This window comes from Vanellus vanellus (assembly GCF_965231255.1).
Source record: "Vanellus vanellus genome assembly, chromosome: 29".
NCBI classification, from domain to species: domain Eukaryota; kingdom Metazoa; phylum Chordata; class Aves; order Charadriiformes; family Charadriidae; genus Vanellus; species Vanellus vanellus.
Window position 1 is genome coordinate 1,859,552 of NC_138934.1, and position 140,053 is coordinate 1,999,604.

General features: G+C 58.7%; 4 protein-coding genes across 4 annotated transcripts in view; 2 read left to right on the forward strand and 2 right to left on the reverse strand.

The window, feature by feature from the left end:
- Positions 1-2,418: 2,418 nt before the first annotated feature.
- Positions 2,419-22,950, reverse strand: LOC309682472 (hydroperoxide isomerase ALOXE3-like; the record flags this gene model as incomplete). The annotated part of the gene is made up of 13 exons (XM_082496562.1): positions 2,419-2,598; positions 2,870-3,040; positions 5,811-5,911; positions 6,013-6,134; positions 8,664-8,833; positions 12,967-13,053; positions 13,202-13,405; positions 15,183-15,505; positions 15,652-15,755; positions 15,918-16,040; positions 16,153-16,234; positions 18,122-18,320; positions 22,813-22,950. 13 exons carry the CDS (start codon positions 22,948-22,950, stop codon positions 2,419-2,421), a joined length of 2,004 nt encoding a protein of 667 aa, XP_082352688.1.
- Positions 22,951-24,558: 1,608 nt separating this feature from the next.
- On the reverse strand, positions 24,559-88,968 carry LOC309682473 (E3 ubiquitin-protein ligase rnf213-alpha-like; the record flags this gene model as incomplete). Its single annotated transcript, XM_082496563.1, has 67 exons — positions 24,559-25,291; positions 25,762-25,922; positions 26,181-26,270; positions 26,723-26,923; positions 27,172-27,249; positions 28,084-28,279; positions 28,483-28,651; positions 28,957-29,040; positions 29,486-29,621; positions 29,831-30,088; positions 30,525-30,616; positions 30,961-31,129; positions 31,239-31,389; positions 31,573-31,667; positions 33,976-34,010; positions 34,322-34,403; positions 36,502-36,717; positions 38,759-38,860; positions 39,037-39,239; positions 39,655-39,838; positions 40,027-40,141; positions 40,236-40,332; positions 40,428-40,600; positions 41,211-41,384; positions 41,815-41,915; positions 42,019-42,139; positions 42,665-42,858; positions 43,863-44,066; positions 44,339-44,496; positions 44,758-44,891; positions 45,252-45,425; positions 45,884-46,025; positions 46,550-46,694; positions 47,146-47,210; positions 47,691-47,819; positions 48,041-48,156; positions 50,660-50,755; positions 50,884-51,017; positions 51,414-54,986; positions 55,735-55,890; positions 56,090-56,283; positions 56,443-57,913; positions 60,498-60,677; positions 60,979-61,116; positions 61,820-62,037; positions 62,223-62,388; positions 63,438-64,012; positions 64,233-64,364; positions 67,135-67,314; positions 72,333-72,534; positions 73,672-73,800; positions 73,944-74,042; positions 74,140-74,262; positions 74,371-74,557; positions 74,854-74,918; positions 75,207-75,405; positions 76,472-76,645; positions 79,483-79,688; positions 81,134-81,417; positions 81,557-81,777; positions 82,882-83,058; positions 83,133-83,201; positions 83,462-83,501; positions 83,948-84,011; positions 84,249-84,398; positions 88,601-88,659; positions 88,776-88,968. The coding sequence occupies 67 exons, from the start codon at positions 88,966-88,968 to the stop codon at positions 25,099-25,101; spliced, it is 14,991 nt and encodes a 4,996-aa protein (XP_082352689.1). The 3' UTR covers positions 24,559-25,098.
- Positions 88,969-107,172: 18,204 nt separating this feature from the next.
- Positions 107,173-122,268, forward strand: PSMC4 (proteasome 26S subunit, ATPase 4; the record flags this gene model as incomplete). Its single annotated transcript, XM_082496564.1, has 9 exons — positions 107,173-107,371; positions 109,579-109,725; positions 111,437-111,546; positions 111,641-111,734; positions 114,533-114,700; positions 115,460-115,536; positions 116,683-116,851; positions 118,699-118,754; positions 122,073-122,268. The coding sequence occupies 9 exons, from the start codon at positions 107,173-107,175 to the stop codon at positions 122,184-122,186; spliced, it is 1,134 nt and encodes a 377-aa protein (XP_082352690.1). The 3' UTR covers positions 122,187-122,268.
- A 5,890-nt stretch (positions 122,269-128,158) lies between these two features.
- The window catches only part of SCN1B (sodium voltage-gated channel beta subunit 1), a 22,389-nt gene continuing 10,494 nt past the window's right edge, over positions 128,159-140,053 (forward strand). The window contains exons 1-3 of the mRNA XM_082496572.1: positions 128,159-128,373; positions 128,447-128,558; positions 133,414-133,580. Of these exons, the coding sequence (XP_082352698.1) occupies positions 128,516-128,558; positions 133,414-133,580 (210 nt within the window). The 5' untranslated portion in view covers positions 128,159-128,373; positions 128,447-128,515. The remainder of the gene's footprint in view (positions 128,374-128,446; positions 128,559-133,413; positions 133,581-140,053) is intronic.

The following is a 140,053-nucleotide window of genomic DNA, read 5'->3' on the forward strand; positions in this document are numbered from 1 at the left end:
AGTGCAGGACAGGGGGACACTGGGGAGACTGGGGAGCAGGACAGGGTATGGGGACCACTGGAGGGGGACACTGGGGATACTGGGGAGCACTGGGGTGGAACACTGGGGAGACTGTGGATCGGTGCAGGACCAGGTGGCACTGGGGAGACTGGGGAGACTGGGGAGCGGGACAGCACATGGGGGACACTGGGGAGCACTGGAGGGGGACACTGGGGAGCACTGGGGGAGACACTGGGGACGCTGGGGATCAGGGCAGGACACGGGGGCACTGGGAGCACTGGGCAGACTGGGAAGCACTGAGGGGTGCTGGGAGCACTGCAGGGGCAGCTGGGAGCACTGGGATTACTGGGGGGAGTGGGGGGTGGGGCTGGAGAGCACTGGGGGGTGCTGGGAGCACTGCGAGGACACTGGGGAGCACTGGGATTACTGGGGGGTGCTGGGGGGTGCTTAGAGCACTGGGAAGTACTGGGACGCACTGAGGCAGAGCTGGGGAACACTGGGAGGGGGTGCTGGGAGCACTGGGGAGCACTGGGAGGGAGCAGTGGGAATGACTGGGAGCACTGTGGGGAGCCAGGGAACTGCCCTAGGAGCACTGGGGCCAAACTGGGAGCACTGGGGAGGGCACTGGGAGCACTGGTAAGCCCTGGGGAGCGCCTTTGGAGTAGTGGGAGGGAGCACTGGGAGGGAGCAGTGAGGGGGCTTTGGGAGTGCTGTGGAGTGCACTGGGAGCACTGGGCACCCCATTATATCTCCCAGTTGCCCCCCAGTTGCCGCTCCGGGGGTGTGTTGGTGGTCCCCAGTTCCATCCGTCCGTCCGTCCGTCCCCCAGCAGGGCGGGTTTGATTGACAGCTGCTTTTATTGGGGGGGCGGGGGGGGGGAGGGGGAGGGATGGGGGCTGAGCGTCTCCGGGTGCTGGGTACTGGGAGCACTGGGGACACTGGTTGCGGGTGGTGCTGGGTGTCTCCAGGTGCTGCGTACTGGCTGCACTGGGGACACTGGGTGCACTGGGGACACTGGGTGCTGGTGGTCCTGGTGGTGCTAGGTGTCTCCAGGTCCTGGGTACTGGGTGCACTGGGGACACTGGGTGTTGGTGGTGCTGGGTGTCTCCAGGTCCTGGTTGCACTGCGGACACTGGGTGCACTGGTGACACTGGGTGATGGTGGTGCTGGGTGTCTCCAGGTGCTGGGTACTGGGGGCACTGGGGACACTGGGTGCTGGTGCTGCTGGTGCTTCTGGCTTTCTCCAGGTCCTGGGTGCTGGGTGCACTGGGGACACTGGGTGCACTGGGGACACCTGGTGGTTCTGGGTGTCTCCATGTCCTAGGTACTGGGTGCACTGGGGACACTGGGTGCACTGGGGACACTGGGTGCTGGAGCTGCTGGGTTTCTCTGGGTACTGGGTACTGGGGACACTGGGCACATATGGGACACCGGGTGCTGGTGGTACTGGGTGTCTCCATGTCCTGGTACTGGATGCACTGGTGACACTGGGTGCTGGTGGTGCTGGGTGTCTCCAGGTGCTGGGTACTGGGGGCACTGGGGACACTGGGTGCTGGTGATGCTGGTGCTTCTGGCTTTCTCCAGGTCCTGGGTACTGGGTGCACTGGGTGCTGGTGGTGCTGGGGACACTGTGTGCACTGGGGACACCTGGTGGTTCTGGGTGTCTCCATGTCCTAGGTACTGGGTGCACTGGGGACACTGGGTGCACTGGGAACACTGGGTGCTGGAGCTGCTGGGTTTCTCTGGGTACTGGGTACTGGGGACATATGAGACACCAGGTGCTGGTGGTGCTGGTGGTACTGGGTGTCTCCATGTCCTCGGTACTGGATGCACTGGGGACACCTTGTGCTGGTGGTGCTGGGTGTCTCCAGGTCCTGTGTACTGGGTGCACTGGGGACACTGGGTGCACTGGGGACACTGGGTGCTGGTGGTCCTGGTGGTGCTGGGTGTCTCCAGGTCCTGGGTACTGGGTGCACTGGGGACACTGGGTGTACCGGGGACACCTGGTGGTTCTAGGTGTCTCCATGTCCTGGCTACTGGATGCACTGGGGACACTGGGTGCTCATGGTGCTAGGTGTCTCCAGGTCTTGGGTACTGGGTGCACTGGCGATGCTGGGTGCACTGTGGACACCAGGTGGTTCTAGGTGTCTCCATGTCCTAGGTACTGGGTGCACTGGGGACACTGGATGCTGGTGGTGCTGGGTGTCTCCAGGTCTTGGGTGTTGAGGGTACTGGGGACACTGGGAGGAGCAGGGGGGTGTGCAGGGTGTCTCCAGGTGACAGATGTTGGGGGTGGTGGGTGCTGGGAGTGCCCGGGTGTTGGGATGGTGGGTGGGGGATGCTGGAGCTGCTGGAGATGGCCAGGGGTGGGGGGCACTGGGGGGCACTGGGGGGGCACTGGGAGGGGAAGCGCGGGGCTCAGATGGAGATGCTGTTCTCCGTCTCCATCGGGTTCATGTAGTTGTATCTCAGCTCCGCCCACTGGTTCCTCTCCTCGATGGTCTCCCAGATCTCCTCCAGTTGCCTCTGGAAGATCCTGATGAGGCGTCGGGGTTCCACCTCGGTGAACCGTTCCTCCGGATACTGTCCCAGGAACCTCTGGGGTGGGGGGTGGGGGGGGGACGACACAGGGATGGGGACCCATCAAGCCCAACCACGTGGCTTGAGGTGTCTAAAAGCCACCTCAGAAGGTGGTCTCTAAGCACCCTGGGAGCTGTAGAGCGGTGGTGGCCACCACCCTGGGCTTGGGAACGGCCAAGGTGGTGACTTGCACCCGTCACCTCCCGGTGAGGGCACCTCTTAGGGGTTCCTCAGCCCCGTAGAGCCACCATCGCGAGGGAGGGGATGGTGAGGGTGGGGTCAGACTCACCGTGTCCTTGAGGCGGGAGCTGAGGAGGGTGAGGGCCACCAGGATGTTGGCGGTGGTGTCCACCTCGGGGACGGTGTCGAGGAAGTGCTGGAGGAAGGCTTTGCCCTTCTCCGCCGGCGGTGGGTGGCGCATGGAGGACGGGGCGTTGGGGAGGAAGGCGCCCAGGTCATACTGCAGGAGGAGAGGCCACCGTCAGCAGAGGACATCCCTCTGGCAGGGGGATGGGGACGTTCTCCTGAGGTGGGGTGGGGACGTCCCTCTGCTATGGGGATGGGATGGATGGGGACCTTCTCCTGAGGTGGGGTGGGGACATCCTTCTGCTATGGGGATGGGATGGATGGGGACGTTCTCCTGAGGTGGGGTGGGACATCCCTCCGCTATGGGGATGGTTTGGATGGGGATGTTCTCCTGAGGTGGGGTGGGGACGTACTTATGGCATGAAGGGACATGGATGGGGACAACCCTCCGCTATGGGGACAAGTTGGATGGGGACGTTCTCCTGAGGTGGGGTGGGGACATCCCTCCACTATGGGGATGGGTTGGATGGGGACCTTCTCCTGAGGTGGGGTGGAGACGTCCTTACGGCATGAAGGGACATGGATGGGGACATCCTTCTGCTATGGGGACGGGTTGGATGGGGACGTTCTCCTGAGGTGGGTGGGGACGTCCCTCCGCTATGGGGATGGGATGGATGGGGACGTTCTCCTGAGGTGGGGTGGGGATGTCCCTCTGCTATGGGGACAGGTTGGATGGGGACGTTCTCCTCAGGTGGGGTGGGGACATCCTTATGGCATGAAGGGAGATGAGTAGGGACATCCCTCTGCTATGGGGACGGGTTGGATGGGGACCTTCTCCTGAGGTGGGGTGGGGACATCCCTCTGCTATGGGGATGGGATGGATGTGGACCTTCTCCTGAGGTGGGGTGGGGACATCCCTCTGCTATGGGGATGGGTTGGATGGGGACGTTCTCCTGAGGTGGGTGGGGACGTCCCTCCGCTATGGGGATGGGATGGATGGGGACGTTCTCCTGAGGTGGGGTGGGGATGTCCCTCTGCTATGGGGACAGGTTGGATGGGGACGTTCTCCTCAGGTGGGGTGGGGACATCCCTCTGCTATGGGGATGGGTTGGATGGGGACGTTCTCCTGAGGTGGGGTGGGGACATCCCTCTGCTATGGGGACGGGTTGGATGGGGACGTTCTCCTGAGGTGGGGTGGGGACGTCCCTCCACTATGGGGATGGGATGGATGGGGACGTTCTCCTGAGGTGGGGTGGGGACGTCCTTATGGCATGAAGGGAGATGAGTAGGGACATCCCTCTGGCACGGGGACAAGTTGGATGGGGACCTTCTCCTGAGGTGGGGTGGGGACATCCCTCCGCTATGGGGATGGGATGGATGGGGACGTTCTCCTGAGGTGGGGTGGGGACGTCCTTATGGCATGAAGGGACATGGATGGGGACATCCTTCTGCTATGGGGACGGGTTGGATGGGGACGTTCTCCTGAGGTGGGGTGGGGACATCCCTCCGCTATGGGAATGGGATGGATGGGGACGTTCTCCTGAGGTGGGGTGGGGACATCCTTATGGCATGAAGGAACATGGATGGGGACATCCCTCTGCTATGGGGAGGGGTTGGATGGGGACGTTCTCCTCAGGTGGGGTGGGGACATCCTTATGGCATGAAGGGAGATGAGTAGGGACATCCCTCTGGCACGGGGACAAGTTGGATGGGGACCTTCTCCTGAGGTGGGGTGGGGACATCCCTCTGCTATGGGGATGGGATGGATGTGGACCTTCTCCTGAGGTGGGGTGGGGACGTCCTTATGGCATGAAGGGAGATGAGTAGGGACATCCCTCTGGCACGGGGACAAGTTGGATGGGGACCTTCTCCTGAGGTGGGGTGGGGACATCCCTCTGCTATGGGGATGGGTTGGATGGGGACGTTCTCCTGAGGTGGGGTGGAGACGTCCTTATGGCATGAAGGGACATGGATGGGGACATCCTTCTGCTATGGGGATGGGATGGATGGGGACCTTCTCCTGAGGTGGGGTGGGGACATCCCTCTGCTATGGGGATGGGACGGATGGGGACGTTCTCCTGAGGTGGGATGAGGTCGTCCTTATGGCATGAAGGGACATGGATGGGGACATCCTTCTGCTATGGGGATGGGTTGGATGGGAACGTTCTCCTGAGGTGGGGTGGGACGTCCCTCCACTATGGGGACGGGTTGGATGGGGACCTTCTCCTGAAGTGGGGTGGAGACGTCCTTATGGCATGAAGGGACATGGATGGGGACATCCTTCTGCTATGGGGACGGGTTGGATGGGAACGTTCTCCTGAGGTGGGGTGGGACGTCCCTCCACTATGGGGACGGGTTGGATGGGGACCTTCTCCTGAAGTGGGGTGGAGACGTCCTTATGGCATGAAGGGACATGGATGGGGACATCCTTCTGCTATGGGGACGGGTTGGATGGGGACCTTCTCCTGAGGTAGGGTGGGGACATTCCTCTGCTATGGGGACGGGTTGGATGGGGACCTTCTCCTGAGGTAGGGTGGGGACATTCCTCTGCTATGGGGATGGGTTGGATGGGGACCTTCTCCTGAGGTGGGGTGGGGACATCCCTCCGCTATGGGAATGGGATGGATGGGGACCTTCTGAGGTGGGGACGTCCTTCCAACACGGAGAGGAGATGGTGGGGACGTCCCGCTGGCACGGGGACAGGTTAGACGGTGACGTCCCCCTGGGATGAAGATGCGATTGGGTTGAGGACATCCCTCTGACGTGCAGAGAGGTGGGACACGGACATCTCCCCCCCTGATCCCATTGGGAGCGCGGGATGGGGACAACCCAACCGGTGGAAGCCGTGGCTCCAGTTGTGAGTTGGGACCGGCTGGGGACATTTTTGGGGGGGGGGAGGAAGGGTGGGATGTCCCCTGTCCCACCTGCCCGTTGTTGACGGCGGCGTGTTGCGCCGAGCAGGTGAACATCACCATGGTGAGGAACTTGGTGAGCTCCGCCACCGTCCGCAACGTTGAGGGGACACCTGGAAGGGAAAGGGACGCCCAAGATGACCGAAGCCCTCTCCTTTGGTCCCACCCAACCCCCCTGGGTGAGGACTTAGTGGGGGAGGGGGAGATGTCCTACCTGAGGAGGTCCTCCCCAAAAAGCCGTTGGTGAAGATGTCCTTCACCCACGCCTGCAGCTCGCTGTCCCCTCCCACCGCCGCGTCGTCCCCGTAGTAGAAAGACACAATGCCGCGGGTGAAACTATGGGGGAGGGGACACAAAGGAGGTGACGCGTGAGGGGCCCGGACCACCCATGGGATGGCTCATCACCCCTTGAAGTTGTCCTCCCAGTTGTAAGCTCAGCGTTCTCCAGTGCGCCCAGTAACCCCACTGCTCCCCGGCTCCAAAGCCTTCTTCAGGTTCTCTGGTGGCCTCCCAGTGCTGCCAGTACACCCCAGTGCCGCCCCAGTAAGGCACCAGTACTCTGGGTATCCACCCAGTGCCCTCCAGTGCTCCCAGTACCTCCCAGTGCCCCCCAGTGCTCCCAGTATCTCCCAGTGCCCCCCAGTGCCCTCCAGTGCTCCCAATACACCCCACTGCTCCCCAGCTCCAAACCCTTCCTCAGCTTCTCTGGTGTCCTCCCAGTGCTGCCAGTACACCCCAGTGCCGCCCCAGTAAGGCACCAGTACTCTGGGTATCAACCCAGCACCCCCTAGTGCTCCCAGTACAACCCAGTGCCACCCAGTGCTCCCCAGTTCTGCCCAGTAACCCCAGTGCTCCCCAGCTCCAAACCTTTTTGCAGGTTCTCTGGTGACCTCCCAGTGCTGCCAGTACACCCCAGTGCCGCCCCAGTAAGGCACCAGTACTCTGGGTATCCACCCAGTGCCCTCCAGTGCTCCCAGTACCTCCCAGTGCCCCCCGGTGCTCCCAGTACACCCCAGTGCTCCCCAGCTCCAAACCCTTCCTCAGCTTCTCTGGTGTCCTCCCAGTGCTGCCAGTACACCCCAGTGCCGCCCCAGTAAGGCACCAGTACTCTGGGTATCCACCCAGCGCCCCCCAGTGCTCCCAGTACCTCCCAGTGCTCCCCAGTGCGCACAGTACACCGCAGTGCTCCCCAGCTCCAAACCCTTCTTCAGGTTCTCTGGTGTCCTCCCAGTGCTCCCAGTACACCCCAGTGCTGCCCCAGTAAGGCACCAGTACTCCGGGTATCCACCCAGTGCCCTCCAGTGCTCCCAGTACACCCCAGTGCCCCCCAGTGCGCCCAGTAACCCCAGTGCTCCCCAGCTCCAAACCCTTCTTCAGATTCTCTGGTGTCCTCCCAGTGCTGCCAGTACACCCCAGTGCCGCCCCAGTAAGGCACCAGTACTCCAGGTATCCACCCAATGCCCTCCAGTGCTCCCAGTACATCCCAGTGCTCCCCAGTGCGCCCAGTAACCCCAGTGCTCCCGAGCTCCAAACCCTTCCTCACCTTCTCTGGTGTCCTCCCAGTGTTCTCAGTACACCCCAGTGCCGCCCCAGTAAGGCACCAGTACTTCAGGTATCCACCCAGTGCCCTCCAGTGCTCCCAGTACAACCCAGTGCCCCCCAGTGCGCCCAGTAACCAAAGTGCTCCCCAGCTCCAAACCCTTCCTCAGCTTCTCTGGTGTCCTCCCAGTGCGCCCAGTACACCCCAGTGCTGCCCCAGTAAGGCACCAGTACTCTGGGTATCCACCCAGTGCCCTCCAGTGCTCCCAGTACAACCCAGTGCCCCCCAGTGCGCCCAGTAACCCCAGTGCTCCCCAGCTCCAAACCCTTCCTCAGCTTCTCTGGTGTCCTCCCAGTGCTGCCAGTACACCCCAGTGCCGCCCCAGTAAGGCACCAGTACTCTGGGTATCAACCCAGCACCCCCTAGTGCTCCCAGTACAACCCAGTGCGCCCCAGTGCTCCCCAGTGCGCCCAGTAACCCCAGTGCTCCCCAGCTCCAAACCCTTCCTCAGGTTCTCTGGTGTCCTCCCAGTGCTCCCAGTACACCCCAGTGCCCCCCAGTGTGCCCAGTAACCCCACTGCTCCCCGGCTCCAAACCTTTTTGCAGGTTCTCTGGTGTCCTCCCAGTGCTGCCAGTACACCCCAGTGCTGCCCCAGTAAGGCACCAGTACTCTGGGTATCCACCCAGCGCCCCCCAGTGCTCCCAGTACACCCCAGTGCTCCCCAGTGCGCCCAGTAACCAAAGTGCTCCCCGGCTCCAAACCCTTCCTCAGCTTCTCTGGTGTCCTCCCAGTGCTCCCAGTACACCCCAGTGCCGCCCCAGTAAGGCACCAGTACTCTGGGTATCCACCCAGCACCCCATAGTGCTCCCAGTACCTCCCAGTACACCCCAGTGCTCCCCAGCTCCAAACCCTTCCTCAGGTTCTCTGGTGTCCTCCCAGTGCTCCCAGTACACCCCAGTGCCCCCCAGTGCCCCCCAGTGCCAAACCACTCCCCAGATTATCTAGAGTGCTCCCAGTACACACCAGTGCCCCCCAGTGTGCCCAGTAACCCCAGTGCTCCCCAGCTCCAAACCTTTCCACTGGTTCTCTAGTGTCCTCCCAGTTCTCCCAGTACCCCCCAGTTCCGCCCCAGTAAGGCACCAGTACTCCGGGTATCCACCCAGCGCTCCCCACTACACCCCAGCACCCCACCCCACCCCCCAGTAAGGCACCAGTACTCTGGCTATCCACCCGGCGCCCTCCAGTGCTCCCAGCACCCCCCGCCCCAGCTCCTCCCAGTGCTCCCCAGTAGACCCCAGTGCACCCCCTGGGGGTTCGGTCCCACCTCTCGATGACCTCCCAGAGCTTCAGGCCGTCCTCCCGGTAGTAGTAGTTGGGGACGTCCTCCACCCCGCGGTCCCGGATGTCATCGGGGAGGCAGAGGGACCTGTAGGTGACCTTCTCCAGTCCCCGTTGGACGATGAGCACCAGTCCCTCGTAGGTGGCCCCCGAGCCCTGGGGGGGGGGGGAGGGGCGAGGGGGGGGAGGGGGAGGAGGAGGGGGGGTCAGGGCACCCATGGGTGGTGGGGGCAGGAGGCACCCCGCTACCTCCAACCCCCCGCTTCGGCCCCCCGGCTGCCCCAGTGCTCCCAGTATACCCCAGTGCCGCCCCAGTAAGGTATCAGTACTCTGGGTATCCACCCAGTGCTCCCAGTATACCCCAGTGTCGCCCCACTAAGGTATCAGTACTCTGGGTATACACCCAGTGCTCCCAGTACGCCCCAGTGCCTCCCCAGTAAGGCATCAGTACTCTGGGTATCCACCCAGTGCTCCCAGTACACCCCAGTGCCTCCCCACTAAGGCATCAGTACTCTAGGTATCCACCCAGTGCTCCCAGTGCACTCCAGTGCCGCCCCAGTAAGGCACTAGTACTCTGGGTATACACCCAGTGCTCCCAGTACGTCCCAGTGCCGCCCCAGTAAGGTATCAGTACTCTGGGTATCCACCCAGTGCTCCCAGTATACCCCAGTGTCGCCCCACTAAGGCATCAGTACTCTGGGTATCCACCCAGTGCTCCCAGTACGCCCCAGCGCCACCCCAGTAAGGCACCAGTACTCTGGGTATCCTCCCAGTGCTCCCAGTACACCCCAGTGTTGCCCCGGTAAGGCATCAGTACTCTGGGTATCCACCCAGTGCTCCCAGTATACCCCAGTGTCGCCCCAGTAAGGTATCAGTACTCTGGGTATCCACCCAGTGCTCCCAGTATACCCCAGTGTCGCCCCACTAAGGTATCAGTACTCTGGGTATACACCCAGTGCTCCCAGTACGCCCCAGTGCCTCCCCAGTAAGGCATCAGTACTCTGGGTATCCACCCAGTGCTCCCAGTACACCCCAGTGCCTCCCCACTAAGGCATCAGTACTCTAGGTATCCACCCAGTGCTCCCAGTGCACTCCAGTGCCGCCCCAGTAAGGCACTAGTACTCTGGGTATACACCCAGTGCTCCCAGTACGTCCCAGTGCCGCCCCAGTAAGGTATCAGTACTCTGGGTATCCACCCAGTGCTCCCAGTATACCCCAGTGTCGCCCCACTAAGGCATCAGTACTCTGGGTATCCACCCAGTGCTCCCAGTACGCCCCAGCGCCACCCCAGTAAGGCACCAGTACTCTGGGTATCCACCCAGTGCTCCCAGTACACCCCAGTGTTGCCCCGGTAAGGCATCAGTACTCTGGGTATCCACCCAGTGCTCCCAGTATACCCCAGTGTCGCCCCAGTAAGGTATCAGTACTCTGGGTATCCTCCCAGTGATCCCAGTACACCCCAGTGCCTCCCCAATAAGGCATCAGTACTCTGGGTATCCACCCAGTGCTCCCAGTACGTCCCAGTGCCACCCCAGTAAGGTATCAGTACTCTGGGTATCCACCCAGTGCTCCCAGTATACCCCAGTGTCGCCCCACTAAGGCATCAGTACTCTGGGTATCCACCCAGTGCTCCCAGTACGCCCCAGCGCCACCCCAGTAAGGTATCAGTACTCTGGGTATCCACCCAGTGCTCCCAGTATACCCCAGTGTCGCCCCACTAAGGCATCAGTACTCTGGGTATCCACCCAGTGCTCCCAGTATACCCCAGTGTCGCCCCACTAAGGCATCAGTACTCTGGGTATCCACCCAGTGCTCCCAGTACGCCCCAGCACCACCCCAGTAAGGCACCAGTACTCTGGGTATCCACCCAGTGCTCCCAGTACACCCCAGTGTTGCCCCGGTAAGGCATCAGTACTCTGGGTATCCACCCAGTGCTCCCAGTATACCCCAGTGTCGCCCCACTAAGGTATCAGTACTCTGGGTATACACCCAGTGCTCCCAGTACGCCCCAGTGCCTCCCCAGTAAGGCATCAGTACTCTGGGTATCCACCCAGTGCTCCCAGTACACCCCAGTGCCTCCCCACTAAGGCATCAGTACTCTAGGTATCCACCCAGTGCTCCCAGTGCACTCCAGTGCCGCCCCAGTAAGGCACTAGTACTCTGGGTATACACCCAGTGCTCCCAGTACGTCCCAGTGCCGCCCCAGTAAGGTATCAGTACTCTGGGTATCCACCCAGTGCTCCCAGTATACCCCAGTGTCGCCCCACTAAGGCATCAGTACTCTGGGTATCCACCCAGTGCTCCCAGTACGCCCCAGCGCCACCCCAGTAAGGCACCAGTACTCTGGGTATCCACCCAGTGCTCCCAGTACACCCCAGTGTTGCCCCGGTAAGGCATCAGTACTCTGGGTATCCACCCAGTGCTCCCAGTATACCCCAGTGTCGCCCCAGTAAGGTATCAGTACTCTGGGTATCCACCCAGTGCTCCCAGTACACCCCAGTGTCGCCCCACTAAGGCATCAGTACTCTGGGTATCCACCCAGTGCTCCCAGTATACCCCAGTGTCGCCCCACTAAGGTATCAGTACTCTGGGTATCCTCCCAGTGATCCCAGTACACCCCAGTGCCTCCCCAATAAGGCATCAGTACTCTGGGTATCCACCCAGTGCTCCCAGTACGTCCCAGTGCCACCCCAGTAAGGTATCAGTACTCTGGGTATCCACCCAGTGCTCCCAGTATACCCCAGTGTCGCCCCACTAAGGCATCAGTACTCTGGGTATCCACCCAGTGCTCCCAGTACCCCCCAGTGCCCTCCAGTGCTCCCAAAGCAACCAGTACTCCAGGTACTCCCCCAGTTCTCCCAGTGACCCCCAGTTCTCCCAGTTCCCCCCAGTTCTCCCAGTACACCCCAGTTCTCCCAGTACACCCCAGGGGTCCCATTGCACCCCAATGCCCCCCAAGATCTCCCAGGACACCAGTACTCCCAGTACCCCCCAGTTCCCTCCAGTGCTCCCAAAGGCACCAGTACTCCAGGTACTCCCCCAGTTCTCCCAGTTCCCCCCAGTTCTCCCAGTACACCCCAGGCTTCCCAGTGCACCCCAATGCCCCCCAAGATCTCCCAGGACACCAGTACTCCCAGTACCCCCCAGTGCCATCCAGTGCTCCCAAAGCAACCAGTACTCCAGGTACTCCCCCAGTTCTCCCAGTTCCCCCCAGTTCTCCCAGCGCCCCCCAGTTCTCCCAGTACACCCCAGTTCTCCCAGTACACCCCAGGGGTCCCATTGCACCGCAATGCCCCCCAAGATCTCCCAGGACACCAGTACTCCCAGTACCCCCCAGTTCCCTCCAGTGCTCCCAAAGGCACCAGTACTCCAGGTACTCCCCCAGTTCTCCCAGTTCCCCCCAGTTCTCCCAGTACACCCCCAGGCTTCCCAGTGCACCCCAATGCCCCCCAAGATCTCCCAGGACACCAGTACTCCCAGTACCCCCCAGTTCCCTCCAGTGCTCCCAAAGGCACCAGTACTCCAGGTACTCCCCCAGTTCTCCCAGTTCCCCCCAGTTCTCCCAGTACACCCCACTTCTCCCAGTACAACCCCAGGCTTCCCATTGCACCGCAATGCCCCCCAAGATCTCCCAGGGCACCAGTACTCCCAGTACCCCCCAGTTCCCTCCAGTGCTCCCAAAGGCACCAGTACTCCAGGTACTCCCCCAGTTCTCCCAGTGACCCCCAGTTCTCCCAGTACACCCTCAATGCTCCCAGTGCACCCCAATGCCCCCAAGATCTCCCAGGACACCAGTACTCCCAGTACCCCCCAGTGCCCTCCAGTGCTCAGAAAGCAACCAGTACTCCAGGTACTCCCCCAGTTCTCCCAGTTCCCCCCAGTTCTCCCAGTACACCCCACTTCTCCCAGTACAACCCCAGGCTTCCCACTGCACCCCAATGCCCCCCAAGGTCTCCCTTGACACCAACCCTCCCAGTACACCCCAGTGCCCTCCAGTGCTCCCAAAGCAACCAGTACTCCAGGTACTCCCCCAGTTCTCCCAGTTCCCCCCAGTTCTCCCAGTTCCCCCCAGTTCTCCCAGTCCCCCCCAGTTCTCCCAGTACACCCCCAATGCTCCCAGTGCACCCCAAAGCCCCCCAAGATCTCCCAGGACACCAGTACTCCCAGTACCCGCCCTTCTCCCCAGTTCTCCCGGTAAACCCCGGCGCTCCCCATTCCTCCCAGTCCTCCCTCGCCTCTCCCAGTAAGACCCCAGTGCTCCCAGTTACGCCCCAGTGCCCGGTCCTCACCTTGTCGATGAGGCCCCCGGGGTTGATGAGGACGGTACGGGCCAACGTGTTGATGTGTAACGTGAAACGGAAGTGGGGGATGAGGAGCTGATGGTGGAAACCAAGAGCTTGGAGATGAAGGTGGACCTCCCAAGGGAAGGGGTGGGGTGGGACCGGGTGGGGTCAAGGTGGGGGGAGGGGGCGGTTGGGTGGGGGGGGGGGGACCCAAGGGGGTGACCCAGAGGTGGGACCTCACCTTGAAAAGGGGGTGACAGGCGGGCAAGTGACGGAGGGTGGCGATGGCGAAGACCTCCCCGAAGAGGTGGGTACGGAGGAGGTGGGTGAGGAGCTGGTGGCTGTAGAAGTCGGCGTTGCGCACCCAGGTCTTGGCCAACAGCCAATCCCATTGGTCGTCGCTCGGGATGAAGATGGGGTGGGCGGGGCCCGGCCTTTGACTCAGCTTTTGGGACGCAACCGTTAGGTTGGAATCATCTCCACCCCCAGCTCCACCATCAGCTCCACCACCATATCCACCACCATCACCATCATCTCCACCACCACCATCTCCACCACCATCTCCACCACCACCATCTCCACCATCACCTCCACCATCATCTCCACCACCATCTCCACCATCACCTTCACCATCATCTCCACCATCATCTCCACCACCATCTCCACCATCACCTTCACCATCACTTCCACCATCACCTCCACCATCATCTCCACCACCATCTCCACCACCATCTCCACCATCATCTCCAACACCATCTCCAGCACTGTCACCACCACCGTCACCACCACCGTCACCACCATCAGCACTACCGCCATCTCCACCATCAGCTCCACCACCATCTCCACCATCACCTTCACCATCACCTCCACCATCATCTCCACCACCATCTCCACCATCACCTTCACCATCACCTCCACCATCATCTCCACCATCATCTGCACCACCATCTCCACCACCATCTCCACCATCACCTCCACCACCATATCCACCACCATCTCCACCATCATCTCCAACACCATCTCCAACACTGTCACCATCACCATCACCACCACCATCACCACCATCAGCACTACCGCCATCTCCACCATCACCTCCACCATCATCTCCACCATCACCTTCACCATCACCTCCACCATCATCTCCACCACCATCTCCACCACCATCTCCACCATCACCTCCACCACCATCTCCACCACCTTCTCCACCATCATCTCCAACACCATCTCCACCATCATCTCCACCACCATCTCCACCATCATCTCCACCACCATCTCCAGCACTGTCACCACCACCATCACCACCACCGTCACAACCATCAGCACTACCGCCATCTCCACCACCATCTCCACCATCACCTTCACCATCACCTCCACCATCATCTCCACCACCATCTCCACCATCACCTTCACCATCACCTCCACCATCACCTCCACCACCATCTCCACCATCACCTTCACCATCACCTCCACAATCAGCTCCACCATCTCCACCACCATCTCCACCACCATCTCCACCATCATCTCCACCACCACCACCACCATCTCCACCACCACCATCTCCACCACCATCTCCAGCATCATCACCACCATCACCCTCATCTTCACCACCATCACCACCACCATCATCACCACCACCATCTCCACCACCATCTCCAGCATCACCACCACCATCACCCTCATCTTCACCGCCATCACCACCACCATCACCACCATCTCACCATGTCCACCACCACCACCACCATCTCCAGCATCATCACCACCATCACCCTCATCTTCACCACCATCACCACCACCATCTCACCATCACCACCACCATCTCCACCACCATCACCACCACCATCTCCACCACCATCTCCAGCATCATCACCACCACCATCACCCTCATCTTCACCACCATCACCACCACCATCTCACCATCACCACCATCTCACCACCACCATCTCCAGCATCATCACCACCATCACCCTCATCTTCACCACCATCACCACCGCCATCTCCACCACCATCTCCAGCATCATCACCACCAACACCCTCATCTTCACCACCATCACCACCACCATCACCACCACCATCACCACCATCTCACCATCTCCACCACCACCACCACCATCACCACCACCCTCATCTTCACCACCATCACCACCGCCATCTCCACCACTACCACCAGTGCCGTGGGGTTGTCCCACCGCGTTGCGGTGGGGGGGGTGGTGGGACCTCCCTACCTGGATGGCGATGGGACGTAGGCGCCCGTCGGCGCCCTGGTGGAGAAGACAGAGCGGAGCCGCCACGTACTGTTGACGGCCGTGGATGGTGCCCGCCGGGATGTCCTCCAACACCTCGTAGTCCACGATGAAGATCCGACCTTCTCTCATCTCCTTCTCCAAGTTGGTACCAGCTCCCAAAAAGGAGGTCACCATCTCCGACGTCACCGGGAATTTGGCCGGCAGAACCGTGCAGCGTCGGATGACGATGGGGTTGTTGCCGTTGAGGAACTGGTAACCGAAGAAGTCATCTTCTCGCCAATGTTTGGCCACGTATTCGGGGACTGAGGAATATGGTGGCCCTGAGGTCAGCGTCCAAACGGTCGCCACCCTCCGCGTCCAAGCGGGGACTTCTGGGAAAGCCCTGAGGTGGGGGTGGGGTGGGGTGGGGTGGGGTGGGGTGGGGTGGGGTGACCCAGAAGGTACCCACCGATCTCCCTGCCCTGGGTGCGGGAGAAGATGCTGCGCATCTCATCCAGGCTCTTCCAGGAGGTCTGTCTCAAGAGGAACCCTGCCAGAAGTTGGGTGGCCCCTCTACGGGGCGGAGGTGGACCTCAACAGCCATCAGCCCCTTCCTTGTCCCCCCTCCCACCCCACCCCACCCCACCCCACCCCAATTGGCCTCCTGGGATGGGGTGGCAGCACCGGGGATGCTCCCATCACCCAGTTCCTCCATGAGGTTGGGTCATGGCTTACTCGTAGATGAGGGTCCCGGTGAAGTTGGTGCCCCTTATGCAGGAGAATTGAACGTTGGAGTCCAGGTCGAAGACGGAGTCTACGTTGAGGCAACGGGGCCAACCATCGGCGAAGGTCTTCCACCTGGAGGGGGCGAGACAGGGCCGGGGCGGGGTGGGGGGGGTGGGGATACGTCAGGGTTAGCGTTGACCACGACGGTAGTGGTGGACCTCCATCCCTACGTCCCCGCTCTCACTGGTAGGACTCCTGCCGCGCCTTCAGTTCCTGCTGCCGGTGCTTCTTGAGGATGTCCAATTTATCATCCGAAGCTTTCCGGCCTGGAGAAGAAGAGAAGAAAGTAGGGCGAAGGTCGGCCAATCCCAACGAGAAGAACATGGGGTGAAGGTTGGCAAACCTCAATGAGAAGAAAGTAGGGTGAAGGTTGGCCAACTCCTATAAGAAGAAGGTGGGGTGAAGGTTGACCAACCCCAACGAGAAGAAAGTATGGTGAAGGTTGGCCAACCTCAATGAGAAGAAGGTGGGTTGAAGGTTGGCCAACCTCAATGAGAAGAAGGTGGGTTGAAGGTTGGCCAACCTCAACGAGAACAAAGTGGGGTGAAGGTTGGCCAACCCCAACGAGAAGAACATGGGTTGAAGGTTGGCCAACCCCAACGAGAAGAACGTGGGTTGAAGGTTGGCCAACCCCAACAAGAAGAACATGGGGTGAAGGCTGGCCAACCTCAACGTGTAGAAAGTAGAGTGAAGGTTGGCCAACCCCAACGAGAAGCAGGTGGGTTGAAGGTTGGCCAACCTCAACGAGTAGAAAGTATGGTGAAGGTTGGCCAACCCCAACGAGAAGAAAATATGGTGAAGGTTGGCCAACCTCAACAAGAAGAACGTGGGTTGAAGGTTGGCCAACCTCAATGAGTAGAAAGTAGAGTGAAGGTTGGCCAACCCCAACGAGAAGCAGGTGGGGTGAAGGTTGGCCAACCCCAACGGGAAGAAAGTGGGGTGAAGGTTGGCCAACCTCAACGAGTAGAAAGTAGAGTGAAGGTTGGCCAACCCCAACGAGAAGAACATGGGTTGAAGGTTGGCCAACCCCAACGAGAAGAACATGGGGTGAAGGTTGGCCAACCTCAATGAGAAGAAGGTGGGGTGAAGGTTGGCCAACCCCAACAAGAACAACGTGGGGTGAAGGTTGGCCAACCTCAACGAGAAGAAGGTGGGGTGAAGGTTGGCCAACCCCAACGAGAAGCAGGTGGGGTGAAGGTTGGCCAACCCCAACGGGAAGAAGGTGGGGTGAAGGTTGGCCAACCTCAATGAGAAGAAAGTGGGGTGAAGGTTGGCCAACCCCAACAAGAAGAACATGGGGTGAAGGTTGGCCAACCTCAACATGTAGAAAGTAGAGTGAAGGTTGGCCAACCCCAACGAGAAGAAGGTGGGGTGAAGGTTGGCCAACCCCAACGAGAAGAACACGGGTTGAAGGTTGGCCAACCCCAACGAGTAGAAAGTAGAGTGAAGGTTGGCCAACCCCAACGAGAACAAAGTGGGGTGAAGGTTGACCAACCCCAACGGGAAGAAAGTGGGGTGAAGGTTGGCCAAGCCCAACGAGAACAAAGTAGAGTGAAGGTTGGCCAACCTCAATGAGAAGAACGTGGGGTGAAGGTTGACCAACCCCAACGAGAAGAACGTGGGTTGAAGGTTGGCCAACCCCAACGAGAAGAACATGGGGTGAAGGTTGGCCAACCTCAATGAGAAGAAGGTGGGGTGAAGGTTGGCCAACCCCAACAAGAACAACGTGGGGTGAAGGTTGGCCAACCTCAACGAGAAGAAGGTGGGGTGAAGGTTGGCCAACCCCAACGAGAAGAACACGGGTTGAAGGTTGGCCAACCTCAACGAGTAGAAAGTATGGTGAAGGTTGGCCAACCTCAATGAGAAGAAGGTGGGGTGAAGGTTGGCCAACCTCAATGAGAAGACAGTGAGGTGAAGGTTGGCCAACCCCAATGGGAAGAAGGTGGGGTGAAGGTTGGCCAACCCCAACGAGTAGAACGTAGAGTGAAGGTTGGCCAACCCCAACGAGAAGAAGGTGGGGTGAAGGTTGGCCAACCCCAACGAGAAGCAGGTGGGTTGAAGGTTGGCCAACCTCAACGAGAAGAAGGTGGGGTGAAGGTTGGCCAACCCCAACGAGAAGAAGAAGATGGGCTGGAGGTGGGATGAGATCTTACCGGAACCTTCTCGGACCTCCACGGTGGTGGTGTCCTCCATCCACTGGTAGCAGGGGAAGCGGTAGAGGACACCGTCGGGGGCGGTGACGGCCGCGGCGGCGCAGAACCAGGCGTCATCCAAGAAGAGCTTCTGCTTGTGGAGCCTCAGGAGGAGGAGAGGACCCAGGTCCTCCTCGCAGTGCACCCGCAGGGACACTTCCTGGGTGGAGGAGATGACCACTTGGGGGGACTTGGGGGGACTTGGGGGGACTTGGGGGGATGGAGGGGGTGGTTGGGGGGGCTGCTGCCCCAAGGAGGACCCCCAACAGCACCTCCGAGGTTCACAGCATCTCCTGGTCTCCAAACCTCCGGGACCTCTTCTCCTTCAGCCCCACAAGTCCCTTCCAACAGTCCCTCCAAGACCCACACGACCTCCCCAGACCCCCACAACCCTCCCGGAGCCCCACAACCCCCTCCAGACCCCCACAACCCCCAGAAGACCCCCAAACCCCCCCCCCACCCCACAACCTCCCCAAGACCCCCACAACCCCCCCCCAGGACCCCCACAACCCCCCCAGAGCCCCACAACCCCCCCAGAGCCCTAAAACGCCCTCTCAAGACCCCCACAACCCCCCAAGACCCCTAAAACCCCCCCTGGACCCAGAGCCCCACAACCCCCCCAGACCCCCACAACCCCCAGAAGACCCCCACAACCCCCCCCAGAGCCCCACAACGCCCTCTCAAGACCCCCACAACCCCCAGAAGACCCCCAACCCCCCCCCAACCCCACAACCTCCCCAAGACCCCCACAACCCCCGCAGAGCCCCACAACCCCCCCAGAACCCCACAACCCCCCCTGGACCCAGAGCCCCACAACCCCCCGTGGACGCCCACAACCCCCCCCGGACCCCCATAATCACCCCCAAGACCCCCACACCCCCCCCGACCCCACAACCCCCCCCAAGACCCCCATAACCCCCCCAGAGCCCCACAACCGCTCAAGACCCCCACAACCCCCCCGAACCCCCATAATCGCTCCCAAGCCCCCCCCACACCCCCCAACCCCAAAACCGCAACAAGACCCCCACAACCCCCTCCAAAGACCCCCACAACGCCCCCCGGACCCCCACAACCCCCCAAGACCCCCAAAACCCCGCCTTGGACCCAGACCCCCAAGCCCCCCCCAAGACCCCCACAACCCCCCCGGAGCCCCACAACCCCCCCAGAGCCCTACAACCCCCAGAAGACCCCCACAACCCCCCCCCCAGAGCCCCACAACCCCCTCCAAAGACCTCCAAAACCCCCCCTGGACCCAGAGCCCCACAACCCCCTCCAAAGACCCCCACAACTCCCCCCAGACTCCCACAACCCCCCCAGACCCCCACAACGCCCCCTGGACCCCCACACCCCCCCCGACCCCACAACCCCCCCCAAGACCCCCATAACCCCCCCAGAGCCCCACAACCCCCAGAAGACCCCCACAACCCCCCCCAGACCCCCACAACGCCCTCTCAAGACCCCCACAATGCCCCCCGGACCCCCACATCTCCCCCAGACCCCCACAACCCCCCCCGGAGCCCCACAACCCATCAAGACCCCCATAACCCCCCCCCGATCCCAAACCCCCGACAAGACCCCCACAACCCCCCCCGGAGCCCCACAACCCATCAAGACCCCCATAACACCCCCCCGATCCCAAACCCCCGACAAGACCCCCACAACCCTCCCGGAGCCCCACACCCCCCCCAGACCCCCACAACCCCCAGAAGTTCCCCACAACCCCCCCCAGACCCTCACAACGCCCTCTCAAGGCCCCCACAACGCCCCCCGGACCCCCACATCTCCCCCAGACCCCCACAACCCCCCCGGAGCCCCACAACCCCCCCCAGACCCAGAGCCCCACAACCCCCCCCGGAGCCCCACAACCCTCCCCATGACCCCACAACACCCCCAGAGCCCCATAACACCCCCAGAGCCCCACAACCCCTCAAGACCCCCACAACCCCCCCCCCCCGAACCCTCACAACCGCCCCACAACCACCCCCGGACCCCCATAATCGCTCCCAAGACCCCCCCACACCCCCCGACCCCAAAACCCCGACAAGACCCCCACAACCCCTCCCAGAGCCCCACAACCCCCCCAGACTCCCACAACCCCCCCCAGAGCCCCACAACCCCCCCCAGACCCCCACAACCCTCTCCAAAGACCCCCACAACCCCCCACAGACCCCCACAACCCCCCCAGAGCCCCACAACCCATCAAGACCCCCATAACCCCCCCCCGACCCCAAACGCCCGACAAGACCCCCACAACCCTCCCGGGGCCCCACGACCCCCCCAGACCCCCACAATTTCCCCCCAGACCCTCACAACGCCCTCTCAAGACCCCCACATCTCCCCCAGACCCCCACAACCCCCCCCGGACGCCCACAACCTCCCAAGAGCCCCATAACCCCCCCGGACCCCCACAACCCTCCCCATGACCCCACAACACCCCCAGAGCCCCACAACCCCCTCAGACCCCCACACCCCTCCCGGACCCCCATAATCACCCCCAAGACCTCCACACACACCCCGACCCCACAACCCTCCCCATGACCCCATAACCCCCCCAGAGCCGCACAACCCCCCCAGACCCCCACAACCCCCAGAAGATCCCCACAACCCCCCCCCAGACCCCCATAACCCCCCCAGAGCCCCACAACCCCTCAAGACCCCCACAACCCCCCCCCCCCCGAACCCTCACAACCGCCCCACAACCACCCCCGGACCCCCATAATCGCTCCCAAGACCCCCCCACACCCCCCAACCCCAAACCCCCGACAAGACCCCCACAACCCTCCCGGAGCCCCACAACCCCCCCAGACCCCCACAATTTCCCCCCAGACCCTCACAACGCCCTCTCAAGACCCCCACAACGCCCCCCGGACCCCCACATCTCCCCCAGACCCCCACAACCCTCCCAAGAACCCCACAACCCCCAGAAGACCCCCACAACCCCCCCAGACCCCCACAACCCCCTCCAAAGACCCCCACAACCCCCCCAGAGCCCCACAACCCATCAAGACCCCCATAACCCCCCCCGACCCCAAACCCCCGACAAGACCCCCACAACCCTCCCGGAGCCCCACAACCCCCCCAGACCCCCACAATTTCCCCCAGACCCTCACAACGCCCTCTCAAGACCCCCACAACGCCCCCCGGACCCCCACATCTCCCCCAGACCCCCACAACCCTCCCAAGACCCCCACAACCCCCCCCAGACCCCCACAACCCCGTCCAAAGACCCCCACAACCCCCCCAGAGCCCCACAACCCATCAAGACCCCCATAACCCCCCCCCGACCCCAAACCCCCGACAAGACCCCCACAACCCTCCCGGGGCCCCACGACCCCCCCAGACCCCCACAATTTCCCCCCAGACCCTCACAATGCCCTCTCAAGACCCCCACATCTCCCCCAGACCCCCACAACCCCCCCGGACGCCCACAACCTCCCAAGAGCCCCATAACCCCCCCGGACCCCCACAACCCTCCCCATGACCCCACAACACCCCCAGAGCCCCACAACACCCCCAGACCCTCACACCCCCCCCGGACCCCCATAATCACCCCCAAGACCCCCAGAACCCCCCCAACCCCACAACCCCCCCAGAGTCCCACAACCCCTCCAGACCCCCACAACCCTCCCAAGACCCCCACAAGCCTCCCCGGACCCCATAATCACCCCCTGGACCTCCATAATCACCCCCAAGACCTCCACACACACTCTGACCCCACAACCCCCCCAGACCCCCACAACCCCGCCAGAGCCCCACAACACCCCCCAGATCCCCACAATCCCATCCCATCCCCACCCCATCTCCATCCCATCTCCATCCTCATCCCCATCCCATCCCCATCCCCATCCCCACCCCACCCCATCTCCATCCCCATCTCCATCCCCATCCCCATCCCCGTCCCCATCTCCATCCCATCCCCGTCCCCATCCTCGTCCCCACCCCATCCCCACCCCATCTCCATCCCATCCCCACCCCATCCCCATCCCATCCCCACCCCATCTCCATCCCCACCCCATCCCCATCCCATCCCCATCTCCATCTCCACCCCATCCCCATCCCATCCCATCCCCATCCCCATCCCCATCCCCATCCCCATCCCCACCCCATCCCCATCCCCATCCCCATCCCCATCCCATCCCCATCCCCATCCCCATCCCCACCCCACCCCATCTCCATCCTCATCCCCATCCCCGTCCCCATCCTCGTCCCCACCCCATCCCCATCCCATCCCCATCTCCATCTCCACCCCATCCCCATCCCATCCCCATCTCCATCTCCACCCCATCCCCATCCCATCCCCATCTCCATCTCCACCCCATCCCCATCCCATCCCCATCCCATCCCCATCTCCATCTCCACCCCATCCCCATCCCCATCCCCATCCCCATCCCCATCCCCATCCCCATCTCCATCCTCATCCCCATCCCCATCCCCATCCCATCCCCATCCCATCCCCATCTCCATCTCCACCCCATCCCCATCCCCATCCCCATCCCCATCCCCATCCCCATCCCCATCCCATCCCCACCCCATCCCCACCCCATCTCCATCCCCATCCCCATCCCCACCTCATCCCCATCCCCATCCCCACCCCATCCCATCTCCATCCCATCCCCATCCCACCTCCACCCCGTCCCCGTCCCCGTGCTCACCTTCCCCGGCAGGAGGATGCAGTTGATGGTCGTCTGGCGGCTCTCCCCCCGGCTGCCCACCAAGGTGATGGAGATGGAGTTGTGGGTCCCGGCTTCCAGCAGGTCGCCCGTGGTCACCTTCACTTTGTAGACGGCCATGGTGAGCTCCGCCGAGGACGTGCCGCCGCCTCCCAGAGATGCCTTCGGAAAAAAAAAAAAAAAAAAAAAAATTGCGCCGGAGCTTTTTGGGGTGGAAACCTGACGTTTTTAGGCTGGTTGACGTGTCGCAAACCCCGGTGGCCGTTGCACAAGCCAAGCGGTCGGTCCTTCCTTCTCAAGAGAAGGTGTTATCAGATGACCGTTACCGGCCGGCATCCGGCTTTATCTAACCCCAACGGATGTGGCCGTGGGGCTGTTGGCCAAGCGATGGCCATGGGTTCAAGGGAGGGGGCATTCGTTGTGGTCCGGGAGTTCCTCCTCCATCTCCCGCTGCGTCCCTCCAAGCGTCACCGCCTCCCCCAACTCCACCAGCCGCCGTGAAGCAGCAGTTGTGGGGCCAACGGCGGACGGCCCCTCCAAGAAGGTGGGAGGAAGAACGAATCTTGGTGACCATCTCCAGGCCCGCGAAGGCTGATGAAATCATGAGGTGGGGTCAAGTGTGGCTTCACCAAGGAGAAGTTACGCTTGACCAACACGATAAACAGCTACGATGCAACGACCGGCCTAGCAGGGGCGGGGGGAAGAGCAGTGGACGTTGGCCACCCCAAGTTCTAAGATCCTCCTAGAGAAGCTGGTGGGGTACGGGTTGGCTGAGAGGTGAGGTGGGTCGTCAAGTGGCCAAACCTCTGCAAATTTGCAGGTGACACCCAACTGGGAGGAGCGGGTGAGGCACCGAAGGCTCCTGCTGTCACCCAGAGGAACCTCAACAGGAATCTTACGGGGTTCTACCAAGGGAATCGCCAAGTCCTGTCCTTGGGGAGGGACAACTGCCAGGACCGGGACAGGATGGGGGACACCCGGCTGGAAAGCAGCTGGGTAGAAAAGGTCCTGGTGGACACCAAGTTGACCATGAACCGTTGCCGCAAAGGTGGCTCATGGGGGAGGGAGGTGGTCCTTCTCCTCTTTTCCGGTGAGGCCACAGCTGGAGGGCTGGGTCCAGTGCTGGTCTTCCCAGTACAAGAGGGACAGGGGCGTACTGGTGAGACTCCAGGGACTGGTTTGGGCTTCCTTGATCATGGATCTACCTTTGAGAAGCTCTTGGGAGCTGATGGGATTCACCTCGCCAAGTGGTGGCCCGACTGAAGGAGAGCTTTAAACCAGACTTAGGGAAGGGCCACCAAGATGGTGGAGTGACTGGACCATCTTCTCCTAAGGGGAGAGGCTGAGGGCACTGGGATGGTCCAGCCTGGAGAAGACACTGAGGGAAGGTCTCATCAATGTCTAGATATACCTGCAGGGCGTGGAGAGGATGGAGGTTTGGGCATGGACCTCCTTCCCCAGGAAGATGAAGGGAAGGTTGTCACCACACGGGTCAAACCCCTGAGGGCACTGGGGTACACTGGGAGCACTGGGGGCAGCTCCAGGTGGGGTGGCCCTGGTCTTTCTTGGCCTTGGCCACCTGTGGAGAAGCTCAGGCCTCCAGCTCCTCCAACGCCACCTGTCTGGAAGCCCCTTGAGCCCCATGGTGGCCCCTAGAAGGTCCGGTCGCACCCATGACATGGGGTTGGTCGCCTCCACCACCGTTTCAGGAAGGCCACGAAACCAAGATGGGTTCTTGAGCGTTTAATGACATGAGAAGAGCCAAGAGGGACAAGGCGGGGTGAAGGCCACCACCGATGGGTACAGGACGCAGAGACGCACCCCTTGGCCAGCGCTGGGGAGGTAGAGGGACCTCCAGCACTTCGACCACCCCTGGAGATGCCGGGGAGGGGTGGGGACAGAACTGGCCAAGTGAGGACAAGGGGTGGTGGTGTTGAGAAGGTGTCCACGGGGATGTTCTCCAGGTTCCTGCTGTGGCTTGGCAGGGTTGGAGGGACGGGGATGCTTGGGGTCCTCGTGGGGGCGGTGGTGGGTCCAGGGGAGAGCTTCTCACCCAGGTTCAGGCAGTGGGGAGGGGGGGGGACACACGACAGCGAGAAGGAGGATTTTGGGGGGGGTTGGAGGCTCCAGTTGCCCCAGGAACCCAAACCCAGCTCGCGTGTTGCTCCCGGAGTTGGGATCAGGGGTAGATGTTTCTTCTTGTGCTCCTGGGGACAAGCCACCAGCGGGGTCACTGGGAGAAGGGGCGGGGCGGGGCGGGGTGGGGGGCTAATGGCTGCCTTGGGCTGGCCTCGCCTGGCCGTAGGCGGGGACATTGATCATGCTGGTCTTCGCCGCCGTCCTCCAGACGGAGAGGATGTTCTTGACGGGAATTTCCGGGTCCAGGACGTCGGTGAGGGTGGCCACGGAGGCGTCAGGGACTTGGTTGTCCTCCAGGAAGTACTTAAAGGCGTATTTCAGGCTGTAGGTGAGGTAGAGCAGGGGGATGAGCGGGCGGAGGTGGGATGGATGTCCCACCACCCCGCAAGCCACCAGCCACGGCTAGCGTTGGCTGTCAACAATAAGCATTGTCTTAATCAAGGTGGCTCTCAGTGGTGGCCAAGGTCGCTGGTCAAGGGTGGCCAAGATTGCCGGGCAACGATGGCCAACGCTTCCTCCTAGAGGCCGCACTGGGGTATCTCCAGTGGCATCAGGAGCCAATGGGGTGGCTGATGGCTGGGCATCGGCGCTCTTCCCACCGGGGGTGATGCCACCTCGGGATGAGCGTCTCCGAAGACGGAGATCCACCAACACGCAACCAGACGTGGCCTCGAGCAACCCACCTGGGGCAGGACTTGGACCAGAGACCTTCCGAGGTCCCACCCCAACCAAACCCTCCCAAGTGACTTCTGCCCAGCGCTCCGGCCGTCCTGGGACACGACCTGGACTTACTTGTATTGGGGTTCAAATTTGGACAGTGCCACCATGATCATCTCGTGAAGCTCGATGAGGAAGAGGTCGAGGTTGATGTTGGCCAACGCGAGGCCCAGGGCTTTTGCGTCCCTCGGTTCCAGTTGTCCCTGGAACTGCTTGGGAACCAGGCAGAAGGGATCCTGCAAAGACCACCACAACCCTCTCGAGTCCTTGAACCTCGTATGGAGCCCACCACAGAGCTTCCAAGACATGAGCCAGTCTTGAAAGTCCCCGGAGAAGGGTTGGATTATCTTCAGGATGGGCCAGAGACCCTTAACTTTGCCCGGGGGTGAGACAGGGACGGCAGAAGTGGCGCCGGGTTGCACCACCGTAGGTTTCCCTTCTCCTCCCAGGAGACCAAAGCCCACGTCCTCCTCCCCCGACCTCACGTCCCTCACCTGGTTCATCTGCACCAACAGCATGGACCTGCGAGCTGCCAGGACCTGCCACAGCGACAGGATGTGCTTCAGCTGAGTGTTGGGCACCACCTGCAGGAGGACAGAGGCGATGGTGGCCTTCAGCTCCGTGGAAGGGTCACCTCCGCGCTCAACTCCAGCACCACCTGGAGGACACAGTGGGCCACCCACGGCCCCCGATGGCTGCACCTCAACTGCCCAGGTGGGCCCATCTACAAACCCTCCGCTCTCACCACCATCGGTGTCCCCCCCACGGAGGTGACCCGGGATGTCAACAGCGCCCGAGGTGTCCCCAAGGTGTTGGTGGACACAGCGTGAAGACCTGGCACCGCTCAGCCAAATTTTTTCAACCCACCCAGGTGCCCAGGACCGCTTTGCTCTGAGCAGAAGACCCTCAAACCTTCACGGACGCTACATCTGGGGACCCTGGAGCACGCGAAGGTGGTGGGAGCCACAGGGACCTCGACGGTGGCCATCAAGGGGAGGACACCAGGGTGACGTTTCCCACTTGCCCGTCAACCCACCGGCAGGTCCTGGAATTGCTTCGCGTCGGCGTCCATCCGCAGGTCCTTCCGGACGTACTCGGGCAACGAGCGCTCCTTGTCACCACCCGTCACGGCCAGGAACTCAGCGGCCACCTTCAAGGTGGCCAAGGCCTTGGAGAGGGCGTTGACCGAGCGGGCTTCTTCCATGATGCGCTTCTGCTGGTTGATGCTGAGAGGCTCCTGGAAGCAAGAAGGGTACGGACGTGACCCACAGAGGGCTGGGACCACCACAACGGGATGCCCACCCAACCTGCTGGTCCCCCTCAACGCAGGAGAACCGGGTCCCGCCAGGTCTCCACCCTCCTGCTCGAGTTGACTTTGGGTCTTCCCACACGTCCGCCCCGTCTCTGTGTCCCCATCGTGTCCTGGGACACCAGGGGAGACCTCAGGGTTGGATGGAGGAGAAGACCATTCGCCCCGTTTCCTACCTGGGGCAGTTGGTCCCTGACTTTGGTCTTGGTGGCCTGGAGGGTCCTCACGTTGTTGAGGGCGATGGATGGAGCCGTCTGGAAAGGGTTTGGGATAGAGGGTTATGAACGTGCCTGGTGTCACCAAGCGGGGACCAGCAGAGAAGCTCAGCTGGACAGATGCGAGTCCATGGGATGTCCCCAAGGGTTCTGCAGGAGGCGGTCGGTGGCCTCCTGAGGGCACTGTGGGGTTGTGGAGCTCAAGGGAGGGCCCTGACGGCTGGAGGAAGGCGCACGGCCATGAAGGAGGACCTGGAGAGCTCACAGCTTCACCGCCGTCCCCAGCAAGGCGGATGGAGAAAGTCCTCTTGGGAACTATTTCCGAAGACCGAAAGGGTGCTGGGGACAGCCAGCATGGGCTGATGATGTCCACCTTTAGGAGAGGAGGCACACCCCAGCTGCTGCGGGATGGCCCCGTTCCGGTGTCCCCAAGTCCCCTTTTCCCACCAGTTCCAGGTTTCCTTCTCACGGAACGGAGACCACCGGCCCCAGCCAGAGCTGTGCTCCTCCAAGGGGGTTCAGAATCCCACTTTGGACCCCACGGAACCCCGGAAGATGCTTCTTGACGGTCTTCGAACAGGTCCCAACTCCTCCCTCGTTCTCAGAGAAACCGGGGGTGGCTTCCCCTTCTCCAAAGACGGGGCCGGAGGTCTTCACCCTACTTTTGGGGCCACCGTTTCATGACCGCCGAAGCCGTTTTCGGCCACGGTACTCCTTCCAAACCCCAGGAACAGAGAGAGGTGCACAGCAGGCATCTCCCAAAGCCTTCGGTTGAGTCTGCTGACTCCAGAAACGTACGTAGAAGAGGCTGGAAACGCACCCCAACCCCACCGCTGGCCTGGGACAACCCAAGGTGGCCACCGCCGAACTCACCTGAGCCTTGATGATGGGTTTCCCGCTGATGAAGCGATGAACCACTTGCCGCTGCAGCATCTGGAAGTCAAAGTAGGTGGTCTTGGTGCCGTCTTCGTCTATCTCGTACTGCAGGTTGGCCAGCGCCATGGTCACCAGGTCGCTCTTGGTGATGGCCAGCACGGAGGAAGGCTTCACTTCTTCTGCCGAGATGGACCTGGGAGAGAAAAGGTTGCAGGACCTCTCGCCTCGTCCTACTCTACCATGAAGGACCTGCTTTGCCGAACGCCAAGCCACCAGGACCTTACAACGGCATCGCTTGGCCACCACAGCTCCCCCTGCGAGCCCCACACCGGCCCGGAGAACCTCTCATGGAGCCTTTACGGAAGCTGGAGGAGATGGAGAAGCCCCGAGACCTACCGTTGCCTCTCCCGGGTGACCCGCGCGGCCGTGTCCACGCAGCCGTTTTGCAACTGGATGAGGAACCTGGTGACCAGGTGGCTGATGGACGGTTGGGTGGGGAGGAGGTGAAGGACGGCCGTGTTGGTGTTGATATCGTTCGGCGAGAGGTCCGGTAGGACGGTGAGGCCTGTAAAAGGGCGGAATGGTCTTCTGCTGGCCACCAGGAGAACTTCTCCCTTTCCCTGAGGTCTTGGAAGGTTGTTTTTGTTGGTTTTTTGTTTTGTTTTTTTTTTTTTAACCAGGTTTTGTATTTTCAGAGGGGTTTTTTTTTGCTTGTTTTTAGGAGGCGGAAATCGTGCAAGCTCAGCAATTTTGCCGGGAAGGGCAGCTGCCGAAAAGCAGCTCAGCTCCCGAACTTCTCCAGAAGAAACGGCCAAGGAAAAAAAAGGGACGGGACAATCCCTCTTTCTTCCCGGGAAGAAGACGCCGTACCTGAGCTGGATGGGTTCATCTTAATATTGCTCCAAACTTTCCGGATCGTCTCTATCGCTCTGCTGAAAGCCAAACGCTGGTCCTCTACGGGCACAAAGGAGAGGAGAAAACGGCCCCGTCAAAGCGTCCTCCCGGGAGACACGGCGGTTGAAAGGACGTCTCCACCACACCCATCACCGGTGGCGTCGCCCCAACCTGTTGGCTCGAGTTGGCCTTCAAGCCGTTCTACACCACGGGCGCCATCAACCAATGGGGACCGAGGAGACGAAAAACCCATCTCGCCCATCTTCTTCGCTCACGGCAGAAGAACCTCACCCAGCCCCAAATGCCCCAGGAGAAAGGATCTGCTCTGGCTCTACCTCAATCCCTCAAACCTCCATTCTTCCCTAAATTTCCACACCCCCCCGAATAATTAAAAAACAACTGCTCCTGCAGCCTCGATGGGCGGCTCTTGGGTTGGCTCCACCCACGCGAACGACGGCGGCGGAGCGCCAAGCGTCCCCAAGCATGACGGAACTCCGTACGGCACCTGAAAGTTCGGGTTGGTCCAGGAATTGCCGGACGGTGTAGTTTTCCCCTTTGTGGATGTTCTGGAAGAAGTGGATCAGGGCGTTCTGCAGCCGGAAAATGTCGGGCAGGTGGCGGACGTGGCGGATGTTCTCCAGCTGGAAAAGAAAATTCCGCGTTGATTCAAAAGGACCGGAGATCCCACCCGGCGCCGTAGCGTAACCTGGAGGAGGACCTCATCCTGCTTAGATGCTCCAAAGAAACACGGGGGAAGGAAAAAATTACCCCGGTGCCCCCCACCGGCCTCCAACCAGGCTTGAATCTACCGCGTGCGCTTCGGTGGAGAGGGGATGGTCCCTCGGCCAACCTTCGACAGGAGCTCCAGCAGAATGGGGTAAGGGTTCCCAGCGCCTTCTCCATCTTCCTGCTGTAGGAAGTGCATCAAGGTCTGGATGGTGGTCTTCTGCTCAAACCTCCACATGCAGGGCCGGTTGATCAACCCCTCCGTCGGCAGGTCTTGCAAAGGTGGTGTCTGGCCGTAAACTATTTTCAGGAGAAGGTTGGAACCGTGGGAACCTTCGTTCATCCTCTGCTCCTTGACGGAATTAAGGTTCTGCTCCAGTTCCTGCAAGAAGGGTCGTTAGGAGCTGCCCAAGAAACCTGAAGGGGATTCACGGGGTCGTAGGGCAAAGAAAAGCAACCAGGGCTCTGGAGAAGTCGGGGTGAGAATTTGCCACCAAAGGGACAAAACCGGAACTGCCCGGGGAGAAACCCCCAGGTGATATTTCTCCAAGGGAAGAAACCCAACCGGTTTCCAAGGAGGATCCGAACAGGGCATATAAAAAGCATCCACGGAGGTGGCTCTTTGCAGGAGCAAAGCAGGAGACCACACCAGGATGAGGTCCCGGCTCCCAAAAAAAAAAAAAAAACAAAAAAGAGGGGACCCACCTCCTCCCTTGCCCGTGGCACCGCCCTGAGCTCAGCGGATGCGTCTGACCGTGGACGCGGCCACCAGCAAAACAGCCCTTCTGGCTACGAGCAGTGACCGGGCACGGGCGTACCTGGAAGAAGGGCTGAGCCAAGGCTTTGAAGGAGGTTTCCCATTCTTCTCGGTCCTTCTTCTCAGGCAGGACGCTCAAGGCTCCGCTCTCGGCTGTAGAAGACACAAAGGAACAGGTGAGCTTTTCCCCTGTAGACCTCAGGTTCTCGCCCAGAGTTTTGTTGGGTTCCTTCAGAGCGAGGAGGAAGATGAGGTAGGAAGGAGGAACCGAGAGGAACCGAGAGCGGAAAGGATGACGCAGATGCCTCCGCGGAGCAAACTATCTCCCAACCTTCTCCTGCCCTCAAGCTGCTCTGGCCTGAAGCGCTTTAGATGAGCTCCCTACCCTCGTTGTCCTCCTTCCAACCCGTTTCCCGGGTCGTCCCGGGAAGGAGGAACCAATGACACCGCCGTGAACCCGCCGGTGACCTTCCCCGAACTTCCCAGCGTCCCTCTACCTGCTGGGGGGTGGTTGCTCAGGTGCTGTAGGAAGAGATGGACGGTCAACACGGCATCTTCCGTGTTCTTGCTGAGCGCTTCCGCCAGGCAGGCCACGTCCTTCTGAAGGTGGCCCCAGAAGAACTTTTCCACCTCCGCCGGTTCCTCTTTCATCAGGTCGAGAACCGCCTGCGGGAGAGGGCAGGTTCCTCCGTTAGGTTGGTGAGAAGGTCTCCTCCCCGGCGAGGCTCTCCGGGTGGAACGGGGTGGGGGGAGGGGGGCCGGTGGGGCGGCTCACCCGTTTGTGGGCGCGGACACCCAGCAGGAGGGCAGAATGGAGCAGAGCTCTGACAAGCGCCACGCAAGCGGGCGACAGACACCTCTCCAGCTCATTCCTCCGCGAGAGAGGACTCTCCAGGATGTACCCTCGCTCCGTTTTATCCTCGGTGCTGGGTTCAAGAAAGAGCAACCACCCCACCCGCGCCTTTCGCCACCGTCCAACCGCGGAGGGGGAGACCTTCGCTAAGGTCCCACCGCGGCGTTTTTCCCCCACCCCCGTGGTTCCAGGGGAGGGTTGGGTGGACGGTGGAAGACCTCCAGGGCTACAGAGGTGGGAGGAGGGGTTGACTCACATTTGCGTCAGGGTGAAACCCCTCTCGGCTTTGTGGTTGGTTCCCCCGATGGCGGCACCGCATTTGCACTTCTTCACTTCCATGGGAAGCCCACACTGCAGGTCGGACAAGCGAGGGCGGAGTGAGCGAGAAGGTTCGGAAGCCCAACGGGGGGCGCTGGAGGTGATCTCGCAAAAGCTGAGGGCAGCCGGGGGGAGGGGGTGTCTCCACCCCCTCCTGGATTTTGGCTTTCTACACGGGGTGATGGCAACAGCTGAGGAGAGGCAGGAGGGGCTGCGTCTCTAGGAGCAAACATCTCCAGGCCAATCAGGTTCTTCCTACAGTCAGCAGGACGCGTCTAGGCATCCAGTCGGGGATGAGACTAACCAAGACCTGGAAGCACTTGCTTCACTCCACTGCTTCCACGGGGAAACTCAAATCTGGGAGAAGAAGCCAACCGGCTTGGAGAAAAGCTCAGCTGGCTTGGAGAAGAGTTCAAGTGGCTCGGAGAAAAACCCAGCTGGCTTGGAGAAGAACCCGGCTGGCTTGGAGAACCCAAGCAGCTTGGAGGAGAACCCAACTGACATGGAGGAGAACCCAGCTGGCTTGGAGAAGAACCCAACTGACTTGGAGAAGAACCCACCTGGCTTGGAGAACAACCTAGCTGGCTTGGAGAAGCCAACTGGCTTGGAGAAGAACCCAACTGGCTTGCAGGAGGACCCGTCTGGCTTGGAGAACAACCCAACCAGCTTGGAAAAGAGCCCAGCTGGCTTGGAGAAGAGCCCAACTGACTTGGAGAAGAACCCAGCTGGCTTGGAGAACCCAACTGGCTTGGAGAAAAACCCAACTGACATGGAGAAGAACCCAACTGACATGGAGGAGAACCCAACTGGCTTGGAGAACAACCCAGCTCGTTTGGAGAAGAACCTGGCTGGCTTGGAGAAGAACCCAGCTGACTTGGAGAACCCAACTGACTTGGAGAAGAACCCAACTGACATGGAGAAGAACCCAACTGACATGGAAAAGAACCCAGCTGGCTTGGAGAACCCAACTGGCTTGGAGAAGAACCCAACTGGCTTGGAGAAGAACCCAACTGGCTTGGAGAACCCAACTGGCTTGGAGGAGAACCCAACTGGCTTGGAGAAGAACCCAAATGGCTTGGAGAACCCAACTGGCTTGGAGAAGAACCCAACTGGCTTGCAGGAGGACACATCTGGCTTGGAGAACAACCCAACCAGCTTGGAAAAGAGCCCAGCTGGCTTGGAAAAGAACCCAGCTGGCTTGGAGAACCCAACTGGCTTGGAGAAAAACCCAACTGACATGGAGAAGAACCCAACTGACATGGAGAAGAACCCAACTGACATGGAAAAGAACCCAGCTGGCTTGGAGAACCCAACTGGCTTGGAGAAGAACCCAACTGGCTTGGAGAAGAACCCAACTGGCTTGGAGAAGAGCCCAACTGACTTGGAGAACAACCCAGCTGGTTTGGAGAAGAACCCAGCTGGCTTGGAGAACAACCCAACTGACTTGGAGAAGAACCCAACTGACATGGAGGAGAACCCAACTGGCTTGGAGGAGAACCCAACTGACATGGAAAAGAACCCAGCTGGCTTGGAGAACCCAACTGGCTTGGAGGAGAACCCAACTGACTTGGAGAAGAACCCAACTGACTTGGAGAAGAACCCAACTGGCTTGCAGGAGGAAACATCTGGCTTGGAGAAGAACCCAACCAGCTTGGAAAAGAGCCCAGCTGGCTTGGAGAAGAGCCCAACTGACTTGGAGAAGAACCCAACTGACTTGGAGAAGAACCCAACTGACTTGGAGAATCCAACTGGCTTGGAGAAGAACCCAACTGACTTGGAGAAGGACCCAGCTGGCTTGGAGAAGCCAACTGGCTTGGAGAAGAACCCAACTGGCTTGCAGGAGGACCCATCTGGCTTGGAGAACAACCCAACCAGCTTGGAAAAGAGCCCAGCTGGCTTGGAGAAGAGTCCAACCAACTTGGAGAAGAACCCAGCTGGCTTGGAGAACCCAACTGGCTTGGAGAAGAACCCAACTGGCTTAGAGAAGAACCCAACTGACTTGGAGAAGAACCCATCTGGCTTGGAGAAAAGCCCCCCTGGCTTGGAGAAAAGCCCAGCTCTTGCAGCTAAAGGACCACTTGACACAAAAGGTGACATTGGAGTCCACATCAGGAGGGGAGCAGAGCAGCAGGAGGAGCATCTACAGCGGCCACCCAGTAGAAAGAGCCGGGCCAAGAGGTGTTTCAAGATGGTGCGAAGGGGACGGGGACCTCTGGGAGCCAGAAGAAGACCTGAGAAGCTCATGCCAAGCCCGGCTTTTTGCCGTGGAGGTGACAGAGATGCAACGAGAAGCGCAAGAAGACAGAGCTGCAAAGACCACCAGCCAGAAGGAGACACTTACGTGGGTGACAACCCAGAAGGCGCCGCACTGACAAGCTACGTGCAAAAGAGGACACGGTTAGTCATCTCCCACCACGACCTCTATGACGGGGACGCGGCCAGACGCTCCCCACGAGGGTGACAGGCTCAGGTCCCACCTCCCGCCACCCGGCCCCCACCACGTGCCTCCCCCCGGAGCTTGTCAAAGAGGGACCCAAAGTTGCTCCACGTAGGTGGAGATCATGAAGGACTCAGCAGGAGGATGGAGATGGCCTTCAGGAGTCTTGAAGCCCTTCCTTCCGGCCTCGGTCACCTCCTGGTGGGTCCCTTACGGTGCAGAGGAGTAGGGAGGTTCCCCCAATACTTACTCCACATCTTATCCGTCGGACCGGTTTTCCAGTTCTTCTCATCAAAGAGGAGGTCTCCAGGCATGGTGGGAAGGTAGGAGCCCTTGGGAAGGAAAGGCCATACGACGTGTGGGGTGGGGGTAACCACCTCGCCAACTCGCTGCCCACCTATCTGAGGAACCACTTCTGCTTCCGAAGCAAGCGAGGGGAGAAGGAGGGTCCTCCTGCCCGGCCAAGGTCATCAGGGAGAACCTTCTGGTGAGGGAATGGGGCCCGAGCGAGGGAGGGAGGTCCCGTCGGACCACGGTGAGGGTGGAGGGACCAGAGGTGAGCAAAGCCCCCGAGAGAGCCCCAATGATTTATGAGTTTCGATTCTGGAAATAGAATAGACCACCCGGGCCAAAGGTGGCCTCCACGGGAAGGGGGAGAAGATCCAGAGGTGGCTGTTGCCTTCACTTCCGAGAAAAGCAGAGTGAGGTCCTGGTCGCTTCCTGCAGCCCTCAAAGAATGGGAAGAACTTCAGGCAGGAACAGACCCGAGGGGAAGGCCAGTGTCTCCACCACCATCTGAGTGATGGAAGACCTTTGGCAGGAGGAGGACGCTCCAGTTGGGCTTCAAACCACCTAAACTCCACCCACGAAGCTCTAGGAGGCCCCCCAGCTCCGCTTGAGCCAGTAGAGGGAGGGGCCTCTCCCGTAGACCGTACGTCGATCTCCTCCACCTCTGAAGTGGACCAGGATGGACTGAAGTCACCAGCGGTGACTTCTCAGCCCAGGGAACGAGAAGGAAGAGGAAGAACCAAGGAAGAGGAAGAACCAAGGAAGAGGAAAAGCGAAGGAAGAGGAAAAACGAAGGAAGAGGAAAAGCGAAGGAAGAGGAAAAACGAAGGAAGAGGAAAAACGAAGGAAGAGGAAAAACAAAAGAAGAGGCAGAACGAAGGAAGAGGAAGAATGAAAAAAGAGGAAGAAGAAAGGAAGAGGCACAATGAAGGAAGAGACAGAATGAAGGAAGAACAAAGGAAGAGGAAGAACAAAGGAAGAGGAAGAACAAAGGAAGAGGCACAATGAAGGAAGATGAAGAATGAAGGAAGAGGAAGAACAAAGGAAGAGGAAATACAAAGGAAGAGGAAGAACAAAGGAAGAAGCACAACAAAGGAAGAGGAAGAACGAAGGAAGAGGAAGAACAAAGGAAGAGGAAGAATGAAGGAAGAGGAAGAATGAAGAGGCACAACAAAGGAAGAGGAAGAACAAAGGAAGAGGCACAACGAAGGAAGAAGAAGAACAAAGGAAGAGGCACAATGAAGGAAGAGGAAAAACAAAGGAAGAGGAAGAACGAAGGAAGAGGCACAACGAAGGAAGAGGCACAACGAAGGATGAGGAAGAACAAAGGAAGAGGCAGAAGAAAGGAAGAGGAAGAACGAAGGAAGAGGAAGAACAAAGGAAGAGGAAGAACAAAGGAAGAGGCACATCGAAGGAAGAGGAAGAACAAATGAAGAGGAAGAACAAAGGAAGAGGCACAATGAAAGAAGAGGAAAAACAAATGAAGAGGAAGAACAAAGGAAGAGGAAGAACAAAGGAAGAGGCACAACAAAGGAAGAGGAAGAACAGAGGAAGAGGAAGAACAAAGGAAGAGGAAGAATGAAGGAAGAGGAAGAATGAAGGAAGAGGAAGAACAAAGGAAGAGGAAGAACAAAGGAAGAGGAAGAATGAAGGAAGAGGAAGAATGAAGGAAGAGGAAGAATGAAGGAAGAGGAAGAATGAAAAAAGAGGAAGAACAAAGGAAGAGGAAGAATGAAGGAAGAGGAAGAACAAAGGAAGAGGAAGAACGCAGGAAGAGGCAGAACAAAGGAAGAGGCACAACGAAGGAAGAGGAAGAACAAATGAAGAGGAAGAACAAAGGAAGAGGAAATACAAAGGAAGAAGAATGAAGGAAGAGGAAGAATGAAGGAAGAGGAAGAACAAAGGAAGAGGCACAACAAAGGAAGAAGCACAACGAAGGAAGAAGAGGAACAAAGGAAGAGGAAGAACGAAGGAAGAGGAAGAATGAAGGAAGAGGAAGAACGCAGGAAGAGGAAGAACAAAGGAAGAGGCCGAAGGCAGGAAGAGGCCGAAGGCAGGAAGAGGCAGAACGCCTCCGCCAGGACAGGTGGCGGCAGGCCAGCGGGGTGGAGAGAGCTGCGCACCTCAGCCTTCGCGACTCACCTTCACCAGGTCGGGCTTGAAGCAGACGTTCCTGAGGAGGTGAGTGATGCGGTTCGGGAACAAGGCCAGAGTGAGCGCGGTGTGGAAGACCACCTCCAGCAGACCGGGGTCCTCACCGTCCCCCAAAGCAGCCACGATCTTCTTCAGTTTGTCTTCCAGCGCCTCGTCTGGGACGGGCGGCAACTGGAGGATGTTCTCCATTTGCCTCACGGCGGACTACAGAAGTAGAAGGAAGCAGACGTAAGCGAAGGCAACGGGCGTGGCACCGCCCCGGGAGGAGCCTTCTGGCTTCACCGCTGAGGTTCAGCGTCCCCGCTAAGTCCCCTTTGTGTGTCCCCCCCCCGCGGCAGCAGGGAGCTGCCACAGTTCTCCATCGACACAGATGGAAACCTCCTGTTGCCAAGAGGTTCCAGAGGAACCCAAAGTTCCAGACCAACCACCAGTTCCAGACCAACCATGGCTCCAGACCAACCACTGGTTCCAGACCAACCACGAGTTCCATACCAACCATGGCTCCAGACCAACCAATGGTTCCAGAACAACCACCGGTTCCAGAGCAACCAATGGTTCTAGACCAACCACCAGTTCCAGACCAACCAATGGTTCCAGACCAACCACCAGTTCCAGACCAACCATGGCTCCAGACCAACCACCGGTTCCAGACCAACCACGAGTTCCATACCAACCATGGCTCCAGACCAACCACCAGTTCCAGACCAACCATGGCTCCAGACCAACCACTGGTTCCAGACCAACCACGAGTTCCATACCAACCATGGCTCCAGACCAACCAATGGTTCCAGAACAACCACCGGTTCCAGAGCAACCAATGGTTCTAGACCAACCACCAGTTCCAGACCAACCAATGGTTCCAGACCAACCACCAGTTCCAGACCAACCATGGCTCCAGACCAACCACCGGTTCCAGACCAACCACGAGTTCCATACCAACCATGGCTCCAGACCAACCACCAGTTCCAGACCAACCATGGCTCCAGACCAACCACTGGTTCCAGACCAACCACGAGTTCCATACCAACCATGGCTCCAGACCAACCAATGGTTCCAGAACAACCACCGGTTCCAGAGCAACCAATGGTTCTAGACCAACCACCAGTTCCAGACCAACCACCGGTTCCAGACCAACCACCAGTTCCAGACCGACCATGGCTCCAGACCAACCAATGGTTCCAGACCAACCACCGGTTCCAGACCAACCACCAGTTCCAGACCAACCAATGGTTCCAGACCAGCCACCAGTTCCAGACCAACCACCAGTTCCAGACCAACCATGGCTCCAGACCAACCACTGGTTCCAGACCAACCAATGGTTCCAGACCAACCACCAGTTCCAACCCAACCACCAGTTCCAGACCAACCATGGCTCCAGATCAACCAATGGTTCCAGACCAACCACCAGTTCCAGACCAACCATGGCTCCAGACCAACCACCGGTTCCAGACCAACCACCGGTTCCAGACCAACCACCGGTTCCAGACAAACCATGGCTCCAGACCAACCAATGGTTCCAGACCAACCATGGCTCCAGACCAACCAATGGTTCCAGATCAACCACCAGTTCCAGACCAACCATGGCTCCAGACCAACCAATGGTTCCAGAACAACCACCGGTTCCAGACCAACCATGGCTCCAGACCAACCAAAGGTTCCAGACCAACCACCAGTTCCAACCCAACCACCAGTTCCAGACCAACCATGGCTCCAGATCAACCAATGGTTCCAGACCAACCAATGGTTCCAACCCAACCAACGGTTCCAGACCAACCATGGCTCCAGACCAACCAATGGTTCCAGACCAACCACCAGTTCCAGACCAACCACCAGTTCCAACCCAACCAACGGTTCCAGACCAACCATGGCTCCAGACCAACCAATGGTTCCAGAACAACCACTGGTTCCAGACCAACCATGGCTCCAGACCAACCAATGGTTCCAGACCAACCACCAGTTCCAGACCAACCACCAGTTCCAACCCAAACAACGGTTCCAGACCAACCAATGGTTCCAGACCAACCACCGGTTCCAGACCAACCATGGCTCCAGACCAACCAATGGTTCCAGACCAACCACCGGTTCCAGACCAACCACCGGTTCCAGAACAAACATGGCTCCAGATCAACCAATGGTTCCAGACCAACCACCAGTTCCAACCCAACCAACGGTTCCAGACCAACCAACGGTTCCAGACCAACACCCCCCATGGAAACCTCTTGTTCGAGGCCCGATGGATACTCACAGTCAAGTTCTGATTTTCCGCGGAATCTTTGGTTTTTAGCTGGTTTTGGGCTTTGTCCACCAACGAAAATATCAGGGCTGTATTGGACCAGGCACTTCGATCCTGAAAAACACAGATGGACCTTGTCATCCTACGGAGCGAGCGGGAGGGCAGGAAGAGGAGGTTGTCTACACCCTACGGGGACCTGTCGTACCCCTCAACTGGAAGAGAGTCAATCTTAGAGGGTCTGAGCTCAGCAAATCCTTCGGCTCTGCGAAGGCGCTGGAGAAATAACCCACCTGCGACATTTCTACCCCCTGGGGCAAAATCCACTTCTCCGCCTGGAGGATCTTCTGCATGGAGTTGAGGCCGTAGATGTCACAGAGGTTTCGGATGAGGAACAGCTGCGGCCACGGCGTCGACGCTTTCGCCACCAGGTTCTTCATGGAGTTCACCAGGTCTTCCTCTTTCTCCGTCCCCTCAGCAGCGTGCGCGTGGGGATCTGGAAAAGAGGTTTCTCGTTGAAGCCCAGTCCCCGGTGGTGGCACATCAACGCACGTGTCCTTCACCACCGCAGCCCCTACAGCTGGTTTAGGTGGCAGGAGGACGTAGGGGGCCAGGAGGATCTTCTCCCCCAGGAGAAGGTGGAACAGCGGCCTCGAGCCAACGTACGGAGGGGCACCTTCATACGTCGGGAAATACTTGGAGAACACAGCGAGTTTCGAGGACAGAAGAGGTGGAAAGTTGGTCCAAAACAACCTCAGTTTTCATAAAAACAGCCATTTTCCAGCCAAAAAAAAAAACCTCTCCAAGGATAGATTTTTTTTGGGGGGGGGGGAAGTGGTGGTGGAAGCTTGACCTAGACCTGCTTAGGGGTCGGTGGGTTTCCTCCTGCTACGCTAAGGAGAAGGACTCACCGGCAAGCGCCTGTCTGCCCAAGACGGTGGCCACGTGGCTGATGGAGAGCCGGAGTTGGGCGATGAACTGGAGGGTGTTGATTCGCGAGACCTCGGGCTTGTCGAAGGCGGAAAGGTCGGCGGTGGAGAGGCAGTTTTCCGCGAGTTGGCTGATGTCTTCTTCAGCCGAAGGATACATAAAATCCTGCGCGAGAGACGATTTTTTAAGAGCCTGAAGGTGGGGCTTCTCCTCGGCTTTGAGGTGAGTTCCTCCTTTGGCTCCTCATCCATAACAAGATGCGGAAGGGGGGAGGGGGGGGATAATTAACGCGATTAACACGTTAGAGCCGAGGTGGAAGGTCCAAGTTCCGGTGATCCTTGACGGGCGCTCACCTCCAGACAGTGCACCACCATGAAGTAGAAATGGTCCATGTTGCTTTGGTTGGACATGATCTTCTCCTCCATCTGGGAGAGGTATTCTTCCAGGTGAACCTTGACGTTGTTGAACCTAGGGGAGAAAAGGACGTGGGGCGTCACCAACCCCGTGGAGGTTTCAACCCAACTTGGGGGGGTGGGGGGTTGGGAGCAAACTGGGGGCTGACCCGCATCGCAGCAGCAGCTTCAGGAGGGAGGACTGGATGGTGGGACTGGTGTCCATGCACTCTTCGAAGGGTGACAACTCGCTTTTCGGCTTGTACACTAGGAGGGAAGGGTGACACGCGGTGTCGGACTTCCAAGAACGTGAGGACAGAGGTGGCGGTGGTGGGAAGGGATGTGGAATTGAGGTCTTTTACCCCTTTTCCCCTCCTGATGCTCAGGGTTGGGTTTGCAGGCCACGAACTGGATCAGCCGCTGGATGATTTCGGCGGAGGGGGCCTCTCTGTCTCCCAAAAAGTACATGGTGAGGAACTCAACGAAGAAGGAGTTGCATTTCCTCCTGAATTTGTTGTGACAGGCGACGGCTTCCCTGGAAGGAAGGGAGAAGAGCGGTCAACCTTCTCCCAAGGAAAGGAACGACGTCCCTCTCTCTGCACAACACGGGACCCGAACCAGTTAAGGACGTTTTTTCGGAGTCGTGGAATGGTTTGGGTTGGAAAGGGACCTTTGAAGACCATCTCGTTCCATCTCCCCTGCCCTGGGCAGGGCCACCTCCCCCCAGCCCAGGTCCACCAAGCCCCGTCCAACCTGACCTTGACCACCTCCAGGGATGGGGCAGCCGCAGCTTCTCTGGCCAACCCCTTCCAGTGTCTCACCACCCTCAGAGCGAAGAATTTCCTCCTGATACCTCCTCTAAATCTCCCCTCTTCCAGTTTGAAGCCATCACCCCTCGTCCTATCACTCCATGATGGGCCCTTGGAAAAAGTCCTTCTCCAGCTCTCCTGGAGCCCCTTTAGGCACTGGAAGGGGTTCTGAGGTCTCCCCGAAGCCTTCTCTTCTCCAGGCTGAACCCCCCCCCCCCCCCAATTCTCCCAACCCGTCCTCCCAGCAGAAGTTCTCCAGCCCTCCCAGCATCTTCCAACTCAACGTTGAACACGAAGACACCTGAGCCGGGCAGGTTTATGCCAACGTCGCGCTACCTGGTGGCCTCCGAAGCGGTGGGCGTGTAATCCTCCGGGAATTTCTCCTTGCAGATCTTACACTGCTTGTTCGTCCACTCCAGGATGCAGCGAGTGCAGAAGATGTGGCTGCAGGGCAGCTCGGCCGGGTCGGTGATCTCCCGGAGGCAGCTCTTGCATTCCTTCACCCCTTTCCTGAAGGACAAAGCATGGAAGAAAAAAAGGAGGCAGCTCAGCGCCGAGGAGGCGGGGGGAGAACCGGTTGGCTCCTGCCTAACGTACGGCCCTGTGGTGGCCACCAAACCGGACGGGAGCTTCCACCGAGCCGCCCCGGCGAAGGTGACCCACCGTCGCTTGAAGAACCAGCGGCTTCTAAGCCGCCTGAGGACCACCCCGTCTTGGAGAGGCGATGGTCCGTGGTGAGGACGGTTGGGTGAAGGGGAGCCGGTTTCTTTGGCGCCACGACCAGAAGAAGTTCCTCCAGAGGTGTTTCATCACCTCCAAGAGGGGGTCTCACCCCTCGGGGTCCTCTGCGTGGCCTCCCTGTGTCTCCCTCACCCTTTACAAACCTCAGAGCGACGGAGAAGGACCTTCGAGTCAACTTTTTTCCCCAGCTCGGACTTACACCAGGTACACGACGTCGGCGTTCTCGTTGCATTTCTTCAGCACTTTGGTCACCAAATCAAAAGTCTTCTCCGGCTCAAATCCCGGCGTCGCGTAGAGGCGCTGCGAAAGACAAAGAAGCGGCGGGAGTTCAGCAGGAACATCTCCTGGAAGAGAAGAAGCCTCCCGACCTTCACGGTCAGGAGCTGCCCCGGGGAAGACCTACGTTCCAGAGGAAGATGAACTGCTTCACCACGAGCCTCAGGAGTTTCTCCTCTATTTGGGTCTCGTTGTGCAGCAGGTGGTCAATCAACATGTAGACAATGTTGGTGCAGGTCCAGCGATGTCTGTAAAACACACGTCCCGACCATCAAGTTGGGCCACAGCCCTCCCGAGGGCTCTTCCCACCCGTATTCCCGTCTCATCCCAGGTAGCGTGTGGTCACTGAGGACACGAGACCTCCTGAGATGACGTTAGAGGGAGAAAGAGATGGGACGGTCCCGTCTACGCCGCTCGTTTCAACGAACCTCCAGCCAAACCGCAACTGCCGGCCCATTTGTGGGTGTCACCGCTGGAGACACCAACTTGTCCCACCCCAGAAAGCATCGAGCCGGCGAGGAGAAATTCCACCACAACTGAGCAACTCGAGCGTGGTGAAACATCTACCAATTTGGGGGTTGGGTTTGGTTTTTTTTTTTTTTTTTGGAGCCCCTTTGCCACTCTGTTTACCATAACGAGGAAGGACCGGGAGGGAGTGGACGGTCGGAGGACCTGTGACTCCGGCTCCTCAAGAGGAGGGTGGTGTCACCTCACCCGACCTTCAGACGTCAAGAAGTTTGCCCTACCGGTCAACAGAGGGTGATAGAACTCACAAGACGCTTTCCAGGAGCTGCTTCTTCTTCTGGTAGAACTGCAGCTGGTAGTTGTCCAGACTGATCCACTCCACCCAGGGCTTAATGGATTTGACGCTTTTGAGCCACGCGACGCAGGCATCGAAGGGCAAAAGTCCATTTTCGGAGGGCTGTACTTTCTCCAGGAGAAGGTACAAGGCGTCGAGAGTGACAAACTGAAAAGGCGTTGGCAAAAGAAAGAGGAAAAAAGTCCGGTTAAAGAACCCGCCTCGCCCGGTGGGTGGCACAGAGGGAAGGGACGGCCCACGAGCAGGTGATGGAGCAGCTTTTGGAGGAGTTGGGGCCAAGTTCAAAAGAAAGGGACTTTTAGGGGTGAAGTTGTGGCACCTGCAAAGCTCTGAGGAACCTAACGGCAACTCGGAGGAAGACGGACTCTTGGAGTCGCGGTGGGGAGTTCTCTAAAGACCTCCGTTTGCTGCTCCAAAGAACGAGCATGGTCGGAGGGATGAGGACATCTCCACGGGGAGATGGTCGGAGGGATGAGGACATCTCCACGGGGAGATGGTCGGAGGGATGAGGACATCTCCATGTGGAGATGGTCGGAGGGATGAGGACATCTCCACGGGGAGATGGTCGGAGGGATGAGGACATCTCCACGGGGAGATGGTCGGAGGGATGAGGACATCTCCACGGGGAGATGGTCGGAGGGATGAGGACATCTCCACGTGGAGGTGGTCGGAGGGATGAGGACATCTCCACGTGGAGGTGGTCGGAGGGATGAGGACATCTCCGCAGGGAGATGGTCGGAGGGATGAGGACATCTCCACGGGGAGATGGTCGGAAGGATGAGGACATCTCCACGTGGAGATGGTCGGAGGGATGAGGACATCTCCACGGGGAGATGGTCGGAGGGATGAGGACATCTCCACGGGGAGATGGTCGGAGGGATGAGGACATCTCCACGGGGAGATGGTCAGAGGGATGAGGACATCTCCACGGGGAGGTGGTCGGCTGAGGAGCCCACCCCTGAAACGCGACACGACGAATCCCACCCACCTCTCGGGTCTAAGGGGGCTTCACCGCGACACCCAGAGCGACACAAACGTAAGGATGTCTCACTAATTACAGAGCAGGTCATTAATTAGGGGAAGTTGCGAAGACCGTCACGCTCAAAGGCAGCAGAGGAAGGGTTTGAGGGCCAACGCAACTCTTCGCTCACCATTTCTGGGGGGTTCTTCTCATACTTTGCCTGCAGCTCGCCCACGACGGCGTCGTTGCTCTTCGCGATGTCAACGAGGAGGTGATAATCGTCTTGGAGGTAGAAATATTCCATGTGGAGCCAAATGGGGGAGAAATCCATCTCTCCTCCGCCCACGGTGGAGCAGAGTTGCTCCGCGCCGGCCAGGAAGACTTTGGTGAGAAGCTGCAAGGGGAAAGCAAAGACGTCGTTTCTGTTGGAAGGAAAGCGCGAGGGGGACCGCGGTGGGGACCCCAAGCACCGCTGCGCCATCCCACGTGAAGCTTCCCCACCAAAAATCGGTCTGGAAAGCGGAATTAAGACCCAACGTCCGCAACGGTTGAGGAGGAGGCACGGAGTAAGTAGAAGGGAGGACTTCTGAAGAACATCAGATCCGGCCGGGGAAGGATAGGACTAGGGCCAAAGGTGACAACCGTTGGAGGTGGGGCTCTACCCACCTCGTAGACGGAGACGTCTTGGCCGGGAAAAGCCATGCGGAGAAAATCGTTGGCGTAAGAGCGGAGCACATCCGGGTCGCTGCCGTCCGGCAGCAAGGCGTTCTTGATGAAGGTTTGGTAGAACTTGGCCACTTCCTCCGTCGGCCTCTGGGGTTGATCTAAGAAGGAACAGGGAAAGAGAGTTACGGCAGCTGAGCGGAAAACGGGAGCTCCTCGTTAAAGATGGAGGGGGACGCGTGGTCAGGGGTGACAAGGCGCGATGCCTCCGTTGGAAGAGGAGGTGCACCGCGGAAGAGATGCACGGCGCGGTTCCAGGTCGCTTGAGCGAGGAACGCGACCCCCAGGCTTCCTCCAACCCAGGAGATGGATTTTTGGTGGCTTTGCTGGGTTAAAGCTGCCCCTGGAAAGTCTGAGGTTACCTTTCATGTGATAGACCTTCTCCCACACGTCGTCCAGGTAGGCTTTCAAAACCCAACTGAACGGGAACTGGCAGAAGAGGGAGGTGTTGGGGTCTTCGGTCATCGATAAGACGGGGATCTTCGCGTCTGCCGCCCTGGAGTTCAAACAGAGCGGGAAGAAGCGTTAAATTGGGCAACAGACCGCGGGTCTCCAGAGACGGACCACCTCAGAAGAGTTCCCCGCTCCCACCAACCTGCGTTCTCCTTTTTTAAAGGCGAGAAATTTGGTAGGAAAGGCGGGGAAAAGCGGGACAAGAGCAGGGAAGGAGCCAATTTTGCTCAAAACAGCTCAAAACAGCAACGGGGAAGTTTTGGTGCCAGCAAGCTGACTCCCCCCAAGACCTTCCACGGCCAGGTTTATCAACATCTGCACCTCGAGCATGAGCTGCGGTTCCACTACGAACCCCGGGCCGAGGGCAAACCACCGTACGGGACGTTCACACCCCGCCTCTTACTTCCAGGTGTATTTAATTTTTAGGAACGTTTCTTCTTGGAACATCTGGAGCCAGAGTTCCGCCAGCGGAGAGGTTTGAGAGACGTGATCCAGGTTGTTGTTGGCGTCCACCACGGCGAGAATTTGGGCGAAGACGTTCGCCACGATGTCTTCCAGGTGCCCCCACAGCGCCTGCCTGAAAAAGGAGACGGCACAGCTCGTGGCGTCGCCTCCCTGCCTCCCACCGAGAAACCCTCCTCCGCCCAACGTCCGTCTTGAAGACACCTCCCAAATCAACCGAAACAACCCAACCCGCTTCCGAAGACGCCAAAGGGTGGACCTCCAAGCTTGACGCTAACCGTCCTTCTCCATCTCACGGTCAAACCGTGTCATTTGCTTCCAGAAAAACTCTTCCAGAAGAAGTTTCCTCAAAATCAACAGTGCTCTTAATTAATTTGGGGGGCTTTTGAGAGCGACTGCGACCTTTCCACAACCCCCTCCCTCCTTCTAAGCTGGTGAAAAAGCCCCACGTCTTGGTTGGAACGTCTCGGTTGGCACGTCTCGGTCTTTACGCAAGAGGAGAGCCCTTCAGGCAGAGCAGTTTTCGGAAAAGAAGGACTGGGCGGTAGGAGGACGGCCCACAACCAGCACTACCTGAACGATGTGTCCTCCAAGATGAACTCGGTGGAGAGCGCCCTGAGGAAAATCCACTCCCGCGGCTCCTGGATGGGTTTCTCACGTTCGTGGAGGAGGTAACAAATTCTCTTCTTCAGGATGGTCATGAAGTGGCTGGAAACTAACGACCAAAAAGAGCGGGTGGAAACCCTCCCGGTGCTCATCTCCGTGTAGGAGACTCCGTCAAAAAACTGCACGGGCTTTCGGTGGCTGCTACGGTTTTCCAGCCCCCCCCCAAAAAAATTTAAAAAAAAAAAAAAAATAAAAAAAAATAAAAAATCACACCGCCTCATCTCTTTTGCTTCGGTTTGGTTTGGTTTGGGGTTTTTTTGTTTTTTGGTTTTTTTTACGCAGAAATCAACTCCCGTCGGCAAATGCCGTCTGCCTGAGATCATCGACCAAAGTCTGCACCAAAACTTTGGGGTTTAGTAACAGATCCTCACCGTGAACGGCGAGGGACCGTGTGGGGACACGAAGGAGGCCCCGTGTCACCTCCCCCTCCATCTTTTGGGTCCTTCCCCACCCCGCTGGGCTTTGAGGGACACCAGAAGCGGCTCTTAACCTCTCTCCGTTGTCTTCTTCTTGCCGTTACAGCTCACAAGGCGCGAGAAGGAGTCGCTTCGGGTTCTCTCTCCTCACACCTACCGCTATTCTGAGCGTGGAACAGCAAGTTGTGGAGGATCTTGATTCTCTCCGTTGGCCGCTGGCTGTTGTCCTTCTTGTCCTCCAGCTGGATCACGGCCTTCTGGATGCTCCCTTTGATCATGGCGTCCACGTTGAGGAACTGCGGCTGGAAAAGACCAGAGGTCGGTCGGTCGCTCGGTGCGATTTTACTGTCATTTGCCCCCAGGGACGTTTGTCTTAGGACGTGATCTTCTCCAGAACCTTGGCAAAGTGGCCTTCAAGGTCCGTATCCATCTCACCATCCCAACAAACCCTGCTGGAGTCGGTCTCCCGGGACCTGGAGGGTGGCTGATGTCCCTGGTGAGGGACAAAAGGTTCCTCCTGGTCTTCTGCCGGGGGATGTTGGGAGACCACCACCCTACTTCAACCCCACAATGGAAGACCTACAGCTATTCTGCCCCGTGACGAGGCACCAACCCAAGCGAGGACTTTGAAAAGCAGCTCCCCCGACGTCTGTTGAAACCCAACACGGTTCTTGCGCAACGCAAAGCAACTAAAATGAGAAAAATAAGGGGAAAAAAAAAAAAAAAAAACAAAAAACAAAAACCCCAACGTACATTTTCTTCTGGGTGAAGACCCGACTCGGTGAGACTTCCCAGGGCAGAAGAATCCTCTGGAGAACCTGAAACCACAATCAATCACACGACTCGGCTGTCAAAAAAAAAACAAAAAAAAAAACAAAAAAACCCCAAGAAAAGAGAATTTCCCATCCGCGGGAGGTGGCGGGAGCGTCGCGCCAACCACGAGGGAGGAGCGAAGCGGCGCTGAGGTGGAAACCACCCAACCGCTTGGTACGAGCTTCTCCATGACATGAGACCCTCCTTGGGCTTGGGGACCAATCGGCCACCTCTAAGCAAGAAACGGGGATTCGAGGAGCCACCCAGAGTTGGGTTTGCAACAGTGGACCAACCCGTTTCCATCCCAGTTGGCCCATCAGGAGGCAGAGGCTGCGTTGCTGGGAAGACCTCAGAAGCTCCTGGGACCAGCGGCTTGGGACCTGCCCGATCCAACCGCGTTCCCATCCACAGGTGGGACACGGGAGGATGGGGCAGAAAGTTTCTGGAAGGGGACAACGGGGGGGTTCTGGTGGGAGACTTCTTACCCGTTGGGGGACACTGCAGGGAGCTGCTCACGAAGATTTCGGCGATGGTCATTTTGGAGAGCTGGCCGAGATTGGCCTTGAAGTTCTCCGGGGGCATCAGGTCGTCCAAGTGGATGGACCTCCACTCACCTGGAGAGGTAGGAAACGCCCGAGAAGAGGATGGATCAGTCCACCTCGTTCTCTTTTTGGTGCGTCGACCCTTCGGAAACCCAACGAGCTCGGCTGTTGGGATTTACCGGCCAAGAGGAATGGGAAGACAGCGAGAGATGGAAGATCCTTCGCTTCCCGTGTGAGGTCACCTTCCCCTCCCGCTCTTTTCCCCCACCCAGAGGAGCGAGCGTAACCCCTACCGCTGTCAAAAGCCAGGTAGCTGCAGCCTCCCAGGACCCGCGGGACTTTCGTGATGAGCACGACGTGCACCAGCTGGGGGTTGGCCGACCTCCTTCGCTCGTCTGTGATGCCGTACCTGGAAGGACCACCAGAAGGTCAGAGCTGGTGACGTCCGGACTCGTTTGGTCGACGTCTCCGAGCACGGGCAGCGTCTCCTCCCCCTACGCGCCCTCCCAGCGGCTCCGCTCCCGCCCCACCGAAGGTTGAAGGCATCTGAGGGGGCTTCGTGGGTGGAGGCCACCCTGAGAAGACCTTCCTTCTCGCCGGCGTTGGTGGGACCCAGTACCCGCCCGGGGGGCAAAGGAGACAATGGAGCGCAGAGAGGAGCCCAGTTCAGGTCTTGGGGTGAGGGGGGAAACAGGTCAAAAGGCAGCGGAGGCTTCTGGGAAGTGCGTTGTGCCTGGAAGAAGGAAGAAAGGAAGAAAGGAGGAAAGGAGGAAGGAAGAAAGGTGGAAGGAAGAGGAAAAGAGGGAGGAAGGAAGAAGGAGGGACAAAGATGGGAGGAAGGAGGAGGGAGGAAGGCGGGAGGAAGGAGGGACGAAAGAGGGAGGAAGAACGGAGGAAGGAGGAGGAAGAGGAGGATGAAGGAGGAAGGAGGGAGGAAGAGGAGGAAGGAGGGAGGAAGGAGGGAGGAAGGAGGGAGGAAGGAGGAAGGAAGGAGGAAGGAAGGAGGGAGGAAGGAGGGAGGAAGGAGGGAGGAAAGAGGGAGGAAGGAGGGAGGAAAGAGGGAGGAAGGAGGGAGGAAGAGGAGGAAGGAGGGAGGAAGAAGGAGGAAGGAGGGAGGAAGAAGGAGGAAGAAGGAGGAAGGAGGGAGGAAGAGGAGGATGAAGGAGGAAGAGGAGGAAGGAAGGAGGAAGGAGGGAGGAAAGAGGGAGGAAAGAGGGAGGAAAGAGGGAGGAAGGAGGAGGAAGGAGGGAGGAAGAGGAAGAAGGAGGAAGAAGGAGGAAGAAGGAGGAGGAAGGAGGGAGGAAGGAGAGAGAAAGAATGGAGGAAGGAGGAGGGAGGAGGAAGGAGGGAGGAGGGAGGGAGGAAGGAGGGAGGAGGGAGGAGGAAGGAGGGAGGGAAGAGGGAGAAAAGAAGAAAGGAGGGAGGAAGGAGGGAGGAAGGAGAGAGGAAGGAGGGGGAAGGAGGGAGGAAAGAGGGAGGAAAGAGGGAGGAAAGAGGGAGCAAAGAGGGAGGAAGGAGGAGGAAGGAGGAGGAAGGAGGGAGGAAGGAGGGAGGAAGGAGAGAGGAAGGAGGGGGAAGGAGGAGGAAGGAGGGGGAAGGAGGGAGGAAGAGGAAGAAGGAGGAAGAAGGAGGAGGAAGGAGGGAGGAAGGAGAGAGAAAGAATGGAGGAAGGAGGAGGGAGGAGGAAGGAGGGAGGGAAGAGGGAGAAAAGAAGAAAGGAGGGAGAAAGGAGGGAGGAAGGAGGGAGGAAGGAGGGAGGAAGAACAGAGGAAGAACGGAGGAAGAACAGAGGAAGAACAGAGGAAGGAGGAGGAAGGAGGGAGGAAAGAGGGAGGAAGAACGGAGGAAGGAGGGAGGAAGGAGGGAGGATGGAGGGAGGAAGGAGGAAGAAAGAGGAGGAAGGATGAGGAAGGAGGGAAGAAGAAGGAAGAAAGGAGGAAGGAGGGAGGAAGGAGGGAGGAAGGAGGGAGGAAGGAGGGAGAAAGAATGGAGGAAGGAGGAGGGAGGAGGAGGGAGGGAAGAGGGAGAAAAGAAGAAAGGAGGGAGAAAGGAGGGAGGAAGGAGGAGGAAGGAGGGGGAAGGAGGGAGGAAAGAGGGAGGAAAGAGGGAGGAAGGAAGAGGAAGGAGGAGGAAGGATGGAGGAAGGAAAGAGGAAGGAGGAAGGGAGGAGGGAGGAAGAGGAGGAAGGACGAGGAAGGAGGGAGGAAGGAGGGAGGAAGAAAGGAGGAAGGAGGGAGGAAGGAGAGGGAAAGAGGAGGATGAAGGAGGAAGGAAGAGGAAGGAGGGAGGAAGAGGAGGAAGGCAGAGGAAAGAGGGAGGAAAGAGGGAGGAAGAATGGAGGAAGGAGGAGGAAGGAGGAGGAAAGAGGGAGGAAAGGGAGAAAAGAGGGAGGAAAGAGGGAGGAAGAACAGAGGAAGAACAGAGGAAGGAGGAGGAAGGAGGGAGGAAGAGGAGGATGAAGGAGGAAGGAGGGGGAAGGAGGGAGGAAGAGGAAGAAAGAGGAGGAAGGAGGGAGGAAGGAGGGAGGAAGGAGGAAGAAAGAGGAGGAAGGATGAGGAAGGCGGGAAGAAGAAGGAAGAAAGGAGGAAGGAGGGAGGAAGGAGGGAGGAAGGAGAGAGAAAGAATGGAGGAAGGAGGAGGGAGGAGGAAGGAGGGAGGAGGGAGGGAGGAAGGAGGGAGGAAAGAGAAGGAAGGAGGGATGAAGGAGGGGGAAGGCGGGAGGAAAGAGAAGGAAGGCGGGAGAAAAAAAAGCGAGGAAGGCGGGAAGAGGAGGAAGAAAGAGGACGAAGGCGGAGGGAGGGGGAGGCGGCAGAAGGAGGAGGAAGGCGGAGGGGGAAGCAGGAAGGCCGACCAGGGACAGAGGAGGACGAGGGGGGGGAGGAAGAGGAGGGGGAAGCCGGGCCGAAGCTTACTTGGCGCAGGCCAGGAGCCTCTTGCTGCTCTGCGGTTCGTCGAAATGGAACTGCACGAGGAGCAGCCGCGGTCCCTGCGCCTCCCCGAAAAAACTCCTGCAACGACACCGCCTCTTTTAACGCTTGCCCCGCCCCCCACCCCCACCCCCCCCAGCGAAGCCCGAAGCGCCGGGAGAAGCTGGGGGCCACCCGCGAGGCCGAAGAGGAGGAAGGTCGAAGCCCACCTGAGATCCTGGCGGAAAGCGTGTTCGGTGTCAAACTGGCTGAGGAAGAGGCAGTGGATCGTATCCGGGAGGTTGAGCGTCTTCCTCAGCGCTTCCACGTCCTTCTGGTTGAGCAGCCTGGCGTGGGTAGAAACCTACGGGAGAAAGGGAAGTCACGACTTGGCTGTCCCACCACCTCAGACGGGTGGCATCCACCAGGGCGCCTCCGTTGGGGCTTGGCGTCCACCTACGGCCAACTGGAAGGCGCCCAGAGTAGCTCAGCCCGAGCTGATCCCATCGGCCTTTCCAGGAAGGAGAGAGTCTGCCCTGGTTACAGATGCCCACGGAGAGGCAAAGAAGGTGGACATCATTCTCCTGGCCTAACCGAGCTGTTGGGGCCACCATAGAATCTCAGAATGGTTTGGGTTGGAAAGGACCTTAAAGACCACCTCATTCCACCTCCCACCAGCCCAGGTTGCTCCAAGCCCCGTCCAACCTGGCCTTGGAGAACAAACAGCACCTTTGGGTGCTCTACAGCCAAGGAGGAGTACCTGCAGGCACAGCCCGGTGGTGGTGCCCGTCTTCTGCCGGTTCATGGTCTCACACAAGAGGCTGGCCAGGCTGTTGTGCTTCTGCTCCATGAAATAGAGGTCCTGGATCCGCTCGACGTCCTGCAGAGCGGAGTACCGCAGGCGTAGGATGGAGTCGGGAGTGGCGCACTCCACCAGTTTGCTCGTGGCAGTGGAGAAGACCACTTCTCTGTAGGGTTCGAAGCTCCCGCAGGGGTAGTGGTGGGAGATGTCCAGCGTGATGGCGGCGGAGGTGTCGTCGCTGAAGCCGATGAAGACGTCGTGCTCCTTGGGAGCGTCCTGGTTCGAGGTGTGGGACCAGACTCCGTACAAATCGGGTTTCTCGATGGAGACAAAGCGCCTGGCCCACCTCTCCAGGTCCCGCTTCAGGTCCTTCTGCTGCCAGATGAGGATGGTGTTCATGTCCAAGCAATGCTTCTCCAGACGGCTCAGCAGAGGGGTGGGGAACTGCGTGTAGACCACATTCTTCTCCTCTATAACGATGAGCCGGAACTCCTCCTTCACGCGGCTCTTCACCCTATGAGTGCCGAGGCCCAGGTCAACGTAGGAATTCCCCCCCAGGCTGACGAAGCATTGATTGAGGGCGTCGTAGAGGCTCTCGTAAAGGTTCTGTATGTTGAGGAGGACAACGGGTCGGCCTATCTCCATGCAGATTTTCACCCTGTTCACCGAGCGGCACACCTGGGAATAATCCTGATCCCGCGGGAAACCGGAACCGAATATGATGTCGCAGTTGCCGGCGTCGATGAGCTGCGTCATCTGGATGATCTGAAAGGCGGCGTTGTTGGTCGTCAGCAACAGGAGGTAACGTGACGTGAATCCCGCTTGCCGCGTGTCCATGTTCTCCTGCAGCAGGCGGATGCAACTGGTTTCCATCTCGGGGGTGAGAGAGACCTCGCTGGTGCACCTCCGGAAGATTTCCAGAGGACGGATATCGTTGGAGCCTCCGAAGTTTCTCTGGATGGCTTTTACGAGGAGTTCCTCTTGAGAGCTGCGCGTCGTGCCCTGCGTGTTGGACACGATCATCTTGATTAAGCTGTAGAAGTCGCGAAGGCCAAAAAACTCCGTTCGCTGCGTTTCCAGCACGTTGCAGTAGAAGTTGGCCAGAATGGGGAACAAGTGCTCGATTCTTTCCAGGTGGGGTTGGTCGGCGCAGATGCCTTTGGCGGTCTTCACCAGCTCTTCCCTGCTGGGTTCCGTCCGAAAGACGAGGAGGCCCCTGTTCATTTTGGCCGGGTCCAAGGCCCAGTTGGAAATGCCCACGAAGCCAACTTTTTTGTAAGGCTCCGGCTTCTCGTCGTCAACGCATCCGTCTTCCAGCAGAGGATGCAGCGTCTTCAACGGCATATCGGGGGAATCTTCCGCGAGGCCGATCTCATCCAGCAGGACCACGGACGCAAACTCCTCCAGGTTCTTGCCCTTCTGGAACTGAGCGCATTGACAGAAAGTGGAGATGATGCCTTCCGGTTTGGAATGGGGGCTGCACTGGAAGGAGACCAGCTGGACCTCTTTGCACCTTTTGAACAAGGGGCTTCTGGACATCGTGCCTTCCATGGCATCCACAGCGATGGTTTTGGATAGGGATTTGGAACTTCCCGGCTTCCCGACCAGAAAGAGCGGTACCCGGAGGTCCATGCAGATGACCATCATGAAGATGTTCTCCCGCAGAGCGTTGTTGCAGGCCGTCGCCTTCGGAATGGAGAGGTTATCGAGAATTACCTCTTGGCACAACTCAATCTCACGCTGGAGGCGGGACGCGGGGACCGATAAGCATTTTGCGACCTCCTCCAGGTACTCGTGGCGCCTCTCCAGGGACGTGTAATAGCAGACCCCCACCGAAAGGACCAAAGCCCTTTGAGCGTCGTTTAAGGGCGCCTCTTCTCCCTCCTCGCCCCGCCTCTTCTCGTCCATGGGGTGGAAGAGGAGGTCCCGTAGGTCGTAAAACCAGAGGACTATTTTCATGCAGCGGTCTATGTCCCGCAGGCTGGCGACCCTGCATTCGTCCTTCCTCTCCCTCAGGAACTTCTGGGAGGCTGAGATGACGTCGGTGAAGACATCCAGGTTTCCCGCGGGGATGTGGGTCTCCACGGTGGACTTCACGATCTCCCGGATGTAGAGGCTTTGCGTCTTCTCGTTCAGTTCCCCAAAATCCCAGACCAGAGGTAATAAACTGGGAGGGAGGGGCTGCACCCGATACACCAACTGCCTCAACGGGATGTAACCCAACTTCTCCGGGGTGTCTTCGCTCCGCACTCGGTATCCCAAACCAGCTTTCTCCAGTTTCTCAATGGTGTCCTTGGTGTGCCTTTTGTAAGGGTTGCAAGCGGCCACCACTTTTAAGCGGTGGGTGGAAATGCGCTTCCCGGCGACGCTGTGGTCACACAGCACTTCTTTGATGGCGAAGATGGCCTCCGAGGTGTTGGCTTCGTCGAAGAAGAGCACCGTGTCCACGCCGTGCTCTTTTTCGTTGTCGTGCGCCAGCTTCACGGCCTGCCTCACCTTCTCCTGGATGGTCTTGGAGGTGGTGCCCCCGTGAACCCGCACCACCATCATGTTCTGAACGGTCCTGCCCGCGTTCTGCAGGTTGCACATGAACTGCACCAACTTCGTCTTCCCGCAACCCGTTTCGCCCATGATGATCACAGGGATGCCGCACTGGAAACGCAGGTGAACGGCCAACATCTTCATGGTGTTGTCCAGAGTCAACTGGTACGAAGCGTCTGGGTCTTTCTGGCATTTCACCCCGAAGACTCTGCAGAGGGCCTCCAACTGTTCCTTCCTGGATAAGGTTTCGAATTTCTTATTGAAAGGAACGTTTTGGTATTCCAAGGTCCTGTACAAACTGCCGCTCATAACCGCCGGCTCCAAAACAGCCTGGGAATAAGCATCGATGGCGTCCAAGTTCTGGTTGACGTGGAAACCCAAAAACTCCATGGAATCACCCTCAGCGTGGAAGACTATATAGGGGTGCGCCTCTTGTTCCCACTTGCGTCTTAGCTGGTACTCTCGCAGAACGTCGTCCATCTCCTTGAACTCCTCCTTGGGCACGCTTTGGTCGGACACGTTGAGGGACGGCATGGCGAAATCCTTGGACATGGCGATCATGAATTTGACGACGAAGGTTTTGAAACCGTTGAATTCCCCTCCGACCACCGGACTGCAGAAAACCGAATTCTCGCACTTCCTGAGCTGGAAGTTCAAGAAGTGGGTGAAGTTGCTGAGCTCGGTCCAGGAGGGGTTGCTTCTCTCACAGAACTCCATCAAGCACTCCAGGCACTCCTTCTCTGTCCCTTCCACCCTTCCGGTGACAAAAGTGAAATTGTCAAGGTTTTCCTTCCGTTTGTATCTACTGAGGTATTGGTAGGACCTTTGGAAAACGTCGGTGTTGAGTTTGTCCCGGTCAAAGTGTTGTTCCCTCAGTTGGCTGGGAGGGACGGAGCTGGGATTTCCCAACAAGTCGAGGACCCGCAGCGGCGAGAGGCATTCCACGGTAGGAAAAAGATCCAGGAATTTTTCTTCCATTTCAACGGACATCTGAAAGCGAGAAGACACCAAATCACCGGGAGGAACGGTCCCCGGCCTCCCTACATCCCCCAAACCCCCCCCCCCCCTTTTTTTTTTTTTTTTCTTAATTTCCCCCTGGCGACAAATGGTTCAGCAAGCTGGAGAAAAAAAAAAAAAAAAAAAACAACAAAAAAACCTCCAAAAACACAGAAATGCCAAGATTTCTCCAAGCCGTCACGTGGATTGAAATCCCTCCAACCGCTAAGGTCTTGCCCGGGGTCTCGTCTTGGGTCGGGTCATCCTCTCCTACGCTTTCTCCCGTCCCACTAAATCCCTTCGGAGCTGGAGGGACCTCAACTGGGCCAATTATTCAAGGTAGGGTGAGGAACCACAGACGGATGATCAACCACTAGCGTTGAACTTAGGGCGCGTTTCCCACCTTCGGGAGCTCTACAGGGTGGCTCGGGCGCAAATCGGCTTCAAAAACATGCGCGAAGTGCAAGTTACGGCAAAAGCGGGAGGAAAAAAAACCTCCTTTTTCCCTCCAAAACTCGGCGCGGGGCCCGATATTTCCCTTTGAGCAGAGACACGTTTGACCCGGTTGCTTCTCCGTAGGGTGCGACGTCGGCCCCATTGGAGAGACGGAGCCTTCATTGGGCGGCGCTGCGGTGGCGACCTCCGAGTTGAGCGGATTCATTCACGCTCAACCTTAAGGGTTCCTCCAGCCCGAGGAGGAAACCACCCACCCCCTCCCCTCCCCCCCCCCAAAAAAATTTACCTCTCGCTTCCTGGTACTGCTGAGGCCTTTCCCTTTCGCCAGGTACTCAATTAAGTAAAGATGAGAAGGTTTGCACTTCCAGACCAAACCGTCGGGACTCTGGATGTGCCGCAGGACGCAGAGGTCGATCAGCAGCCGGTAGAGACCTTTTGATACCTGGAAGGGCGCCCCCCCCCCAAAAAAAAAAAAAAAAAATTAAAAAATAAATCAATAAACCCCAAATTAAAATGGAGAAGTCCATCACTACACGCTCGCAGCTCCGTTTGAGTTTCCACCTCCTTCTCCCCCTCCCCGTGCGTAAGGTCTTCTCCGTTTCACCACCTCTTCCGGTCGGCTTTAAGAGCCGGGCACTCACCACCGGAGAGACGTCGATGTGGAAGACGCTGGGTTGCATTTCGGTCCAGGATTCCTTGACGGAGAAGAGCTCCTCCACGAAGAACTGGAAATCGATGTCCGATTCCATCAGCCGAATGGTTTTGTGAAGTGGGAGCGTGCCGCCCAGCTGGGCCCGGACCTTCCCGACGGTATTGTCCACAAAGAGAGACTTCCCTAAGGAGCGGGAGGAGACGGCGGTTCAATCATCTACCCTTCTACACTCGCGCGTCACCCGAAAAGAAGGAAATCTCTCCCAAAAAGCACGGCGGGCCGCCTGGCCTCCTCGGGTCGAGGCAGGCCGGGGCGGAATCTCACGATTCCCCAAAAACTCACCCATTCCCGCACGCTCCGAAAAGACGAACTTGACGTTTTGCTGAGAGGCTTCCTCGAAGGCTTGAGCGACGGGGGCCGTCCCGCCCGGCACTTTGAGGTGGGTTTTCAGGTAGGTCTGGATGTCTTCTTTGGAGTAGCAAGGGAAGGTCACCTTGTAGGCATCAAAGGCCGTGATAACGTAGGAATTGTGAGCTTTGGGGTTGCAGAAGATGAGGAACCTGTAGTCGGAGATGCCGGAAGATTGCACCAGGCGGAAGAAGTGGGACTCGAGTTGTTTGGAAACTTTATAAACTAATTTATCAGCTCCCAACAAGCAGTAGATCTTTTGGTCTTGGGAACCTGGAGAAAGAGCTCTCCGGACGAGCAGCTCCACCTCTTCTTCTTCCGTGTTGGGTGTGCACACCAGGACCTCGTCGTAGGAGGGGAGAGGCGCCGTCTCAGCGTGTCGGTAGACGAATAACATGTTGGGTAACATTTCTTCTTCCTTACACATGACGAGAAGCGGTTTCCCGGCTTCGAAGCCGACGGGTAGACTTCTCTCAACGCGGGCGCTCTCCAGGGCGGCCAAACGCTTGAGCGTCTCCCCAAAAACATCCAGGCCTATGTATTTATCGGACACCAGGCCGGGGAATTTCTTGCAGTAGGCATCCCACAGCAGGTTGACCTTGTCGTAAATGGACGGCAAGCTCTCGAAGGAGACGGCCATCTCATCCTGCGCCAAGTTGCTGAAGGAAACCTGGTCGACGTCTCCTTTGTTGGTCCGAAACTTCCGCCTCTTCTGCAGGAAGGTTTCTCTCGTCTCCTCGTACAATTTGCTGAGCTCTTCAACCAGCTCCTTGTCGTCGCCTTGCTCGAAGGCGAAGTCCATGAGCATCTGCTCGGTGACGGGCGAGTGGGACAGGCAGCTCTGCAGGGCGGCCTTTGCCACCGCTTCGTCGTAGCCCGACTCGGCCAAGCTCTTGATGAGCTGAGGGAAACGGATGATGTAGTCGTGCCAGGTGACCGAGCCCTCGCTTTCCGCCGCCGTATTCACCGAATCCAGAGGAGTCATCAGCGCGTCCCCCAGGGCTTTTTTGATGTCTTCGTCCGCGATGTCGTGCTTGACGGTGGAAAGCATGAGCAGCACCTGCGGTTCCACGATCCCCTTCTGGACTCTGGCCAGTTGGCTGCACAGATAGAAGAGTTGGTGGGCAGTGAAGAGGTTGAGGTGGTAGTAGGTGTCCCTTTGAATCTCCAGGTACTTCTTCCACTCTACCAGGCAATGCTCCATGGCTTTCGAGAGGCTCTCCAGCTCCTCCAGGAGGGGTCTCGTGCTCTGAACAAGGATCCCAGTGATTCCGAACTCCGTGTAGACCGTCACGTGTTGCTCGGGGTTGCAGTAGATGTCAGCCTTCCAGTTGATGAAGAGGATGTTGCCCACGCTGAGAAGCTCCAGGTACAACTTTCCGACCGTCACCACTTTTTCCAGGATCTGTAACACGCCAAAGACACAAGAGGGAAATGGATGACACACGGCAGCGGGTTCTCGACAGCTTCCAAACCCCATGCGGGTCACGCCTTCCTCCCGAAATCTGCACAGCTCAGCGGTGGGATCCCCAGAACAAGCAAGACGTGGACGTGCAGGTGAGAGTCCAGGAAAGATGATGAAGGGACCGGAGCATCTGGCTGCCTGGCTGGTGTCCTACTCAAGGTCTGGGCTTCTACGGTCGTGGACACCTACCCTTGAGAAGCCGAATCTGCCCTTGAGAAGGTGGATCTACCTTTGAGAAGCCAGATCTACCTCTGAGAAGTTGGATCTGTCTTTGAGAAGTTGGATCTGCTTTCGAGAAGGTGGAGCTACCCTTGAGAAGGTGGATTGATCCTTGAGAAGCCGGATTGACCTTTGAGAAGCCAGACTGACCTTTGAGAAGGTGGATCGACCTTTGAGAAGGTGGATCGACCTTTGAGAAGGTGGATCTACCTTTGAGAAGACACATCTACCCTTGAGAAGGTCGACTGACCTTTGAGAAGTTGGATCGACCTTTGAGAAGGTGGATCTACCTTGGAGAAGTTGGATCTACCTTGGAGAAGTTGGATCTACCTTGGAGAAGCCGGGTCTGTTGGGAGATGAAGGGATTCACCAGACCAACTGGGACAACCGGGTCTTCACCAACAAGCCGGCCAGACCTCTACGGAGAGCTTTGGCCCCGGCCCTTGGGAAGGAGATGGAGTTTTGAGGAAGAGGGAAGAGCCGGGGGCTGCCGGTGGATTAGGAACCAACGGAGAACCACCCGGGAAAGGTCTGGAGAGAATTACGGCGCGTCCCTCTCAAAGGATCGGGAAAGCTGAGGAGCAGCTGGAGCTGAGTTTGGCAAAGGCCGTGACGAAGAAGAAGAAGAAGAAGGGCTTCCGCAGGTCCGTTGGCCAGAAAAAAAAAAAAAACCAAACCAAAAACCACAGAAGATTAATGAAAACTGAACCTTCTGGTAAATCTGAGAGGAGAGTTGGTGTCAACCCACGTGGAAAAGACCGAGATAGTCGATTTGGGGCCTATTTTCTGTGGTAACCTCTCTTCCCACCTCTCCCCTGGCAGAGACCGGGGGATTGGAGTCCCTCCCACGGCAGGAGATGAGGTAGGAGATCACCTGAAGAACCTCAAGGGACTTAAGTCCACGGGACTCCACTCCGCTCTGCTGAGACCCCAACTGGAGCACTACCTCCGGCGCCGGGGTCCTCAGCACAAGGACGTGAGCCGGAAGTGCGCCCAGATGGCCAAGAAGGCCACCAGCATCTTGGCTTGTATCAGGAACAGTGTGGCCAGCAGGACTGGGGCAGCGATGGTCCCCCTGTACTCAGCACTGGTGAGGCCCCACCTCGAGCGCTGTGGTTTGGACCCCTCATGAGAAGAAAGACATTGAGGTGGTGGAGAGCGTCCAGAGAAGGGCAACGGAGCTGGTGAGGGGTCTGGAGAACATCTTATGAGGAGCGGCTGAGGGGATCGGGGTTGTTGGGTCTGGAGAAAAGGAGGCTGAGGGATGACCTTCTCCGCAACTACCTGAAAGGAGGGTGTAGAGAGGTGGGGGGAGGGGTCTCCTCTCCCAAGGAACAAGCGATAGGACAAGAGGAAACGGCCTCAAGTTGCGCCAGAGGAGGTTTCAGATGGATATGAGGAGAAATGTCTTCACCCAAAGGGTTGTCAAGCATTGGAAGAGGCTGCCCAGGGACGCGGTGGAGTCACCATCCCCGGAAGGATTTAAAAGCCCTTTAGATGTGATGTTGAGGGACGTGGTTTAGCGGTGGGTTTGGCAGCGGTGGGTTTACGGTTGGACTCCATGATCTTAAAGGTCTTATCCCGCCTAAACGATTCCGTGATTCTGAGAAGGACACGGACCTGTTGGAACAGGGCCGGAGGAGGGACAAGGGGGTGCTCGGAGGGTGAGGGACACCTCTGTTGTGAAGAAAGGCTGAGAGCGTTGGGGGTCGTTGAGCCGGAGAGGTTTCGGGGGAGACCTTCTTGCGTCCATTCAAGACACAAAGAGGACTTAGAAGATGGTGAGAGCTCTTTTACGGAGGCCTGGAGCCACGGACCAAGGAACGACGGTTTTAAAAGCGAAAAAGGGAAGATTTAGAGGAGATATCAGGAGGAAATTCTTCGCTCTGAGGGTGGTGAGACACCGGAAGGGGTTGGCCAGAGAAGCTGCGGCTGCCCCATCCCTGGAGGTGCTCAAGATCAGGTTGGATGGGGCTTGGTGGACCTGGGCTGGGGGGAGGTGGCCCTGCCCAGGACAGAAGGGGTGGAACGTGATGGTCTTCAAAGGTCCTTTCCAACCCAAATCCTTCTCCGTAAGGAAGTATGAAAGGTCTTGGGTGGGCCGTTGAGCACCGCAAGTGAAGGACAAGGCTTGGCCAAGCGAATCCCACCTCCGCAAGTCGGGAAGGGGCCGTCACCCTAAAGCAACACTTCCGTTCCTTGAAAAAACTCCAACTGTCGCTCAGGGATGAGCCTCCCGGAATGAATTCCAGCAATATGCCGAGCCCGAAAGCCACCGTTTCTTCAGGCGGCGGCTCGGACTTACCTCCAGGAAACGGTTTGCCTCTTCTCTGCCCTGTTCCACCTTGGTGGCGATCAACATCAGCTTGTTCCGGAGCTCGGTGAGTTGAGACAAACTGTATTTCTTGATCTTCTGGTCGGCTGGAGCTACGTTTTCCTCGTCGTCATCCCGCAGTCGCAACGAGACGCAGTCTTCCAACGTAGCCTGGGAAGGAGAGGAGATGACCGACATCACCGCGTGGCCCTTTCAACGCAGCTTTGAGCTGAAACGCTGCGGGTGGGGACTCTACAGGGCCTTCGGAAGGAAGAAAAGTCCATTTTTTTTCCGCTGGAAACGCTGGAGGTTTAAGGCGGAATGGGCGGCACCGGTTGCAAATCCAACCGGAGGGGTCTCGGCAAACTGGCACGCTCATCGGAAGCCGATTTGAAGAGCTTCTTTCCCAACGGCATTAAAACAAAAAAATAAAATAAAATAAAATAAAATATACGCCTTGGAGAGCCTTTACCTTGAATTTCGGAGGTGCCGAGATGGCAAAAATCCCGTTTCTGTTGATGCTTCGGGCTTGAGAGATCGACGAACGTTCCACAGAGCCGTGGGAGTCGTGAACCATCTGGATCCACTCTCTGTTGTCACAGGAATCTTTCTGCGGAAGAAGAACCAAAAGGAAAACCCCCAATCACCAGCCGGAACGATGGCGAGCACTTCTCTTTCCCTCCACCAAATCTGATGTAGATGAGGATTTCCGGGATCGTTTTTTCACCGGATGTATCTTCCCGTGGTTTTTGAAGAGACGCAGCCCCAGAGTTGGTCCCACCCCCACACCCCACAGCGTTGGCAGGTGACGAAGCTCTTCTCCTCCGTTCTGGGTTTGGTGGGGAGCAGAGCGACAGAACACGAGAAGGACGCAAAAGCTGCTTCTGTCAAATTCCGAATGAGGTTGAGGAGTCTTCCAGCCTTGGAGACACCCAAAACCCAACCGGATGAGGCCGCGAGCTGCCCGCCCGACCTTCCCTCCGTTTTTTAAGCGGGGGATTTAGAGCAGACGATCTCCAGAGGGCCCTCCTGACCTCAACTATTCCGCGATCCTCAACTACAGACGCCTGAACCCATTTCCTCCTTATTCCCAACGCCTACTGGGTCTCCTCCAGTTGCCCACCCGCGCGCGTAAGGCCGTTTGAGATGTCCCACCAGGTTTCCGCTCCATAAAAAAACACGGACTTTTGCCCGGGTCCTGCCGCCCCACATGGAGAAACCATCTTAACTGGTGTCGGAGACCTACGCGGGAGCAACTCGGCCCCAGGTGAAGAGTCCAAGCGATTTTGGGACACGGGGACTTGAAGACTCACCAGCTTTTTGGGAAGCTTAGGGTCCTTGGCGACGGCTTCTCCGATGACAGACAGATTCTTCGAGAACTGCTCGAAATCAGCCGTGGGGCTCAGGTCGAACACGATGGGGGCAGAAGCAGCCATGGCATCGCGGAAAAACCTCACCCGGTCGATATCCATATCGTTTTCCCCCGCGGAAATCGAAGCCAAATCCACAAAAACGGGGATTTCCGTCTTGTCTGGGGGGAGGTGGTGGGGGAGGGGGGGGGGGAAATAAAGAAAAAAAAAGCAAAATAAGAGAGAGGGTTGAGGATTCCCCAAACGCCGCGTTGGATGTGGGGACAGACAAGGACGAAGCGGTCGCCCTCTGAATCTGACGACTTCCTTCCTTCCTTCCTTCCTTCCTTCCTTCCTTCCAGCCCACCTTTTATGATGGTCTTGATCCAAGAGGTGAAACCTTTGCTCGCGCATTCCAGAAGCGTCCTCAGAAAGTCCAAGACTCCCTGAGGGATGTCGCTCAAACTCCTTTTCACCTTCATCAAGTCTTGGGTCATGAAATCCAGGCGCTTATTCTTGAATTCTTCCTCTTCCTGGAACAAAACAAAAACCACAACAACGACAACAACCAAAGAAACAAAAATCAGTGCGTGTCTGTAGGGAAGAGACGGGAAGAAGCTCAGTTCTGCCTCCTCCACCCCAAATAAGAGGAGATCTCGGCCTCAAACCCAAGTTGACATCATCCCCGTAGGTCTCCGGGGTGAACAGGGAGAGGCAACTGGACCGGCGCTCAAGTTGAATGGAAGAGGAGGGCTGGAGAGCAACCTTGAGGAGAAGGACCCGGGGGGTTTTGGTGGATGAGAAGCTCAACGTGAGCCGGCGACGAGCGATCGCAGCCCAGAAGGTCGACCGCACCAAAATTGGGGCCAGAAGGTCAAAAGAGGTGATTCTGCCCCTCTTCTCTGCTCTGGTGAGACCCCACCTGGAGTACTGCCTCCAGCTCTGGAGCTTCCAACGTCAGAAGGACATGGAGGTGGTGGAGCGGGGCTGGAGGAGGCCCCGGAGATGCTGGGAGGGCTGGAGAACCTCTGCTGGGAGGACGGGTTGGGAGAATTGGGGGGGGGGGGGTTCAGCCTGGAGAAGAGAAGGCTTCGGGGAGACCTGAGAACCCCTTCCAGTGCCTAAAGGGGCTCCAGGAGAGCTGGAGAAGGACTTTTTTCCAAGGGCCCATCATGGAGTGATAGGACGAGGGGTGATGGCTTCAAACTGGAAGAGGGGAGATTTAGAGGAGGTATCAGGAGGAAATTCTTCGCTCTGAGGGTGGTGAGACACTGGAAGGGGTTGGCCAGAGAAGCTGCGGCTGCCCCATCCCTGGAGGTGGTCAAGGTCAGGTTGGACGGGGCTTGGTGGACCTGGGCTGGGGGGAGGTGGCCCTGCCCAGGGCAGGGGAGATGGAACGAGATGGTCTTCAAAGGTCCCTTTCCAACCCAAACCACTCCATGATTCGATGAATCCCATTGAGGAGGACTTAACTTAACCACGAACCACCCGATGGACCTCTCTACCCGGATTTTCCCTCCCCCCACCCCACCCCACCCCCCCGCGAGCGACCAACGCGGGTGCCCGCGCGTTTCCGACGTACGTATTTCGTCAGGTCGCTGAGGATTTGGAAATCCCCCTCCAGCCCGAGCATCCGTCGCAGGGCGTCGATCATCTTGGCCGTGTTCACCACTTTGGAGAGGGTGAGGTAGTTCGCAATCCTCTCCGCCGCCCCCACCATCCAGCCAGCTTTGCCCCCCCTCAGCCCTTCGCTCTTCTCCATGATCTTAAATTCCTCCAGGAGCCGCTCCTTGTCCGCCAGCAGCTTCTCAAACTGGCTCTGCACGGTCCCGAGGGTGATGGAGAAATCTTTGAGGGCCAGGTAGGTCTTCTGAAAAGCCGCCACGGCCGGCTTGTAAATTTTTTCTCGCACGTCTTCTACGGAGAGGACTGGACCTTCGGGTCCGGCGGCCTCGATCTGCTCGGCCGTCGTCTTCCACAGCCGTCGGAAACATTGGCTTTTCTCCACCGCGGCCAGTTTTTGCATCATGGGGCTATAATCGTCGAGGGCGTGTGGGTTCATCACGCTGCCGCCGTTGACGGAGAACACCCTCACCGCCATCTGCTCCCTCAAACTTCCGCTGTCCACGATGCTCATCTCCACGGGGCTTCTGTCCACTAAACCGGGCGGCAACGACAAGAAAGGAACCCCCGTCACGCCTCTCTCCGCCAACGAAGAGAAGCCAACGGGTCATCCCAACGTTGACCCAACGTCAACGGGTGCCCTGATGGCGCCTCCCTCCCGCTCGCCGCGAGACTCGACATCTTAGGAGGCATCTCCCGCATCTTAGGAGGCATCAACCACCGCCGAAGAAGCTCCCGTTAACCCAACGGGTACCTTTCACCACGTCCTCGATGCTGCGGCAGAGGCAGAGGAAGGAGCGTCTTTGCTTCTTCAGCTCTTCCAGTTGGGCAAACTCCTGCGTCCTGACCTCCAGCACTTGCGTTATGCACGTGGAGAAAAAGGGATCTGGGGGGAAGGAAAAAAAAAAAAAAAAAAGAAGTCCCGGAGGTGAAGGAGAACCGCCGGGAAGAGCCGAAGGGAACACGACGCCGTCCAGCAAAAAAAAAACCAAAAAAAAACCAAAAAACCCAAAAAAAAAAAAAAAGCGATGAGATGCGGAAAACCTTCTGCCAAACCCACCAAAAATATCACCAAAGTTCCTTCTTGGAGGAATCACGGAGATTCAGAGTTGGAAGGGACCTCTGGAGATCTTCTCGTCCAACTCATCTCAATCGGGGCAAGGAGAATGGGGAGGACTTGCTCCACCCCACCCCCCCCCCAACCCACGTCCCAAAAAGGTCGACAAAGTTTATTTTCCGAGCAGGGTTTGGTGTCAAAAGCCACCAAAAATATTGATAAAGTTTATTCTCGGAGCAGGATTTGAATGATTTGCCCCAAAAACCAACAAAAATATTGATAAAGTTTATTCTCGGAGCAGAATTTGATGTCAAAAACCACCAAAAATATTGATAAAGTTTATTCTCGGAGCAGAATTTGACAGATTTGCCCCAAAAAACATCAAAAATATGGATAAAGTTTATTCTCGGAGCAGAATTTGACGTCAAAAAAACACCAAAAATATGGATAAAGTTTATTCTCAGAGCAGAATTTGAATGATTTGCCCCAAAAACCAACAAAAATATGGATAAAATTTATTCTCAGAGCAGAATTTGACAGATTTGCCCCAAAAACCAACAAAAATAGGGATAAAGTTTATTCTCAGAGCAGAATTTGACAGATTTGCCCCCCAAAAAAAACACCAAAAATATGGATAAAGTTTATTCTCGGAGCAGAATTTGACAGATTTGCCCCAAAAACCATCAAAAATATGGATAAAGTTTATTCTCGCAGCAGAATTTGAATGATTTGCCCCCAAAAAACCCAACAAAAATATCGATAAAGTTTTTTCTCGGAGCAGAATTTGACAGATTTGCCCCAAAAAACATCAAAAATATGGATAAAGTTTATTCTCGCAGCAGAATTTGATGTCAAAAAAACACCAAAAATATGGATAAAGTTTATTCTCAGAGCAGAATTTGAATGATTTGCCCCAAAACCCAACAAAAATATGGATAAAGTTTATTCTCAGAGCAGAATTTGACAGATTTGCCCCAAAACCCAACAAAAATAGGGATAAAGTTTATTCTCAGAGCAGAATTTGACAGATTTGCCCCCAAAAAACCACCAAAAATGTGGATAAAGTTTATTCTCGGAGCAGTATTTGAATGATTTACCCCAAAAAACATCAAAAATATGGATAAAGTTTATTCTCGGAGCAGAATTTGACGTCAAAAACCCAACAAAAATATGGATAAAGTTTATTCTCAGAGCAGAATTTGAATGATCTGCCCCAAAAAACCCACCAAAAATAGGGATAAAGTTTATTCTCGGAGCAGAATTTGACAGATTTGCCCCCAAAAACATCAAAAATAGGGATAAAGTTTATTCTCGGAGCAGAATTTGATGGATTTGCCCCCGAAACCACGAAAAATGTGGACAAAGTTTATTCTTGGAGCAGAATTTGGAGCATCTGCCCCCCAAAAAAATGCCAAAAATATGGATAAACTTTATTCTCGGCGCAGGATTTGGAGCACTTGCCCCCAAAAGCAACAAAAAATATTGAAAAATTTTATTCTCAGAGCAGAATTTGATGGATTTGCCCCCAAAACCGCCAAAAAATATCGATAGTTTGCTCTCGGAGCATAATTTGGAGGATTTGCTCCCAAGAATGCCAAAAATACGGAAAAATTGTATTCTCCGAGCAGAATTCGAAGGACTCGCCCCCCAAAAAGGTGAAAAATATCCACAAAGTTTATTCTTTCGGCGGAATTGGGAGGACTTAACCCAAAACCACCCAAAAAAAAATTGTTAAAGTTTATACTTTCAGCAGAATTTGATGGATTTGACGTCAAAACCCACCAAAAATATCCGTAAAGTTTATTCTCGGAGCAGAATTCTTGGAGGAGAACTGTCTGCAAAAAACCCACCAAAAAAAAATATCGAAAACAAAAATTTTATTCTCAGGGGGGAATTGGATGGATTTGCCCCCGCCGCCGCCAAAAAACGTCAATAAAGTTTATCCTCCGAGCAGAATTTGGTGGATTTGCCCCCGAAATTGCCAAAACCATTGAAAAAATTCCCGTTTTTAGCAAAATTGGAAGGATTTGCCTCTTTTCCTCTGGGTTTTCGTCGATCAGAGCCGGAGTTGACCCGAAGTCAACGCGTGAACCTGAGGAGCTGCGCCCACCTCCGTCTTTGCCAAAAACCCCGGAAAAACGCCCCCCAAAACTTCAAAAGAAACCCCGCAAACGCCCCCAAATTTTTAAATAAATCCCGCAAAAAACGCCCCCCCCCCCCAAAAAACTTTCCCCGCGGTAATAAATCCCGAGCGCTTTCCCTCCTTCCCGCTTCCCAAATCCCTTCAAATCCCCTCCGCCACCGACGTTTAACGTTTCCGCTTCTTTTTGTGTGTGTGGTTTTGGTTTTTTTGAACCCAAATCCTTTTTTTTTTTTAAATTTTTAAAATTTTTTAAATTTTTTTAATTTTTTTAATTTTTTTTAATTTTTTTATTTTTTTTATTTTTTTTTAATTTTTTTTAATTTTTTTTTAATTTTTTTTTAATTTTTTTTTTTTTTACATTTTCTTTGGCGTTTTTCCGTGTTGCTCCCGGTGGCCACGTTGGCTACCAAAACACAAAAGCGAACCACGCCCCCGCGTTGGCGCGTCCCCGCTTACCGCAGGTGCACAGCATCTTCTGGAACGACACCTTATCCTTCAAGATGTTGGAGAGGACATCGCAGGGGACGTCTCCCAAGAGGACGTGGTGGCCCACGAAGCCGGAGAGGGCGTAGACCCGCTCAAGGAGGATCCTGGCGCCGTCGCTGAGCTGAACGGGAAATTTGCGTTCCGATTCTCCTGCGAAATAGGGGAAGTTTGGCAATTGCCCACTGGGTTTACTTCTGAAGGTCTTCTTCCTCTTCGGGAAGAACCAGTAGCTTCCAGTTCGCGGGGTTCCGTCAGCCCACCGGTGGGGAAGGGAGGTCAGCGGTTGCTTTCTCGCTCAACCATCAAAATCGGCACCTTGGGATAATCCCAAATTTTCTTTGGGAAAGTCAATATCTGCCCTGCCTGAAAGGAAGCCCGGGGACCACCTTGGACACCACGGGGACCATCTGGGACACCACGAGGACCATCTTGGAAACCACAAGGACCACCTTGGACACCACGGGGACCATCTTGGAAACCACGGGGACCATCTTGGAAACCACGGGGACCACCTGGGACACCACGGGGACCACCGAGGAAACCACAGGGACCACCAAGAAACTACAGGAACCACCGAGGAAACCACGGGGACCACCTTGAAACCACGGGGACCACCGAGGAAACCACGGGGACCACCTTGGACACCACGGGGACCACCTTGGACACCACGGGGACCATCTTGGAAACCACAGCGACCACACTGGAAACTACGGGCACCACCTTGGAACCACGGGGACCACCTTGGAAACCACAGGGACCACCAAGAAACCACAGGGACCACCAAGAAACTACAGGGACCACCTTGGAAACCACGGGGACCACCGAGGAAACCACAGGGACCACCGAGGAAACCACGGGGACCACCTTGGAAACCACGGGGACCACCTTGGAAACCACGGGGACCATCTTGGAACCATGGCGACCACCGAGGAAACCACAGGAACCACCAAGAAACCACAGGGACCATCTTGGAAATCACAGGGACCACCTTGGAAACCACGGGGACCACCTGGGACACCCCAGGGACCATCTTGGAAACCACGGGGACCACCGAGGAAACCACAGGGACCACCTGAGACACCCCAGGGACCATCTTGGAAACCATGGGGACCACCGAGGAAACCACGGGGACCATCTTGGAAATCACAGGGACCACCTTGGAAACCACGGGGACCACCTAGAAACTACAGGAACCACCTTGGAAACCACAGGGACCACCTAGAAACCACGGGGACCACTGAGGAAACCACAGGGACCACCTAGAAACCACGGTGACCACCTTGGACACCACGGGGACCATCTTGGAAACTACGGAGACCACCTAGAAACTATGGAGACCACCTAGAAACCACGGGGACCACCTTGGAAACCACAGGGACCACCTTGGAAATCACAGAGACCACTGAGGAAACCACGGGGACCACCTGGGACACCATGGGGACCACCGAGGAAACCACACTGACCACCTTGGAAACCACAGGGACCACCTTGGAAACCACAGGGACCACCTTGGAACCATGGGGACCACCGAGGAAACCACAGGGACCACCAAGAAACTACAGGGACCACCGAGGAAACCCCGGGGACCCTCACTGTCTTCTCCTCCACAACTCCACAGCGGCGTTGAGCGCACAACAAAATAGCGTTGGGACGGGGACAAAGAAACCGAGACGTTTCTCCACTCCTGGAGATGAACCAAGAGGTTCCTCTCCGTTCCTGCAGAGAAACCAAGAAGTTCCTCTCCATTCCTGGAATTAAACCAAGAAGTTCCTCTCCATTCCTGGAATTAAACCAAGATGTTCCTCTCCATTCCTGGAGTGAAACCAGGACATTTCTCCACTCCACGAGTGAAAAACAGGACATTTCTCCACTGCTGGAGAGAAACCAAGACGTTCGTCTCCATTCCTGGAGTGAAACCAAGATCTTTCTCCATTCCTAGAGAGAAACCAAGATGTTCCTCTCCATTCCTGCAGAGAAACCAAGACGTTCCTCTCCATTATTGGCATGAAACCAAGATGTTCCTCTCCATTCCTGGAGAGAAACCAAGATGTTTCTCCATTCCTGGAGAGAAACCAAGATGTTCCTCTCCGTTCCTGGAGTGAAACCAAGATGTTCCTCTCCATTCCTGCAGAGAAACCAAGATGTTCCTCTCCATTCCCGGAGTGAAACCAAGATGTTCCTCTCCATTCCTGCAGAGAAACCAAGACGTTCCTCTCCATTCCTGGAGAGAAACCAAGACGTTCCTCTCCATTATTGGCATGAAACCAAGATGTTCCTCTCCATTCCTGGAGAGAAACCAAGATGTTTCTCCATTCCTGGAGAGAAACCAAGATGTTCCTCTCCATTCCTGGAGTGAAACCAAGATGTTCCTCTCCATTCCTGGAGAGAAACCAAGATGTTCCTCTCCGTTCCTGGAGTGAAACCAAGATGTTCCTCTCCATTCCTGCAGAGAAACCAAGACGTTCCTCTCCATTCCTGGCATGAAACCAAGATGTTCCTCTCCATTCCTGGCATGAAACCAAGATGTTCCTCTCCATTCCCGGAGTGAAACCAGGACATTTCTCCACTCCAGGAGCGAAAAACAGGACATTTCTCCACTGCTGGAGAGAAACCAAGATGTTCCTCTCCATTCCTGGCATGAAACCAAGATGTTCCTCTCCATTCCTGGAGAGAAACCAAGATGTTTCTCCACTCCTAGAGTGAAACCAAGATGTTTCTCCATTCCTGGAGAGAAACCAAGACGTTCCTCTCCATTCCTGGAGCGAAACAAGGACATTTCTCCACTCCTGGCATGATACCAAGATGTTCCTCTCCATTCCTGGAGAGAAACCAAGATGTTCCTCTCTGTTCCTGGAATGAAACCAAGATGTTCCTCTCCGTTCCTGGAGAGAAACCAAGATGTTCCTCTCCATTCCTGGAGTGAAACCAAGATGTTCCTCTCCACTCCTGGAATGAAACCAAGATGTTCCTCTCCATTCCTGGCATGAAACCAAGATGTTCCTCTCCATTCCTGGAGAGAAACCAAGATGTTCCTCCATTCCTGGAGAGAAACCAAGATGTTCCTCTCCATTCCTGGAATTAAACCAAGATGTTCCTCTCCATTCCTGGAATTAAACCAAGAAGTTCCTCTTCATTCCTGGAATTAAACCAAGATGTTCCTCTCCATTCCTGGAATGAAACCAAGACATTCCTCTCCATTCCTGGAGTGAAACCAGGACATTTCTCCACTCCACGAGTGAAAAACAGGACATTTCTCCACTGCTGGAGAGAAACCAAGACGTTCGTCTCCATTCCTGGAGTGAAACCAAGATCTTTCTCCATTCCTGGAGAGAAACCAAGATGTTCCTCTCCATTCCTGGAATGAAACCATGATGTTTCTCCATTCCTAGAGAGAAACCAAGATGTTCCTCTCCATTCCTGGAATGAAACCAAGATGTTCCTCTCCATTCCTGGAGAGAAACCAAGATGTTCCTCTCCGTTCCTGCAGAGAAACCAAGACGTTCCTCTCCATTCCTGGAGCGAAACAAGGACATTTCTCCACTCCTGGCATGATACCAAGATGTTCCTCTCCATTCCTGGAGAGAAACCAAGATGTTCCTCTCCGTTCCTGGAGTGAAACCAAGATGTTCCTCTCCATTCCTGCAGAGTAACCAAGATGTTCCTCTCCATTCCTGGAGAGAAACCAAGATGTTCCTCTCCATTCCTGCAGAGAAACCAAGACGTTCCTCTCCATTCCTGGAGAGAAACCAAGACGTTCCTCTCCATTATTGGCATGAAACCAAGATGTTCCTCTCCATTCCTGCAGAGAAACCAAGATGTTCCTCTCCATTCCTGGAGTGAAACCAAGATGTTCCTCTCCATTCCTGCAGAGAAACCAAGATGTTCCTCTCCATTCCCGGAGTGAAACCAAGATGTTCCTCTCCATTCCTGCAGAGAAACCAAGACGTTCCTCTCCATTCCTGGAGAGAAACCAAGACGTTCCTCTCCATTATTGGCATGAAACCAAGATGTTCCTCTCCATTCCTGGAGAGAAACCAAGATGTTTCTCCATTCCTGGAGAGAAACCAAGATGTTCCTCTCCATTCCTGGAGTGAAACCAAGATGTTCCTCTCCATTCCTGGAGAGAAACCAAGATGTTCCTCTCCGTTCCTGGAGTGAAACCAAGATGTTCCTCTCCATTCCTGCAGAGAAACCAAGACGTTCCTCTCCATTCCTGGCATGAAACCAAGATGTTCCTCTCCATTCCTGGCATGAAACCAAGATGTTCCTCTCCATTCCCGGAGTGAAACCAGGACATTTCTCCACTCCAGGAGCGAAAAACAGGACATTTCTCCACTGCTGGAGAGAAACCAAGATGTTCCTCTCCATTCCTGGAGAGAAACCAAGATGTTTCTCCACTCCTAGAGTGAAACCAAGATGTTTCTCCATTCCTGGAGAGAAACCAAGACGTTCCTCTCCATTCCTGGAGCGAAACAAGGACATTTCTCCACTCCTGGCATGATACCAAGATGTTCCTCTCCATTCCTTGAGAGAAACCAAGATGTTCCTCTCCGTTCCTGGAATGAAACCAAGATGTTCCTCTCCGTTCCTGGAGAGAAACCAAGATGTTCCTCTCCATTCCTGGAGTGAAACCAAGATGTTCCTCTCCACTCCTGGAATGAAACCAAGATGTTCCTCTCCATTCCTGGCATGAAACCAAGATGTTCCTCTCCATTCCTGGAGAGAAACCAAGATGTTCCTCCATTCCTGGAGAGAAACCAAGATGTTCCTCTCCATTCCTGGAGAGAAACCAAGACGTTTCTCCACTCCTAGAATGAAACCACGATGTTTCTCCACTCCTAGAGTGAAACCAAGATGTTCCTCTCCATTCCTGCAGAGAAACCAAGATGTTTCTCCATTCCTAGAGAGAAACCAAGATGTTCCTCTCCATTCCTAGAGAGAAACCAAGACGTTCCTCTCCGTTCCCGGAGTGAAACTTCATTTTCCTAGCTCATTTTTTCCCCCGCCTCTCCCATTTCCCGTCGCCGACCAAACGGCAAGGTGCCGTCGAGAAGACCTGCTCTTCCCATCCAGTTCCTTCACAACCCAAGAGCTTCTCCCAAGGAAAGCCTTCCGGGTGGGGGGAGGTGGGAAGGAGAAGGAGGGGAGGGGGACGGGGACACACTCACGGACAGCAGCAATGAGATCGCAGAGCCCCGGCGTGGTGAGGAGGTTTGCCAGGACGTGGCCGGTGGTCTCGTCAAAAGCCGTGAGATTTTCCAACGTCTTCACCTCCCAACACATTTTCTCCACCAGGACGGAAAGCACCTTCCCAGCGGCCGGTTTCTTCGTCTTGAGGAGCACGGGTGTTCTGAAGGTCAACGCCGATTCCTGGAAGGATGCCAAATTGCTCTTCTTTAGGGCTTTCGTGGCCCGGTTGATGGTTGCCAAAGCCCTTGCCCCGTTCTTCTAACCCAACAAAGATCTTCCCCAAAGAGGGGGTGGGGTTGGTTTGGTTTTGTTTTTCCCCCTCCCTTGGACCTTCCGCGGCAACGAGGCACATGAGAATGTCTTCTCGGGCACCCGGAGCGACCGCCACCCAAAGCGTCTGCTCCGAACGCGTTCTTTCTTAGGATTTATCATGGAGACACGCAACGCTTTGGGTTGGGAGGGACCTTCAAGACCATCCAGTTCCACCACACGCCCTCCACTTGTCACTGGCCACCTTCCGCTAGCCCAGGTTGCTCCGAGTCCCATCCAACCCTGGCCTTGAAGACCTCCAAGGGGTGGTTTGGATGAGGTCACCTCCTCGCTGGTGGGGTTGGGCTTATAGAACAGTTACGATTGCACAAAGGCTGAGGAAAATGTGGGGTTTGGGGTTTTCGGGGGGCATTTTTCCCCTCCCCCCCCCCCAATTTGATGGCTGAAGTGCAGCGGCGGAGTCATCTCCGAAACACAGCTCTGCCAAGAGCCAACGAGGGGCCTCCAGGATAGGGAAAGATCCGGAAGGGGATATCGGGAAGACGAAGCGGTCAAGGTTGGGAAGGCCCTTCCAGACCATCGGGTCCAACCATCAACCCAACACCGCCACCACTAAACCCCCACGTCCCTCAGCGCCGCATCTACTCGGCTTCTAAACCCTTCCAGGGATGGGGATTCCACCACTTCCCCGGACATCCCGTTCCGACGCTCCACAACCCTTTTCGAAAGCAGAAATTTCTCCTCATATCCATCTTGGAGCGACCTGAGGCCGTTTCTTTATGTTCCTCAGGAGAAAAGATCGACCCCACCACCACCACCATCACCACCTCTCCACAACCTCCTTCCAAGCGGCCGTAGAAGGTTTCTGCTTTAACGCGGAACCGGATTCAACCTCGGTTGATCTCAGCGCGGAGTTTCAGGGAGGTCCCCAAGCAGGTTCTCAACACCCCGAAGGACGCGCGTCCCTCCGCCGGCGGTAAAAGATCCGGCAAAGCCGGAGCCGTAGATGTCTCCGGTAGAAGCGTGGTGGGACGGCAGCTCTCCTACCTTGCTTTTATCCAGGGTTCTGATCCACTGGATGATGCAATTGGTGAAGGAGGTCTCCAACTCCACCTCGTACTGCTTCTCCATCGTCAGGAACACCTCGTAGAAGCCCATGAGGTGTTTGTCATGAATCTACGGCGGAGAAAGGCTTAATGGGGCGGCTGCTCTTTACCAATCCGGTTGGAGTTCCACCACCGAAACGGGGACGGCGTGGCGAAGAGCGTCAATCTTCCAACCAGCTGGAAGCGGGGAGAGAGAGGGTCTCCAGGACTCACCTGCTTCAACCACGTCTCGAACATGTTGTGGAGCAAATTCCGCCACTCCGTGGTCCAGTTGGCGCAGAGGATCTCCACCGAAAGCAGCTGCTGCCACATCTACAGAGGAAGAGCCAAACCCACCCGTTGATCTCGAGGAACGCCGGGATCTCCCGAGGGTTGAGGCTCACGTTGGTCTCCGGGTTTCGTCACTCACCTCAATGTTCTTCAGGAAGGACTTCTCATCCGCGGGTGCCTTCTGGAAGTATTTCCTCAGCCACGGCACGGTGAAACGTGAAAACTCGTGAAACCTCTCCACCGAAGCCAACTGCTGGAATTCCTTGAGAAACCCAAAGACGAGAAGAATGAACCAGAAGCTCCGGGTTCTCCACGGCTCCTAAAGAGGAGGTCAAACCTTCCTGAGGGAAACCGGAGACCTCCTTCTCACCTTGTTCTCTTGCAGAAAATCCGCTGGGCCGACGAACTTCCCGAATATCCGCAGCGTCGTCATCACGGAGCTGAACGCCACCCACTTCATCAGGTCCCCCAAGAAAAGCTTCACCAACATGTAGACCAAGTTCAGACACTGCAAGACCTCGTGTTCCTTCGTGGCCTTCAGCAGTTGCTCGGAAGACCTGCGGAGACGGGAAAGGACCAAACTCTTCTTGCGGCTGCTTTCACCGGTCCCCACCTCACCCCAACCGCCGCCGCTGGGAGAGGTGGGCAGGTTCCCGTGATCCTGGTGGGTCTCCAAGCTCTCCAACCACGGCGTGGGGTTAAGGACATGCCAAAAAAAAAAAAGCAACGGGCAAATCGTGGCATCCACCTTCTTTCTGCTCAGTGGGGGCCTTCGCCCGCCCATCCCATCCCTCCCCACCCTCGTCCCCACCGGCGTCACGGCACCTTCTCCTCTCGAGGAGCCCCCACTCACATGTCCTTGATCCAAGAGTCCACCCCGCTGTAGATGCTTTCCAAGAACGTGTTCCAATAGTCGTCCTGAAAAGAGGAGAGAGAGACGTTAAGGACCACAGGCGAGAAGGTTTCTGCTCCCGCAGCTGAGGAGCTTCCACCGGGAAACCCAAAACCGTGACGTTTTCTGGCGAGAAGAAATTATTTCCTCTCTTCCGGCCCCGACAGCCAACTCTCTTTCTCCAACTAAGTCCTTCCGTCCTGCTGAAGATCTCCGCAGGGACCATGGCCGCGTTCTGCCCCACGTTTAAGCAGCCCCCGCCCGCCGCTCCCCGCAGAGCAGAAGAAGGTCTCCCACCGGTCAGTTGTCCTTACAGGCAATTCGGACGTGTCTCTTCTGATGTCCACGAGGCGCACGTACAAACTCTCCAAGAAGAGCTGGAGCGGAAGCCAACTCTGAGGCAAAGGGTCCCGGGTGAAGTTCCTCAAGGCCACCATCTCCACCACCTTCTTTGCCAGCGGAAGGCATCTTTTAATCAAGGTCTTGTGAGTGGCAATCATCTTCAGGACTTTCCTAGGAGGGCAGGTCAAGCACGTGAGATGGACTTCGAAGGAGCAGTAGGCACGCGGGTGGCGTTTGAGGTGGCCCCGTGACTGGTGGACGCAGGGGTGGCCCCGCGTTTGACAGCGAGTGACTCTACGCCCGCTTTAAGGTCACGAGGGCAAAACTCGAAGTTCGAGTCGACCTCGACGGGTTGGAGGAGGGAGCCCGTGCCAACCTCCTGAAGTCCAACGAGGCCCACGTTCGAGGTTGGCCCAGTTGGAGGCCGCTCCGGCCCAAACCACCACAGAGGTCCTATGGTGGGGCCACGGCAACGGTTGGATGTCTCATTTGGATGAGACTTGAGGAAGAAACGTCACAGGCTGAGGGTGGTGGGACACTGGAACGGGCGGCCCAGAGAAGCTGAGTGCGCCTCATCATTGGAAGCGTTCAAGGCCAGGTGGGACGGGGCTTTGAGGGACCTTCTCTAGATCATAGAATGGGTTGGGTTGGGGTTGGGGTCGGGTTGGAAATGGCCTTCAACGACCATCTAGTCCAACCCCCCTTCAAAGATCATCTAGTCCACCCCACCTGCCATGGACAGGGACATCTTCTCCATCGTTGGAGGTGTTCAAGGTCAGGTTGGACAGGGCTTTGAGGGACCTGATCTACTGGAAGATCATAGGATGGGGTTGGGTTGGGTTGGGGTTGGGTTGGAAGGGACCTTCTAGGATCACCTTTGAAGGACAGGAACATCTTCCCCACCGTTGGCAGTGGTCAAGGTCAGGTTGGACGGGGCTTTGAGCAACACGATCTAGTGGGAGGTGTCCCCACCCACAGGTGGAGGGTTGGACAAGATGATCTTTGAAGGTTCCTTCCAACCTTTCCAACCCAACCGTCTGGATGAGACCACAGAGCAGTTGGCTCCATCCTTTCCTTGAGGTCCACCAACCTTTCCCCCCCACAGGGCAGGGCCCACGGCTTGTGAAGGAGAAGGGACAACCCCTTGAGAAACCACCGAGCAGAAGGAATGAAAAGCGTTTTGAGGAGCAGGACCGTTCCTCACCCCTCCGATGCCACCTCGGCCTTCCAGACCCACCTTTGTCTCTCTTCGTCCCTCCTCAGCTGCACGAAGGCTTCCACGGGAGGTTTGTTTTGGATAGAGGGGTCCTCCTTCATGTCCTTGATGGCGTAGAGCAGCGGGAGCAACCAGATCCACAAGGTGCCGCAGGTGGTCTGGAGACAGATCTTCTTCAGAGCCGGGAAGTATTTGCTGCCGAAGAAGAAAAAAAAAAAAAAAAAGTCCCCCAAAAGTCCAACTTTCCATAACCGACCTCTGGGACGGCGGCGGGAGACGTGTCCCAACATTGGAAGGAGTTTTCCGCCACGACCGATGACAGGAAAGAGCTCAGCTCGAGATATCTCCAGGGGAAAACCGATAGCAGAGATGGTGGACACTCTTTGGGGTGCCCCGGGGTACCCAAGATGGGCTCCACCAAGCTGGGAGCCACCAAACCCATGTCTAAACACCCTCAAAGACCTCTCAGGAGAGCCAAGATGAAGATGGGGTGGCCAAGATGGGCTCCACCACGCTTGGAAGCCACCAACCTGCATCTATGGACCCTCAAAGACCCCTCAGGAGAGCCAACATCAAGATGGGGTGGCCAAGATCAAGATGGGGTGGCCAAGATGGGCTCCACCAAGCTGGAAGCCACCAACCTGCATCTATGGACCCTCAAAGACCCCTCAGGAGAGCCAACATCAAGATGGGGTGGCCAAGATCAAGATGGGGTGGCCAAGATGGGCTCCACCAAGCTGGAAGCCACCAACCTGCATCTATGGACCCTCAAAGACCCCTCAGGAGAGCCAACATCAAGATGGGGTGGCCAAGATCAAGATGGGGTGGCCAAGATGGGCTCCACCAAGCTGGAAGCCACCAACCTGCATCTATGGACCCTCAAAGACTCCTCAGGAGAGCCAACATCAAGATGGGGTGGCCAAGATCAAGATGGGGTGGCCAAGATGGGCTCCACCAAGCTGGAAGCCACCAACCTGCATCTATGGACCCTCAAAGACCTCTCAGGAGAGCCAACATCAAGATGGGGTGGCCAAGATCAAGATGGGGTGGCCAAGATTAAGATGGGGTGGCCAAGATGGGCTCCACCAAGCTGGAAGCCACCAAGCTGGAAGCCACCAACCTGCATCTATGGACCCTCAAAGACCTCTCAGGAGAACCAAGATCAAGATGGGGTGGCCAAGATGGGCTCCACCAAGCTGGAAGCCACCAAACTGCATCTATGGACCCTCAAAGACTCCTCAGGAGAGCCAACATCAAGATGGGGTGGCCAACATGAGTTCCACCAAGCTGGAAGCCACCAACCTGCATCTATCGACCCTCAAAGACCCCTCAGGAGAGCCAAGATCAAGATGGGGTGGCCAAGATGGGCTCCACCACGCTGGAAGCCACCAACCTGCATCTATGGACCCTCAAAGACCTCTCAGGAGAGCCAAGATCAAGATGGGGTGGCCAAGATGGGCTCCACCAAGCTGGAAGCCACCAACCTGCATCTATGGACCCTCAAAGACCCCCTCAGGAGAGCCAAGATCAAGATGGGGTGGCCAACATGAGTTCCACCAAGCTGGAAGCCACCAACCTGCATCTATGGACCCTGAAAGACCTCTCAGGAGAGCCAAGATCAAGATGGGGTGGCCAAGATGGGCTCCACCACGCTTGGAAGCCACCAACCTGCATCTATGGACCCTCAAAGACCTCTCAGGAGAGCCAACATCAAGATGGGGTGGCCAAGATCAAGATGGGGTGGCCAAGTTTAAGATGGGGTGGCCAAGATGGGCTCCACCAAGCTGGAAGCCACCAACCTGCATCTATGGACCCTCAAAGACCCCCTCAGGAGAGCCAAGATCAAGATGGGGTGGCCAAGATGAGTTCCACCAAGCTGGAAGCCACCAACCTGCATCTATGGACCCTCAAAGACCCTCTCAGGAGAGCCAACATCAAGATGTGGTGGCCAAGATCAAGATGGGGTGGCCAAGATGGGCTCCACCAAGCTGGAAGCCACCAAGCTGGAAGCCACCAACCTGCATCTATGGACCCTCAAAGACCCCCTCAGGAGAGCCAACATCAAGATGGGGTGGCCAAGATGGGCTCCACCAAGCTGGAAGCCACCAAGCTGGAAGCCACCAACCTGCATCTATGGACCCTCAAAGACCTCTCAGGAGAGCCAACATCAAGATGGGGTGGCCAAAATCAAGATGGGGTGGCCAAGATTAAGATGGGGTGGCCAAGATGGGCTCCACCAAGCTGGAAGCCACCAAGCTGGAAGCCACCAACCTGCATCTATGGACCCTCAAAGACCTCTCAGGAGAGCCAACATCAAGATGGGGTGGCCAAAATCAAGATGGGGTGGCCAAGATTAAGATGGGGTGGCCAAGATGGGCTCCACCAAGCTGGAAGCCACCAAGCTGGAAGCCACCAACCTGCATCTATGGACCCTCAAAGACCTCTCAGGAGAGCCAACATCAAGATGGGGTGGCCAAAATCAAGATGGGGTGGCCAAGATTAAGATGGGGTGGCCAAGATGGGCTCCACCAAGCTGGAAGCCACCAAGCTGGAAGCCACCAAGCTGGAAGCCACCAACCTGCATCTATGGACCCTCAAAGACCTCTCAGGAGAGCCAAGATCAAGATGGGGTGGCCAAAATGGGCTCCACCAAGCTGGAAGCCACCAACCTGCATCTATGGACCCTCAAAGACCCCCTCAGGAGAGCCAAGATCAAGATGGGGTGGCCAAGATGAGTTCCACCAAGCTGGAAGCCACCAACCTGCATCTATGGACCCTCAAAGACCCCTCAGGAGAGCCAACATCAAGATGGGGTGGCCAAGATCAAGATGGGGTGGCCAAGATCAAGATGGGGTGGCCAAGATGGGCTCCACCAAGTTGGAAGCCACCAAACCTGGGTCTACGCACCTTCAAAGACCCCTCGGCATAGCACACGGCGCCCAAAGTGACACGTGGGGACAACTGAGGTGAGCCCCGGAGCTCTCTAAAGGCGCCGTTGTCCCCAAGGGAGAAGGTTGAGGGATCTAAAGTACCTTTTTCCTCTCAATTCTTTGTATCTGTCCTCGAAGAACTCGATACCCTCCAGGCGCTTCTCAGCCTTGGTCACGGTGGCCGGGGTGAGGACCATGCCGTAGCGGAAGGCGGTGTGAAAGGCGAAGAGGAGCTTGGGAAGTTTCCGGTCCTCCTTCTTCAGGCGCTTGATGATGGTCTGTACGAAGGCTCTGATGTTGTCTCCTAGCTGGACAAGGTGAATAAGGAGAAGACCTTTCAGCGGGCTGGACAAGACTTCTTCTCCGAGAAGATCCTGGACTGGGGAGGAAGACGGGAGGTGGAAGACGGGAGGTGGAAGATGAGAGGTGGAAGATCAGAGGTGGAAGATCAGAGGTGGAAGACCGGAGGTGGGAGATCGGAGGTGGGAGATCAGAGGTGGGAGATCAGAGGTGGGAGATCAGAGGTGGAAGATCAGAGGTGGAAGATCAGAGGTGGAAGATGAGAGGTGTAAGATCAGAGTTGGAAGATCAGAGGTGGAAGATCAGAGGTGGAAGATCAGAGGTGGAAGATGAGAGGTGGAAGATGAGAGGTGGAAGACGGGAGGTGGAAGATCAGAGGTGGAAGACGGGAGGTGGGAGACGGGAGGTGGGAGACGGGAGGTGGAAGACGAGAGGTGGAAGATCAGAGGTGGGAGACGGGAGGTGGAAGATGGGAGGTGGAAGACGAGAGGTGGAAGATCAGAGGTGGAAGACGGGAGGTGGAAGACGGGAGGTGGAAGATCAGAGGTTGAAGATCAGAGGTGGAAGATCAGAGGTGGAAGACGGGAGGTGGAAGACGGGAGGTGGAAGATCAGAGGTGGAAGATCAGAGGTGGAAGATCAGAGGTGGAAGACGGGAGGTGGAAGACGGGAGGTGGAAGATCAGAGGTTGAAGATCAGAGGTGGAAGATCAGAGGTGGAAGACGGGAGGTGGAAGACGGGAGGTGGAAGATCAGAGGTGGAAGATCAGAGGTGGAAGATCAGAGGTGGAAGACGGGAGGTGGAAGACGGGAGGTGGAAGACGGGAGGTGGAAGATCAGAGGTGGAAGACGGGAGGTGGAAGATCAGAGGTGGAAGATGAGAGGTGGAAGATGAGAGGTGGAAGACGGGAGGTGGAAGATGAGAGGTGGAAGACGGGAGGTGGAAGATGAGAGGTGGAAGACCAGAGGTGGAAGACGGGAGGTGGAAGACGAGAGGTGGAAGATGAGAGGTGGAAGACGAGAGGTGGAAGATCGGAGGTTGAAGATCAGAGGTGGAAGATCAGAGGTGGAAGACGGGAGGTGGAAGATCGGAGGTTGAAGATCAGAGGTGGAAGACGGGAGGTGGAAGATCAGAGGTGGAAGATCGGAGGTTGAAGATCAGAGGTGGAAGACGGGAGGTGGAAGACAGGAGGTGGAAGATCAGAGGTGGAAGATCGGAGGTTGAAGATCAGAGGTGGAAGACGGGAGGTGGAAGACGGGAGGTGGAAGATGGGAGGTGGAAGATGGGAGGTGGAAGACGGGAGGTGGAAGACCACCAAACTCTTTATTCCTGGTGCCACATGGCCACCTGGGAAGGTCCTACACGTTCTGGACAGGAGAAGACTTTGAGCTTCCCCCCTCCAAACCATCCCTCAAAAGGAAGGAGTCCCCCCGAAGGTTTTGAAGGACGTTTACCGCTTCCACGGCCAAAGCGCAGTGGATCTGAAAGCTTTCTCCTGTCTCGGTGTCCCCCAGACAGACGTTGGAGCTCTCCTTGTACCTATCCAGCTTCTTCTCCAGTTCCTCCAGGGAATACCAGGAGGTGGCGGGAGTGAAGAAGTCCCGTTCCAGATAGTCCATCTGGATTTTGCACCTGGAGGTCTTCTTCGGGTTGAAGGTTTTGGGTGTGGTCCTCCAAACGCCGCCCCCGCCGCCGCTGGGGAAACTACACTCGAGCTGTTCGAAGAAGGTCCACGTTCCTGGAGGAGATGGAAGAGGAAGAAGAATAAAAAGGAAGGAACCACCGAGGTCAGTTGAGCTTCAGGACGGGGTTTGGTGGAACGAAGACCCGTCGCCGCGGCGGCCGGTCCTAATTTTGGGGTAAATAGCGGCTCTCACCGTCCGCTTTGATCTCCGTTTGGGGTATGTTCACCACACGAAATAAGGAAACGTTTCTGTTCCTGAAGGTCTCGGGGACGTCGGAAGCCTCCAATGAAATGTGCTCCAGTTCACACTCTCGCGCTTGGCTGTAGGTGTTCACCAGAGCGTATCTGTAGAAGATGGGTCCTCCCTGGAGGTGAGAAAGGGGGATCCGGGCACTGCCCGCGATCACTCGGTCTCTGGAAGAGGGAAGAGGAGAAGCTTATCGGCTTGGGGTTGACCCCCAAGGTCAACCTCGGTCACTGGGTTGGCCACCAAGGTGAAGCTTTGTCACTCGGTTGACCATCATGGTCAACCTTGGTTATTTGGTTGACCACCAAAGTCAACCTCGGTTATGTGGTTGACCATCAAAGTCAACCTCGGTCACTTGGTTGGCCACCACGGTCAATCTCTGTCACTTGGTTGTCCATCAAGGTCAACCTCGGTCACTTGATGGTCAACCTCGGTCACTTGGTTGACCACCAAGATCAACCTCGGCCTCTTGATTGGCCACTATGGTCAACCTCGGTCACTTGGTTGACCACCAAGATCAACCTCGGCCTCTTGATTGGCCACTATGGTCAACCTCGGTCACTTGGTTGACCACCAAGGACAACCTCAGTCGCTTGGTTGGCCGTCATGGTCAACCTCGGTCACTTGGTTGACCACAAAAGTCAATGTTGGTTACATGGTTGACCACCAAGATGAACCTTGGCCACTTGATTGGCCACTATGGTCAACCTCGGTTACTTGTTTGCCCATCAAGGTCAACCTCGGTCACTTGGTTGACCATCAAAGTCAACCTTGGTCACTGGGTTGACCACCAAGATCAACCTCAACCACTGGGTTGACCACCAAAGTTAACCTTGGTCACTTGGTTGACCATGGTGGTCAACCTCGGTCACTTGGTTGACCATGGTGGTCAACCTCGGTCACTTTGTTGGCCATCATGGTCAACCTCAGTTACTTGGTCGACCACCAAGGTCAATCCTGGTTACTTGGTCGACCACCAAAGTCAACCTTGTCTACTTGGTCGACCATCGTGGTCAACCTTGGTCACTTGGCTGACCCCCAAGGTCAACCTCGGTCACTTGGTTGCCCATCAAAGTCAACATTGGTCGCTGGGTTGGAGCCACCACCAAGAGCTACGACTCCACCAGGCTGTCTCCATTTGAAGGTTCCAACCTCTGTAGGAACCTTCCATGAGGTCCTTCAGGCTGGAGCTGAACCTCCTGAAGAAGAACTGCAATGGAAACATCTCCTCAAGGTCAATTCAATCTATTTTGGGGGGGTTTTGGGGGTACCTTTTCTCCATGTTGGCGAACTGTTCGCAGAGACCGGGTTCTTTGTAGAAGACAACGCAGATGGTGGCTCGTTCGTTGATGTTAGAATGTTCTGCCAACACAGCCACAAACTCCAGGGTCATCATGTCTTCAGCCAGCGGGTGATGTCCACCAAACAGGTAGGAGCTGGGCTGGCAACTGGGGGGGGAAAGAGGTGGTGGGTCCTCCATCTCCATCCCCTCTTCCCCATCTTCACCCACTCCACCACTCACGTCCACTTTGGTGGGCTCCTTCCTGACGATCTCACGGGTTGGACGTCCCATGGGTCGTCACCTCCCGTCCTGTTGAAGATCTCTTGATTATTCCGAGGGGTTTTTGAGAAGAGCCCTCTGCCTTGGAGCAACCGGCCACCGCTCCGGTGGGAGGAGAGGATGGAGAAGGACATCCCAGGGGGTGGGATTTGAGGGGAGAAGGGACCTCCCTACGTCCAAGCTGAAGCTCCACCCCACCATAGCCCCTTCCCCTGAGGACCTGCTGGACCTCCAACCCTCCAGCTCCAACCTCAAACCCTTCGGTGATGACATCCCACCACCTAACGAACCTGCTGGAAGGTCCTGGACCTTCTCCGATCTCCTGGTCACCTGCAACTGAGGAGAAACCATCCATTAAGACCTCCAAAGAAGGTGACGAGCTGAGGTGAGGTAGAAACCGAGGTGCACCACGGAGAAGGGGAGGGGTTCCCCATGGCTTGGGCATGGTCCTCTTGGAAGAAGAGGTCTCCACCATCCCGTCCACCTCCCCCAGCGCCGAGATAGGGCCCCGCAGAGGACGGGGATGGGCAGCGAGACCGGTAGGGTGAGGACAACCACCGGGCACGGCCCATCATGGCCTCCTCCCTTGTCCTCCTGCGCTTTGGGCAGGAAACCCAGGAGGTTTTTGGGTGGGGTGTCACCAAGAACGTCCCCCACCCAACCAGCTCTCATCACCCGGGACCTCTCCCGCCGTGACTGATTGATCCCTCCAAAAAAAAAAAAAAAAAAAAAAAGAAGACAAGAAGACGCCGTGACCGAGAGGAAAACACCCTCACCGCTTCCCGGATGGTGGTTGAGGTTCTCCTTCTCCACCTTCTTCGCGCCACCCGGGACCTTGGCCTGGAGAAAAGAAAAAGGGGCGGATTTGAAGGAAACCGCCCCCCCCAAAAAAAAATACAAACCAACCAAAATTAATGAAGTTTGAACGCCGAGAACTCAAAAGAGCCGGGTAAGGTCTTCTTCTGCCCCTTCCACTTGTAGAAGGTTGAGCTCCGAAATCCAAACCAACCGCGTTCTCCTGGTACGGAAAACTCAACCGTTGGCCTCCAAGAGCTTCCAAAGCCGCAATGGACTCACCGGACTCTGGAGATGCTTCTGCTCCTCCGTTGCCGATGTTCCTTTTGGATGGACACCGGTGTTTTGGTAAGTCTCCTCCTCCACCAAGTCCCAACCGTGCGCCGGGACCTGCTGGAGCTGGAGCTCATCTCGTGGTGGGACCTCAGGAGCCTGAGAAGGAGGAGAAGCAGAGTCACCACCGGTCAAGAGAGCTTTCGGAAGACCGTTGGTGTCACCTCCCAACGCGCCGTGGCCAAAGGGTCTGACTCCTTCAAGAGCAGAACCCGACCAGCGTTGGACCTCTTGGGCCACGCCAACCCCTCGGAGATACCACCCAAAGTTCACTGCAAGCACACGCCTGGACCAATATCCCCATTTTTTGACTTAAAACGGCCTCGTTTCTTCCTGACGGACCTTTCCCATGGAGGAGTGTCCCGGCTCTGACCAGGGATGGAGTTTGCTCCGAGTCGGCCCCTCCGGTGTTGGGTTGTGGCTACAACAGCACCAAGAACTGGGGGACGTTGGTGGTTCTGGACCTCTCCATCTCCACCTCCACCTCCACCTCCATCTCCACCTCCATCTCCACCTTCACCTCCATTTCTACCTCCACCTCCACCTCCATTTCTACCTCCACCTCCACCTCCGTCTCCATCTCCACCTCCACCTCCACCTCCACCTCCACCTCCACTTCCACCTTCACCTCCACCTCCATTTCTACCTCCACCTCCACCTCCGTCTCCATCTCCACCTCCACCTCCATCTCCACCTCCATTTCCACCTCCACCTCCACCTCCATCTCCATCTCCACCTCCACCTCCATCTCCATCTCCATCTCCACCTCCACCTCCATTTCCACCTCCACCTCCACCTCCACCTCCATCTCCATCTCCACCTCCACCTCCACCTCCATCTCCATCTCCACCTTCACCTCCACCTCCATTTCTACCTCCACCTCCACCTCCACCTCCACCTCCATTTCCACCTCCACCTCCACCTCCACCTCCATCTCCATCTCCATCTCCATCTCCATCTCCATCTCCATCTCCATCTCCATCTCCATCTCCACCTCCACCTCCATCTCCATCTTCACCTCCACCTCCATTTCCACCTCCACCTCCATTTCCACCTCCATCTCCACCTCCACCTCCACCTCCATCTCCATCTCCACCTCCATCTCCACCTCCACCTCCACCTCCACCTCCATCTCCATCTCCACCTCCACCTCCACCTCCACTTCTACCTCCACCTCCACTTCTACCTCCATCTCCACCTCCATTTCCACCTCCACCTCCACCTATATCTCCACCTCCACTTCCACCTCCACCTCCATCTCCATCTCCACCTTCACGTCCACCTCCATCTCCATCTCCATCTCCATCTCCACCTCCACCTCCACTTCCACCTCCACCTCCACTCCCCCAGAGAAGGTGGTGGAGAGGTCAGGAACAGGGAAGAACCGGGTGGAGGACCCCAACTGGTCAACGAGCTGCTCCCCCTAACGGCCACCTCACCAAAAACAATTAAAAAATGAGGAATTTGGGGGCGGTTGAGGATTATTTGGGGTTTCGGAGGGTCCCGGCGGCGCCGGCTCAGAGATTTCTGCCCCAAATGTGGCGTTTTCTTTAATTTTTCTCACTTCCCCCTTCACCCGCACGAAAACACTCTTCGTTTGGGCCTCCCCAACGCTTTCACTTTCACTTTCACTTTCCCCTTGGTGGAATGAGGTTAACGAACCCAACCAACGGCGGGGGTGGGAGCCGGCCAGGCGCTTGGCCGGTACGGAGGGGTTCACATCCCCAAAATTGGAGAAAAATGGAGAAGATTGGGGGGAAAAAAAAAAATGGAGAAAAATCCGAGAAGATCCGAGAAAAATGGGGAAAAAATCGAGAAAATTGGAGAAGTTTGGAGAAAATTGGAGGAGATTGGAGAAAACCGGAGAAGATCGGAGAAAACTGGAGAAGATTGGAGAAAATTGGAGAAGATTGGAGAAGATGGGACAAAATTGAGAAAATCAGAGAAGAGTAGGGAAAATGAGAGAAAATTGGAAAAGATCAGAGAAAATCGGATAAAATGGATAAAACTGAAGAAGATTGTATAAAATTGAAGAAGATCAGAGAAAATTGGAGAAGACTGGAAAAAAATGGAGAAAATCAGAGAAAAATGGAGAAAATTGGAAAAAATGGAGAAAATTGGAGATTGGAGAAAATTGGAGAAGATCGGCGAGGATTGGACAAAATTGGAAAAAATGGAGAAAATCAGAGAAGATTGAGGAAAATGAGAGAAAATCTGAGAAGATTGGGAAAAAAATGGAGAAAGTCAGAGAAAATTGGGAAAAAATGGAGAAAATTGGGAAATAATGGAGAAAATTGGAGAAGATTGGAGAAAACTGGAGGAGACTGGAGAAGATCGGAGAAAATTGGAGAAGATCAAAGAAGATCGGAGATGATTCGACAAAGTTGGAAAAGATTGACAAAAAATGGAGAAAATTGGAGAAGATCGGAGAAAACTGGAGATGACTGGACAAAGTTGGAAAAGATTGTCGAAAACTGGAGAAAATTGGAGAAAACTGGAGAAGATCGGAAAAGATTGGACAAAAATGTGGAAACTGGAGAAGATTGGAGAAAACTGGAGAAATTTGGAGAAGATTGGAGAAGATCAGAAAAGATTGGACAAAATTGTGGAAAACTGGAGAAGATTGGAGAAGATTGGATAAAATTGGATAAGATTGAAGAAAACTGGCGAAAATTGGAGAAAATCAGAGAAAACTGGAGAAAATGGGAGAAGGTCGGAAAAGTTTGGACAAAATTGTGGAAAACTGGAGAAGATTGGAGAAGACCGGAAACAATTGGACAAAACTGCAGAAAACTGGAGAAGATTGGAGAAAACTGGAGAAAACTGGAGAAAATTGGAGAAGATCAGAAAAGATTGGACAAAACTGCGGAAAACTGGAGAAGATTGAAGAAAACTGGCGAAAATTGGAGAAGATCGGAGAAAATTGGAGAAAATGGGAGAAGACCGGAAAAGATTGGGGAAAACTGCGGAAAACTGCAGAAGATTGGAGAAAACTGGAGAAAACCGGAGAAAATTGGAGAAAATTGGAGAAGATCGGAGAAGATCAGAGAAGATCGGAGAAGATCGGAGAAAATTGGAGAAGACCAGAAAAGATTGGACAAAATTGTGGAAAACTGGAGAAGATTGGAGAAGATTGAGAAAAACTGGAGAAAATTGGGGAAGATTGGAGAAAACTGGAGAAGATTGGAAAAGTTTGGACAAAATTGTGGAAAACTGGAGACAGATTGGAGAAAATTGGAGAAAACTGGAGAAGATCGGAGAAGATCGGAGAAGATCAGAGAAGATTGGACAAAATTGTGGAAAACTGGAGAAGATTGGAGAAAATTGGAGAAGATCAGAGAAAATTGGAGAAGATTGAAGGAAACTGGTGAAAATCGGAGAAGATCGGAGAAAACTGGAGAAAATGGGAGAAGACCAGAAAAGATTGGACAAAATTGTGGAAAACTGGAGAAGATTGGAGATGATTGGAGAAGATTGAAGAAAACTGGAGAAAATTGGGGAAGATTGGAGAAAATTGGAGAAGATTGGAGAAGATCGGAGAAGATCGGAGAAGATCGGAGAAGATTGGACAAAATTGTGGAAAACTGGAGAAGATTGGAGATGATTAGATATGGTTGGACAAAATTGGAGAAGATTGGAGAAAACTGGAGAAAATTGGAGAAAATTGGAGAAAATGGGAGAAGACCGGAAAAGATTGGGGAAAACTGCGGAAAACTGGAGAAGATTGGAGAAAACTGGAGAAAATTGGAGAAGATCGGAAAAGTTTGGACAAAATTGTGGAAAACTGGAGAAAATTGGGGAAGATTGGAAAAATTTGGACAAAATTGTGGAAAACTGGAGAAAATTGGAGAAAATCGGAGAAAACTGGAGAAGATTGGAAAAGTTTGGACAAAATTGTGGAAAACTGGAGACAGATTGGAGAAAACTGGAGAAAATTGGAGAAAATTGGAGAAGATTGAAGAAAACTGGAGAAAATTGGAGAAGATCGGAAAAGTTTGGACAAAATTGTGGAAAACTGGAGACAGATTGGAGAAAACTGGAGAAAATTGGAGAAGATCGGAAAAATTTGGACAAAATTGTGGAAAACTGGAGAAAATCGGAGAAGATCGGAGAAGATCGGAGAAGACCGGAGAAGATGGGACGAAACTGGAGAAGAGACCGGAGAGCGCCGGGAGAAAACTGTGGCAAACTGGAAAATTTGGGCGACCAACTGCGCGAAATCGCAGCGAACTGGGAGCCACTGGGCCAAACTGGTCCCCGGGGGGGGGGGGGGGGGAGGGGTTCCTCCGGGCGACGCCCACCTTCTCTCCGTGGTGGCACTCCATAACCGTGTCCCCTCCGGTGTCCCCATCCGACGGCTCTGGGGAGGGAGGATGGGGGGGGGGGGGGGGGCGGGGCGTGAGGGCGGGGCCGGGCGTGGTTTTGCCGGATTTGGCCTCGTTTTGGGGCCGGCCCCGCCCCCACCCCCGGGTCTACCTGGTGGGGGGTGGAGGACCTCCCAAGAGCCGTTGTCACCGTCGTCACCGTCGTCGTCACCGTCCCGGCGGGGGAGGGGCGCCGCGATGACATCATCGGCCGCCGCGATGAGGTCAGCGGCGTCGCCCCCCCCTGGGGCGGGGGGGGGGGAGGGGGGAGGGGGGGGACCTCCAGGGCCACCGGCGCCCTCCATGGTGGCCACCGGGGCCGAGAGGGCCACCGGGGGGGGAGGGGGAGGGGGGGGGAGGGCGGATTTGGGGCGAAAAAGGGCGGTTTGGGGAGCTGCGGGGCGAGAAACGGCGGGTTTGGGGTGAGAAACGGCGGTTTTGGGGCGAGAAACGGCGGTTTTGGGAAACTTTGGGGTGAGAAACAGCGATTTTGGGGTGAGAAACAGCGATTTGGGGCACTTTGGGGTGAAAAATGGTGATTTTGGGCTGAGAAACAGCAATTTGGGGCACTTTGGGGTGAGAAATGAGGATTCGGGGAACTTCTGGGCGAGAAAGCGGTTTTTGGGGTGAGAAATGGCGATTTTGGGAACTTCTGGGCGAGAAACAGCGATTTTGGGGTGAGAAACGGTGATTTTGGGGAACTTTCAGGCAAGAAACCGATTTGGGGTGAGAAATGGCGGTTTTGGGAAACTTTGGGGTGAGAAACAGCGATTTTGGGGTGAGAAATGGCGATTTGGGGAACTTCCGGGCGAGAAACCGATTTGGGGTGAGAAATGGCGGTTTTGGGAAACTTTGGGGTGAGAAAGAGCGATTTTGGGGTGAGAAATGGCGATTTGGGGAACTTCCGGGCAAGAAACAGCGATTTTGGGCTGAGAAATGGCAATTTTGGGAACTTCCGGGCGAGAAACGGCGGTTTTGGGGACCGTTGAGGCAAGAAACCGATTTGGGGTGAGAAATGGGGGTTTTGGGAAACTTTGGGGTGAGAAAGAGTGATTTTGGGGTGAGAAATGGCGATTTGGGGAACTTCCGGGTGAGAAACAGCGATTTTGGGGAACTTTGAGGCAAGAAACCGATTTGGGGTGAGAAACGGCGATTTTGGGAGCCGTGGGGGGAGAAATAGCGATTTTGGGAACTTCGGGGTGAAAAACGGTGATTTTGGGCTGAGAAACAGCGATTTGGGGAACTTCCGGGTGAAAAATGGGGATTTTGGGATCTTCAGGGTGAAAAACAGTGATTTTGGGGTGAGAAACAGCGATTTGGGGCACTTTGGGGTGAAAATGGTGATTTTGGGCTGAGAAACAGCGATTTGGGGAACTTCCGGGTGAAAAATGGCAATTTTGGGAACTTCAGGGTGAGAAACAGCGATTTTGGGGTGAGAAATGGCGATTTTGGGGAGCTTTGAGGCAAGAAACTGATTTGGGGTGAGAAATGGCGATTTTGGGAAACTTTGGGGTGAGAAACAGCGATTTTGGGGTGAGAAATGGCGATTTGGGGAACTTCAGGGCGAGAAACAGTGATTTTGGGCTGAGAAACAGCGATTTTGGGGAACTTTGGGGTGAAAAACAGCGATTTTGGGAACTTCGGGGTGAAAAACGGTGATTTGGGGGCAAGAAACAGCGATTTTGGGGCACTTTGGGGTGAGAAACGGCAATTTTGGGAACTTCAGGGGGAGAAACAGCGATTTTGGGGTGAGAAATGGCGATTTTGGGAAACTTTGGGGTGAGAAACAGCGATTTTGGGGTGAGAAACGGCGATTTTGGGAGCCGTGGGGTGAGAAACAGCGATTTTGGGAACCTCAGGGTGAAAAACAGTGATTTTGGGCTGAGAAACAGCGATTTGGGGCACTTTGGGGTGAAAAATGGTGATTTTGGGCTGAGAAACAGCAATTTGGGGAACTTCTGGGTGAAAAATGGCAATTTTGGGAACTTCAGGGTGAAAAACAGTGATTTTGGGGTGAGAAACAGCGATTTGGGGCACTTTGGGGTGAGAAATGGCAATTTTGGGAACTTCAGGGGGAGAAACAGCGATTTTGGGGTGAGAAATGGCGATTTTGGGAAACTTTGGGGTGAGAAACTGCGATTTGGGGAACTTCAGGATGAAAAACAGTGATTTTGGGGTGAGAAACAGCGATTTGGGGAACTTCCGGGTGAAAAATGGCAATTTTGGGAACTTCAGGGTGAAAAACAGTGATTTTGGGCTGAGAAACAGCGATTTGGGGCACTTTGGGGTGAGAAATGGCGATTTTGGGCTCAGCAAAAGCGATTTCAGGAGCTTTTGGGCCGAGAAACAGCGATTTTGGGGGCTTTTGGGTGGAGAAACGGCGATTTTGGGCTCAGAAGGGGCAATTTTGGGAGCTTTGGGGGCTCAGAAACGGAGATTTTGGGTTCAGAAACAGCAATTTTGGGAGTTTGGGGCGCAGAAACAGCAATTTTGGGGTTTTGGGGCTGAGAAATGGTGATTTGGGGTTCAGAAACTGCAATTTTGGGGGCGTTTGGGCTCAGAAAGAGCAATTTTGGGGGCTTTGGGGCTCAGAAACGGAGATTTTGGGCTCAGAAACAGCGATTTTGGGAGTTTGGGGCTCAGAAATAGCGATTTTGGGTTCAGAAACAGCAATTTTGGGAGTTTTGGGGCTCAGAAACTGAGATTTTGGGCTCAGAAACAGCGATTTTGGGAGTTTGGGGGCTGAGAAACAGCAATTTTGGGCTGAGAAACAGCAATTTCGGGGCTTTGGGGCTCAGAAACTGCAGTTTTGGGCTCAGAAATGGCAATTTCAGGAGCTCTGAGGCTCAGAAATGGAGAATTTGGGCTCAGAAACAGCGATTTGGGGAGTTTTGGGCGCAGAAACAGCAATTTTGGGAGCTTTTGGGCTGAGAAATAGCAATTTTGAGTTCAGAAACAGCAATTTCGGGGCTTTGGGGCTCAGAAACTGCAGTTTTGGGCTCAGAAGGAGCAATTTTGGGAGTTTTGGGGCTCAGAAACTGAGATTTTGGGCTCAGAAATGGCAATTTCAGGAGCTTTGGGGCTCAGAAATGGAGAATTTGGGCTCAGAAACAGCGATTTTGGGAGTTTGGGGCACAGAAACAGCAATTTTGGGAGCTTTGGGGCTCCGAAACTGCAGTTTTGGGCTCAGAAGGAGCAATTTTGGGAGCTCTGGGGCTCAGAAATGGAAATTTTGGGCTCAGAAGGAGCAATTTTGGGCGCTTTGGGGCTCAGAAATGGAAATTTTGGGCTCAGAAGGAGCAATTTTGGGAGCTTTGGGGCTCAGAAATGGAAATTTTGGGCTCAGAAGGAGCAATTTTGGGCGCTTTGGGGCTCAGAAATGGAAATTTTGGGCTCAGAAGGAGCGATTTTGGGAACTTCGGGGCTGAGAACCGGCAATTTTGGGCTCAGAAACAGCGACTTTGGGATCTTTTAGGCTGAGAAAGTGCGATTTTGGACGCTCCCGAGCGGAGAACCCTCAATTTCAGGAGCTTTTTGGGCCGAGAACCCCCAATTTTGGGGGGGGGGGGTTGGGCTGAGAAACAGCAATTTAGGGGCTTTGTGGCTGAGAAATGGTGATTTTGGGTTCAGAAACTGCAATTTTGGGGGCGTTTGGGCTCAGAAGGAGCAATTTTGGGGGCTTTTGTGCTCCAAAATAGTGATTTATGGACATTTTGGGCTGAGAAACAGTAATTTCAGGAGCTTTGGGGCTGAGAAATGGAAATTTTGGGCTCAGAAGGAGCAATTTTGGGCGTTTTGGGGCTCAGAAATGGAAATTTTGGGCTCAGAAGGAGCAATTTTGGGCGCTTTGGGGCTCAGAAATGGAAATTTTGGGCTCAGAAGGAGCAATTTTGGGAGATTTGGGGCTGAGAAATGGAAATTTTGGGCTCAGAAGGAGCAATTTTGGGAGCTTTGGGGCTCAGAAATGGAAATTTTGGGCTCAGAAGGAGCAATTTTGGGAGCTTTGGGGCTCAGAAATGGAGATTTTGGGCACAGAAACAGCGATTTTGGGAGTTTGGGGGCTGAGAAACAGCAATTTTGGGCTAAGAAACAGCAATTTTGGGCTTTGGGGCTCAGAAATGGAGAATTTGGGCTCAGAAACAGCGATTTGGGGAGTTTTGGGCACAGAAACAGCAATTTTGGGAGCTTTGGGGCTGAGAAATAGCAATTTTGGGTTCAGAAACAGCAATTTTGGGAGTTTGGGGCTGAGAAATAGCAATTTTGGGCTCAGAAACAGCAATTTCGGGGCTTTGGGGCTCAGAAATGGAAATTTGGGGCTCAGAAGGAGCAATTTTGGGAGCTTTGGGGCTCCGAAACTGCAGTTTTGGGCTCAGAAGGAGCAATTTTGGGAGCTTTGGGGCTGAGAAATGGAAATTTTGGGCTCAGAAGGAGCAATTTTGGGCGCTTTGGGGCTCAGAAACTGCAGTTTTGGGCTCAGAAGGAGCAATTTTGGAACCTTTGGGGCTCAGAAACAGCAATTTTGGGCTCAGAAGGAGCAATTTTGGGAGCTTTGGGGCTGAAAAATGGAAATTTTGGGCTCAGAAGGAGCAATTTTGGGAGCTTTGGGGCTCAGAAACTGCAGTTTTGGGCTCAGAAGGAGCAATTTTGGGCGCTTTGGGGCTCAGAAATGGAAATTTTGGGCTCAGAAGGAGCAATTTTGGGAGCTTTGGGGCTGAGAAATGGAAATTTTGGGCTCAGAAACAGCGATTTTGGGAGTTTGGGGGCTGAGAAACTGCAGTTTTGGGCTCAGAAGGAGCAATTTCAGGAGCTTTCGGGCTCAGAAGGAGCAATTTTGGAACCTTTGGGGCTCAGAAACAGCGATTTTGGGCTCAGAAGGAGCGATTTTGGGAACTTTGGGGCTGAGAACCGGCAAATTTGGGCTCAGAAACAGCGACTTTGGGATCTTTTAGGCTGAGAAAGTGCGATTTTGGACACTCCCGAGCGGAGAACCCTCAATTTCAGGAGCTTTTTGGGCCGAGAACCCCCAATTTGGGGGGGGGGGGGTTGGGCTGAGAAGGAGCAATTTTGGGCGCTTTGGGGCTCAGAAATGGAAATTTTGGGCTCAGAAGGAGCAATTTTGGGAGCTTTGGGGCTCAGAAATGGAAATTTTGGGCTCAGAAGGAGCAATTTTGGGAGCTTTGGGGCTCAGAAACGGAAATTTTGGGCTCAGAAGGAGCAATTTTGGGCGCTTTGGGGCTCAGAAACAGCGATTTTGGGCTCAGAAGGAGCAATTTTGGGAGCTTTGGGGCTCAGAAATGGAAATTTTGGACTCAGAAGGAGCAATTTCAGGAGCTTTCGGGCTCAGAAGGAGCAATTTTGGGCGCTTTGGGGCTGAGAAATGGAAATTTTGGGCTCAGAAACAGCAATTTTGGGAGTTTGGGGGCTGAGAAACTGCAGTTTTGGGCTCAGAAGGAGCAATTTCAGGAGCTTTCGGGCTCAGAAGGAGCAATTTTGGGCGCTTTGGGGCTCAGAAACTGCAGTTTTGGGCTCAGAAGGAGCGATTTTGGGAACTTTGGGGCTGAGAACCGGCAAATTTTGGGCTCAGAAACAGCGACTTTGGGATCTTTTAGGCTGAGAAAGTGCGATTTTGGACGCTCCCGAGCGGAGAACCCTCAATTTCAGGAGCTTTTTGGGCCGAGAACCCCCAATTTTGGGGGGGGGGGGGGGGGTTGGGCTCAGAAGGAGCAATTTTGGGCGTTTTGGGGCTCAGAAATGGAAATTTTGGGCTCAGAAGGAGCAATTTTGGGCGCTTTGGGGCTCAGAAATGGAAATTTTGGGCTCAGAAGGAGCAATTTTGGGAGCTTTGGGGCTGAGAAATGGAAATTTTGGGCTCAGAAGGAGCAATTTTGGGAGCTTTGGGGCTGAGAAATGGAAATTTTGGGCTCAGAAGGAGCAATTTTGGGAGCTTTGGGGCTCAGAAATGGAGATTTTGGGCACAGAAACAGCGATTTTGGGAGTTTGGGGGCTGAGAAACAGCAATTTTGGGCTAAGAAACAGCAATTTCGGGCTTTGGGGCTCAGAAATGGAGAATTTGGGCTCAGAAACAGCGATTTGGGGAGTTTTGGGCACAGAAACAGCAATTTTGGGAGCTTTGGGGCTGAGAAATAGCAATTTTGGGTTCAGAAACAGCAATTTTGGGAGTTTGGGGCTGAGAAATAGCGAATTTGGGTTCAGAAACAGCAATTTTGGGATTTTTGGGCTGAGAAACAGCAATTTTGGGCTCAGAAACAGCAATTTCGGGGCTTTGGGGCTCAGAAATGGAAATTTGGGGCTCAGAAGGAGCAATTTTGGGAGCTTTGGGGCTCCGAAACTGCAGTTTTGGGCTCAGAAGGAGCAATTTTGGGAGCTTTGGGGCTCAGAAATGGAAATTTTGGGCTCAGAAGGAGCAATTTTGGGAGCTTTGGGGCTCAGAAACTGCAGTTTTGGGCTCAGAAGGAGCAATTTTGGGCGCTTTGGGGCTCAGAAATGGAAATTTTGGGCTCAGAAGGAGTGATTTTGGGAACTTCGGGGCTCAGAAACTGCAGTTTTGGGCTCAGAAGGAGCAATTTTGGAACCTTTGGGGCTCAGAAACAGCGATTTTGGGCTCAGAAGGAGCAATTTTGGGAGCTTTGGGGCTCAGAAATGGAAATTTTGGGCTCAGAAGGAGCAATTTTGGGCGCTTTGGGGCTCAGAAATGGAAATTTTGGGCTCAGAAGGAGCAATTTTGGGAGCTTTGGGGCTCAGAAATGGAAATTTTGGGCTCAGAAGGAGCAATTTTGGGCGCTTTGGGGCTGAGAAATGGAAATTTTGGGCTCAGAAGGAGCAATTTTGGGCGCTTTGGGGCTGAGAAACTGCAGTTTTGGGCTCAGAAGGTGCAATTTCAGGAGCTTTCGGGCTCAGAAGGAGCAATTTTGGGCGCTTTGGGGCTCAGAAACAGCGATTTTGGGCTCAGAAGGAGCGATTTTGGGAACTTTGGGGCTGAGAACCGGCAAATTTGGGGCTCAGAAACAGCGACTTTGGGATCTTTTAGGCTGAGAAAGTGCGATTTTGGACCCTCCCGAGCGGAGAACCCTCAATTTCAGGAGCTTTTTGGGGGGGGCCCAGACACCCCCCCCCCCCCCCTCGGCTTTAGGGGGTTTTTGGGTGGAAAAATCTCAATTTAGGGAACAGAAAGCACCCGGGGGGAGGGGGGGGAGGGGAATTGGGGGGGGGGGAGGGGGGGGGGGGACAATGGTGACACTCACCCGGGCGGTGGTCGGGGAGAGGCGGGAGAGCCCTCGACGCCCGTGGCCGCGCTCTTCCTCGCCGTCCGCACCCCTCCCCCCACCCCCCCACCCCTCCCTTCCTTCCCCTCCCCCCTCCCCCCCTCCCCCCCTCCGCTCCCCGTCATTGTATTTTTGCTCTTTAATTTCCTGATTTCGGGGAACTGCCCTGAAAAAGTGAAAGTGAAAGGCTGCGGGGCTGGTTAAGGGGGGGGGGAGGGGGGGAGGGGGGGGGGGAGGGGGGGGAGGGGAGGGGAACGCCCTGGGCGGAACCCCCCCCCCTTTTATTGGGGGGGGGGGGATGGGCACCACTCCTGAGAGGGGTTTTGGGGGGTCCCATGATGGGGGGGGGGGAGTTGTGGCCATAGAGGGGGGTCGGTGGTAGCCATGGGGGGGGGGGGGGGGAGGTGGCCATGGGGGGGTGGGAGGTGGCCACAGGGAGGGGGTGGGGGTGGGGGTGGCCACGGGGGGGGTGGGAGCTGGCCACAGGGGGATTGGTGGCCATGGGGGGGTGGGAGCTGGCCGTGGGGGAGGGGGGTGGCCACGGGGGGGTGGGAGGTGGTCACAGGGAGGGGGTGGGGGTGAGGGTGGCCACGGGGGTGGGAAGTGGCCGTGGGGGGGGGGCTGGCCACGGGGGGGTGGGAGGTGGCCACAGGGAGGGGGTGGGGGTGAGGGTGGCCACGGGGGTGGGAAGTGGCCGTGGGGGGGGGTGGCCACGGGGGGGTGGGAGGTGGCCGTGGGGGGGGGGGTGGCCACGGGGGGGTGGGAGGTAGCCACAGGGAGATGGTGGGGGTGGGGGTGGCCACGGGGGGGGGGGGAAGTGGCCGTGGGGGGGGGGTGGCCACGGGGGGTGGGAGGTGGCCACAGGGGGGTTGGTGGCCATGGGGGGGTGGGAGGTAGCCACAGGGAGGTGGTGGGGGTGGGGGTGGGAGGTGGCCATGGGGGGGGGGGGGTGGCCACGGGGGGGTGGGAGGTGGCCACAGGGGGGTGTGGTGGCCATGGGGGGGTGGGAGGTAGCCACAGGGAGGTGGTGGGGGTGGCCACGGGGGGGTGGGAGCTGGCCGTGGGGGAGGGGGGGGCCACGGGGGGGTGGGAGGTGGCCACAGGGAGGGGGTGGGGGTGAGGGTGGCCACGGGGGGGTGGGAAGTGGCCGTGGGGGGGGGTGGCCACGGGGGGGTGGGAGGTGGCCACAGGGGGGTTGGTGGCCATGGGGGGGTGGGAGCTGGCCGTGGGGGGGGGGGGTGGCCACGGGGGGGTGGGAGGTGGCCACAAGGGGGTTGGTGGCCATGGGGGGGTGGGAGGTAGCCACGGGGAGGTGGTGGGGGTAGCCACGGGGGGGGGTGGGAAGTGGCCGTGTGGGGGGGGTGGCCACGGGGGGTGGGAGGTGGCCGTGGGGGGGGGGGGGGTGGCCACGGGGGGGTGGGAGGTGGCCACAGGGGGGTTGGTGGCCATGGGGGGGTGGGAGGTAGCCACAGGGAGGTGGTGGGGGTGGGGGTGGCCACGGGGGGGGTGGGAAGTGGCCGTGGGGGGGGTGGGGGTGGCCACGGGGGGGTGGGAGGTGGCCACAGGGGGGTTGGTGGCCATGGGGGGGTGGGAGGTAGCCACAGGGAGGTGGTGGGGGTGGCCACAGGAGGGTGGGAGCTGGCCGGGGGGGGGGGGCGGGGGGGGGGGCCATGGGGGGGTGGGAGGTGGCCACAGGGGGGTTGGTGGCCATAGGGGGGTTGGTGGTGGCCATGGGGGGGTGGGAGGTAGCCACAGGGAGGTGGGGGGGGGGGTGGCCACGGGGGGGTGGGAGGTGGCCACAGGGGGGTTGGTGGCCATGGGGGGGTGTGGTGGCCATGGGGGGGTGGGAGGTAGCCACAGGGAGGTGGTGGGGGTGGGGGTGGCCACGGGGGGGGTGGGAGCTGGCCGGGGGGGGGTTGTGGCCACGGGGAGGTAGAAGGTGGCCACAGAGGGGTTGGTGGCTATGGGGGGGTGTGGTGGCCATGGGGGGGTGGGAGGTAGCCACAGGGAGGTGGTGGGGGTGGCCACGGGGGGGGTGGGAGCTGGCCGGGGGGGGGGGGGTGGACACGGGGGGGTGGGAGGTGGCCACAGGGGGGTTGGTGGCCATGGGGGAGGTGTGGTGGCCACGGGGGGGTGGGAGGTGGCTACAGGGGGGTTGGTGGCCATGGGGGGGGGGGGGGGGGGTGGCTCCGGGGGGGGTGGGAGGTGGCCACAGGGAGGTGGTGGCCAAGGGGGGGCTGGTGGTGGCTCCGGGGGGGGTGGGAGGTGGCCGTGGTGGGGTGGTGGGAGGTGGCCACAGGGGGGTTGGTGGCCATAGGGGGGTGGGGGTGGCTCCGGGGGGGGTGGGAGGTGGCTGTGGGGGGGTGGTGGCGACTACAAGGGGGTGGGAGGTGGCCACAGGGAGGTGGTGGCCATGGGGGGGTTGGTGGTGGCCAAGGGGGGGTGGTGGTGGCCATGGGTGGTTGGTGGGAGGTGGCCACAGGGGGGTTGGTGGCCACGGGGGGGTGGGAGGTGGCCGTGGGGGACTGGTGGGAGGTGGCCACAGGGGGCTTGGTGGCCACGGGGGGGGGGTGGTGGCCACGGGGGGTGGGAGGTGGCTGGGGGAGGGTGGTGGCCACGGGGGGGTGGTGGTGGCCACGGGGGTGGTGGGAGGTGGCCATGGGGGGGAGGTGGCCACGGGGGGGTTGGTGGTGGCCATGGAAAGGGTAGTGGCCGTGGCGAGGTCAGTTCTGGCCGTGCAGAGGGTTAGCAGTGGCCATGGGGGAGTGGTGGCCATGGAGGGGTTCATGGTGGCCATGGGGGGCTGGTGGCCATGGGAGTGGGGTCGTGGCCGTGGAGAGGTGGCGGTGGCCATGTGGAGGTCAGTTGTGGCCATGGAGCGGTTCATGGTGGCCATGGTTGGGTTCAGTCGTGGCTATGGGGCGGTTGGTGGTGGCCATGGTGGGGGTGGTGGCCATGGGGGGATTCACGGTGGCCATGGGGAGGTGGTGGCCATGGGGGGGGGTTCATGGTGGCCATGGGCGAGGGGGGTGGCCATGGGTGGGTTCATGGTGGCCACGGAGGGAGTGAGGTGGCCACGGGGGGTTGGTGGCCATGGAGAGAGGGGGGGTGGGGTGGTGGCCGTGGGGAGGGTTGGTGGTCACCATGGGTGTCAGTCGTGGCCATGGGGGGAGCGGTGGCCATGGGAGGGTTCATGGTGGCCATGGGAGGGTCAGTCATGGCCATGGGAGGAGCCGTGGTGGCCATGGGGGGTGGTAGCCATGGGGGGTCCGTGGTGGCCATGGGGGGGTCGTTAGTGGCCATGGGGGGGGGGGGGGGGAGGGGCAGTGGACACACACTCCCTTCTCTATAAACTCCCTCCACCCCGCTGGCCCCGCCCCTTAAGGATAGCCACGCCCCCTCCCGCCCAAACCACGCCCCCTCCCTGCACAACCTGCCCCAGCCCCACTGCCACCCATGGCCACGCCCCCTTCCCGTAGCTCCGCCCCTTCCCCAACGCCAACCCCGCCCCTTCAGTCAGCACAGGCCACGCCCCCTGAGGCCGACGCCACGCCCCCTCCCCCGAGGCCACGCCCCCTCCCCCTCTCCTCAGGCCGTCCCCCTCCCCCCTTCCCCTCATTAAGCCCCGCCCACACCGCACAGACCCCGCCCCCGCGGTAGCCCCCTCGCCATTCCCCTCCCCCACCCCCGGTAGCCACCCGGTAGCCCCCCCCCGGGCCCCTCCCCCCTCCCCGGGTAATGCCCCCCACCCCCTCCCGGTTCCCCTCCCCCACCCCGGGGCCGCCACACCTTAACGGACGCGGCGCCGCTTCCGCCGGAAGCACTGCGCATGCGCAGAAGGGGAGTCGGGGCGGGGTAATGGGCGGGGCGAGGGGAGGTGGGCGGGGCGAGGGGAGGGGAGGGGCGGGGCTTGGGGGCGCTGAAGTGAGGGTTAGGGAGGGATACTGGGAGCACTGGGGCGGCACTGGGAGCACTGGTGGGGGACAGGGAGGGATACTGGGAGCACTGGGGCGGCACTGGGAAGGGACAGGGAGCACTGGGGGGGCACTGGGAGCACTGGTGGGGGACAGGGAGGGATACTGGGAGCACTGGGGTGGAACTGGGAGAACTGGGCGGGACAGGGACGGATACTGGGAGCACTGGGGTGAGCCAGGGAGGGATACTGGGAGCACTGGGAGGGCACTGGGAGCACTGGGCGGGACAGGGAGGGATACTGGGAGCAGTGGGGGGTCACTGGGAAGGGACAGGGAGGGATACTGGGAGCACTGGGGCGACACTGGGAGAGCCAGGGAGGGATACTGGGAGGGCACTGGGGGGCACTGGGAGCACTGGGAGGGGACAGGGAGGGATACTGGGAGCACTGGGGGGGGCACTGGGAGAACTGGGGGTAATGGGGAGGGTACTGGGAGCACTGGGGGGGCACTGGAAAGGGACAGGGAGGGGTACTGGGAGCACTGGGCGGGACAGGGAGGGATACTGGGAGCACTGGGGGGGGCACTGGGAGAACTGGGGGTAATGGGGAGGGTACTGGGAGCACTGGGGGGGCACTGGGAAGGGACAGGGAGGGATACTGGGAGCACTGGGCGGGACAGGGAGGGATACTGGGAGCACTGGGGGGGCACTGGGAAGGGACAGGAAGGGATACTGGGAGTGCTGGGGGGGCACTGGGACCCTCACTGGGCGCACTGGTCCATACTGGGAACCTGGTCTGTACTGGGCGCACTGGTCCATACTATTCCATACTGGTTCTTACTGGGAACACTGGTCCATACGCAGAACCACTGGTCTGTACTGGTCTGTACTGGGAACAGTGGTCCATACTGGTCCGCATTGCTCTGCACTGGGAACAGTGGCCCATAATATTCCGTACTGGTCCATACTGGGTGTACTGGTCCATACTGGGAACACTGGTCTGTACTGGTCCGCACTGGGAACACTGGCCCATACTATTCTGCACTGGTCCGTACTGGGCCCGCTGGTCTGTACTGGTCCATACTGGGTGCACTGCTCCATACTGGGAACACTGGTCTGTACTGGGCACACTGGTCCATACTATTCTGTACTGGTTCTTACTGGGCGCACAGGTCCATACACAGAACCACTGGTCTGTACTGGGAACACTGGTCTGTACTGGTCTGTAGTGGGAACACCGGTCTATACTGGTCTGCACTGGGAACACTGGCCCATACTATTCTGTACTGGTCCGTACTGTGTGCACTGGTCCATACTGGGAACACTGGTCTGTACTGGTCTGTACTGGGAACACTGGTCCATACTATTCCATACTGGTTCTTACTGGGCACACTGGTCCATACGCAGAACCACTGGTCTGTACTGGTCTGCACTGGGAACACTGGCCCATACTATTCTGTACTGGTCCGTACTGGGGATGCTGGTCTGTACTGGTCCATACTGGGAACACTGGTCTGTACTGGTCCATACTGGGTGCACTGCTCCATACTGGGAACACTGGTCTGTACTGGGTGCACTGGTCCATACTATTCTGTACTGGTTCTTACTGGGCGCACAGGTCCATACGCAGAACCACTGATCTGTACTGGTTTGTACTGGGAACACTGGTCCATACTATTCCGTACTGGTCTGTACTGGGCACACTGGTCTGTACTGGGAACACCGGTCTATACTGGTCTGCACTGGGAACACTGGCCCATACTATTCTGTACTGGTCCGTATTGTGTGCACTGGTCCATACTGGGAACACTGGTCTGTACTGGTCTGTACTGGGAACACTGGTCCATACTATTCCATACTGGTTCTTACTGGGCGCACTGGTCCATACACAGAACCACTGGTCTGTACTGGTCTGCACTGGGAACACTGGCCCATACTATTCTGTACTGGTCCGTACTGGGGATGCTGGTCTGTACTGGTCCATACTGGGAACACTGGTCTGTACTGGTCCATACTGGGTGCACTGCTCCATACTGGGAACACTGGTCTATACTGGTCTGTACTGGGTGCACTGGTCCATACTATTCCGTACTGGTTCTTACTGGGCGCACAGGTCCATATGCAGAACCACTGGTCTGTACTGGTCTGTACTGGTCTGTAGTGGGAACACCGGTCTATACTGGTCTGCATTGGGAACACTGGCCCATACTATTCTGTACTGGCCCGTACTGGGCACGCTGGTCTGTACTGGTCCATACTGGGAACACTGGTCTGTACTGGTCCATACTGGGTGCACTGGTCCATACTGGGAACACTGGTCTGTACTGGGCGCACTGGTCCATACTATTCCATACTGGTTCTTACTGGGCACACTGGTCCATACGCAGAACCACTGGTCTGTACTGGTCTGCACTGGGAACACTGGCCCATACTATTCTGTACTGGTCCGTACTGGGGATGCTGGTCTGTACTGGTCCATACTGGGAACACTGGTCTGTACTGGTCCATACTGGGTGCACTGCTCCATACTGGGAACACTGGTCTGTACTGGGCGCACTGGTCCATACTATTCCGTACTGGTTCTTACTGGGCGCACTGGTCCATACGTGGAACCACTGATCTATACTGGTCTGTACTGGTCCGTACTGGAGGCACTGGGCCTTACCGGGCGCGGAGGGGGGGGGCGCGGACTCCATCTCCCATCACCCCCTGTACCGGAAGTGGGCGTGTTCTCCCCCCTCAGGCCACACCGGAAGTGGGCCGGCGCTTCCGGCCGGCGCGCGGCCGTGCAGGCAGGAGGAGGTTTGGGCAGGAGGACAGGCAGGAGAAGGTGTGGGCAGGAGGACAGGCAGGAGAAGGTGTGGGCAGGAGGACAGGCAGCAGAAGGTGTGGGCAGCAGAAGGTGTGGGCAGGAGGACAGGCAGCAGAAGCTGTGGGCAGGAGGAGGTGCGGGCAGGAGGAGGTGCGGGCAGGAGAAGGTGCGGGCAGGAGGACAGGCAGCAGAAGGTGTGGGCAGGAGGACAGGCAGGAGAAGGTGTGGGCAGGAGGACAGGCAGCAGAAGGTGTGGGCAGCAGAAGGTGTGGGCAGGAGGACAGGCAGGAGAAGGTGCAGGCAGGAGAGGGGGCGGGCAGGAGGACAGGCAGAAGGTGCAGGCAGGAGGAGGTTTGGGCAGCAGAAGGTGTGGGCAGGAGGACAGGCAGGAGAAGGTGTGGGCAGCAGAAAGTGTGGGCAGGAGGACGGGCAGCAGAAGGTGTGGGCAGGAGAAGGTGTGGGCAGGAGGACAGGCAGGAGAAGGTGTGGGCAGGGAGGACAGGCAGGAGAAGGTGTGGGCAGGAGGACAGGCAGGAGAAGGTGTGGGCAGGGAGGACAGGCAGGAGAAGGTGTGGGCAGGAGGACAGGCAGCAGAAGGTGTGGGCAGGAGAAGGTGTGGGCAGGAGAAGGTGTGGGCAGGAGAAGGTATGGGCAGGAGGAAAGGCAGCAGAAGGTGTGGGCAGGAGAAGGTATGGGCAGGAGGACAGGCAGGAGGAGGTGTGGGCAGGAGAAGGTGTGGGCAGGAGGACAGGCAGGAGAAGGTGTGGGCAGGAGGACAGGCAGCAGAAGGTGCGGGCAGGAGGACAGGCAGCAGAAGGTGCGGGCAGGAGGACAGGCAGCAGAAGGTGCGGGCAGGAGGACAGGCAGGAGAAGGTGTGGGCAGGAGGACAGGCAGCAGAAGGTGCGGGCAGGAGGACAGGCAGCAGAAGGTGCGGGCAGGAGGACAGGCAGCAGAAGGTGCGGGCAGGAGGACAGGCAGCAGAAGGTGCGGGCAGGAGGACAGGCAGCAGAAGGTGTGGGCAGGAGGACGGGCAGCAGAAGGTGTGGGCAGGAGAAGGTGTGGGCAGGAGGACAGGCAGCAGAAGGTGTGGGCAGGAGGACAGGCAGCAGAAGGTGCGGGCAGGAGGACAGGCAGCAGAAGGTGTGGGCAGGAGGACGGGCAGCAGAAGGTGTGGGCAGGAGGACGGGCAGCAGAAGGTGTGGGCAGGAGAAGGTGTGGGCAGGAGGACAGGCAGCAGAAGGTGTGGGCAGGAGGACAGGCAGCAGAAGGTGCAGGCAGGAGGAGGTGCAGGCAGGAGGAGGTGCGGGCAGGAGAAGGTGCGGGCAGGAGGACAGGCAGCAGAAGGTGTGGGCAGGAGAAGGTGTGGGCAGGAGGACAGGCAGGAGGAGGTGTGGGCAGGAGGAGGTGTGGGCAGGAGGACAGGCAGCAGAAGGTCCAGGTAGGAGGAGGTGTGGGCAGGAGGACAGGCAGGAGAAGGTCCAGGTAGGAGGAGGTGTGGGCAGGAGGACAGGCAGGAGAAGGTCCAGGCAGGAGGAGGTGTGGGCAGGAGGACAGGCAGCAGAAGGTCCAGGTAGGAGGAGGTGTGGGCAGGAGGACAGGCAGGAGAAGGTCCAGGTAGGAGGAGGTGTGGGCAGGAGGACAGGCAGCAGAAGGTCCAGGTAGGAGGAGGTGTGGGCAGGAGGACAGGCAGGAGAAGGTCCAGGTAGGAGGAGGTGTGGGCAGGAGGACAGGCAGGAGAAGGTCCAGGTAGGAGGAGGTGTGGGCAGGAGGACAGGCAGCAGAAGGTCCAGGTAGGAGGAGGTGTGGGCAGGAGGACAGGCAGGAGAAGGTCCAGGCAGGAGGAGGTGTGGGCAGGAGGACAGGCAGGAGAAGGTCCAGGTAGGAGGAGGTGTGGGCAGGAGGACAGGCAGGAGAAGGTCCAGGCAGGAGGAGGTGTGGGCAGGAGGACAGGCAGGAGAAGGTGTGGGCAGGAGGACAGGCAGCAGAAGCTGTGGGCAGGAGGAGGTGCGGGCAGGAGGAGGTGCGGGCAGGAGAAGGTGCGGGCAGGAGGACAGGCAGCAGAAGGTGTGGGCAGGAGGACAGGCAGGAGAAGGTGTGGGCAGGAGGACAGGCAGCAGAAGGTGTGGGCAGCAGAAGGTGTGGGCAGGAGGACAGGCAGGAGAAGGTGCAGGCAGGAGAGGGGGCGGGCAGGAGGACAGGCAGAAGGTGCAGGCAGGAGGAGGTTTGGGCAGCAGAAGGTGTGGGCAGGAGGACAGGCAGGAGAAGGTGTGGGCAGCAGAAAGTGTGGGCAGGAGGACGGGCAGCAGAAGGTGTGGGCAGGAGAAGGTGTGGGCAGGAGGACAGGCAGGAGAAGGTGTGGGCAGGGAGGACAGGCAGGAGAAGGTGTGGGCAGGAGGACAGGCAGGAGAAGGTGTGGGCAGGGAGGACAGGCAGGAGAAGGTGTGGGCAGGAGGACAGGCAGCAGAAGGTGTGGGCAGGAGAAGGTGTGGGCAGGAGAAGGTGTGGGCAGGAGAAGGTATGGGCAGGAGGAAAGGCAGCAGAAGGTGTGGGCAGGAGAAGGTATGGGCAGGAGGACAGGCAGGAGGAGGTGTGGGCAGGAGAAGGTGTGGGCAGGAGGACAGGCAGGAGAAGGTGTGGGCAGGAGGACAGGCAGCAGAAGGTGCGGGCAGGAGGACAGGCAGCAGAAGGTGCGGGCAGGAGGACAGGCAGCAGAAGGTGCGGGCAGGAGGACAGGCAGGAGAAGGTGTGGGCAGGAGGACAGGCAGCAGAAGGTGCGGGCAGGAGGACAGGCAGCAGAAGGTGCGGGCAGGAGGACAGGCAGCAGAAGGTGCGGGCAGGAGGACAGGCAGCAGAAGGTGCGGGCAGGAGGACAGGCAGCAGAAGGTGTGGGCAGGAGGACGGGCAGCAGAAGGTGTGGGCAGGAGAAGGTGTGGGCAGGAGGACAGGCAGCAGAAGGTGTGGGCAGGAGGACAGGCAGCAGAAGGTGCGGGCAGGAGGACAGGCAGCAGAAGGTGCGGGCAGGAGGACAGGCAGCAGAAGGTGCGGGCAGGAGGACAGGCAGCAGAAGGTGCGGGCAGGAGGACAGGCAGCAGAAGGTGCGGGCAGGAGGACAGGCAGGAGAAGGTGTGGGCAGGAGGACAGGCAGCAGAAGGTGCGGGCAGGAGGACAGGCAGCAGAAGGTGCGGGCAGGAGGACAGGCAGCAGAAGGTGCGGGCAGGAGGACAGGCAGCAGAAGGTGCGGGCAGGAGGACAGGCAGCAGAAGGTGTGGGCAGGAGGACGGGCAGCAGAAGGTGTGGGCAGGAGAAGGTGTGGGCAGGAGGACAGGCAGCAGAAGGTGTGGGCAGGAGGACAGGCAGCAGAAGGTGCGGGCAGGAGGACAGGCAGCAGAAGGTGTGGGCAGGAGGACGGGCAGCAGAAGGTGTGGGCAGGAGAAGGTGTGGGCAGGAGGACAGGCAGCAGAAGGTGTGGGCAGGAGGACAGGCAGCAGAAGGTGCGGGCAGGAGGACAGGCAGCAGAAGGTGTGGGCAGGAGGACGGGCAGCAGAAGGTGTGGGCAGGAGGACGGGCAGCAGAAGGTGTGGGCAGGAGAAGGTGTGGGCAGGAGGACAGGCAGCAGAAGGTGTGGGCAGGAGGACAGGCAGCAGAAGGTGCAGGCAGGAGGAGGTGCAGGCAGGAGGAGGTGCGGGCAGGAGAAGGTGCGGGCAGGAGGACAGGCAGCAGAAGGTGTGGGCAGGAGAAGGTGTGGGCAGGAGGACAGGCAGGAGGAGGTGTGGGCAGGAGGAGGTGTGGGCAGGAGGACAGGCAGCAGAAGGTCCAGGTAGGAGGAGGTGTGGGCAGGAGGACAGGCAGGAGAAGGTCCAGGTAGGAGGAGGTGTGGGCAGGAGGACAGGCAGGAGAAGGTCCAGGCAGGAGGAGGTGTGGGCAGGAGGACAGGCAGCAGAAGGTCCAGGTAGGAGGAGGTGTGGGCAGGAGGACAGGCAGGAGAAGGTCCAGGTAGGAGGAGGTGTGGGCAGGAGGACAGGCAGCAGAAGGTCCAGGTAGGAGGAGGTGTGGGCAGGAGGACAGGCAGGAGAAGGTCCAGGTAGGAGGAGGTGTGGGCAGGAGGACAGGCAGGAGAAGGTCCAGGTAGGAGGAGGTGTGGGCAGGAGGACAGGCAGCAGAAGGTCCAGGTAGGAGGAGGTGTGGGCAGGAGGACAGGCAGGAGAAGGTCCAGGCAGGAGGAGGTGTGGGCAGGAGGACAGGCAGGAGAAGGTCCAGGTAGGAGGAGGTGTGGGCAGGAGGACAGGCAGGAGAAGGTCCAGGCAGGAGGAGGTGTGGGCAGGAGGACAGGCAGGAGAAGGTCCAGGTCGGAGGAGGTGTGGGCAGGAGAACGGACAGGATGAGGTGTGGGCAGGAGGACAGGCGGGAGAAGGTGCGAGCAGGATGATGGGCAGGAGAAGGTGCAGGCAGGAGGAGGTGCAGGCAGCTGGGTGGCCCCGGCAGGACCTCCCCTGACCTGCGGATGGCCCAGCAGAAGCTGCAGCAGGAGCTGGAGTTCCTGGAGGTGCAGGAGGAGTACATCAAGGATGAGCAGAAGAACCTGAAGAAGGAGTTCCTCCACGCGCAGGAGGAGGTGAAGAGGATCCAGAGCATCCCATTGGTCATCGGGCAGTTCCTGGAGGCCGTCGACCAGAACACCGCCATCGTGGGTTCCACCACCGGTACGGGGCACCGGTGGGAACGTGGAGATGGGAGTGGAGGGTTGGAGTTGGCCATAAGGTGGTCGGGTGTGGTGGGGACGTGGGGATGGACATCGAGGGATGGGTTTGCTCACCACCACCACCATGACCATGAAGGATCGGGTGTGGTGGGGACATGGAGATGGACATGGAAGGTTGGAGGTGGTCACAAGGGGTCAGGTATGGTGGGGAAGGGCCCAGAAGGTTGGAGGTGGTCATGGGGTGGTGAGTTGTGGTGGGGACGTGGGGATGGACATCAAGGGATGGGTTTTCCCTCCACCACCATGACCATGAGGGATCGGGTGTGGTGGGGACGTGAGGATGATCATGGAAGGTTGGAGGTGGTCACACAGGGTCAGGTATGGTGGGGAAGGGCCCAGAAGGTTGGAGGTGGTCATGGGGTGGTGAGTAGTAGTGGGGACGTGGGGGTGGACATCAAGGGATGGGTTTGCTCACCACCACGACCATGAGGGATCAGGTGTGGTGGGGACATGGAGATGGACATGGAAGGTTGGAGGTGGTCACACAGGGTCAGGTATGGTGGGGAAGGGCCCAGAAGGTTGGAGGTGGTCATGGGGTGGTGAGTTGTGGTGGGGACGTGGGGATGGACATCAAGGGTTGGGTTTGCTCACCACCATGACCATGAGGGATCAGGTGTGGTGGGGACGTGGGGATGGACATCAAGGGTTGGGTTTGCTCACCACCACCACCACGACCATGAGGGATCAGATGTGGTGGGGATGTGGGCATGGACATGGAAGGTTAGAGGTGGTCACAAGGGGTCAGGTATGGTGGGGAAAGGCCCAGAAGGGTGGAGGTGGTCATGGGGTGGTGAGTTGTGGTGGGGACGTGTAGGTGGACATCAAGGGTTGGGTTTGCTCACCACCACCACCACCATGACCATGAAGGATCGGGTGTGGTGGGGACGTGGGGATGGACATCGAGGGTTGGGTTTTCCCACCACCACCATGGCCATGAGGTGGTTGGGTGTGGTGGGGACGTGAGGATGGACATGGAAGGTTGGAGGTGGTCACAAGGGGTCAGGTATGGTGGGGAAAGGCCCAGAAGGTTGGAGGTGGTCATGGGGTGGTGAGTAGTGGTGGGGACGTGGGGATGGACATCGAGGGATGGGTTTCCCACCACCAACGTAGTCACAAGATGGTCAGGTGTGGTGGGGACGTGGGGATGGACATCAAGGGTTGGGTTTGCTCACCACCACCACCATGACCATGAAGGATCAGGTGTGGTGGGGACATGGAGATGGACGTGGAAGGTTGGAGGTGGTCACAAGGGGTCAGGTATGGTGAGGAAGGGCCCAGAAGGTTGGAGGTGGTCATGGGGTGGTGAGTTGTGGTAGGGACGTGGGGATGGACATCGAGGGATGGGTTTCCCACCACCAACGTAGTCACAAGATGTTCAGATGTGGTGGGGACGTGGGGATGGACATCAAGGGTTGGGTTTGCTCACCACCACCACCATGACCATGAAGGATCAGGTGTGGTGGGGACGTGGGGATGGACGTGGAAGGTTGGAGGTGGTCACAAGGGGTCAGGTATGGTGGGGAAAGGCCCAGAAGGGTGGAGGTGGTCATGGGGTGGTGAGTTGTGGTGGGGACGTGGGGATGGACATCCGGGGTTGGGTTTTCCCAACACCACCATGGTCAGGAGGGATCAGGTGTGGTGGGGACTTGTAGGTGGACATCAGAGGTTGGGTTTTTCCACCAACACCACCGTGGCCATGAGGTGGTTGGGTGTGGTGGAGACATGGGGATGGACGTGGAGGGCTGGAGGTGGCCGTGAGGTGGTCAGATGTGGTGGAGACGTGTAGATGGACATCAGGGGTTGGGTTTTCCCACCACCACCACGGCCATGAGATGGTTGGGTGTGGTGGGGACGTGGGGATGGGCATGGAAGGTTGGAGGTGGACACGAGGACTCAGGTGGTGGTGGGGATGTGGGGATGGATGTGGAAGGTTGGTGGTGGCCGTGAGGGGACAGGCGTGGTGGGGACCTGGGGATGGACACAGAGGTTTGAAGCCATCCACAAGGGGAGAGGTGTGGTGAGGACGTGGGGATGGACGTGGAAGATCAGCGATGGCCGCGAGGGGACAGGTATTGTGGGGACGTGATGCCCTTGGGGACAACCCCGGTGGAGGTGACACGTGAGGGACACCCTGACCTTCTCCTGCAGGTTCCAACTACTACGTGCGGATCTTGAGCACCATCGACCGGGAGCTTCTGAAGCCCAACGCCTCGGTGGCCCTCCACAAGCACAGCAACGCGCTGGTGGACGTCCTCCCGCCCGAGGCCGACAGCAGCATCATGATGCTCACCTCAGGTGAGGCCACCATCTCCTGGGGCCACCACCACCTCCAGCCCACCAGCACGGTGGCCCAAAGAGCCGAGCTTCGGGGTGAAGAACACCTGCAGACCCTGTCGGTGGTGGGACCAAGGGTGTTCTCAGGAGGTTCATGGGTGCCATCATGTTGGGGAGATGTTGGTTGACTGGAGACCAGGGATGTATCTCCAAGGCTGGACCTGGTGGGTGGAGAGCAGCAGGACACGATCCAGGTGGTGACAAGGAAGGGCTTGTTGGGTGACGGATCTTCATTAATGCTGTCGGTGGTGGGACCAAGGGTGTTCTCAGGAGGTTCCTGGGTGCCACCAAGTTGTGGAGATGCCACTGTGCTGCAGGTTGGAGGTCTTCTTTAGAAGAACCTTCAGAGCTGGACTCAAATGGTGGAGAGGAACCGGACGTGGTTTGGGTCCACCCAGAGGGGTGGTGGGTCTCCATGCTTATCACCTGGAGAAGGTCCCAGGTGACCTGGTGTGGTTGGAGATGTTGTGATAGGGAGATTGGTCCAGGAATTGTCACGTGAGGATGGAAGCCTGGAGGGTGTGGTGGGTCTCCATCCTTGGTGCTCCCCAACCATCACCTTGGGAGAAGGTCCCAAGTGACCTACTATGGCTGAAGGTGTTTTGGGGAGGAGGTTGGACCAAGAAGCTTCTGTCCTTGTTGTCACGTAAAGATGGAAGCCTGGATGGGTGGTGGGTCTCCGTCCTTGGAGCTCCCGAATCATCACCTGGAGAAGGTCTGAGGTGACCTACTGTGGCTGAAGGTGTTTTGGGGAGGAGGTTGGTCTAGGAGTTGTTGTCACACAAGGATGGAGATGTAGGTGGGTGGTGGGTCTCTATCCTTGGTGGTCCCCAATCATCACCTGGAGAAGGTCCCAGGTGACCTGGTGTGGTTGGAGATGTTGTGGAAGGGAGCTTGGTCCAGGAATTGTTGTCACATGAGGATGGAGATGTGGATGGGGTGGTGAGTCTCCATCCTTGGAGCTCCTCAACCATCGCCTGGAGAAGGTCCCAAGTGACCTACTGTGGCTGAAGGTGTTTTGGGGAGGAGGTTGGACCAAGAAGCTTCTGTCCTTGTTGTCACGTAAAGATGGAAGCCTGGGTGGGTGGTGGGTCTCCGTCCTTGGAGTTCCCGAATCATCACCTGGAGAAGGTCTGAGGTGACCTACTGTGGCTGAAGGTGTTTTGGGGAGGAGGTTGGTCTAGGAGCTGTTGTCACACAAGGATGGAGATGTAGATGGGTGGTGGGTCTCCATCCTTGGAGCTCCCCAATCATCACCTGGACAAGGTCCCAACTGACCTGGTCTGGTTGGAGATGTTGTGGAAGGGAGCTTGGTCCAGGAATTGTTGTCACATGAGGATGGAGATGTGGATGGGGTGGTGAGTCTCCATCCTTGGTGCTCCCCAACCATCACCTGGAGAAGGTCCCAAGTGACCTACTATGGCTGAAGGTGTTTTGGGGAGGAGGTTGGACCAAGAAGCTTCTGTCCTTGTTGTCACGTAAAGATTGAAGCCTGGATGGGTGGTGGGTCTCCGTCCTTGGAGCTCCCCAACCATCACCTGGATGAGATCCCAGGTGACCCATTCTGGTTGGGGCTGGTCTCTGGTGGCCGAGGTTGTCCCCTCAATGCTCTCCGAGGTCCCTGGCCACTGTGGTGGCCCCACCGGGTGCTGATGGCCCGTCCCCGTTGCAGACCAGAAGCCGGACGTGATGTACGCCGACATCGGTGGCATGGACATCCAGAAGCAGGAGGTCCGGGAAGCCGTGGAGCTGCCCCTCACCCACTTTGAGCTCTACAAGCAGGTGTGGGACCGGGTGGCACCCGAGGGTGGGGTGGGGTGAGGTGGGGGACACGGGACCTTTGGTGACCCCCTCGGGGTGTTGTGTCCCCACCCAGATCGGCATTGACCCCCCGCGAGGTGTCCTCATGTACGGACCTCCCGGTTGCGGCAAGACCATGTTGGCCAAGGCGGTGGCCCACCACACCACAGGTGGGGCACCTCGGGGTGTTGGGGGCACCCATGGAGGGGGTGGGTGGTCCTTGGGGTGGTGGGGTGACCATTGGGTGATGTGGGGGACCTTGGGTTGGGTGGGGACCTCAGGGTGGTGGGGTAACCGTTGGGTGCTGGTGGGATCCATGGGGTGCTGGTGGGCTCCTTGGGCTCCTCGGGACACCCTAGGGTGGTGTTGGGTTCCTTGGGGTGCTGATGGGATCCTTGGGGTGCTGAGGGCACCCCAGGGTGGTGGTGGGGACCTCAGGGTGATGGGGTAACCGTTGGGTGCTGGTGGGATCCATGGGGTGCTGGTGGGCTCCTTGGGCTCCTCAGGACACCCTAGGGTGGTGTTGGGTTCCTTGGGGTGCTGATGGGATCCTTGGGGTGCTGAGGGCACCCCAGGGTGGTGGTGGGGACCTCAGGGTGGTGGGGTAACTGTTGGGTGGTGGTGGGCTCCTTGGGGTGCTGGTGGGCTCCTTGGGCTCCTCAGGACACCCTAGGGTGGTGGTGGGTTCCTTGGGGTGCTGATGGGATCCTTGGGGTGCTGAGGACACCCGAGGGTGGCGGTGGGATCCATGGGGTGCTGAGGGTACCTCAGGGTGCTGGTGGCATCCTTGGGGTGCTGGTGGGCTCCTGAGGGCACTGTGGGGTGCTGGTAGGTTCCTTGGGGTGCTGAGGGCACCCCAGGGTGGTGGTGGGGACCTCAGGGTGGTGGGGTAACCCGTGGGTGCTGGTGGGCTCCTTGGGGTGCTGAGGGTACCTCAGGGTTCTGGTGGCATCCTTGGGGTGCTGGTGGGCTCCTTGGGGTGGTGGGGTACCTCTGGGATGGTCATGAAGTTCTTGAGGTTCTAGGGGTACCTGCAGCTGGTGGTGGCACCCCAGGGTGCTGATGGGGTCCTTAGGGTGCTGGTGGGCTCCTGTGGGCACCCCAGGGTGCTGATGGGTTTCTTGGGGTCCTAGTGGTCTCCTTGGGGTGCTGGTGGGCTCCTTGAGGTGCTGGTGGGCTCCTTGGGGTGGTGGGATACCCCTGGGATGGTCATGGAGTTCTTGAGGTGCTGGTGGTCTCCATGGGGTGCTGGTGGGTTCCTTGGGGGTTTTGGGGATCCATGGAGTGCTGGTGGGGTCCATGGGGTGCTGGTGGGGTCCTTAGGGGTTTTGGGGAACTGTGGGGTGCTGGTGGGATCCGTGGGGTGCTGGTGGGTTCCTTGGGGTGGTGGGATACCCCTGGGATGGTCATGGAGTTCTTGAGGTGCTGATGAGGTCCTGGGAGTGCTGGTGGCTCCTTGGGGTGCTGGTGGGTTCCTTGGGGGTTTTGGGGATCCATGGGGTGCTGGTGGGGTCCTTGGGGTTTTGGGAACTGTGGGGTGCTGGTGGGATCCATGGGGTGCTGGTGGTCTTCTTGAGGTGCTGGTGGGCTCCTTGGGGTGGTGGGATATCCCTGGGATGGTCATGGAGTTCTTGAGGTGCTGGTGGTCTCCATGGGGTGCTGGTGGGTTCCTTGGGGGTTTTGGGGATCCATGGGGTGCTGGTGGGGTCTTTAGGGCTTTTGGGGAACTGTGGGGTGCTGGTGGGTTCCTTGGGGTGCTGGTGGTCTCCTTGAGGTGCTGGTGGGCTCCTTGGGGTGGTGGGATACCCCTGGGATGGTCATGGAGTTGTTGAGGTGCTGATGAGGTCCTGGGAGTGCTGGTGGGCTCCTTGGGGTGCTGGTGGGTTCCTTGGGGGTTTTGGGGATCCATGGGGTGCTGGTGGGATCCATGGGGTGCTGGTGGGTTCCTTGGGGGTTTTGGAGAACCGTGGGGTGCTGGTGGGTTCCTTGGGGTGCTGGTGGTCTCCTTGAGGTACTGGTGGGCTCCTTGGGGTGGTGGGATACCCCTGGGATGGTCATGGAGTTCTTGAGGTGCTGATGAGGTCCTGGGAGTGCTGGTGGGCTCCTTGGGGTGCTGGTGGGATCCATGGGGTGCTGGTGGGGTCCTTGGGGGTTTTGGAGAACCGTGGGGTGCTGGTGCGTTCCTTGGGGTGCTGGTGGTCTTCTTGAGGTGCTGGTGGGCTCCTTGGGGTGGTGGGATACCCCTGGGATGGTCATGGAGTTCTTGAGGTGCTGGTGGTCTCCATGGGGTGCTGGTGGGTTCCTTGGGGGTTTTGGGGATCCATGGGGTGCTGGTGGGGTCCTTAGGGCTTTTGGGGATCCATGGGGTGCTGGTGGGATCCGTGGGGTGCTGGTGGGTTCCTTGGGGTGCTGGTGGTCTCCTTGAGGTGCTGGTGGGCTCCTTGGGGTGGTGGGATACCCCTGGGATGGTCATGGAGTTGTTGAGGTGCTGATGAGGTCCTGGGAGTGCTGGTGGGCTCCTTGGGGTGCTGGTGGGTTCCTTGGGGGTTTTGGGGATCCATGGGGTGCTGGTGGGATCCGTGGGGTGCTGGTGGGTTCCTTGGGGTGCTGGTGGTCTCCTTGAGGTGCTGGTGGGCTCCTTGGGGTGGTGGGATACCCCTGGGATGGTCATGGAGTTCTTGAGGTGCTGGTGGTCTCCATGGGGTGCTGGTGGGTTCCTTGGGGGTTTTGGGGATCCATGGGGTGCTGGTGGGGTCCTTAGGGCTTTTGGGGAACTGTGGGGTGCTGGTGGGATCCATGGGGTGCTGGTGGTCTCCTTGAGGTGCTGGTGGGTTCCTTGGGGGTTTTGGGGAACCATGGGGTGTTAGTGGGTTCTTTAGGGTGCTGGTGGCCACGTGGAGGTCTGGGGGTGCTCCGTGGGGCATCCCCACCCAGAGATAAGGTCCCAGCCCCCTGCGGGTGCCCCCAGCCGCCTTCATCCGGGTGGTGGGCTCGGAGTTCGTGCAGAAGTACCTGGGGGAAGGTCCTCGCATGGTGCGCGACGTCTTCCGCCTGGCCAAGGAGAACGCCCCCGCCATCATCTTCATCGACGAGATCGACGCCATCGCCACCAAGCGCTTCGATGCCCAGACCGGGGGTAAGGGGACCCGGGGAACCCCTTGGTGGGGTTTGAGGACCCCACGGTGGTCCCTGGGGCTTGGGTGGGTGTCAGGAACCCTATGGAGAACCCCATGGTGGGGTTCTAGGACTTCTTGGTGGTCCTTGGGGCTCAAATGGGTGTCAGGAACACTTTGGAGAACTCCATGGTGGGGTTCCAGGACTTCTTGGTGGTCCTTGGGGCTCAGGTGGGTGTCAGGAACCCTCTGGAGAACCCCATGGTGGGGTTCTAGGACTTCTTGGTGGTCCTTGGGGCTCAAATGGGTGTCAGGAACACTTTGGAGAACTCCATAGTGGGGTTCCAGGACTTCTTGCTGGTCTTGAATGGGGTCAGGAACCCTCTGGAGAACCCCATGATGGGGTTCCAGAACTTCTTGGTGGTCTTGGGTGGGGTCAGGAACCCTCTGGAGAACCCCATGGTGGGGTTCCAGGACTTCTTGGTGGTCTTGGATGGGGTCAGGAACCCTCTGGAGAACCCCATGGTGGGGTTCCAGGACTTCTTGGTGGTCCTTGGGGCTTGGGTGGGGGTCAGGAACCCTCTGGAGAACACCATAGTGGGGATTGGGGACCTTCTGGTGTCCCTTGGGGCTTGGGGTGGGGGGACATCAGGCCCCCCATCGGTGGGGCCAGGTCAGAAGGGTGGTGGGTGCTGGTGGTGGAGGGTCTTTGGGACCTCCAGCACCCATGGGACCTCCCTCAGCACCCACCGACTGTGTCCCCCCTCTTCCCCCCACCACAGCTGACCGGGAGGTTCAGCGCATCCTCCTGGAGCTCCTCAACCAGATGGACGGCTTCGACCAGAACGTCAACGTCAAGGTGGGGGTGCTATGGGGGTCCCATGGGTGCTGGGGAGGTCCCATGGGTGCTATGGTGGTCCCATGGGTGCTGGAGGTCCCATGGGTGCTGGGGGACACCCCCTTGTCCATCCAGATGACCGCGATGACAAGCCATGGTGGACATGCTACTGCAGGTGGTTCTCCACCCTGGTGACCCATGGGTGCTGGGGAGGTCCCATGGGTGCTATGGTGGTCTCAGGGCTGCTGGGTGGTCCCATGGGTGCTGAGGGACACCCCCTTGTCCGTCCAGATGACCCTGATGACAAGCCATGGTGGACACGCTGCTTCAGGTGGTTCTCCACCCCTGGTGTCCCATGGGTGCTAGGTGGTCCCATGGGTGCTATGGTGGTCTCAGGGCTGCTGGGTGGTCCCATGGGTGCTGAGGGACACCCCCTTGTCCATCCAGATGACCCTGATGACAAGCCATGGTGGACACGCTACTGCAGGTGGTTCTCCACCCTGGTGACCCATGGGTGCTGGAGGTGTCCCATGGCTGCTATTGTGGTCCCATGGGTGCTAGGTGGTCCCATGGGTGCTATGGTGGTCTCAGGGCTGCTGGGTGGTCCTGTGGGTGCTGAGGGACACCCCCTTGTCCATCCAGATGACCCTGATGACAAGCCATGGTGGACACGCTGCTTCAGGTGGTTCTCCACCCTGGTGACCCATGGGTGCTGGAGTTGTCCCATGGCTACTATTGTTGTCCCATGGGTGCTAGGAGGTCCCATGGGTGCTATGGTGGTCTCAGGGCTGCTGGGTGGTCCCATGGGTGCTGAGGGACATCCCCTTGTCCATCCAGATGACCCTGATGACAAGCCATGGTGGACACGCTACTGCAGGTGGTTCTCCACCCTGGTGACCCATGGGTGCTGGAGGTGTCCCATGGCTGCTATTGTGGTCCCATGGGTGCTAGGTGGTCCCATGGGTGCTATGGTGGTCTCAGGGCTGCTGGGTGGTCCCATGGGTGCTGAGGGACACCCCCTTGTCCGTCCAGATGACCCTGATGACAAGCCATGGTGGACACGCTACTGCAGGTGGTTCTCCACCCTGATGTCCCATGGGTGCTGGGGAGGTCCCATGGGTGTCCTGCGGTGCCGGTGACACCCATGTCCTCATTGTCCCCCCCCAGGTGATCATGGCAACGAACCGGGCGGACACCCTGGACCCGGCGCTGCTGCGTCCCGGTCGCCTGGACCGTAAAATTGAGTTCCCGTTGCCCGACCGGCGTCAAAAACGTCTCATCTTCTCCACCATCACCGGGAAGATGAACCTCTCCGAGGAGGTGGACCTGGAGGACTGTATCTGGGGACACGTGGGGACGCCGCGGAGTGGAGGGGGACGGGGGGACAGGAGATGTTGGGGACCCATCCAAAGTAGGAGCCAGCGCTAAGGTGGGACGTCCCCTTGTTGGGGTGACTCGAGGAGGTGGGGACATGGGGAAGCCCATGGAGATGGCAGGGCTGGGGACCCTGTTGGGGACATCAGGGACTCCAGGGGACCTCAGGGAGTTCAGGGGGTGTCGGGGAGGGTTGGGGACCCCATGGGGATGTTGGGGACCCCATGGGGACATCAGGAACCACATGGGGACATCAGGAACTCCAGGGAGATGTCAGGATTGGAGACTTTGGGGACATCAGGAAGGCCATGGAGATGTGAGGGTTGAGGACCTCGTGGGGACATCAGGGACTCCAGGGAACATGGGGGACCTCAGGGGGTGTCAGGGAGGGTTGGAGACCCCATGGGGACATCAGGGAGTCCAGGGGACATCAGGAACCCTAGGGAGATGTCTGGGTTGGGGACCCCAGGGGTCATCTGGAACCCCAGGGAGATGTCAGTGTTGGGGACCTCATGGGGACATCAGGGACACCACGGGGTGTCAGGGAGAGTTGGGGACCCTGTAGGGACATTGAGGACCCCATGGGGACATCAGAAAGCCCATGGAGATGTCAGTGTTGGGGACCTCAGGGGGTGTCAGGGAGAGTTGGGGACCCCATGGGGACATTGGGGACATCAGGAAGCCCATGGAGATGACAGTGATGGGGACATCGGGGACTCCAGGGGACATTGGGGACCTCAGGGGGTGTCAGGAAGGCCATGGAGATGTGAGGGTTGGGGACCTCATGGGGACATCAGGGACTCCAGGGGACATTGGGGACTTCAGGGGGTGTCAGGGAGGGTTGGAGACCCCATGGAGACATTGGGGACATCAGGAAGCCCATGGAGATGACAGTGATGGGGACATCGGGGACTCCAGGGGACATTGGGGACTTCAGGGGGGGTCAGGGAGGGTTGGAGACCCCATGGGGACATTGGGGACATCAGGAAGGCCATGGAGATGTGAGGGTTGGGGACCTCATGGGGACATCAGGGTCTTCAGGGGGTGTCAGGGAGGGTTGGAGACCCCATGGGGACATTGGGGACATCAGGAAGCCCATGGAGATGACAGTGATGGGGACATCGGGGACTCCAGGGGACATTGGGGACTTCAGGGGGGGTCAGGGAGGGTTGGAGACCCCATGGGGACATTGGGGACATGAGGAAGCCCATGGGGATGTCAGTGTTGGGGACCTCAGGGGGACATCAGGGACCCCGTAGAGATGTTGAGGACCCTGTGAGGACATCAGGAAGCCCATGGAGATGTGAGGATTGGGGACCTCAGGGACTCCACGGGGTGTCAGGGAGAGTTGGGGACCCCATAGGGACATTGAGGACCCCATGGGGACATCAGGAAGGCCATGGAGATGTGAGGGTTGGAGACCCCATGGGGACATTGAGGACATCAGGAAGCCCATGGAGATGTCAGTGTTAGGGACCTCAGGGGGACATCAGGGACCCCGTAGAGCCATTGAGGACCCCATGGGGACATCAGGAAGCCCATGGAGGTGTCAGTGTTGGGGACCTCATGGGGACATCAGGGACTCCAGGGGACATCAGGAACCCCAGGGAGATGTCGGGGTTGGTGACCCCGTGGTGACATCGGGGACTCCAGGGGACATCGGGGACCCCAGGGGCGCTGGCCCACAGCAGGGCCACCTGCAGGTGACACCCCAGGAAGGAGGAACCCCCCTCAGAAGTGGGTTGGGGGTGGCTTGGGGACATTGGGGACATCATCGGGGACGGGACGTTTCCTTCACCCCCCACCCAGACGTGGCGCGGCCGGACAAGATCTCGGGGGCCGACATCAACTCCATCTGCCAGGAGGTGGGTGACACGGGGACACGGGGGACACGTCCCACCACGGCAGGGTGACAAGGAGGTGACAGGGGTGCCGTGTCCCACCACAGGAAGGTGACAAGGTGGCACGAGTGCTGTGTCCCTCATGGTTGGGTGACAAGGAGGTGACACGGGTGCCGTGTCCCTCCATGGTTGTGTCCCCACCATGGCAGGGTGACGAGGAGGTGACACAAAGTGCCATCTCCCTCCATGGGAGGGTGACAGGGAGGTGACACGGGTGACACAGGTGCCATGTCCCTCATGGTGGGGTGACAAGAAGGTGACAGGGGTGGCACAGGCACTGTGTCTCTTCATGGTGACATGTCCCACCACAGCAGGGTGACAAGGAGGTGACAGGGGTCCCATGTCCCTCCATGGCAAGGTGACAAGAAGGTGACAGGGGTGCTGTGTTCCACCATGGAATGGTGACAAGGAGGTGACACGGGTGACACAGGTGCTGTGTCCCACCACGGCAGGGTGACAAGGAGGTGACAAGGAGGTGACAAGGTGCCATGTCCCTCCATGGTTGTGTCCCCACCATGGCAGGGTGACGAGGAGGTGACACAAAGTGCCATCTCCCTCCATGGGAGGGTGACAGGGAGGTGACACGGGTGACACAGGTGCTGTGTCCCTCATGGTGGGGTGACAAGAAGGTGACACGGGTTCTGTGTCCCTCCATGGTGACGTGTCCCCACCGTGGCAGGGTGACGAGGAGGTGACACAAAGTGCCATCTCCCTCCATGGTTGGGTGACAAGGTGACATGGGTGCCGTGTCCCTCATGGTTGGGTGACAAGGAGGTGACACAGGTGCCATGTCCCTCCTGGTTGGGTGACAAAGAGGTGACGTGGGTGCCATGTCCCACCACAGCAAGGTGACAAGGTGACACAGGTGCTCTGTCCCACCATGGAAGGGTGACAAGGAGGTGACACGGGTGGCACTGGTGCCATGTCCCACCACAGTAGGGTGACAAGGAGGTTACACGGGTGTCACATCACTGCTATGTTAAGGTGACAGCGGGTGACGTGGTCAGGGGGTGACCTGGGTGCCACCTCTCTACAGGAGGGTGGCAGAAGGTGACGCGGTGGCCTGTGCCCATGGTGGCTGGAGGTGACACGGTGGTGTGTCCCCAGGTTGGATGGGGGTGACACGGTGGCCTGTCCCCAGGGTGGCTGGAGGTGACACCGGTCACCTGGTGGCCTGTCTCCATGGTGGCTGGAGGTGACATGGGTGACGTGGTGGCCAGGTTGGCTGGAGGTGAGGTGGTGGCCTGTCCCCGTGGTGGCTGGAGGTGACATGGGTGACACAGTGGCCTGTCCCCATGGTGGCCAGGTTGGAGGTGACCGGGTGGCCTGTCCCCGTGGTGGCTGGAGGTGACATGGGTGACGTGGTGGCCAGGTTGGCTGGAGGTGAGGTGGTGGCCTGTCCCCGTGGTGGCTGGAGGTGACGTGGGTGCCACGGTGGCCTGTCCCCATGGTGGCCAGGTTGGAGATGACCTGGTGGCCTGTCTCCATGGTGGCTGGAGGTGACATGGGTGACGTGGTGGCCAGGTTGGCTGGAGGTTACATGGTGGCCTGTCCCCGTGGTGGCTGGAGGTGACATGGGTGACGTGGTGACCTGTCCACATGGTGGCCAGGTTGGAGATGACCTGGTGGCCTGTCCCTGTGGTGGCTGGAGGTGACATGGGTGACGTGGTGGCCAGGTTGGCTGGAGGTGACCTGGTGGCCTGTCTCCATGGTGGCTGGAGGTGACATGGGTGACACGGTGGCCTGTCCCCATGGTGGCCAGGTTGGAGATGACCTGGTGGCCTGTCTCCATGGTGGCTGGAGGTGACGCGGGTGCCACGGTGGCCTGTCCCCAGGGTGGCCAGGTTGGAGATGACCTGGTGGCCTGTCCCCGTGGTGGCTGGAGGTGACATGGGTGACGTGGTGGCCAGGTTGGCTGGAGGTGAGGTGGTGGCCTGTCCCCGTGGTGGCTGGAGGTGACGCAGGTGCCACGGTGGCCTGTCCCCAGGGTGGCCAGGTTGGAGATGACGTGGTGGCCTGTCCCTGTGGTGGCTGGAGGTGACATGGGTGACGTGGTGGCCAGGTTGGCTGGAGGTTACATGGTGGCCTGTCTCCATGGTGGCTGGAGGTGACATGGGTGACGTGGTGGCCTGTCCCCATGGTGGCCAGGTTGGAGGTGACCGGGTGGCCTGTCCCCGTGGTGGCTGGAGGTGACATGAGTGACGTGGTGGCCTGTCCCCATGGTGGCCAGGTTGGAGATGACCTGGTGGCCTGTCCCTGTGGTGGCTGGAGGTGACATGGGTGACGTGGTGGCCAGGTTGGCTGGAGGTGACCTGGTGGCCTGTCTCCATGGTGGCTGGAGGTGACATGGGTGACACGGTGGCCTGTCCCCATGGTGGCCAGGTTGGAGATGACCTGGTGGCCTGTCTCCATGGTGGCTGGAGGTGACACGGGTGACGTGGTGGCCTGTCCCCACAGTAGCTGGAGGTGACGCGGGTGCCACGGTGGCCTGTCCCCGTGGTGGCCAGGTTGGAGATGACCTGGTGGCCTGTCTCCATGGTGGCTGGAGGTGACATGGGTGACGTGGTGGCCTCTCCCCATGGTGGCCAGGTTGGAAATGACCTGGTGGCCTGTCTCCGTGGTGGCTGGAGGTGACATGGGTGACGTGGTGGCCTGTCCCCATGGTGGCCAGGTTGGAGATGACCTGGTGGCCTGTCTCCATGGTGGCTGGAGGTGACATGGGTGACGTGGTGGCCAGGTTGGCTGGAGGTGAGGTGGCGGCCTGTCCCCGTGGTGGCTGGAGGTGACATGGGTGACACAGTGGCCGGGTTGGCTGGAGGTGAGGTGGTGGCCTGTCCCCAGGGTTGCCGGAGATGACATGGGTGCCACGGTGGCCTGTCCCCATGGTGGCCAGGTTGGAGATGACCTGGTGGCCTGTCCCCAGGGTGGCTGGAGGTGACATGGGTGACGTGGTGGCCTGTCCCCATGGTGGCCAGGTTGGAGATGACCTGGTGGCCTGTCTCCATGGTGGCTGGAGGTGACGCGGGTGCCACGGTGGCCTGTCCCCATGGTGGCCAGGTTGGAGATGACCTGGTGGCCTGTCCCTGTGGTGGCTGGAGGTGACATGGGTGACGTGGTGGCCAGGTTGGCTGGAGGTGAGGTGGTGGCCTGTCCCCGTGGTGGCTGGAGGTGACATGGGTGCCACGGTGGCCTGTCCCCATGGTGGCCAGGTTGGAGATGACCTGGTGGCCTGTCTCCATGGTGCCTGGAGGTGACGCGGGTGCCACGGTGGCCTGTCCCCAGGGTGGCATGCTGGCGGTGCGGGAGAACCGGTACATCGTGTTGGCCAAGGACTTCGAGAAGGCCTACAAGACCGTCATCAAGAAGGACGAGCAGGAGCACGAGTTCTACAAGTGACAGCTCGGGGGACGTTGGGGACAGCCCCGTCACCTCCCACCCCCCAATAAACCTGAACTCTTCCCCCCTCCCCCCCCCCCCACCGACTGCTTCTGCTTGGGGACAGGGGGACAGCTTGGGGACGTGGAAATGTCCGTGGGGACATCTATGGGGAGAACCTGGAGAGGTCCATGGAGCCATCTGGGGACGTGGGGACATCCTTGGGGACACGGAAACGTCTATGGGGACGTCCATGGGGGTGTCTATGGGGAGAACCTGGGGAGGTCCATGGAGCCATTTGGGGACATCCTTGGGGACACGGAAATGTCCATGGGGACGTGGGGACATGGGGAGAACCTGGAGAGGTCCATGGAGCCATTTGGGGACGTGGGGACATCCTTGGGGACACGGAAACGTCCATGGGGACATCCATGGGGGTGTCTATGGGGAGAACCTGGAGAGGTCCATGGAGCCATCTGGGGACATCCATGGGGACATGGGGAGAACCTGGGGAGGTCCATGGAGCCATTTGGGGACATCCTTGAGGACACGGAAACGTCCATGGGGACATGGGGACGTCCATGGGGACATGGGGAGAACCTGGGGAGGTCCATGGAGCCATTTGGGGATGTGGGGACATCCTTGGGGACACGGAAACGTCTGTGGGGACATCCATGGGGACATATATGGGGACACGGGGAGAACCTGGGGTGGTCCATGGAGCCATCTGGGGACGTGGGGACATCCTTGGGGACACGGAAACGTCCATGGGGACATGGGGGGGGACATGGGGACATGGGGAGAACCTGGAGAGGTCCATGGAGCCGTTTGGGGACATCCTTGGGGACACGGAAACGTCCATGGGGACATCCTTGGGGACATGGGGAGAACCTGGGCAGGTCTGTGGGGCCATTTGGGGACGTGGGGACATCCTTGGGGACATGGAAACGTCCATGGGGACGTCTATGGGGACATCTATGGGGACATGGGGAGAACCTGGGGAGGTCCATGGAGCCATTTGGGGACATCCTTGGGGACACGGAAATGTCCATGGGGACGTGGGGACATGGGGAGAACCTGGAGAGGTCCATGGAGCCATTTGGGGACGTGGGGACATCCTTGGGGACACGGAAACGTCCATGGGGGCGTCCATGGGGAGAACCTGGGGAGGTCCGTGGAGCCATTTGGGGACGTGGGGACATCCCTGGGGACACGGAAACGTCCATGGGGACATGGGGAGAACCTGGGCAGGTCTGTGGGGCCCTTTGGGGACATGGGAATGTCCTTGGGGACACGGAAACGTCCATGGGGACATGGGGACGTCCATGGGGACATGGGGAGAACCTGGGGAGGTCCGTGGAGCCATCTGGGGACGTGGGGACATCCTTGGGGACACGGAAACGTCCATGGGGACGTCCATGGGGACATGGGGAGAACCTGGAGAGGTCCATGGAGCCATGTAGGGACGTGGGGACATCCTTGGGGACACGGAAACGTCCATGGGGACATCTATGGGGGCACAGGGAGAACCTGGGGAGGTCCGTGGAGCCATCTGGGGACGTGGGGACATCCTTGGGGACACGGAAACGTCCTTGGGGACATGGGGAGAACTTGGGCAGGTCTGTGGGGCCATCTGGGGACATGGGAATGTCCTTGGGGACATGGGGACGTCCATGGGGACATGGGGAGAACCTGGGGAGGTCCGTGGAGCCATCTGGGGACGTGGGGACATCCTTGGGGACACGGAAACGTCCATGGGGACGTGGGGACATGGGGAGAACCTGGAGAGGTCCATGGAGCCATTTGGGGACGTGGGGACATCCTTGGGGACACGGAAACGTCCATGGGGGCGTCCATGGGGAGAACCTGGGGAGGTCCGTGGAGCCATTTGGGGACGTGGGGACATCCCTGGGGACACGGAAACGTCCATGGGGACATGGGGAGAACCTGGGCAGGTCTGTGGGGCCCTTTGGGGACATGGGAATGTCCTTGGGGACACGGAAACGTCCATGGGGACATGGGGACGTCCATGGGGACATGGGGAGAACCTGGGGAGGTCCGTGGAGCCATCTGGGGACGTGGGGACATCCTTGGGGACACGGAAACGTCCATGGGGACGTCCATGGGGACATGGGGAGAACCTGGAGAGGTCCATGGAGCCATGTAGGGACGTGGGGACATCCTTGGGGACACGGAAACGTCCATGGGGACATCTATGGGGGCACAGGGAGAACCTGGGGAGGTCCGTGGAGCCATCTGGGGACGTGGGGACATCCTTGGGGACACGGAAACGTCCTTGGGGACATGGGGAGAACTTGGGCAGGTCTGTGGGGCCATCTGGGGACATGGGAATGTCCTTGGGGACATGGGGACGTCCATGGGGACATGGGGAGAACCTGGGGAGGTCCGTGGAGCCATCTGGGGACGTGGGGACATCCTTGGGGACACGGAAACGTCCATGGGGACGTGGGGACATGGGGAGAACCTGGAGAGGTCCATGGAGCCATTTGGGGACGTGGGGACATCCTTGGGGACACGGAAACGTCCATGGGGACATCCTTGGGGACATGGGGACGTCCATGGGGACATGGGGAGAACCTGGGGAGGTCCGTGGAGCCATCTGGGGATGTGGGGACATCCTTGGGGACACGGAAACGTCCATGGGGACATGGGGAGAACCTGGGGAGGTCCATGGAGCCATGTGGGGACATCCTTGGGGACACGGAAACGTCCATGGGGACATCCATGGGGACATCTATGGGGGCACAGGGAGAACCTGGGGAGGTCCGTGGAGCCATCTGGGGACGTGGGGACATCCTTGGGGACACGGAAACGTCCGTGGGGACATCCATGGGGACATGGGGAGAACCTGGAGAGGTCCATGGAGCCATGTGGGGACAGCCTTGGGGACACGGAAACATCCATGGGGACATGGGGACGTCCATGGGGACATGGGGAGAACCTGGGGAGGTCCGTGGAGCCATCTGGGGATGTGGGGACATCCTTGGGGACACGGAAACGTCCATGGGGGCGTCTATGGGGAGAACCTGGGGAGGTCCATGGAGCCATCTGGGGACATCCTTGGGGACACGGAAACGTCCATGGGGACATGGGGACGTCCATGGGGACATGGGGAGAACCTGGAGAGGTCCATGGAGCCATTTGGGGACGTGGGGACATCCTTGGGGACACGGAAACGTCCGTGGGGACATCTATGGGGGCACAGGGAGAACCTGGGGAGGTCCGTGGAGCCATCTGGGGACGTGGGGACATCCTTGGGGACACGGAAACGTCCATGGGGACGTCCATGGGGACATGGGGAGAACCTGGGGAGGTCCGTGGAGCCATCTGGGGACGTGGGGACATCCTTGGGGACACGGAAACGTCCATGGGGACGTCCATGGGGACATGGGGAGAACCTGGAGAGGTCCATGGAGCCATTTGGGGACGTGGGGACATCCTTGGGGACACGGAAACGTCCATGGGGACATGGGGACGTCCATGGGGACATGGGGAGAACCTGGGGAGGTCCATGGAGCCATGTAGGGACGTGGGGACATCCCTGGGGACACGGAAACGTCCATGGGGACATCTATGGGGGCACAGGGAGAACCTGGGGAGGTCCGTGGAGCCATGTAGGGACGTGGGGACATCCTTGGGGACACGGAAACGTCCATGGGGACATGGGGACGTCCATGGGGACATGGGGAGAACCTGGAGAGGTCCATGGAGCCATTTGGGGACGTGGGGACATCCTTGGGGACATGAAAACGTCCGTGGGGACATCCATGGGGACATCTATGGGGACATGGGGAGAACCTGGGGAGGTCCATGGAGCCATCTGGGGACGTGGGGACATCCTTGGGGACATGGGGACATCCATGGGAAGGTCTGTGGGGCCATCTGGGGGGTATGGGGACATCCCTGGGGACACGGAAACGTCCATGGGGACATGGGGAGAACCTGGGGAGGTCCATGGAGTCATTTGGGGACATCCTTGGGGACACGGAAATGTCCATGGGGACATCCTTGGGGACATGGGGACGTCCATGGGAAGGTCTGTGGGGTCATGGGGACATCCATGGGGACATCCATGGGGACATGGGGACATCCATGGGAAGGTCTGTGGGGCCATCTGGGGACATGGGGACATCCATGGGGACATGGAAGAGTCCATGGAGATGGCTTTGGGGACATGGGGACATCCATGGGGACACGGGAAGAACCTGGGCAGGTGCGTGGAGCCATTTGGGGACATGGGGACATCCTCAGGGACATCCTCGGGGACATCAGGGGTGGCCTTGGGGACATGGGGGTGGCATTTGGGGACAGGGGTGGCCTTGGGGACATCAAGGTGGCCTTGAGGGACATTGGGGGTGGCCTTATGGGCGTGAGGGTGGCATTTGGGGACAGGGGTGGCCTTGGGGACAAGGGGACATCCTCAGAGACACATGAGCGGCCTTGGGGACATCAGGGGTGGCCTTTGGGAACATGGGGGTGGCCTTTGGGGACATCAGCTGTGGCCTTATAGACGTGGGGGTGGCATTTGGGGACAGGGGTGGCCTCTGGTGACATCAGTGGTGGCCTTGGGGACATCAGGGGTGGCTTTGGGGACATTGGTGGTGGCCTTCTGTGACATCAGTGGTGGCCTTATGGGCGTGGGGGTGGCATTTGGGGACATCGGGGGTGGCCTTGGGGACACATGGGTGGCCTTGGGGACACGGTGACATCCTCAGGGCCACCCAGGGGTGGCCTTTGGGGACATTGGGGGTGGCCTTATGGACGTGGGGTGGCATTTGGGGACACAGGGGTGGCCTTGGGGACACGGGGACATCCTCAGGGACATCAGGGGTGGCCTTGGGGACATCGGGGGTGGCATTTGGGGACACAGGGGTGGCCTCTGGGGACATCGTGGGTGGCCTTGGGGACATCAGAGGTGGCCTCTGGTGACATCAGAGGTGGCCTTGGGGACATCGTGGGTGGCCTCTGGGGACATCAGAGGTGGCCTTGAGGACATCAGAGGTGGCCTCTGGTGACATCAGAGGTGGCCTTGGGGACATCAGAGGTGGCCTTGGGGACATCGTGGGTGGCCTTGGGGACATCAGAGGTGGCCTTGAGGACATCAGTGGTGGCTTCTGGGGACACAGAGGTGGCCTTGAGGACATCAGAGGTGGCCTTGGGGACATCAGAGGTGGCCTTGAGGACATCAGTGGTGGCTTCTGGGGACACAGAGGTGGCCTTGAGGACATCAGAGGTGGCCTTGGGGACATCAGAGGTGGCCTTGGGGACATCGTGGGTGGCCTTGGGGACACAGTGACATCCTCAGGGCCACCAGGGGTGGCTTTTGGGGACATTGGGGGTGACCTCTGGTGACATCAGAGGTGGCCTTGAGGACATCAGAGGTGGTTTCTGGGGACACAGAGGTGGCCTTGAGGACATCAGAGGTGGCCTTGGGGACATCAGAGGTGGCCTCTGGGGACATCGTGGGTGGCCTTGGGGACATCAGTGGTGGCCTCTGGTGACATCAGTGGTGGCCTTGAGGACATCAGAGGTGGCCTTGGGGACATCGTGGGTGGCCTTGGGGACATCAGTGGTGGCCTCTGGTGACACCAGTGGTGGCCTTGAGGACATCAGAGGTGGCCTTGGGGACATCGTGGGTGGCCTTGGGGACACGGTGACACCCTCAGGGCCACCAGGGGTGGCCTTTGGGGACATCGGGGGTGGCATTTGGCGACATCGCGGGTGGCCTTTTGGGGGGACATCGGGGGTGGCCCCGGGGACGGTGGCGGTGGGTGTGGCCGTCCCTGGCCCCGCCCCTCATTACGTCACACCCCCTCCTCTCCTCCCTCCCTCCCCCCCCCCCCCCCCCTCCGGTTCCCTCTCGCCGCAGTGCGCCGAACGCCGCCGGAAAGAGCCGAAAAGAGCCGAAAAGAGCCGAACGCCGTCGGACGCGATATCCCCCCTCCCCCCCCTCCCCCCTCCCCCCTATTAAGGTTATAGAAAGGGGGGGAGGGGCGGGACGGGCCCGAACCGGGTCCGAGGGGGGATTCGAACCGGCGACGCCGCGACCCGAACCGGTTCCGTGTGGGGGAATTCGAACCGGTTCCGAGTGGGGGATTCGAACCGGCGACGCCGCGACCCGAACCCGCGGCCGAAAAAAGCCGAAGAGACCCGAAGGGACCCGGCGGGATCCGAACCGGTGCCGGAGGTGGGAGGAGGGAGGAGGGAGGAGGGAGGGGGGGGGGAGAGGAGGAACCGAACCGACCCGACCCGACCCGAAGAATCCCGAAGAGTTCCGAAGAGACCCGAAGGGACCCGAACGGAGCCGAACCGGCCCGAACCCGCCCGCCATGTTGTCCCCGGGCCTCTCGCTCCTCCTCGGCCTCCTCATGGGTGAGTGCCGCCGGGACGGGACCCCCCCCCCTCCCTCCCTCCCCCCCCAAAAAGTGTCACCTGTGTCCCCCAATGTCACCTCTCCCCCCCCTCAGTGTCCCCTGACCCCCTCCCAGTGTCCCCTGACCCCCCCCCCAAAGTCTCCTCTGTGCCCCCCCCCCCCCCCAGTGTCACCTCACCCCCCCCTCCGCGGTGCCCCCCCCCCAATTGTCCCCTGACCCCCCCCCAGTGCCCCCCCAGTGTCCCCTGACCCCCCCCCAGTGCCCCCCCAGTGGCCTCTGTCCCCCCCCAGTGCCCCCCCTCAATGTCCCCTGTCCCCCCCCCCAGACTCCCCTGTCCCCCCCAATGTCACCTCCCCCCCCCCCAATGTCCCCTGTGCCCCCCCAGTGGCCTCTGTCACCCCCCCAGTGTCACCTGTCCCCCCCAGTGCCCCCCCAGTACCCCCCCAGTGTCTCCTGTGCCCCCCCAGTGTCACCTCCCCCCCCAATGTCCCCTGTCCCCCCCCAGTGTCACCTGTCCCCTCCCAGTGCCCCCCCAGTGTCACCTGTCCCCCCCAATGTCACCTCCCCCCCCCCAATGTCCCCTGTCCCCCCCCAGTGTCTCCTGTGCCCCCCCAGTGTCACCTCCCCCCCCCAATGTCCCCTGTGCCCCCCCAGTGGCCTCTGTCCCCCCCAGTGCTCCCCCAGTGTCACCTGTCCCCCCCAATGTCACCTCCCCCCCCCAGTGGTCTCTGTCACCCCCCCAGTGTCTCCTGTCCCCCCCAGTGCCCCCCCAGTGTCTCCTGTCCCCCCCAATGTCACCTCCCCCCCCCGAATGTCCCCTGTGCCCCCCCAGTGGCCTCTGTCACCCCCCAGTGTCACCTGTCCCCCCCAGTGCCCCCCCAGTGTCTCCTGTGCCCCCCCAGTGTCACCTCCCCCCCCAGTGTCTCCTGTCCCCCCCAGTGCTCCCCCAGTGTCACCTCCCCCCCCCCAATGTCCCCTGTGCCCCCCCAGTGTCACCTGTCCCCCCCCAGTGCCCCCCCAGTGTCTCCTGTGCCCCCCCAGTGTCACCTCCCCCCCCCCCCCATGTCCCCTGTGCCCCCCCAGTGGTCTCTGTCACCCCCCCAGTGTCTCCTGTCCCCCCCAGTGCCCCCCCAGTGTCACCTCCCCCCCCCAGTGTCTCCTGTCCCCCCCAGTGCCCCCCAGTGTCACCTGTCCCCCCCAGTGTCACCTCCCCCCCCCCCATGTCCCCAGTGCCCCCCCAGTGTCCTCTGTCCCCCCCAATGTCCCCTGTCCCCCCCCAATGTCTCTTGTCCCCCCCCAGTGTCACCTGTCCCCCCCTCGGTGTCCCCTGACCCCCCCCCCAATGTCCCCTGACCCCCCCGAAGTGTCACCTCCCCCCCCCCCTTGGTGTCCCCTGTCCCCCCCCCCAGTGCCACCCCTGTGGTGTCCCCTTACTCCCCCCCTCCCCCCCCGCTGTCCCCTGTCCCCACACAGTGTCACATTCCCCCCCCCCAAGTGCCACCCCCCCCCCCCCCGCGGTGTCACCTGTCCCTGCCGCAGTCCCTCTGCCACCCCCCACTGCCACCGCAGTGTCCCCCATCCCCCCCCACTGCCACCGCAGTGTCCCCTCTCCCCCCCCGCAGTGTCACAGTGTCCCCTGCCCCCCCCAAGTGTCCCCTCTCCCCCCCGCAGTGTCACCAGTGTCCCCCCCAAGTGTCCCCTGTCCCCCCCAAGTGCCACCGCAGTGTCCCCTCTCCCCCCCCGCAGTGTCACAGTGTCCCCTGCCCCCCCCAAGTGTCCCCTCTCCCCCCCGCAGTGTCACCAGTGTCCCCCCCAAGTGTCCCCTGTCCCCCCAAGTGCCACCGCAGTGTCCCCTCTCCCCCCCGCAGTGTCACAGTGTCCCCTGTCCCCCCCCAAGTGTCCCCTCTCCCCCCCGCAGTGTCACAGTGTCCCCCCCAAGTGTCCCCAAGTGCCACCGCTGCCCCTGTCCCCCCCCAGTATCCTCTGTCCCCCCCAAGTGCCACCGCAGTGTCCCCTCTCCCCTCCAAATGCCACCGCTGTCCCCTGTCCCCCCAGTGTCCTCTGTCCCCCCCAAGTGCCACCTCAATGTCCCCTGTCCCCCCCCAGTGTCACAGTGTCCCCCCCAAGTGTCCCCAAGTGCCACCGCTGTACCCTGTCCCCCCCCAGTGTCCTCTGTCCCCCCCAAGTGCCACCGCAGTGTCCCCTCTCCCCTCCAAATGCCACCGCAGTGTCCCCTGTCCCCCCCAAGTGCCACCACAGTGTCCCCTCTCCCCACCCACAGTGTCACAGTGTCCCCTGTCCCCCCCAAGTGTCCCCTCTCCCCCACCGCAGTGTCACAGTGTCCCCCCCAAGTGTCCCCAAGTGCCACCGCTGTCCCCTGTCCCCCCCCAATATCCTCCGTCCCCCCCCAAGTGCCACCGCAGTGTCCCCTCTCCCCTCCAAATGCCACCGGTGTCCCCTGTCCCCCCCCAAGTGTCCCCTGTCCCCCCCCAAGTGCCACCTCAGTGTCCCCTCTCCCCCCCCACAGTGTCACAGTGTCCCCTGTCCCCCCTGCAGTGTCACCAGTGTCCCCCCCAAGTGTCCCCAAATGCCACCGGTGTCCCCTGTCCCCCCCCCCGGGTCCTCTGTCCCCCCCCCCAAGTGCCACCGCAGTGTCCCCTCTCCCCTCCAAATGCCACCGGTGTCCCCTGTCCCCCCCCAAGTGTCCCCTGTCCCCCCCAAGTGCCACCACAGTGTCCCCTCTCCCCTCCAAATGCCACCAATAGCCTCTGTCCCCCCCCAAGTGTCCCCTGTCCCCTCCCCCAAGTGCCACCTCAGTGTCCCCTCTCCCCCCCCACAGTGTCACAGTGTCCCCTGTCCCCCTCTCAAGTGCCACCGTGGGGTCCCCTGTCCCCCCCCCAAATGCCACCAATAGCCTCTGTCCCCCCCCAAGTGTCCCCTGTCCCCCCCAAGTGCCACCTCAGTGTCCCCTCTCCCCCCCCGCAGTGTCACCAGTGTCCCCCCCAAGTGTCCCCAAGTGCCACCACTGTCCCCTGTCCCCCCCAGTATCCTCCGTCCCCCCCAAGTGCCACCACAGTGTCCCCTCTCCCCTCCAAATGCCACCGCTGTCCCCTGTCCCCCCCCAGTGTCACAGTGTCCCCTGTCCCCCCCCAGTGTCCCCTGTCCCCCCCCAGTGTCCTCTGTCCCCCCCCAAGTGCCACCTCAGTGTCCCCTGTCCCCCCCCGTAGTGTCACAGTGTCCCCCCCAAGTGTCACCACTGTCCCCTGTCCCCCCCCCCAGTGTCCCCTATGTGTCCCCCCCCACAATTTTAGGGGTCAGGGGGTGTCCCCTATGTCCCCCCCCAATTTTAGGTGTCCCCTATGTGTGTCCCCCCCAATTTTAGGGGTCAGGGGGTGTCCCCTATGTCCCCCCCCCAATTTTAGCTGTCCCCTATGTGTGTCCCCCCCAATTTTAGGGGTCAGGGGGTGTCCCCTATGTCGTCCCCCCCAATTTTAGGTGTTCCCTATGCGTCCCCCCCAATTTTAGGGGTCAGGGGGTGTCCCCCCCCCCCAATTTAGGGGTCAGGGGGTGTCCCCTATATTCCCCCCCCCCAATTTTAGGTGTCCCCTATGTGTCCCCCCCCCCTTTTAGGTGTGTCTCCCCCAATTTTAGCTGTCCCCTATGTGTGTCCCCCCCCAATTTTAGGGGTCAGGGGGTGTCCCCTATGTCCCCCCACCCCAATTTTAGGTGTCCCCTATGTGTGTCCCCCCAATTTTAGCTGTCCCCTATGTCCCCACCCCCAATTTTAGGGGTCGGGGGTGTCCCCTATGTCATCCCCCCCAATTTTAGGTGTCCCCTATGTGTCCCCCCCCCCCAATTTTAGGGGTCAGGGGGTGTCCCCTATGTCCCCCCCCCCCAATTTTAGCTGTCCCCTATGTGTCCCCCCCCAATTTTAGGGGTCAGGGGGTGTCCCCCCCCCCCAATTTAGGGGTCAGGGGGGTGTCCCCTATGTCCCCCCCCAATTTTAGGTGTCCCCTATGTGTGTCCCCCCCCTTTTAGGTGTGTCTCCCCCAATTTTAGGTGTCCCCTATGTGTCCCCCCCAATTTTAGCTGTCCCCTATGTGTCCCCCCCGAATTTTAGGGGTCAGGGGGTGTCCCCTATGCCCCCCCCCATTTTAGGGGTCGGGGGGTGTCCCCTATGCCCCCCCCAATTTTAGGTGTCCCCTATGTGTGTCCCCCCCCAATTTTAGGGGTCAGGGGGTGTCCCCTATGTCCCCCCCCCCAATTTTAGGTGTCCCCTATGTGTGTCCCCCAATTTTAGGGGTCAGGGGGTGTCCCCCCCCAATTTTAGGGGTCAGGGGGGTGTCCCCTATATTTTCCCCCCCCCCCAATTTTAGGTGTCCCCTATGCGTCCCCCCCAATTTTAGCTGTCCCCTATGTCCCCCCCCAAATTTTAGGGGTCAGGGGGTGTCCCCTATGTCCCCCCCCCAATTTTAGGTGTCCCTTATGTGTGTCCGCCCCCTTTTAGGTGTGTCCCCCCCAATTTTAGCTGTCCCCTATGTCCCCCCCCCCAATTTTTGGGGTCGGGGGTGTCCCCTATGTCCCCCCCCAATTTTAGGTGTCCCCTATGTCCCCCCCCCCCCCAATTTTAGGTGTCTCCTATGTGTGTCCCCCCCAATTTTAGGGGTCGGGGGGTGTCCCCTATGTCCCCCCCCCCCTTTTTTGGGGCTCGGGGTGGGGGGGTTGGGGGTGGGAATCGGGGCTCCCCCAATTGCGTGGAGGAGAGAGGGGGGGGGGTGGCCCTGTGGTGACACCGCTGTCCATCTGTCCGTGTGTCCCCCCCCTCCCCGTCCCCCCCCACCCCCCCACCCAAGCCGGGGGGGCGCGGGGGGGCTGCGTGGAGGTGGCCTCGGGGACGGAGGCGGTGTTGGGGTCCCCCTTCCGCCTGCTGTGCATCGCCTGTAAGCGCCGCAGCGAGACCCCCGCCGAGGCCGAGAGCGAGTGGTTCTTCCGCCCCGAGGGGGCCCCCCACTTCCAGAAGGTACTGGGAGGGACTGGGAAGGGCTGGGAGGGGAGTAAGGGGGCGCTGGGAGGCACTGGGAGGCACTGGGAGGGACTGGGAGGGGCTGGGAGGGGAGTAAGGGGGCACTGGGAGGCACTGGGAGGGGCTGGGAGGGGAGTAAGGGGGCGCTGGGAGGCACTGGGAGGGACTGGGAGGGGAGAAAGGGGGCGCTGGGAGGCACTGGGAGGGACTGGGGGGGTTACTGGGAGGCACTGGGAAGGACTGAGAGTCACTGGGAGGGGAGTAAGGGGGCGCTGGGAGGGACTGGGAGGCACTGGGAGGGACTGGGAGGGGCTGGGAGGGGAGAAAGGGGGCGCTGGGAGGGACTGGGAGGCACTGGGAGGGACTGGGAGAGGCTGGGAGGGGAGAAAGGGGGCGCTGGGAGGGACTGGGAGGCACTGGGAGGGACTGGGAGGGGAGAAAGGGGGTGCTGGGAGGCACTGGGAAGGACTGGGAGGGGCTATGGGGTTACTGGGAGGCACTGGGAAGGACTGGGAGGCACTGGGAGGGGAGTAAGGGGGCGCTGGGAGGGACTGGGAGGCACTGGGAGGGACTGGGAGGGGCTGGGAGGGGAGAAAGGGGGCGCTGGGAGGGACTGGGAGGCACTGGGAGGGACTGGGAGAGGCTGGGAGGGGAGAAAGGGGGCGCTGGGAGGGACTGGGAGGCACTGGGAGGGACTGGGAGGGGAGAAAGGGGGCGCTGGGAGGCACTGGGAAGGACTGGGAGGGGCTATGGGGTTACTGGGAGGCACTGGGAAGGACTGGGAGGCACTGGGAGGGGAGTAAGGGGGTGCTGGGAGGCACTGGGAGGGGCTGGGAGGGGAGTAGGGGGGTGCTGGGAGGGACTGGGAGGGGCTGGGAGGGGAGAAAGGGGGTGCTGGGAGGGACTGGGAGGCACTGGGAGAGACTGGGAGGGGCTGGGAGGGGAGTAAGGGGGCGCTGGGAGGCACTGGGAGGGGCTGGGAGGGGAGAAAGGGGGCGCTGGGAGGGACTGGGAGGGGCTGGGAGGGGAGTAGGGGGGTGCTGGGAGGGACTGGGAGGGGCTGGGAGGGGAGTAAGGGGGCACTGGGAGGGGCTGGGAGGGGAGAAAGGAGGTGCTGGGAGGCACTGGGAGGGACTGGGAGGGGAGAAGGGGGGCGCTGGGAGGCACTGGGAGGGACTGGGGGGGTTACTGGGAGGCACTGGGAAGGACTGAGAGTCACTGGGAGGGGAGTAAGGGGGCACTGGGAGGGACTGGGGGGGTTACTGGGAGGCACTGGGAAGGACTGAGAGTCACTGGGAGGGGAGTAAGGGGGCGCTGGGAGGGACTGGGAGGCACTGGGAGGGGCTGGGAGGGGAGAAAGGGGGCGCTGGGAGGGACTGGGAGAGGCTGGGAGGGGAGAAAGGGGGCGCTGGGAGGGACTGGGAGGCACTGGGAGAGACTGGGAGGGGCTGGGAGAGGAGAAAGGGGGCGCTGGGAGGGACTGGGAGGCACTGGGAGGGACTGGGAGGGGAGAAAGGGGGCACTGGGAGATACTGGGAGGCACTGGGAGGGGCTGGGAGGGGAGAAAGGGGGCGCTGGGAGGGACTGGGAGGCACTGGGAGGGACTGGGAGAGGCTGGGAGGGGAGAAAGGGGGCGCTGGGAGGGACTGGGAGGCACTGGGAGGGCCTGGGAGGGGAGAAAGGGGGCGCTGGGAGGCACTGGGGGGTTACTGGGAGGCACTTGGAGGGACTGGGGGGGTTGCTGGGAGGCACTGGGAAGAACTGGGAGGGGAGTAAGGGGGCGCTGGGACGGACTGGGAGGGGCTGGGAGAGACTGGGAGGGGCTGGGAGGGGAGTAAGGGGGCGCTGGGAGGCACTGGGGGGTTACTGGGAGGGACTGGGAGGCACTGGGAGGGGAGTAAGGGGGCGCTGGGAGGGACTGGGAGGGATTAGGAAGGCTCTGAGAGGCACTGGGAGGGTGACTGGGAGGCACTGGGAAGGACTGGGAGGCACTGGGGGGTTACTGGGAGACATTGGGAAGGAGTGGGAGTCACAGGGAGGGGAGTAAGGGGGCGCGGGGAGGCACTGGGGGGTTACTGGGAGGGACTGGGGGGGTTACTGGGAGGCACTGGGAAGGACTGGGAGACACTGGGAGGGGAGTAAGGGGGCGCTGGGAGGGACTGGGAGGGATTAGGGAGGCTCTGAGAGGCACTGGGGGGATTACTGGGAGGCACTGGGAAGGACTGGGAGGCACTGGGAGGGACTGGAAGGCACTGGGGGGTTACTGGGAGACATTGGGAAGGAGTGGGAGTCACAGGGAGGGGAGTAAGGTGGCACTGGGAGGCACTGGGGGGTTACTGGGAGGGACTGGGAGGGACTGGGTGGGTTACTGGGAAGGACTGGGAGGCACTGGGAGGGGAGTAAGGGGGCGCTGTGAGGGGCTGGGAGGGGAGTAAGGGGGTGCTGGGAGGGACTGGGAGGCACTGGGAGGGGCTGGGGGGGTTACTGGGAGGCACTGGGAAGGACTGGGAGGCACTGGGAGGGGAGTCAGGGGGCGCTGGGAGGCACTGGGAGGGGCTGGGAGGGGAGAAAGGGGGCGCTGGGAGGCACTGGGAGGGGCTGGGAGGGGAGAAAGGGTGCACTGGGAGGGACTGGAAGGCACTGGGAGGGACTGGGAGGGGCTGGGAGGGGAGTCAGGGGGCGCTGGGAGGCACTGGGGGGTTACTGGGAGGGACTGGGAGGCACTGGGAGGGGAGTAAGGGGGCGCTGGGAGGGGCTGGGAGGGGAGAAAGGGGGCGCTGAGAGGGACTGGGAGGCACTGGGAGGGACTGGGAGGGACTGGGGGGTTACTGGGAGGCACTGGGAAGGACTGGGAGGCACTGGGAGGGGAGTCGGGGCGCTGGGAGGCACTGGGAGGGGCTGGGAGGGGAGAAAGGGGGCGCTGGGAGGGACTGGGAGGCACTGGGAGGGGCTGGGAGGGGAGTAAGGGGGCGCGGGGAGGCACTGGGGGGTTACTGGGAGGGACTGGGAGGGACTGGGAGTCACTGGGAGGGGAATAAGGGGGCGCTGGGAGGGACTGGGAGGGATTAGGAAGGCTCTGAGAGGCACTGGGAGGGTTACTGGGAGGCACTGGGAAGGACTGGGAGGGGAGTAAAGGGGGCACTGGGAGGCACTGGGGTGTTACTGGGAGGCACTGGGAGGGACTGAAAGGGGCTGGGAGGGGAGTAAGGGGGTGCTGGGAGGCATTGGGGGGTTACTGGGAGGCACTGGGAGGGACTGGGGGGTTGCTCGGAGGCACTGGGAAGGAGTGGGAGTCACTGGGAGGGGAGTAAGGGGGCGCTGGGAGGGACTGGGAAGGACTGGGAGGTACTGGGAGGGGAGTAAGGGGGTGCTGGGAGGGGCTGGGAGGGATTAGGGAGGCTCTGAGAGGCACTGGGGAGGCACTGGGAGGCGCTGGGAGGGACTGGGAGTGATTAGGGAGGCACTGGGGGGTTACTGGGAGGCACTGGGAAGGACTGGGAGGCGCTGGGAGGGGAGTAAGGGGGCGCTGGGAGGGACTGGGAGGGATTAGGGAGGCTCTGAGAGGCACTGGGGGATTACTGGGAAGGACTGGGAGGCACTGGGGGTGTACTGGGAGGCACTGGGATGAGACTGGGAGGCAGTGGGTGTTACTGGGAGGCACTGTGGAGACATGAGAGGTGTGGTGCAGCGGGGAGCCTCTACTGGGAGGCACTGGGAAGCACTGGGGGTGCACTGGGAAGCAGTGGGATGAGACTGGGAAGCACTGGGGGTATACTGGGAAGCACTGGGAGGCTACTGGGAGGCACTGGGAGCATACTGGGTGTTACTGGGAGCATACTGGGAGGCACTGGGGGTACTGAGGAGGCAGTGGGGGTTACTGGGCGGCACTTGGGAGACATGAGAGGCGACTGGGGTGCAGTGGGGAGACATGGGAGGAGGCACTGGGAGTATACTGGGAAGCACTGGGAGGCTACTGGGAGTCACTGGGAGGATACTGGGAAGCACTGGGAGGATACTGGGAGGCACTGGGAGGATACTGGGTGTCACTGGGAGCATACTGGGCGGCACTGGGTATACTGGGGAGCTACTAAGGCTACTGGGGTGGCACTGGGGTCGAGTGTGGTGCAGCAGGGAGCCTCTATTGGGAGCATACTGGGAGTCACTGGGAGGCTACTGGGAGGCACTGGGAGGATACTGGGTGTTACTGGGAGCATACTGGGAGGCACTGGGGGTACTGAGGAGGCAGTGGGGGTTACTGGGAGGCACTTGGGAGACATGAGAGGTGTGGTGCAGCGGGGAGCCTCTACTGGGAGCATACTGGGAGCCTACTGGGAGGCACTGGGAGGCAGTGGGATGAGACTGGGAGGCACTGGGGGTTACTGGGTGGCACTTGGGAGACATGAAAGGCGACTGGGATGCAGTGGGGAGACATGGGAGGAGGCACTGGGGGTATACTGGGAGTCACTGGGAGGCTACTGGGAGGCACTGGGAGGCTACTGGGAGGCACTGGGAGGATACTGGGTGTCACTGGGAGCATACTGGGCGGCACTGGGTATACTGGGGAGCTAATAAGGCTACTGGGGCGGCACTGGGGGCGAGTGTGGTGCAGCGGGGAGCCTCTACTGGGAGCATACTGGGAGTATACTGGGAGGCACTGGGAGGCACTGGGAGGCACTGGTTTCCCCCCCCCCTGCCCCCCGCAGATCCTGCACTACAGCCCGGAGGAGGGGCAGTGGGTGGCCCCGGGCCCCTTAGAGGGGGCACTGGGGGGCACTGGGGGGTACTGGGAGGCAGTGGGAGGGTACTGGGAAGCACTGGGTGCATACTGGGTGTTACTGGGAGCATACTGGGAGGCACTGGGGGTACTGAGGAGGCAGTGGGGGTTACTGGGCGGCACTTGGGAGACACGAGAGGCGACTGGGGTGCAGTGGGGAGACATGGGAGGAGGCACTGGGGGTATACTGGGAGTCACTGGGAGGCTACTGGGAGGCACTGGGTGCATACTGGGAGGCACTGGGGGTGTACTGGGAGGCACTGGGATGAGACTGGGAGGCAGTGGGGGTTACTGGGCGGCACTTGGGAGACACGAGAGGTGACTGGGGTGCAGTGGGGAGACATGGGAGGAGGCACTGGGAGTATACTGGGAAGCACTGGGAGGCTACTGGGAGTCACTGGGAGTGTACTGGGAGGCACTGGGGGTGCACTGGGAGGCAGTGGGATGAGACTGGGAGGCAGTGGGGGTTACTGGGTGGCACTTGGGAGACATGAGAGGTGTGGTGCAGCGGGGAGCCTCTACTGGGAGGCACTGGGAGGCACTGGGAGGATACTGGGAAGCACTGGGAGGATACTGGGAGGCACTGGGAGGATACTGGGTGTCACTGGGAGCATACTGGGCGGCACTGGGTATACTGGGGAGCTACTAAGGCTACTGGGGCGGCACTGGGGTCGAGTGTGGTGCAGCAGGGAGCCTCTATTGGGAGCATACTGGGAGGCTACTGGGAGGCACTGGGAGGCACTGGGAGGCACTGGTTTCCCCCCTCCCCCCGCAGATCCTCCACTACAGCCCGGAGGAGGGGCAGTGGGTGGCCCCGGGCCCCTTCCAGGGGGCACTGGGGGGCACTGGGGGGTACTGGGAGGCAGTGGGAGGGTACTGGGAAGCACTGGGAGGGTACTGGGAGGCACTGGGTGCATACTGGGTGTTACTGGGAGCATACTGGGAGGCACTGGGGGTACTGAGGAGGCACTGGGGGTGTACTGGGAGGCACTGGGATGAGACTGGGAGGCAGTGGGGGTTACTGGGCGGCACTTGGGAGACACGAGAGGCGACTGGGGTGCAGTGGGGTGACATGGGATGAGGCACTGGGGGTATACTGGGAAGCACTGGGAGGCTACTGGGAGGTACTGGGTGCATACTGGGAGGCACTGGGGGTGTACTGGGAGGCACTGGGGGTGTACTGGGAGGCACTGGGATGAGTCTGGGAGCACTGAGGGTTACTGGGCGGCACTTGGGAGACACGAGAGGTGTGGTGCAGCGGGGAGCCTCTACTGGGAGGCTACTGGGAGGATACTGGGAGGCACTGGGAGGATACTGGGTGTCACTGGGAGCATACTGCGCGGCACTGGGTATACTGGGGAGCTACTAGAGGGTACTGGGGCAGCACTGGGGGCGAGTGTGGTGCAGCAGGGAGCCTCTATAGGGAGCATACTGGGAGTCACTGGGAGGCTACTGGGAAGCACTGGGAGGATACTGGGAGGCACTGGGAGGATACTGGGTGTCACTGGGAGCATACTGGGCGGCACTGGGTATACTGGGGAGCTACTAAGGCTACTGGGGCAGCACTGGGGGCGAGTGTGGTGCAGCGGGGAGCCTCTACTGGGAGTATACTGGGAGGCACTGGGAGGATACTGGGAGGCACTGGGAGGCACTGGGAGCACTGGTTTCCCCCCTCCCCCCGCAGATCCTGCACTAC